The sequence below is a fragment of the Hemitrygon akajei genome, chromosome 14 (genome assembly GCF_048418815.1).
Source record: "Hemitrygon akajei chromosome 14, sHemAka1.3, whole genome shotgun sequence".
Lineage (NCBI taxonomy): Eukaryota > Metazoa > Chordata > Chondrichthyes > Myliobatiformes > Dasyatidae > Hemitrygon > Hemitrygon akajei.
In genome coordinates, this window is record NC_133137.1 from 33,810,166 (window position 1) to 33,954,344 (window position 144,179).

The window sequence follows — 144,179 nt, forward strand, 5'->3', positions numbered from 1 at the left end:
TACCAGGTTTTCAGGGTTTTTAGTGTTTATTTGGCAGTCTTCTTCATAAGAAACGGAATTTGTAAAGTGAAACACTTTGTAGTTATAGCAGAGACTGAGACACATGAGAGCAGGCTGAAAAAACGGAGGCAACGAAAGCTGCGTTCGCACGCGTCCGACTGATCCGGCCCGCATGAAGCTGCATTTTGCTCAATCCGGCCCGTGACCTAAAATGAGTTTGACACCCCTGATTTAAACGGTAAAAAATTACAGCATGCTGCTGTGCAGAGGGACTTGGGAATGCTTGTGCAGGAATCACAAAAGGTTGGTTTGCAGGTACAGCAGGCTATCGAGAAGGCAAATGGAATGTTGGCCTTCATCGCTAGAGGGATTGAATTCAAGAGCAGGGAGGTCATGCTGCAACTATACAGGGTATTGGTGAGGCCACACCTGGAGTACTGTGTGCAGTTTTGGTCACCTTACTTGAGGAAGGATAGAGCACAGAAATTTACAGGCCCTTCGGCCCACAATGTTGTGCCGACCATGTAACCTACTCTAGAAACTGCCTAGAATTTCCCCAGCACATAGCCCTCTATTTTTCTAAGCTCCTATTTCTTATAACTCCCGCCTGTCAAAACGGTCAGATATGGTCCAAGTATGTACATACAGTGTGTGTATATATATATATATATATATATCAGTGTGTGAGAGAGCGAGAGAGACACTGGTCAACAGTTCACTGACTTTAATGAGAGCTGTTGTAGAATTTGAAGGAAAAGGCCAAAAGGGCCGTTAATTGAAGCTCTCAAACTGAAAGTTAATGCCAATACCGTGGCTGGAAGCAATAACTAAATAATCAACGAATACCGCTCCTTTACAGCGTCTGTCGAAACAGTAGTCCTGGTTCCCGGACAAGGACGAGGGTAAACGTTGCTGTGCTTTTGGCCAAGTCTCGACAAGACAAGAACGAAAAGAAGGGAGTTAAATACCACCATGATGAAACAGTAATTAGCTAGAATGTGAGCGCGATAGTCGCGCAGTTCACCTGCGTGGGCGCGATGGCTCTGCGGCAGAGGCCGTGGTTGTGATAGCACCACTGCTTGTAAGGAGTTTGTAGCTTCTCCCCCGGCTGCGTGGGTTTCCTTCCACAGTCCATAAACGTACCGGTCATTGTAAATTTGCGCCGTGATTTGGCTCGGATTAAATCGGGTGACTGCTGAGTGGTGCGGCGCAAAGTGTCGGAAAGACATAATCCGCGCTGTACTTCAATAAATAATTTTAAAAATAAACCTACAGCCTAGCAATGCTGATTTATGAAAGTAATTAGAAAAGCAATATGGAAAGAGCGGGAAGGAACCTGCAGAGGTTCTTCGTGACGCAACCAATAATGGTATTAATCGAGATCTGGATAACAGCTTGCGTTGAAATGTACCGTCATTCTGAAGCCTCACCGTCCTGATTAAAGGTTATCGATCTGGAAATTCCTCTACACAAGTAGATTCAGTCCTTCAGGAGTTGTACACATTGATGGCAACGCCAACATTCATTGTCCGCCGTAAATAGTGGCCTCAGAACTGAGCAGGTAGTTCAGAGTCATATACAAGGATTAGAACAGCGGCTTTTCTTCCTCGAAGTGAACCAAATGTGCCCTTAACCACACACTTTGATGGGCTCCTGCTTTGAAATTCAAAATAAAGGCGCCTGTGTACCGCCGCCGGCTCGTTCCGCACTGCGCCTCGTCCTTACAGGATTTCGTGCCTGTCAAGTATTCGTAACCCGAATAGTTCACAAAACGGAATTGCGGTGCGAACCTAGCTCCCAATTGGGAAAATGTGCTCCGAGCCTATCTTCCTTCCCGCATAGTCTGCCGAACGTTCGTCCGCGTGTGGGAGAACCACGTCCCGAACTTGGGGAGGACATATAACATTGCCTTTTAATTTGTTGATGCAGGTTTGTCACTTCCCTGATTCTGGAGTAGGTGAAATCCCGATCTGATTCGGCAGGGCTGCCCTGTGTTGCACAACGGTGGGTGTAAACCACCTCCGCCCCCCGCCCCTGGCATTATATGTAGTCTCTCTGGAAAGCGGAGCGCACCACTCCGATATTCCACACCGTCTGTCGCTTCCCTCTCCGATCCAGGCAGACCGCTCTCAGCTCGGAGAAACTTCCTGACCGAGGAGGAAAGTCAGAAGCGGGTTGCAATGGAACATTTAACACTGGAACCGGGGGGAGATCTCCGGGTCTGGAGTAACAGCAGCGCCGTTGAAGACGACTGGACTGAAGTGAGACGCATAACTTTTTTTGTTACATTTTTTAAACACATTAAGTGTCACGAGAGTACAGTTAAGAAAAAAATCAGATTCTAGTCGGCTGAAACAAAATAGATGCAAGAAGTATTAGCAGGTCAGGTAACATAATACGGAGAGAGAAACCGAGTCAAACTTCAGATTCGAGACCCGAAGGTCCTGACCGAAAGTCTCGATTAAAAAAACATTAAATCTGTATTTCCGCTCTTCACAGCCGCTGCCCGACCTGCTGGGTGTTTCTAACGATTTCTGTTAGGAGGAAGACCCGTCCTCGGCAACGTTGCTGCGGGCGAAAGGGCGCCTGTCTTCATTGCTGGAGATAGAGTTCCCGGGACTTTCCATTCGCCGATAGAGATTAGGCAGCTGGTAGATTTTCTCACCTTGGTGAGAGTCCAGGCTGGTACAAGGGCAGAAACCTGGTGGGGGGGGGAGGGGGGAGATTAAATTTATTATCATGGTTCTCCGCGATTTAAGGCAACGTAGAATTTTGGCTGTCGGAGTTGTTTCCCTCATTCTATTCTAGGTAAGACGGCTCTTTCTGTGAAGCGTTCTCTTTGAAACAGTCCCAGCGACAGTCTCTTGGATCTGTAGGCACTCCCTACACACATTAATTAGGAGGGAAACTGCTATTTAACTTGGCTGATACTTGAAATTTTTACGATTAAGGAGCTAATTCTACGGTCTAATGAAATTTCCAAACGAGCTCCCCGCCCCCCGTCGAGGCAGGGTGTTCATAAGGCAAAATATTTTCTCCCTTCTGCCAAAAGGAAGTTGTTGTTGGGTTGACCGCGGATGGCAGGTGACCGTGGGGTTATGAGCATCAAGTAAGTGCAGATTCGAACATGTGGACCTGCGTGCTCCGTACCCGAGGGCTACCCGCCGCCAAACCTGCGCCATGGTCCTGACGAAGGGTCTCGGCCCGAAACGTCGACAGTGCTTCTCCCTATAGATGCTGCCTGGCCTGCTGTGTTCCACCAGCATTTTGTGTGTTCCATGGTTTAATGGCCCGAGGGGCAGGGACAGACTTCGTGGCTCATTCTTATAAGATCACGCAACTCCACCTTCCTACCCCCAGAACTCTTGATAGACATGCAGATAAAAACTTCCTTCTCAGCTTTGGTTATACAACGATTCTGTCTCCACAGCTCTCTGGAAGGAGAGAGACCTGTAACAATTCACAACTGAGAGAAGCAGTTTCTCCTCACCTGTCTTAAATGGGTGATCACTCCTCTTACTTCCGGACTCTCCCACCAGTGGAAATAGGTCTTCCTTGTCCAAATTCTTCATTCTTCAGCTTCCTTGAACCTACAACAGTGGAGGCCCTTTGGCTCATGATGTTGTGCCAACCTTTTAACCCACTCAAAGATTAACCAAGTAAATTTATTATCAAAATATCAGCGCATCCCACCTTGAGATTCATATTCCTGCAGCCGTTTACAGGAAAATACAATCGAATTTATGAAAAAACTATACATTAAGACTGACAAACAACCAATGTACTAAAGACAAACTACACAAATAAATAAATAATGCCAAGAATGTGAAATGTAGAGCCCTTGAAAGTGAGTCTGTAGGTTGTGGAAGCAGTTCCAAGTTGAGGTGAGTGAAGTTATTCACGCTGGTCCAGGAACTTAATGGTTGAAGGGTGATAACTGTCCCTGAACCTGGTGGTGTGGGACCAACGGTAATGGTGAGAAGACAGGTGGGGATCTTTGATAATGGAAGCTGCTTTCTTGTGCCAGCGCTCCTTGTAAATGTGCTCAGTGATGGTGAGGACTTTGTCTGTGATGAACTGGGGTGTACCCACCACACAACTGGAAACACTCTTCAGATTGGGTCAGGCTTAGTGTTCCAGTTCTGGGCCCTTCAGTGAAGGCACCTTTGACAGATCACTATCTCTGCATTTTCCCACGGATGCTGCCTGACCTGCTTTGTAGTTCCTACACTTCTTTAATACTGATTTCCAACTTGTGTTTCTATTTCATTCTCATTCTGGTGAAAGTATTGTTCTATTGTAATGAAGCTGAGAGAGCTTCACTGGGAAAGGAAACTTTCCCTTACAAACATACGCGATAACAGTCAAACTCTTTAACATGAAAGCATTGGTTAAATCAGGGGTTCCCAACCTTTTTTATACCACACAGACCCCTACCATTAACTGAAGGGTCCGTGGACCCCAAATTAGGAGCCCCTGAATTAGATGAGTTAAACTCCAATTCTGACTGAACAATATGCCACAGCAATTCCTATATCTTCATGTAACTGTCTTGTTTCATGCATCTGCCTGTGTAAGTGAGATGATGGTGCCAAAGTTTTGCACATTGCCTTTGTTGTCTGATTATGAGATCCTTGGGTACAGACTGAAGACCCTTTTAGAATCTTTAAAAATCCACTAAAATGTTGGGAGTTGCCCAATTTGTTGGAGGTGGATAATGATGTGGAGAGATGGAAGATCTGCTCCTTTATACAGTACCGATATTACTTTACATGGATTTGAACTTAAGAGACCAAACACTAAGAGGCCCACACTTTCTGCTGTTTGATATAATCACCATCGATGTTTCCCTTTAGCTCATGTTCCTGGCATGATCCCTGTATCCCATGATTTTATTTTTAATATCTAAGAATCTGTTGCTCTCTACGCTGAATACACACCTTGACCGAACTTTCATACATCCTGGGCAGAGAATTCCAAAAATTCACTCCCCAAGTCTGAAGGAATTTCTTCTCACTTGAGACTGTGATCGCTGGTTCTAGACACCTCTGGAAGGGGGAATATTAACTCCAGCTCTATCCTGTCAGGCCCCCTAAGAATCGTGTATGTCTCGATGAAATCACTTCTTGTTCTACAAAACCCTGTATGTTCCTGTCCTGCTTAATCTCTCTTTAAACAACAAACTAATCCCCCCATGAGTCATCACTGAACTTGTCAAACATCTGAGTGCTGTAAGTAATCCCTGGTATTACGGTGTAGATGGGCAAAGGGTTGGAAAGGAGTAGTGGACGTTTGTGCTGCCCAACTTAGACTCTGGGCTGCTTGAACCTATTTCCTGAACAAATCGTCATTCTAACTGGAGGGGGGGGAAGAATGTTTACAATGTAAGAGCAGGTGTACGTGGGTGTTTGGAATGTATGGCTTCATTCTCAGTGTTTTTATTTAGGTTTTCAACCTGCTACTTCTGTTTTAAAATGGAAATTGTTTATTTGTGATGGTGTTGTCTGAAATGGAAATTGTTTATTTGTGATGGTGTTGTCTGAAATGGAAATTGTTTTATTTGTGATGGTGTCGTTTAATCATTTGGCAATCTTTTCCTTTATTCCTCACCGCTAAATTTCATTTAATGGCTGACCTTTGAGGTACCTTGAGTTGCTTTACCACATCAAAAGATAGTAATTAATTTCAAGTTGTTGGTGACTGTTTAAGGGTGAATAGGTTCCGCATGCTAGAGTAGCAGTTAGTGTAACTATACTACATTGCCGGTGACCCTGGTTCAGTTCCACCATCATCTGTAAGGAGTTTGTACGTTCTCCCTGTGACTGTGAGAGTTCTCTCTGGGTGTTCTGGTTTTTTCCCACAGTCCAAAGACATATGGGTTAATAGGTTAAGTGGCCTCATGAATATAATTGGGCAGCATGAGCTTATTAGGCTGGTGGGACCTGTTACTGTGCTGTATCTCAAAATAAGGGGCAGCACAGTAGCATAGTGGTTAGCACAATGCTTTACAGTACAGGCGACCCGGGTTCAATTCCCACCACTGCCCTTAAGGAGTTTGAAATTCTCCCTGTGACTGTGTGGGTTTCCTCCCACAGTCCAAAAACATAATGATTGGTAGGTTAATTGATCATTATAAATTTTCCCATGATTAGGCTAGGGTTAAATCAGGGAGATTGCTGATCGGCCCAGCTTAGAGGTCTGGTAGGGGCTATTCCATGCTGTATCTAAAGTAAGTAAGTGGGTAAGTAGATAAATAAAGATATATCTGTTTAGATAAATAAATAAACTCTTTACCCTCCCACCTACTACCTGTATAAATAAACTCTTTACCCCCCCACCTACTACCTGTATATATTGAAAGCACTTAAAATAGAAATTGATAAATGAGGCAGAAACCAATTTATCAAATATAAAATCTTTGTGGAATTTATAGAAGAATAGTTTGTAGAATTTATTAAACCCATTAATTTTTGTTTTGAGTGATAATAAAATGTGAACTTGTTCCTTTATAGTTCCTCACGGCATTGCAGTGGATCCAGTTTTCAATGGTGGTTTTGAGGTTAGTGTTTTTAAAACAACTCATTTCAATTTCAACCCACCTTCTGTTTTGTCACAAGATTGTTTCTTTCTCTTTCTGGAGTTCTGTTCGATATGAGGTTGCAATGTTACAGTGGCCAGTTTATATAGGGTGTTCCAGTCATAATTGGGCGCCATGGCAGGGTAGCAGTTAGCATGATGCTATTACAGCTCGGGCTGTCGGAGCTCAAATCCGGCATCCCCTGCAAGAAAGTTTGTACTTTCTTTCCGTGAGCTCGTGGGTTTCGTACGGGTTCTCCTGTTTCCTTCCACAGACCAAAGATACAGCAGTTAGGAATCCTGATGAAAGGTCTTGGCTCGAAATGTTGTCTATTTACTCTTTACCATTGACGCTGTCTGACCTGCTGAGTTCTTCCAGCACTTTGTATGTGTTGCTTTAGATTTCCAGCATCTGCAAACTTTCTCAGGTACGGCAGTTAGTAGGTTCATGGTCATTGGAAATTGTCCCATGACTAAATAGGTGGGTTGCTGGTCGGTGCAGCTCGTTGGGCCAGAAGGGCCTGTTCCACACTGTATCTCAATAAATGAATAGTCAATAGTGGGGAGTACCGTAGCTGAACCATTCTCTGTCTTACATACAGTTCTGTGCAAAAGTCTTAGGCACCCTAGATTTTTTATATGGTGTCAGATGGTATGATCTCCTCAAAGCCCTAATCAACGTCATCGAGGCTGTCTGGGATTACTTGGAGACAGAAGCAAGCAAGACAGCCAAAGTCTTTAGAAGAACCATGGTAAGTTCTCCAAGATGTTTGGAACAATCTACCAGCCGATTTTCTTATAAAACAGCTCAACAGTGTACCTAAGAGAATTGATGTGGTTTTAAGGTGGTCATACCAAATATTGATTTGATTTACTTTTTACTGTTTACTGCCCTTTTTTGGATTTTTTTTCTATTTAGCAACGTTTCATTGCATTATTTTTGAAAGCAACTTTGCTTTACAGAATTTTTTTTACATGTGCCTAAGACTTTTGCATAGTACTGTACATCAAAACATTCACACTCCTCAGTTTGAAGAACATGAGAACCTTGAATGCCCATGTGGACAATGATCAGGGCAGTGCTCCTTCTGTGTTAAGCTCAACATCAAACCTGGATCTTCTAAAGCTCAGCAGATCAGTTCCACTGAGCAGTGCATTTGTTCACATTGGCTTTGATGAAAAGTTAAGTTCATCTTCCAGTTTTGAAAAGGAAAAGGAAATAAACTGCTGGAGGAACTTGGCAGGCTAGGCAGCATCTGTTGAGATGGTTGAGATCTGCCTCAGGACATGGGGCTTACATCATCTGCATTCTTTCGTTTCTCTGCTTTTGAATAGTTTTATTTTCAAACAATGAAGTGCACAATGGACTTTGTTTAATATTTCATTCTTCCCGATGGGGAATTTCATGGGGGATTTCAACAGGCAGCTAGATTGGGGAAGATCAGATTGGTGATGGATCCCAAGAGGAGGAACTTGTCGAATGCCAATGAGGTGGCTTTTTAGAGCAGATTGTGGTCAAGCAAAAAGGCAATTCTGGATGGGTGTTATATAATGAACCAGATTTGATTAGGGAGCATAAGGTAAAGGAGGCATAATATAATAGATATAATATACTGTATAATAGAATTCACCTTGCAGTTTGAGGGGAAGAAGCTAAACTCAGATGTGTTGGTATTACAGTAGAGTAAGGTGAATTATAGAGGCTTCAGAGAGGAGCTGATCAAAGTTGATTGGAAGGGGGCACAAGCAGGGATGACAGCAGAACAGCAGTGGCTGGAGTTTCTGGGGGCAATTCAGAAGGCACTGGAAAGATGCATCCCAAAGATGAAGAACTATTCTAAGGGGAGGATGAAATAACTGTGGCTGACAAGGGAAGTCAAAGACAACATAAAAGCAATAGAGGGCAAACCATAGCAAAAAGTTAGTGTGAAGTTTTTAAAAGCCCACAGAAGTCAGATAAAAAGCAGTAGAGAAGAGATGAAATATGAAGATAAGCTAGTCAATAATACAAGACAATAGCAAAGGATTTTCCATATACTGTACTGTATATAAAGAGTAAAAGAGGTATGAGTGGATATTGGACTTGTTGGGAAATGATGGTGGAGAGTTAGTAATCGGGGACAAAGAAGTGGGGAATGAACTGAAGTATTTTATGTCAGTGTTCACTGTGGAAGGCACCGGCAGCAGGCCAGAAATTGGAGTGTTAGATGGCAAAGGTGAATATAGTTGCTTTTACTAGGAAAAAGATGCTTGGGAAGCTGAAATGTCTGAAGGTAGATCAGTCATCTGGACCAGATGGACTAAACACTAGGGCTTAAGAGATTGTGGTAGCATTTCAAGAACTTCTAGGTTCTGGAATGGAGAATTGCACATGTCACTCCACTCTTTAGGAGGGAGCGAGGCAAAAGTCAGAAAATTGTAGGTCAGTTAGCCTAACATTGGTGGTTAGTTAGAGGTAGATGTTAACTTTAAGATGTTAGAATCCATTATTAAAGATGAAGTTTTGGGGTACATGATACTTTAGGCCAAAGTCAGCATAGTTTATTTAAGGGGAAATCTTGCCTGACAATTTTTCTGAGGAAGTAACAGACAGGATAGACTTTGTTTGCTTGGATTTCAGAAGGTCTTTGACAAGGTGCCACACACAAAGCTGTTAAATAAGATAAGAGCCCATGGTCCAATAGGAAAGTTACTTGCCTGGACAGAAGATAGGCTGATTGTCAGAAGGCAAAGCCTGGGAATAAAGGAAGCTTTTTATGGTTGGCTGCCGGTGTCCAGTGGTGTTTCGCAGGGATCAGAGTTAGGACCACTTCTTTTTCACATGTATGTCAGCGATCTGGATTATAGAACTGATGGCTTTGTGGCCAAGTTTGCAGATGATGGGTGAAAGGGCAGGCAGTGTTGAGGAAACAGGGAGTCTGCATAATGACTGGGACAGATTAGGAGAATAGGCAAGAAGTGGCAGATGGAATATGGTGTAGGTCAGGCACTTTGGAAGGAATAAAGGCCTAGACTATTTTCTAAACAGGAGCAAATAGACTTGGGAGTTCTAGTGCAGGATCCCCTAAAGGTTAACTAGCAGGTTAAATCAGTCAAAAGGAAGGTAAATGCAATGTTGGCATTTATTTTGAGAGGCCTAGGATAAAAAACAAGGCTTTTTAAAGCAAGAGTCTGACCTCATTTGGAGTATTTCGAACAGTTTTAGGCCCCTGATCTAAGAAAGGATGTGCTGGCATTGAAGAGGGTCCAGAAGAGACTTACAAGAATGATTCCAGGAATGAAAGGTTTAACATGAAGTGCATTTGATGGCTCTGGCCCTGTATTCGCTGGAGATTAGAAGAATGGACAGGAATGTCAGTGAAATCTATCAAATATTGAAAGACCTTGATGGATTGTACGTGGAGAGGATACTTCCAATAGAGGGAGAGTCTAGGACTAGCGGCACAGCCTCAGAATCTGTCCCTTTAGAATAGATGAGGAGGGATTTCTTTAGCTGGAAGTTGGCAAATCTGTCGAATTCATTGCCACCGACAGCTGTGGAGGCCAATTCATTGGGTATAGTTAAAGTGGAAATCGTTAGTTTCTTGATTAGTAAGGACATCAAAAATTAAGGGTAAAAGGCAGGAGAATTGGGTTAAGGGGGAAAATAAATCGGCCAAGATCAAATGGCGGGTGGGCCAAAAGGCCTAATTCTGCTCCTACTGGTCTTACTCCATTTCTCTTCTCTAAAAGCTTTCTCCCTGGATACAGATCTATGTAACACAGCCACAATTAATGCAACTTAAGTCTCATTGGTGCTAGGAGATCAGAAACACAGAGGCCCAGCCCAGCTTGATCCTGTCACATTGACAAGGTGCATGAATTCCCAGCAGTAACCACCAGATGGCAGCCATGGGAAGATTTTTCATTCCATAATGCTAGGCCTGATCCCAAGGACCCCTGGTGTTGCAGGTTATATGCTGATGACAATTGCACAGAGATTTCTTCAAACAAGCCTGATTGAAATCCCCGACTATGTTTTGAAATGCATCAGGCAGGGCTGTTTCTTGTTTGGAGACGGCAGCATTCAATATCTTGAGTGCCTGCTTAACAGGTGCTTTTGGCGGTGTGGAATCTGCAGTCAGGATCACGGAAGAGAACTCTCTTGGTAAAGAGAACAGTCAGCATGTAATCGTTAGATGTTCCAGGTCACAGGAATAAGACTATGACAAAACTGCCAGGTCTGAGCACCAGAAAAAGTATCATAATACTCTTAGGGTTTGAATGATCAATATGATATATTTAATCATGGTTTCACGTTCCCTGTAGTAGAAGCAGATTCTCACCCCGGCATTGTCTTACTACTCTGTGGTTGTATTTTTGATACATTCTGTTTATCTCTCTGTAAGTCCCCCCCTCTGTTGCTCTTAGCTTGTACATGTTTCATGAGTTATGCCTCTGGATTGGTTTTAATGCAGGATGTGCTCTCTCTCTCCCTCAGCATGGTGGGTTCAGGCTCCATCATTGGATATACAGCATTTATGCAGCTTTTCCATTACCCAGAGGTAAGGCTGACTCTGCTCCACTTCATTTGAGAGGGGATCTGATTGAAACATATAAGATTATTAAGGGATTGGACAAGATAGAGGCAGGAAATATGTTCCAGATGCTGAGAGAGTCCAGTACCAGAGGGCATGGTTTGAGAATAAGGGGTAGGTCATTTAGGACAGAGTTAAGGAAAAACTTCTTCTCCCAGAGAGTTGTGGGGGTGTCGAATGCACTGCCTCGGAAGGTAGTGGAGGCCAATTCTCTGGATGCTTTCAAGAAGGAGCTAGATAGGTAACTTATGGATAGGGGAATCAAGGGATATGAGGACAAGGCAGGAACCGGGTATTGATAGTAGATGATCAGCCATGATCTCAAAATGGCAGTGCAGGCTCGAAGGGCCGAATGGTCTACTTCTGCACCTATTGTCTATTGTCTATTTGTACGACAGACCCGGCAGTTTGTGCTTGTCCCCAGAACAATCTGATGTTACTCCTTTGAGGAGTTGGGGCTGTCTCAGGGATTCCCATAATCTTTCAGCTGGCATGCAACGTATATTTATAATGAACTATTTTAACTCAATTACTTTACTACTATGAAAACACTGGGGGTTGTGTACCCTGGTCTGAGAATCACTGGTTCACTCTTCAGAAATCTTCATGTTGCCCAACTCTCTCTCCCTCTCAGGTTGAAAATTATTCTAGTATTTAGTTCACTGGGTGTCAGTCAGTCCATTGGATCACATTCATTTAACCATTCTTTAAAGAAGACATTAATAACCTGTGGCAAAAATACGAAAATGAAGCTAGATTATGTATACCTTCAAGTAGGAATCAGTAGATTACAGTCAGGAAGAGATATACTATTGGCATTTGCATTTTCCAGCACAGATGAATCTGCTCAAAAGCCAATGAGCTAATATGATTGCTCCAATTAGCTCCAAATGTTGCATTTAATATTATATTCAGCTCCTGAGTATCAAGGAAATCTTTCAGGACTCCGGCATTTAAAGGAAAATGCTTATTTCTAAAGGGCAGTGATTGCAGGATTTATGGGGATATCAGCTTTGGCAAGAGAGAGACAGGTTTTAATATTGAATATTTAAATCTTTTATAAATATTGTACTCATTTTGATTAAGTATGTTTAATTTCAAGCAATTTCCGTACGAGACATCTGGATTCCATGTGCCCATTTATTAAGGTTCAATTTAAGATATTCTTGTTGCTGTTTTCCATATAGAGTGATCTGTTCGTTTAATGTACGAGGGGCGAAGTTGGAGGTTTGGGGTTTGCGAGACTTTTTTTTGTGAGTGGGGGGGGGGAGTTGATGTTTTTTTCCTTCGAACGATTTCCATGATTTTCTTTGTTTTGTGGCTGTCTGGGGAAGGCAAACCTGAGAGTTGTATACTGCATACATACCTTGATACTAAATGAACTTTAGAATACTTGAAGACTATAAAATGTCGGGACAGAACGAGGCTATCTGGCCCCTTTGATTTTGCTCCAATCATGCCTGATTTGTATTTCAATCCCCTTTCTTCTACCTTCTCTAAAACCTTAACACAATTACCAATCAAGAACCTATCAATCTTAATAACTTGTCCTCCACATCTCTCTGTGGCAATTAATCCCCACTACCCTCCGGCTGAAGAAATGCCTCCTCATTTCAGTTCCAAAGGGATGTCCCTTTATTCTGAGGCTGTAGACTCCTTCGGCTATAGGGATTCCCAATCTTTTTTTGTGCCATGGACCAATACCATTAAGCAAGAATCCATGGACCCCAGGTTGGGAACCCCAGTATGATTGGAAACATTCTTAGCACTTTAGTTTTGTCCAGGCCTTTCAATATTTGCTAGATTTTATTGCTAAATGCTTGAGTTTGTTTCAGCCCAGCTGGATTGTATTGTACCCCCCCCCCCCCATCTGCTTCCTTGTCCGTACACTGGAGTCGTCAGCAAGTTCCTCTGATCAAGTGAAAGAGGGAGTGGTTGGTGGTGAAGATGGGCAGAAAGTAACCTATCTAGTTGGAGGAAGGTTTAAGTGGTAGCCGTGCTGTAATCAGTTTGTAGTGAATTGTAAGCCACTGATCCTGTGTCCTTGGTTCTTCAGATGCACTCTTTGTTCTTCCTGAGTTTGATCGATCTGCTGCTGGGGCTTTGTTGGTTGATTGGAGCTCTGCTTTGCAGGGACGCCGTCACTGCTCAGAATGCGAACTGCTACAATCTCCAGGCGGTCGGACAGGTGAGTTCTCTGAAACGGATGATGGGAGAGTAGGGGAAGGTAGAAAATCAACAAGGGAAGGAGATTGCTTAAAAACTGAGAAGGCCAGGCATCTACAAAGAGAGAAACTCTTAACATATCAGATCTGGAGCAAAAAAAGAAAACCATGTTAGCTTTAATGGGGGAGGGCAGTGGCTGGCACAAAGGAGGGTTTCTCTTTCCACAGATACTGCCCGACCTGAGAATTTCTAGCATCTGTCTCCAAGTATTTTCTAAATTATTGTTTGTTTACTTTTTGAGTTTGAAAATGCGAGTTGGAAATGTCCAAAATATCTACCTGAATGAAACTCTCCATTATGTTCTTCATAAACTTAGAGTCATAGTGTCATAGAAAAGTACAACACAGAAACAGGCCCTTTGGTCCATCTAAACTGCCCACTCCCATTGACCTGCACCGGGACCCTAGCCCATGCCCCCCAAACCCCTACCATCCATGTAGTTATCCAAACTGCTCTTAAACGTTGAAACTGAGCTTGTGGGCACCACTTGTGCTGGCAGCTCATTCCACACTCTCATGACCCTCTGAATGAAGAAGTTTCCCCTCATGTTCCCCTTAAACTTTCACCTTTCACCCTTAACCCATGACCTCTAATTGAAGGAAGTCTTTCTCTTCCTTCTGATGTTCTTTAATTTTCCCTGTGCTCTCATCTTTTAAGATTTATTGGATTAAAAGGCTCATGACATTTGTAACTCACCAATTCCTTGATCAAATTATTTTGATTGTTTTGCAAGCCTGGTAGGTGAGACTCTGATGAATATTTGATCATAGCTGAGCTGGACTCCCTAAACAAGCTCCCCAAGGAAACCTGAGTGCCCTTCTCCTCCCTGAAGGAGAAGGGCAATTATTGAATCGCAGGTCTGCTGAGACCCCCCCCCCCCCACTCTCCTCACTCCATGTTACTCATTGAAGCTGGATGAAGATTTGTCACTGCACTCCCTGTCTCTCTGAGTTCTCCATTGTGACTGCAGGATGGAATCAGTTGGCTCTGCCTCTCCCTCATCATCATCATTATTATGTCCTGTATTGTATGACGTGGCCGATCATGGTCCCATGTCCATGTCTGTTCCTGGCAATTTTTTTTTAAGGAGGTGATTTGTTATTGCTTTCTTCGGGGCAGTGTCTTTACAAGACAGGTGACCCCAGCCATTATCAATGCTCTCCAGGGATTCTCTGCCTGGTGTCAGTGGTCACATAACCAGGACTTGTGATATGCACCAGCTGCTCACACGGCCACCCACCAGCTGCTCCCATGGCTTCACATGACCCTGATCAGGGGGATAAGCAGGAGATACACCTTGCTCAAGGGTGACCTGCAGGCTAGCAGAGGGAAGGAGCACCTTACACCTGCTCTGGTAGAGACGTATCTCCACCCTGACATCCATGTGTTTCTCTAAGAGCTCATAAGATATGCAGAAGCTGAGATTAAACTAGAAAAAAAACAGAAGTGGGAATTTAGGAAAGTATATCCCTACAAGCATTAGTAAGAGGTAGAATTGATTCCATTGCCTCTATCACTTGATGATAACATATTTTTCATTTGGGACCCTCAATACTAGATTGACCTCTTGTTGGACTTTGACCCATTAACCTAATGGGGACTTCACCGTGCTGTTCCTTTATGGTGCAGTGCACACTAACACTGACAGTTCATAGACCTCAGCAACACGTTTTAACAGAGCAGCACACACAAAGTGCTGAAGGAACTCAGCAGGTCAGGCAGTAACTATGGAAATGTTCGGGCTTCAGTACTGAGAAAGGGGAAAGACGCCAGAGTGAAAAGGTGGGTGGGGGAGGGGTAGGAGGGTAGCTGGAAGGTGAAAGGTGAAGCCAGGTAGGTAGGGAAGATAAAGGGCTGGAGATGAAGGAATCTGATAGGAGAGGAGAAAGGGAAGGGGGAGGGGACCCAGAGGGAGGTGATAGGCTGGTAAGAAGAGGTAAAAGGCTAGAGTGGGAATAGGAGATGAAGGGAGGGGGAGGGAAAATACTCTCTGGCCAGCTGTTTGATAAGAACGAATGACTGGCGAAATGGCCTGCTGCCACACTTACTGGGTAATGAAGTTGTAGCCAGCCCAAGGAAGTGATTTAAGGAAACTATTTGCAAAATCCAGATCAACCCTATAGGCTGTGATCCTAGTGGATCCATGACAGCACTTATGATCGACTTGTCACTCACTCATTATCCGACACCAGATTCAAGACTGTTTAACATCACTTCCAGTACAAAAGAATGAAATAATTGTTCTCCAGATCCAATGCAGCACAAAATAAACAAAATAAGGTAAACAATGCAATAATGAAGACCACAATAAATATAAATATACAAGATAGCTTTTATAGTTTGATTTTATGTTCATAAAGTGACTCTAGGCATGGGAGTGTTTCACATAAAGTGACTGTGGCAGGAAGTGACAAAGTAGTGATGTTTGGGGGTGTGGAGGGGTGGGTTAGTGGGTGTGGGCGTTGATCAGCCTCACTGCTTGGGGAAAGTAACTGATTTCGAGGCTGGTGGTCCTGGTGAGGACGCTACGTAGCTTCTCCTCTGATGGGAGCGGGCAAACAGTCCGCGGGCAGGGTGTGTAAGATCCTCCATGATGGCCTTTTTCTGGCACAGAGCAGTATAACCCGCAGTTCCTCCCCCCCCCCCCTTTACTTATCTGAATGCATTTATGTGAAAGTGTGACAGTGAGTTCCATGACCAGAATTTTGTGTAGGCAAAGTGTAGGTTTCTGCAAAGAAAAACTGGGGAAGCATTTTGTGTTTCCAAAAAAACGCAACAGCTCACTTATCGTACTACAACCAGTGAACACAAAGTGCGGTAAAAGTACGTAATTGCACCATCACTTCAGACCAGCCTCTTAAAGTGAACCCCAGCTCAATGTCAGTACGTTTCCACCAATTACATCACTGTAAGAGAAGTTTCTCTCGAATTCCCTGTGGAGTTGAGTGAAAGGTAGATTTGACTCCCCCACAATATCTGTACCAGTAGTTTCACTGCCATGAGAACCCTAGGGCAGTGAGGTGATAACTATATCCTTGAAAAGATCCCTCTTTTTGAATCCTGTGAAGTAATTATATTGTAATGGTTCATTTCAGATCCTGTGCATCTGTTCATTTTGCTACACTCTGAACTATATCTGGTGCCTGTTCAGTGAACTGAGGACAAAGGTTCACACTGTGGAGAATGGCACATCTGGCCTGGTAAGTAGATAGATAGATAGATAGATACTTTATTCATCCCCATGGGGAAATTCAACTTTTTTCCAATGTCCCATACACTTGTTGTAGCAAAACTAATTACATACAATACTTAACTCAGTAAAAAATATGACATGCATCTAAATCACTATCTCAAAAAGCATTAATAATAGCTTTTAAAAAGTCCTTAAGTCCTGGCGGTAGAATTGTAAAGCTTAATGGCATTGGGGAGTATTGACCTCTTCATCCTGTCTGAGGAGCATTGCATCGATAGTAACCTGTCGCTGAAACTGCTTCTCTGTCTCTGGATGGTGCTATGTAGAGGATGTTCAGAGTTATCCATAATTGACCGTAGCCTACTCAGCGCCCTTCGCTCAGCTACCGATGTTAAACTCTCCAGTACTTTGCCCACGACAGAGCCCGCCTTCCTTACCAGCTTATTAAGACGTGAGGCGTCCCTCTTGAGGCTTCCTCCCCAACACGCCACCACAAAGAAGAGGGCGCTCTCCACAACTGACCTATAGAACATCTTCAGCATCTCACTACAGACATTGAATGACGCCAACCTTCTTAGGAAGTACAGTCGACTCTGTGCCTTCCTGCACAAGGCATCTGTGTTGGCAGTCCAGTCTAGCTTCTCGTCTAACTGTACTCCCAGATACTTGTAGGTCTTAACCTGCTCCACACATTCTCCATTAATGATCACTGGCTCCATATGAGGCCTAGATCTCCTAAAGTCCACCACCATCTCCTTGGTCTTGGTGATATTGAGACACAGGTAGTTTGAGTTGCACCATATCACAAAGTCCTGTATCAGTTTCCTATACTCCTCCTCCTGTCCATTCCTGACACACCCCACTATGGCCGTGTCATCAGCGAACTTCTACACATGGCAGGACTCCGAGTTATATTGGAAGTCTGATGTGTACAGGGTGAACAGGACCGGAGAGAGTACGGTTCCCTGCGGTGCCCCTGTGCTGCTGACCACCGTGTCAGACCTACAGTCTCCCAACCGCACATACTGAGGTCTATCTGTCAAGTAGTCCACTATCCAATCCACCATGTGAGAGTCTACTCCCATCTCCGTTAGTTTGTGCCTTAAGATCTTGGGCTGGATGGTGTTAAAGGCACTAGAGAAGTCAAGGAATGTAATCCTCACAGCACAACTGACCCCCTCTAGGTGAGAGAGTTCTCTAATCATTCAAACAACATTATCTCCTTTTCCCTGATCAATCTCTCCCCTCCCCCCAATTCAACCAACCACTTCCTCTTCCCCTCGCCATCACTATCTATAGTGTAACACACAAAATGCTGGAGGAACTCAGCAGGCCAGGCAGTATCTATGGAAAAGTGTACAGTCAATGTTTCAGGTGGAGACCCTTCATCCAGTCTTGGTCAGTACAGACTAAATGGGCCGAGGGCCTGATTTCTATGCTGTATCGCTCCATTACTATTACAATGAACTAATTCCAGAGCTGATTGTGGATCTGCAGTTTGAGCTCAACAGTGATCAGTGAATCTTGTAGACCAGGCATTAAACCTGGTAGCCTCATTGGGAATTGAAAATCCCGGGAGCCCATTGGGAATTGGGAGACCTGGTAGCCTCAATGGGAATTAGGAGACAATAGACAATAGGTGCAGAAGTAGACCATTCGGCCCTTTGAGCCTACACCACCATTTTGAGATCATGGCTGATCATCTACTATCAATACCCGGTTCCTGCCTTGTCCCCATATCCCTTGATTCCCCTATCCATAAGATACCTATCTAGCTCCTTCTTGAAAGCATCCAGAGAATTGGCCTCCACTGCCTTCCAAGGCAGTGCATTCCAGACCCCCACAACTCTCTGGGAGAAGAAGTTTTTCCTTAACTCTGTCCTAAATGACCTACCCCTTATTCTCAAACCATGCCCTCTGGTACTGGACTCTCCCAGCCTCTGGAACATATTTCCTGCCTCTATCTTGTCCAATCCCTTAATAATCTTATATGTTGCAATCAGATCCCCTCTCAATCTCCTTAATTCCAGCGTGTACAAGCCCAGTCTCTCTAACCTCTCTGCGTAAGACAGTCCTGACATCCCAGGAATTAACCTTGTGAATCTATGCTGCACTTCCTCTACAGCCAGGATGTCCTTCCTTAACCCTGGAGACCAAAACTGTACACAATACTCCAGGTGTGGTCTCACCAGGGCCCTGTACAAATGAAAGAGGATTTCCTTGCTCTTGTACTCAATTCCCTTTGTAATAAAGGCCAACATTCCATTAGCCTTCTTCACTGCCTGCTGCACTTGCTCATTCACCTTCAGTGACTGATGAACAAGGACTCCTAGATCTCTTTGTATTTCTCCCTTACCTAACTTTACACCGTTCAGATAATAATCTGCCTTCCTGTTCTTACTCCCAAAGTGGATAACCTCACACTTATTCACATTAAACGCCATCTGCCAAGTATCTGCCCACTCACTCAGCCTATCCAAGTCACCCTGAATTCTCCTAACATCCTCATCACATGTCACACTGCCACCCAGCTTAGTATCATCAGCAAACTTGCTGATGTTATTCTCAATGCCTTCATCTAAATAGTTGACGTAAATCGTAAACAGCTGTGGTCCCAATACCGAGCCCTGTGGCACCCCACTAGTCACCACCTGCCATTCCGAGAAACACCCATTCACCGCTACCCTTTGCTTTCTATCTGCCAACCAGTTTTCTATCCATGTCAATGTCTTCCCCCCAATGCCATGAGCTTTGATTTTACCCCCAATCTCCTATGTGGGACCTTATCAAATGCCTTCTGAAAATCGAGGTACACTACATCCACTGGATCTCCCTTGTCTAACTTCCTGGTTACATCCTCGAAAAACTCCAATAGATTAGTCAAGCATGATTTACCCTTGGTAAATCCATGCTGGCTCGGCCCAATCCTATCACTGCTATCTAGATATGCCACTATTTCATCTTTAATAATGGACTCTAGCATCTTCCCCACTACTGATGTTAGGCTGACAGGTCGATAGTTCTCTGTTTTCTCCCTCCCTCCTTTCTTAAAAAGTGGGATAACATTAGCCATTCTCCAATCCTCAGGAACTGATCCTGAATCTAAGGAACATTGGAAAATGATTACCAATGCATCTGCAATTTCCAGGGCCACCTCCTTTAGTACCCTAGGTTGCAGATCATCTGGACCTGGAGATTTGTCAGCCTTCAGTCCCATCAGTCTTCTCATCACCGTTTCCTTCCTAATGTCAATCTGTTTCATTTCCTCTGTTACCCTATGTCCTTGGCCCATCCATACATCTGGGAGATAGTTTGTGTCTTCCTTAGTGAAGACAGATCTAAAGTACTTATTAAATTCTTCTGCCATTTCTCTGTTTCCCATAAAAATTTCACCCAATTCATTCTTCAAGGGCCCAACATTGTTCTTAACTATCTTCTTTCTCTTCACATACCTAAAAAAGCTTTTGCTATCCTCCTTTATATTCCTGGCTAGCTTGCGTTTGTACCTCATTTTTTCTCCCTGTATTGCCTTTTTAGTTAAGTTCTGTTGTTCCTTAAAAATTTCCCAATCATCTGTCCTCCCACTCACCTTAGCTCTGTCATACTTACTTTTTTTTAATGCTATGCAGTCTCTGACTTCCTTTGTCAACCACTGTGGCCCCTTTACCCCCTTTGAATCCTTCCTTCTCCGGGGGATGAACTGATTTTGCACCTTGTGCATTATTCCCAAGACCCGGTAGCCTCAATGGGAATTAGGAGATCCGGTAGCCTCAGTGGGAATTGGGAGACCTGGTAACCTCAATGGGAATGAGGAGACTCGGTAGCGTCATTGAGAATTGAGTGCCTTCTGTTGGGGCTACAATATTGTTGCTTGTGGGCTTACAATGTTGCCATCACTTGACGTTTGATTGAAAGATGCAGGACTGGCACTCAATACCCTGGTGTACAGGATTTGAGGTGAGACAGAGGGTTTGTCGATGAACAGGTAGCTTTGTATTACTTCAGTCCTGAAGGAGCGTATCCAAGAACGAGCCTCATGAAACCGTATGGGTAGAGATTTAAAAATGAAAAGGGTGTCGTCATTTTACTGCGGGACCATCTGATAGTCAACAGGAGGTAGAGAAACAGATATGTAGCAAGAAAATTTCAAAGTAAATTTACAAAGTGAAATAGTAGAGAGATATGATTTTAAACTAGGATTATAGTACTAATCAATTTCCCAACTATTAACTGGAGTAATCATAGAATCATCATCCTTATCACGTGTCGTGTTGTATGACGTGTGTGATCTTGGTCTCATGACCGTGATTGTTCTTGGCAAATTTTTCTACGGAAGTGGGGGGGTTTGTTATTGCAATTTCTGGGCAGTGTCGTTACAAGATGGGTGACTCCAGCCATTATCAATACTCTTCAGAGATTGTCTGCCTGGCGTCAGAGACCGCATAACCATATGTGATATGGATCAGCTGCTTTGGCTTCAAGTGACCCTGACCGGGGGGCTAAGCAGATGCTATACCTTACCCAAGAGTGGTCTGCAGGCTAGCAGAGGGACGGAGCGCTTTACACCTCCTTTGGTAGGGATGTATCTCCACCTCATTATCGTAGAATGAACAGCTGAAAGGAGGTGGAGCTTTTGGTGTTTCTTGGGAGAACTTTTTGACATGGTATGTAAATGAGGGAAGGAAGACTAATGGACTTTATTTGAGGAACTTAGCTGGTTAGATGGAGGGGATGTCAACTGGGGTAAATTTTGGAGATAGTGACAATAACTTTATTTATTTTGTAGTGGATATCGATGGAAGTAAGGACAACCTGGGAATAAAGTTCTTAAATTTGTGGAAGGCCAATTATATTAAAATCAGACGAGAGCTGGCAAAGATAGACAAGGATCACTTACAACAGGAGTTTCCAACCTGGGGTCCACAAACCCCTTGATTAATGGTAAGGGTCTATGGCATAAAAACATTGGGGAATCCTGGATGTGGAAAGGAAATCAAGGTTGGATATTGAGGAAAAGGGAAGGACGTAACAGGCACTGTACAGGGAACGAAAGATGGGAAAACCCATGAAATCTACAAAGTGTTGGGAGATGTCCGAAAGTTAAAATTGGGAAAGCAAAGAGGATTCATGAACACAGCATTCACTGGCACACAGCATTAAGGTTCATCTCTAGGTGTTCTCTAAGCATGTTAAAGGCAAAAGAATAACTAGGGAATCAGAATCTGAATCAGGTTTAATATCACTGGCACGTCGTGAAAATTGTTGTCACGTGGCAGCAGTACATTGCAATATGTAATAATAAAGCCTGTAAACTGTAAAATATTGAAAAGCTAAATTAAGTAAGTAGTGCAAACAGAGGGGAAAAAGTAGTGAGGTAGTGTCCATGGGTTCAATGTCCATTTAGGAATCGGATGGCAGAGGGGAAGAAGCTGTTCCTGAATCGCTGAGTGTGCGCCTTCAGGCTTCTGTACCTTCTTCTTGATGGTAACAGTGAGAAGAGGGCATGTCCTAGGTGATGGGGGTCTTTAATGACGGATGCCGCCTTTTTGAGGCATCGCTCCTTGAAGATGTCCGGGATGCTGGGGAGTCGAGTGCCCGTGATGGAGCTGACTGAGTTTACAACTTCCTGCAGCTTGTTTCGATCCTGTGCAGTAGCCCCCTCCCCACTCATATCAGGCAGTGATGCAGCCAGTTAGAATGCTCTCCGCAGCACATCTGTAAAAAAATAGCGAATGTCTTTGGTGACAAACCAAATCTCCTCAAATCCTAATGAAATATAGCTGCTGTCTTGCCTTTTTTGTAACTGGGTTGTTATGTTGGAGCCAGGATAGATCCTCAGAGATGTTGACACCCAGGAACTGGAAATTGCTCACCCTTCCCACTCCTGATCCCCTTATGAGGACTGGTGTCATTCCCCTGTCCTACCCTTCGTTAAGTCCATGATCAATTCTTTGGTCTTGATATTGAGTGCTAGGTTGTTGCTGCGACACCACTCAACCACTCCTGTAGAGTAGGGACAAGAGGGGCAATCTGCACGTGGCCCAGATAATGGCACCTCTTCACTCAGAGGGGAGGGTATCTGAAATATGCTGCCTGAAAGGAGGGTGAAGGCACAGCCTCGGAATAGAGGGGCGTCCTTTTAGAACGGAGATGAGGAGGAATTTCTTTAGCCAGAGAGTAGTGAATCTGTAGAATTAGTTGTCACAGGCAGCTGTGGAGGCAAAGTCTTTATGTATATTTAAGGCAGTGGTTGATAAATTCTTGATTGGTCAGGGCATGAAGGGATACGGGGAGAAGGCAGAAGATTGGGGCTGAGAGGAAAATTGGATCAGTCATGATGAAATGCTAGAGCACATGTGATGGGCCGAATGGCCTCATTCTGCTCCCATATCTACTGGTCTTATGAAAAGCAGAGTTGCCGATTGCATTTGAGGAATGTCTAGTGAGCACTTGAATCCCCTTGGCAAAAGGCTCAAATGGTGGAAGATGGGATTGATATGGATGTGCCCACTGTTCAGTTTGGGTATGGTGTTTGACCTGTTTCCATGCTGAGTGATGGTACAAATCTTTGTGTCTCTTCATAAGTAAATTGGTTTTTATTTTCTAATGCAATAAAATGAGAAAATGGAGGTCTCAGCAGTAGCTTTAATGTATTAGCCATTGTGTGAGCACGTCTTTCTGATGTGAAAGTACGCAGCATGTTAGACATCTGTTATGGAAAGAGAAAATGAGAATTTTAACTCCATTCTAATTGTAGCATTTTGGCATTTGGAGCAATGAAGTGAAATTAGTGTGCCCTCAAATCCACTTCAGCTTTTGTAGGCATTAGTTTCACCATCAAAACTGGTTGGTTCTTGTCAACAACAATGTTGACAAATTTCAAAGTAAATTTATTATCAAAGTACATATATGTTACTACATACAACCCTGAGATTCATCTTCTTGTGGGCATACTCAATAAATCACTAGAATAGTAACTATAACAGGATCAGTGGAAGATCAGAAGATAACAAACTATGCAAATGTAAACATAAATAAATTGCAATAAATAACAAGAACATGAGATAATGAGATAAAGAGTCCTTAAAGTGAGATCATTGGTTGTAGGAACATTCCATTGATGGGGCAAGTGAAGTCGAGTGTAGTTATGCCCTTTTATTCAAGAGCCTGATGGTTGAAGGGTAGTAACTGTTCTTGAACCTGGTGGTGCACCTTCAACTTGATGGCAGCAGCGAGAAGAAAGTGTGACCTGGGTGTTGAAGATCTCTGATGACGGATGCTGCTTTTCCTCCGACAGTGTTTCACATGAATGTGTTCAATGGTTGGGAGGGTTTATCATGATGTATTGGGCCGTATCCACTACCTTTTGACAATTTTCCATTCTAAAGCATTGGTGTTTCCATACCAGGCTGTGATGCAGTCGGTCAATATAGTCTCCATTGCACATCTATAGAAACTTGTCGAAGAGTTAGATGTTATGCCAAATCTCTGCAGTCTCCTAAGGAAGTAGAGGTGCTGTCAAGCTTTCTTCTCAATTGCACTTGTGTGCTGGGTCCAGGACAGCTCCACTGGAAATAGTGACTCCCAGGAATTTAAAGTTCTGTTGAGGAAGCTCTGGACCTCTGGTGTTTTCTCTTCCTGAAGTGGGTGGAATTAGGATGAAAAGTTTCCAGTGAAGTGTTGACATATTCCCAAGAAGATGGGTTTTAAGGCCTCCTCCTTGGTTTTGGAATCTAGAACTCCGAGATTGTTACTGCTTGTTCCATTTTTACATCAGCCATTTCCATTGGTACCGAATGTGCAGTTAAAGTAATAAGCTTGTGTCTTCCTCTCCTGAAATCACTTGTCAGTGTGGACATGGTGTTTAGAAGAAACACACACAAAATGCTGGAGGAACTCAGCAGGTCAGGCAGCATCTCTGGAAATCAATAAACAGTTGAAGTTTCGGGCTGATACCCTTCTTCAGGACTGAGAAGGAAGGGGAAAGATGCCAGAATAAAAAGGTGGGGAGAGGGGAAGGAGGTTAACACATCACCCCCAACTCTATGCATGCTTATCTTATAACCATATAACAATTACAGCACGGAAACAGGCCATCTCGGCCCTTCTAGTCTGTGCCGAACTAGATAAGTCTTTTATGTGGCACCTATTGAACATCTTCTGGAAATCCAAATAAACAGTATCCTTCTGTTCCCCTCTATCCACTGCGCTCATTATATTCTCAAAGGACTCCAGTAAGTTTGTCAATCAGGACCTGTCTTTGCTGTGTCTGCCTGATGCATCCACTTCTTTTCAAATGTTTTGCTATTTCTTCTTTAATGATAGCTTCAAGCATTTTCCCAACTACCGATGTTAAACTAACTGGCCTATAGTTACCTGCCTTTTGCCTACATTGTTTTTTGAACAGTGAAATGACATTCGCCATCTTCCAATCTGCTGGGACCTGCCCAGAGTCCAGAAAATTTTGGTAAATTATCACCAAAACCTCTACTGTAACTTCTGCCATTTCTTTCAGTGCCCTGGGATGCATTCCATCAGGACCAGGGGACTTGTCTATCTTCAGGCCCACAGGTTTGCTCAGCACTACCTCTTCAGTGATTGCTATTGTATCGAGGTCCTCCACCCTGAGGGTTACCGCTGATGCCAGGCTGTGTCGGTCTCTGCCGTTCCTTTGGATTCATCAGCTGCATGAAGAGGGGGAGCTTGCTACATGGACAACAGCTTGCTCTCTATATCGTACTGCCCTGGCTTGTGTATCATGTAGACAGCTGGGATGCAATGTCCATGGTTGACCCTGGCCAAAGGCGGGCTTCAGGTGTCAGAATTAACCTGTTTTAATGCTTTATTCTTTTACTTGTGTTTTTTCCCCTAAGAACATGACTGAACGGAGAGCCAGAGTGAAGAAGATTCTTGTAATCTTATTCAGGTAAATATTCTTTTATTGGTCTTTTGAATTTCTGGTATTGGGTTTCATCCACTTAATCCCATTCTGCAGAAGTGGAGCGATTTGACCACATATAACGTTATGTTTGACCTTTCTGGTCTCTGAAACCCACCTACACCAATGATTTATTTCCTCCCCCTCCCCTCTTCTTCTATTCCCCCTTCTGGCCTCTTGCCTCTTCTCACCTGCCTATCACTTCCCCCTGTGTGCCCTCCTTCCCTTTCTCCTATGGTCCACTCTCCTCTCCTATCAGATTCCTTCCTCTCCAGCCCTTGACCTTTCCCACCCACCTGGTTTCACCTATCACCTTCAAGCTATCCTCCTTCCCCTCCCCCACCTTTTTATTCAGGCGTTTTCCCCATTTTCCAGTTCTGAGGAAGGGTCTTTGCCCAAAATGTTGACTGTTTATTCATTTCCATGGATGCTGCCTGACCTGCTGAGTTCCTCCAGCATCTTGGGTGTGTTGGTTTGGATTTCCAGCATCTGCAGAATATCTAGTATTAATGATTTTGACTAATTAGCTCCATGTCTAATAGGAACACAGCTCTGTCCTGATTGGGATGTTTTAACTCTACACAGTTTGAGATTTGAATCTCTTTTTCACCCCTGCTCATCCATGCCTTTGATTACACAAGATTTGCCAATTGGAGTGTCCCACGTCCACTCGCTGGCTGCATCCTCACTCTCACTGAGTCGTAGAGCCCACAGCACATGAACAGGCCCTTCGGCCCGCAATGTTGTGCCAAACCAACAGAAGAACAAATCGAAAACACCCAAACACTATTGCCTCCTACCTACACCACGTCCATAACTCTTCATCTTCCTTATATGCATGTGCCTATCCAAGCATCTCTTAAAAGCCTCCAGTGGATTTGTCTCTGCCACCATACCAGGTAGCACATTCCAAGCATCCACCACTCTCTGAGTAAAAAATTACCTCTCACATCCCCCTTGAACCTACCCCCTCTCACTTTCAAAGCATGCCCTCTGGTATTAGATATTTCAGCCCTGGGAAACAGATACTCTCTGTCCACTCTATCTATGCATCTCATAATCTTGTAAACCTCTATCAGATCTCTCCTCAGCCTCCGCCATTCCCGAGCAAACAACCTACGTTTATTCAGCCTATCGTGATAACACGTTTCTAAACCAGGCAGCATGCTGGTAAACCTCTTCTACACCCTCTGCAAAACCTCAACGGCCTTCCTATAGCGGGGCGACCAGATCTGTACACAATACTCCAAATGTGGCCTAACTTTATAAAGTCTTATTCACCCATCTCCCCCGTGGCTCCTGGTCCAAGTATCTTAGATGTACAATTGTCCCTTTCTATTACCTTTATGTTATAGGTAATATATTAGCTTCTGAGTGAGGGAGGGAGGGGTTGAGGATTTTGGGTCTGATGTTCTTGTTGCTGTTTTTCTGGGTGGGCGATCTGTTAGTTTTTGTGCGAGAGAGGGGTTGGGGGGGGTTTGATGTTATTGTTGTTGAGTTTTTTCTCCTTGTGGGTGTTACGTTAGTTTTTGTGCGAGAGAGGGGTTGGGGGGTTTGATGTTATTGTTGTTGTGTTTTTTCTCCTTGTGGGTGTTACGTTAGTTTTTGTGCGAGAGAGGGGTTGGGGGGGTTTGATGTTATTGTTGTTGTGTTTTTTCTCCTTGTGGGTGTTACGTTAGTTTTTGTGCGAGAGAGGGGTTGGGGGGTTTGATGTTATTGTTGTTGTGTTTTTTCTCCTTGTGGGTGTTACGTTAGTTTTTGTGCGAGAGAGGGGTTGGGGGGTTTGATGTTATTGTTGTTGTGTTTTTTCTTCTTGTGGGTGTTACGTTAGTTTTTGTGCGAGAGAGGGGTTGGGGGGGGTTTGAGGTTTGCAAGTTCTTGTTTCTTTTTCTTTTTTGCATGGGGAGTGGTTGATGTCTTCAACCACCTCAGTGTTTTTCTTGGCTATCTGGAGAAGACAAATCTCAGAGTTGTGTCCTGAATACCTGCTTTGGTAATAAAATGAACCTTTCAACCTTTATTCTCCCCTTGTCGGCACACCTAAACCTTTCCAGAGATCTGTACTCCAATTCTGTCCTCTTGGTCATCCCTGGTGGTTGCTCTACCATTGTAGCTGAGCCCTGAGTCCTCCCATTCCCTCCCTGAACCACTCTCCCTCCTCTCCTGTGAGTCACTTCATAAAACAAAAATTGCTATGATCCATCATAATATTTTTATAGTGGGAGCTATTAAATTGTTTCACTCTGTAACACTCCTGCATAGCTCCTTGAGAAACTTTATATGAGCTGAATAGTGGCCGGCTGAGCAGGTGCCAGTTGTATTGTAGTAACTACCCTGAATATTTCATTCACTCGTGGGAGTTGGAGTTTTGTTCTTGATAATTTACATGGTCCAGGAGAAACTCCCCTTCATACAACATGTCACAGAAATTCATTTACACTGTCCAGAATCACACTTAGCTGCAAATGCATCATCTCAGCCGAGACCAGCACTGTGCCTGTGGTTAGAGCAGATGGCTTGGTGTTTGAATAACCAAAGTCTGATTAATGCTCCCTTAACTAGGGGCAACACGATAGCATAGCACAACGCTTTACAGTACCAGCGATGAGTTCAATCCAGCCGCTGTCTGTAAGGAGTTTGTATCTTCTCCCTGTGAGGCTCTTATGTCCTCCCACGGTCCCAAGACATATCAGTTTGGTAGGTTAATTGCTCATTGTAAATTGTCCCATGGATTAGACTAGGATTAAATCGGCAGATTGCTGGGTGGTGTGTCAGTAAATACAAAATAACTAAAATAAAAGGAAATCTATTTTTCTCCAAGTTGGGGCCTCTCTCAATGTGCAAACTGTATTGTGGGTGTTTTGTTTAATACAAAGTCATTCCCATCTTCACTCGGTTGTACAATACAGTAGTTGACTGGGGAGGTGTTACGAGTTGTACTGGAATACAGGGAGGTCATTGATTCCTAATGAGTGGGATTCAGAATACCTGAAGCTTATTACATTCAGCATTCTTGCAGCCACTTTAGGGCGAGGGCGAAGCCTTTCAGACCATTAATGTCTCAGGTTTTTTTGCAGCTTGATTCCTGTCATGCTGATGGTTCCGGTATTTTCTATTGGAAATGGATATGGTTGTTATGCCAACTACAGCAGCTCGTAAGTAATCTTTATCAGACTATGTACAGTTATAAAAAGCTCAAGTGTCCTTTCCATATCACGTCTGCGGCATCACCATGAACGTCTCTCCACCTCACAATCCCACACCAGTGGTGCCCGCCAGCGGCCCTGTTATCTCTGAACTCCTCCATTCCAGTGCTTCCTGTCTGAACACTTTTCAAACTTATCCAAAACAAAGCTGACTAACTCCTATCTTCCTCCTTGTTGCCTTCACCCACTGAGCCCAATTACCTACCTGGCTCATGTAACCTGATGAAGGGTTGCTGGCTTGAGCTGCTAATTCTGTTTCTCTCCCCACATGTTGCCTGACTTGCTGAGTATGTCCACATTTAATTACATTGGTTCATCCTAGTTTCCAAATCCCTTTGTCCTGGTGTCTATCTCTGCAAACCCGTCAAGGGATCTGCATTCTTCCAGTGCTGGCCTCTGCAGCAGCTTCCATTTTCAAAGCTCCACCGCTGGTGGCCATTGACTTGGGCTCTCAAATTCTCCATTGGCATATGCAACTTTGGTTGGACCATTGGTCAATGCTTGACTTGGCTCAGGACGTTTATTATGTTGAAGGAGCTCTGTACGTTGTCACTGATGTGACTGGCGCCCACTCTGCACAGCAGCAAGTCACCATCATCTGAGTGCGTGGCTGATCTCTGGCCAATTATTTGTTCCTTGGGAAGGGAGCTTGCTTCCAGATGGGGATTTGCCCCCTTAGCGGGAAGCTAACTAGCTCTGCATTCAGAAAATTAGCGTTGTCAGGGTGGGAATCTGACTACAGGCACTTAATTAATTTTTAGGGAGGGTGAATGACCACTGTGCAGCTGCAGTTCTGAAATAAGAGCAAGCGCTGGAAATTCTCCACTGGCTGAGCAGCATCTTTGGGGAAAAGCCAGTAACTCCTCAAGTCAGTAAGCTTTCATCATAGGAAACATCCAAAACACTTGGTAAACTTCTCTGAGAAATCTCTCCTGAGATAATTGGCCATCACAAGAAAATTTTAAATGCACAATATTAACTTCCAGCATCTTCAATGGCTTCTGACAAAGTGGCAGAGGGAAAGAGAGAGGCTCTGCACCAGGGTTGCTGTGGTTTTGATGTTCTGTCTGTGTGGATTTCACTGGGGCTGCACATCCCAACTATTGTACTTGTAGTTCAAAGAATTGAGTATAGGAGTTGGAATACTATGTTGAAGTTGCATAAGACGTTGATAAAGCCTAATTTGAAGTATTGAGTGCAGTTTTGGTCACCTACCTACAGGAAAAAATGTAAATAAGGTTGAAAGAATATGGAGTAAATTTACTAGGATGTTGCTGGGACTGGAGGACCTGAGTTATAATGAAAGACTGAATACATTAGAACTTTATTCCTCAGAACATAGAAGGTTGAGGCAAGGTTTGATAGAGGTATACAAAATTATGAGGAGATTAGGGCAAATGCAAGCAGGCTTTTTCCACTGAGGTTGGGTGAGACTAGACCTGGAGGTCCATGGATAGGTGGGGTTTGGAGGGTTCTGGTCCGGCTGGAAGTCGACGGGACTAGGCTGTTTAAATGGTTTGGCATGGACAAGACGGGCCAGAGGGCCTGTTTCTGTGCCGTACTTCTGTCTGACTCCATGACCAGTTGATGAGCGAGGATTTGGGAAATGTTGAATGACCACTTGAACATTTCTACCCAGAATTATTTTGCTTTGCACTTTAATCTGCATCAGACTTTGCTGAAGGTCACAAGGAGCAGAAGACTGATATTTCTTGTTTTGTTCTTCATAGAGGCTTCCTGCTGCCGTTAGTACTTGAAGAGAGCTACACTGTGGATCAGAGATCTGCATGTTATGCTGTCTACCTGTACAGCACCATCACCTTCCTCATCACTTTCTTCTTTACTTTACTTGGACTTGTGGTAAGAATGATTTACTTAGACTGCAGATTCTCCTTTTCAGTTTCCCTGGGAGTTTAGCCAAAGTCCTTCAGATGAGTCTGACGGGTGATTATCCACCACCTGCTCTTGAGGCATCCACTGGGAATTAGTTTAGAGTGCCTTGGTTAATTCGTGCCATTTTCATTCCCCTTGTTCTGCACAGAATTACAAGGAAGAAACCATGCAGACACAATCTATCGCCCAGGGGTAGGGGCTGGAGATACTGCCCTTCCCCGCCCACCCCAAGGTACATTACATTTACCCATTCCCTTTCCTTCCCGTTCTCTTTCCCATCTTCCACAAATCCAAGTTGTCTTTAACACTGACAGATTTTTATCTCCAGTGTTAAACCTGGAAGCTGGAGATGAACACTTGGGAGTCTTTCAGCTTGTTCAATCACCACTCATTGTGCAGTCCTAATATTGAATTCTGCATTCCAACAGTAGCCTTACGGGAATTTTATTATAATTTACTAACCTGGAATTCCATTAACTTGAGGCTCTGTCTTTAAATTTGGGTTGTTTTCTCTGGAGTGGTGGGGGCTGAGGAGAGGTCTGATAGAGGTTTATACGATTGAGAGGCATAGATAGAGTAGGCATGGTTGAAACGTCTAACACCATTGGGCATGCATTGAAGGTGAGGGGGGTAGGTTCAAAGGGGATGTGAGGGGTAAGTATTTTTACTCAAGAGTTGGGGATGCCTAGAATGCGCTGCCTGGTGTGAAGCTTTTAAGAGATGTTTGGATAGGCACATGGATGTGAGGAAGATGGTGGGATTAGTGTTTGGGTGTTTTTGATTTGATTTTTTTTGCTGGTTCAGCACAGCATTGTGGGCTGAATGGCCTGTTCCTGTGCTGTACTGTATGTTCTAATGTTCTGGAACCTGTGGTTTGCATCCCTTTCCTAATCCAGAGCACTAAGCCTGCTTCCACTAAAGTTCAAAGTAATTTTATTATCAAAGTACATATATGTCACCATATACAGCCCTGAGGTTCATTGTCTTATGGGCATACTCAATAAATCCATAGTAGAATAATAACCATAACAGAATCATGAAAGATTGATTTAGTGTTGTTACAACTGGTTTTTACTCCAACATCTTGTGACTATTAAAGTTGAATTCCACCAACCAGTTCTCATCTCACTTCTTTTTAATCTTGACTTTCTTATTTTAGTGTCACATTTCAACACACCTCACTCTAAATGTTGTACCCAAATCATTGAAATGAACTAGGAACACTATCCCTGTCTAAAATCTTGTGATTTACGACAGTTTGCTTCCAAATACTCAGAAAGCGATTCTTAATTCCCAATGCTCACTCTTTTCTGATCAACTATTTAAGTATCATTTTTATCTCTGAAGAGTATTGATAATGGCTGGGGTAACCCATCTTGTAAAGACACTGTCCAGAAGAAGGCAATGGCAAACTACGTCTGTAGAAAATTTTTGCCAAGAACAAATCATGGTCATGGGACTATGATCACCTACCTCATAATGATAGGGCATATAATGATGATAAACTTGATAGTTCACTTTGCCATATCAGTTAAATTACAATTATTGTTACAATTCATTAGCCATTCCTGAGTCCAATAGCCCATATACTAACATATTACCACCGAAAAGTGCAACTGTGGAATGCACCTCGTTACTGCACCGGAGGAACAGTCAAATGTAGGATGCACCTCGTCACTGCACCGGAGGAACAGTCAAATGTAGGATGCACCTCGTCACTGCACCGGAGGAACAGTCAAATGTAGGATGCACCTCGTCACTGCACCGGAGGAACAGTCAAATGTAGGATGCACCTCGTTACTGCACTGGAGGAACAGTCAAATGTAGGATGCACCTCGTTACTGCACTGGAGGAACAGTCAAATGTAGGATGCACCTCGTTACTGCACTGGAGGAACAGTCAAATGTAGGATGCACCTCGTCACTGCACTGGAGTAATACTCAAGATTTTGCGTTGGTTTGGATAGTGAACACCCAATCTTTGGATCCAAAAGTGTGAGAGTTCTCAGTGCTACAGTTAAAATTGTGTGGTAGGGCTGTGTTCAGAACTGCAGCTTAATTTGCATAAAATCGATGTTCTCTTTGTTTCATTTCTCTAAAAGGGATTTTTTCGTCTCGTCTAAATTAAGCTCTTGACAATCTGTGGTGATTATATATAGTGGGTATGGAGATCGGTGTGAATTTGAATGCAAATCGTGTTTGGGAGCGGATTTTTTCCAAACATGTGGTTCCATTTTTATCTAAATACAGAAATGATGGGGCTATACCAATGATGTATCATAATATAAAATGGATTCATTAATATTCAGAATCTGGTTTAACATCACCAGCATATGTCGTGAAACTTGTTGACTTTGCGGCAGCAGTACAATGCAATACGTAATAATAATAGAGAAAAAGAAAAAAACACAAAATTGAAGTATGTAGTTAAATAATTTGTGCAAAAATTAAAAAAAAAGTAGTGAGATAATGTTCATGGGATCAATATCCATTCAGAAATCAAGTGGCAGAGGGGATGAAGCTGATCCTGAATCATTGAGTGTGTGCCTTCAGGCTTCTGTACCTCCTCCCTGATGGTAGCAATAAGAAGATGGCATGTCCTGGGTTGTGGGGTCCTTAATAATGGATGCTGCCATTTTGAGGCATTGCCCCTTGAAGATGCCCTGGGTGCTACTTCCAGTAGATCCTGATTAAATACAGACAATGATAGGGCTAAACCGATGTTGTATTATAATGTAACATGGATTGGTTAAGAATTTTTTCTTAGGCTGATTATCCTGTAAACAATCTTCATGAAACACGCTCCCATTGGTGCTCTTTGGATTTTATTCAGCTGACCATGTCTGAAGCTGGTAGTCCCCCACTTTCCCTGAAATCTAATCCTGTCACACCCACGGTTCACACTGGATAGGGATCTTTCAGTTCCCAATCCTTAACTTTTTGAAGGTTGTTGCCTTGAATTATATCCTACACCTAATATAATCGAAATCAAATCTACTATAGACTGGAGATTGAGGCAGGGTGTTCTGCCTGGGTTATTCCACCACTGGTGGCTGTACCTTTGGCCCCAGGTTTGGAGTACCCCTCCTCCTAACTTCTGTCTTTTGAAATTACCCCTTAAAGTTAACTTCTGTGACAATCATCTCTCCCATTGGTGGCTGTTCAGAGAAGCTCCAGCAGCCACAGTTGGATCAACTTCAACTCCTGGACTTTGTTATGGTTTTAGGCCCTACATTGAGAAGTGCCTGATTCTGGTTGACCTGCCCTCAACCAATGTTCCCTCTAACTTGTTAGACTAATTTGCACAAACATCTTGTGCTGTGCAATCTTTAGCTCAGTGACAACAATATTTGCACACTGAATTTTATAAATTAAAGTATTCATTTTAACAGCTAGCAAACACTGTCAATAAGAATTTCGATCTCTGGGTATCATTTTCACACTCATTCATCAGCACTCTCATAAAACAAATGACACAGGCCTTTAATGGGTAATGAAGGATTTTCTTGCTGGAGCTTTTGCACACTGTCCATATGTGACTTGTTTGCTAAATGACGCTTTAAAAAGTCAAATTTCCAAATATCACTCCACTTCTTCCTACTTGCAAATTCTCCAGCAACTTTTGCATCGCGACAATACATGCAGGTAACACCAGTTTCTGTATTGTACACAAATATTTCTCATGGCTGCACGTTCCTGACCTCACGAGCTTTCAGTGTAGCACTGTCTACTGTTTCATGAAGCCATTCCGTTTTAAATAAACTAGTCATAGTTTATATGCGCTTCACGCCCTTGGCTTCTTTGGAACTCGACATAGCGAATCAATAATTTCTTCAATAAAAACAGTATAAATAAGGTGTGTGCGCGTGCGTACACCTTAGAGGCAATATTGCCTCAACTATCCCCCTCTACATTGTCTCTTAGTACAGAAATATTCCTCAAAACAATGACTGCATCTAGATAGTGTCTACCGGTTTGGAGAATTGACAATCCCGGCCAATCCTAACACTCACAAGGCTGGTGAATTTATTGATCAGTAACAGACATTTCTTTTGCTAATCTTTTCAACACGTCAGGATAAATGCACTGCAAATGTTTTAAACTATCTGCATTCTCCTAGGTTCTCTCTATATAACAATATACACTTAGAAAACCCACCCCTTGTTTTTTTAAAATATATAAACACTTTGGTGATTCTCCCACAAACTTAATATTGTATTCACTTGAGACGCAATTTACAGGCCAGGTCTGGGCAACACAAGACATTCAGATTCAGATTATTGTCATTTAGAAACCACAAATGCAATGCAGTTAAAAAATGAGACAACGTTCCCCCAGAATGATATCACAAAAGCACATGACAAAACAGACCACACCAGAATATCCACGCAATGTTTGGCAATCCCCAATCCAGAGTCCGGAGAGGCTGCTGCGTATTAACATAGGAGCAGAATTAGGCCATTTAGCTCATCAAGTCTGCCCCACCATTCCATCATGGCTGATTTATTTTCCCTCTAAACTCCTGCCTTCTCCCCATAACCTTTGATGCCCTGACTAATCAAGAAGTTTGCACTGCTGGAACAGTTCTGATGGAATTGACATTCTAAGGAGCAGAATCAGGTGCCATCTACCCATCATTCTTTCTCCATTGGTTCCAACATTTTCCTACCAGTCTCTTTTCCCATGATACCTCAGTCCTGAGGCAGGTTCAGCCCAAAAATACTTCTGCCTTCACATGCTGATTGACCACCTGAGTTCCTCCGGCATACTGTTTATGTTCTAGATTAAACCCAATTGTTCAAATGACCTTCCTGAGTTATAATAATCCTGTAGCTTTTTGGAGTCAAACTTTCTGTAGACTATGGGTAAACAACCTGGGGTCCATGTACCCCTTGTTTAATGGTCTTTGTCCATGGCATAAAAAAGGGTTTGGAATCCCTGCTATGGAAGGTTCTTAGAAGCACCCTTGATACTACAAGAGAGGCAAGTTGTTGTTTGGCTATAGTAATTTTATTCAGAATGTTTTGTCAGAATCTCTGCAATTGGTTGACTTGTTTTCTTATTTCTTTGCAGATTTTTCTAATTAAAACCTGGTTCTTGTATAAACTGGTGCATATGACGGGGTATTTTGGAGCTGAACAGTGGGCAAAGATCGGTGTGTTTGAACGGAGTATCGTCTTGTATTCCACAGCTTTTATCTTCTGTTGGGCCCCAGGTTGGTGAGAGCCTGAACGTGCTGTCTTTCCTCTCTCCTGAATCTTGTGGGGTTACAATGGATCACACTAAGTGTGTGGCCTTGGAACACTAACGTATTGCTAATTGCTAAGGTAGCACAAGTCAATTAATTAGTAAAGATCAAATATGATTTAGTTCTGACACTAATAGATTAAGCTACACCTGACAGCAGGAAATAGTTATGCTGTTATACTGACTAAAACTACAATATATGCAAAGACGACAAATTTGGTTGACAGCAGCTTTATTTCTTTAGGTGATTTGGTACGTCACCAAAGATACTTGCGAGTTTCTACAGATGCGCTGTGGAAAGCATTCTGACTGGCTGTATCGCTGTGTGGTGTGGGGAGGGGAGGGGAGGGTTACTGCACAGGATGGAAATAAGCTGCAGCAAGTGGAGAACTTGGTCATCTCCATCATGGACATTAGCTTCTGTAGCATCCAGGACATGATGCCTCAAAAAGGTGGCCCCCATCACCCAGGTCATGCCATGTTCTCATTGCAACTGTCAAGGAGGCAGTACGGGAGCCTGAAGGCACACACACTGATTCACGAATGGCTTCTGCCCCTCTGCCATCATTTCTGAATGGACAGCGAACCCATGAACACTACCTCACTTTTTTAATATATATGTATACATACATATACTGTAATTGTTTTTGTATTATGTATTCCATTGTGCTGCTGCTGCTGCTGCTACAAAAACAAATTTCACAATACATACCAGTGATGTTAAACCGGATTCTGATGTCATCAGATACACAAAGCAGCCTTTAATTGTTACCTGAGCATAGGACCTCCGAGCAGGGAACCATGAAGGGTGGGGTGAGTAAACAAGGAAGTAATGATATGGCGATGACAAAGCTATGCTTTAAAAACCTTGGAATTTCATGAGTGGAGAAATCCAAGGGATCAAGGGGAATCACACTGATAAATTACTGCAAAAGAATGTTAAAGAATTGATTCAACCACCACACACAAAAAAATGCTGGTGGAACACAGCAGGCTAGGCAGCATCAATAAGGAGGGTCTTACGAAGGGTCTCGGCCCGAAATATTGACAGTGCCTGGCCTGCTGTAATCCACCAGCATTTTTTGTGTGTGTTGCTTGAATCTCCAGCATCTGTAGATTTCCTCCTGTTTGTTTAAAGAATTGATTGTCTGGGTTCGAGTTGCTGAAGGGAAAGGGAGAAGGAAGAATGTACAATAAAGGAGGAAGGAATGATTGTGTCAGAAATTTTAGAAGTTATTTAACAGATTTCAATTCTATCAAGAAGCTCCCTATCTTGCTGTTTCCTATATAGATAAGTATTTCACAGCAATCCGCCACCATTGCTCATTTCACACTTGAAGATTACATTTCCTCTCCCCACCACCAGCACTGAGATGCCCACATCCTCTCATTAATATTGACATATTGTACAAACGTGAAATGTAGTTGTGTGCTTTCACGCTCAGGGCAGGCCTTTGTGCAAGGTCTCGGGTTTCATGTCCTGTAATTTTCTGCTGTAGGCTCTTGATTAAAATATCCATTGTTCATTGAATACCAGAAAGTTAATGTTCCTTTCAGAATGTTCATTCGTCCTTATAAAGCTTGTTGCTGAGAAGTTTCTGATTTCCTCCCCTCAGCGAGTATTCTTGCCATGGTCAAGCTGCTGAATCCAATGAACATGAGCCACCTTTACATTGTACTCTACTTTCTCCAGGTAAGGCTTGTAAAAGACTTGCTGTTCTTTTTGGGGAAGGGCTGGGATAGAGAACCTTTATCACATTCTCTTCTCAGATTTCTCTCTTCACCACTTTCAATGATTTACATATTTATCCTAATACAGTCTGGCTGACTTCTTCCTTGTGGGGCACAGCAACCACAGAATTGTTCAGAAAGTGAATATATTTATGAAAATGGCTGTTCTATGTTGAATTCTAGACAGTGGCATCCAGCAAGCTATCCCAATTGTAAAGGGCATCTTAGCCAATATTGTATTCACATCCAGTATTTCAACATAGACTCCATTCAAAGTAGGCAAGTTGTTTTAAGGATTGAAGATGTAAAGAGATCAAACTGTATACCTGAAGTTCCACAGCATACAGTGATTTTAAAACCTAATTCACTCCGGCTCCAGCATTTATCATTTTCATGATCATGGGGTTAATGTTTTTGCATTTATGTTAAAACATGTTAATAAGCCAAAGTGCACCAAGACTCAACAGGTAATCAGTCCCATTTCTCTAGGCAACTTTAATTTGTTTTAAACTTTGACAATGTGTAGAGAGAGTTGCATCCTAAAAGGATCCAAGGCAAGTTCAGTAGCATAGCAAGATATGTGGATACGTCACTAATAGTTTTCCCGGATATCCCCATGCCTTACAATGATCTCACTGATACCGCCCACAGCATTGAGAACAGGGTGGCAATGTGTAAGAACACTTTCCTTTTTTGATACTGCACCTTTTCATACTTTATACTATTACTGTTGACCCATTAAATGCTCAACTTTTTCCCAAAATTCCCAAGTCGTTTAGATGTTTGTATGAAATAGAAGCATTATCTGACAAGTTATCTTTTAAAAGTTAATATTGATTGAGACAAATACTGGACAATACAGTATACTCAAAACTTTCCTGCTGTATTTTTCATCAAATAGCCTCTTGATGCTTCACAGCTTCTGAAAGAAAGGCCTCTAATGTATCACAGAAAAGACAGCATCTTCCCACATTCTATTGTAATAATAAAGTATCAGATTCAATGATACAATTAACATAGGAATTGACTTTTCTTTCTGATTCAGAGTCAGGAAGCACAAGTCTAGCATTGAGTCATCTCTACACACATCCAGGGGTGTCCACAATCCTACGATTCAACTGCCATTTAAAATTGCAGGCACCCAACTCCACTTAAGTCACATGTTTTGTCTAAACTTTTTTCTAGAAACTTGGAAGAGGCTATTGTTCACATGTGCTAGATTAGATCACAACATGTTTGACAACTAGCTTGCGATTATTGACAAGCTAGATTCAAATGTTGTGTGGCCCCCTGAGGCACCATTCCCTGTAAGAATAGACGAGGGCAAGAGCTTGCTTGCTGGGCCCACAAAGCATGAATTTAATCATGCTTCAAGCAGAATAAATAATAATTGCATCTGATGAGCATAATTGTTAGATGTGGAAGTTGAAGCATGTAGATACATACAGTGGAGGCACTCAGTACATTTTAACAATTTATTGAATGGTCACTCAGGGAGAAAAAAGCTATCCCGTGGTTCAGAAGTGAGACTGTAGGGGTGAGACATTTGCCAATTGTAAAATCTCAGCATAGTGGTTAATGCTCGCCCTCTAGAGGCCAAAGTATGGCATAACACCTCAAGAAAGTTTTGAAACAAAAATTTTGGTCGCGGGCTGGCAGGACGTGGAGGTACAATTGTTTACTGAGAAGGAAAAATACAGCATTGCAAGTCCAAGTTTATAAACCGAGCTATTTTTACTTTTATTCCAGGCATTCACAGCTCCATCGCAGGGACTGCTGAACTGCATTTTGTACGGTTGGACCCAGAGACTGTTCCTATACATGAAGCAAAGTGCCTACTGTGACGCTGACACACAAACCCCACTCCTGCGTTTCCAGAAACGAGTATACTGCAGTACGAAGAGTACTGAAGTGTTCTAAAGAATCAGCTGAAAATCTCAATGGTCTTAAGGTGTCAAGAATGACATTCCATTTTTTATAGCTCTTTTCACATTTCTTTCAAGATATCCAAAAGTGCCTTACCAACCAATGAAGCATACAGAATCACAACTCCCACAACCACTCCATCCACCTCGGAGATGGTAAAAACTACATTTCGAGTTTGACAGGATGGAGGGAATACAAATGAGGGGGACGAATATTGATTCTTCCTATGATGCAGAAAGAAGCTAGTATTTCCAGTGTTCTCTTAAGTATATTTATTTTTAAACCTATGAAATACGTTAAGGATTTTTTTTTTAAACTTAACTGTCAAGATGTTATCTTTTGCAAGGGGAAACAATAAAAGTCTGCCCGTTTTCTCCAGTGAGTTCACTGACAGCAGTCAATGTTGTGTTCAATCATTGATAACAAGGGGATTTACAGGAGGAAAGAAAATGTAAATACATACAACAAACTGCCCTAATCTCATTCCAAAGGCTGATGTGGTTTGTATTGTGCAATTGCATAGACTCAAACGGCTGTACGAGTTACATATCAACAGATGGATTAGTAAGGAAACCTGATCTATCTCAGTCATCCCATAGATTTCTATACCTTTCTAAAATTACTACCTGAAATCACAATTTGCCCAAGTTGTTAAACATGGTTAAAACTCTGGATCTCAAAATTCAGATTGTGTGGTTTGAGCTGTTAGGAGTTTAGCTGTGGCACCATCTTCTGTCTGAAGATATTGAGATTAGGTTCAGGAAAGTTAAAACATTTGAAAAGATTTTGAAGTGGATAAGAAAGCAAAGGTGAGAGGCAAGATTAGAAGTGTTGAAGTGAGCAGCGTAGAAGGTAGACACCCACTGGATGAGCGAGGTGTAGCATGAAGACCCCTTAATGTTTTTAAAACAGGGGTTCCCAACCTGGGCTTCACAGAACCCAGGTTAGGAAATGCTGTTTTAAAAGATAACGTGTACAGATTTATCCTGATTTTGCATTCAAAACTCTCATTCTCCATCACCATTGCTAATTACATTGGGACCTTGCTTATTTTCAGGTGCAAATCAGGAATATAATAGGTCACTATAGCACACAATAGGAAAAGGTACATTATTGCAGACCAGTTTTTCCTTACTCTCCTGTGGCCAAGCTGGGGCCTTGGAAGGATCCCTTAACTCTTTCCCCAGTGTTCTGCTGTGATACAGGCATCGATCCCTACCCTCCACTGGCATACCTACACCAATAAATTGTTAACAACTTGCTGTGAAGAGGCTGCCTGCAAAAGCCAGTGGAGCATGGCGGTGCCAGGGGTATGACTGATCAGTACTGAGATGGTAGATGCTAGAACAGTGGTTCCCAACCTGGGGTCCAAAACATAAAAAAGGTTGGGAGCCTCTGGGCTACAGATTCCAACCAGTCTGACAGGATGAGCACAGGTAGGTCTGCCTCCATGTATCTGTGGGACTTCCAGGCACTCTCATCTCCAGTATACACCATTAAGCCTGTATTCGCAGAGCTATCTCTTGACTGGGGAGAGTTGTGAAGCCAAAGGGACAGTGGCTCGCAATACAGCTGAAAGAGCCGGAGGAATCTGTCAACACAACAGTAGCTGCTGCTAGCACCGAGGCCGCGCCACACTGCAGTAGGGGCCGGTGCCTGCGGCAGTTTCCAGCAGAGCAGGAGGGAAGGTCATCTTATGCCAGGTTCCCAATGCAATAACAAGGATGGATTGGCAGCAGGTCCTCGACACAGCAGAAGAGGGGTTTACACTGTCCCCAGTGTGACAGCAGATGGGGGTATGGATTAGGGAGAAGTGTGTGCCAGGTCCCTGGTACAATAGAGCACAGTCCAAACATGTATTTTTTTTTAAAAAAGTGATTGTACATGTATTAGTGTTCATGCTAGATGCACTCTACCAGAGCAGCACTCGGCTAGCACCAAGTACTTGTACATGCTCCTCTTGCTTATGCTGAAATCAGATCTGATTTCTCAAGTTCTCCACATAAGATACCAACAGAAAATACTTCTTATGATTAGTTTCCTTGTGCAGTAAAATGGATAATTAATCTATAATAATTAAATCCTTTAACTCTATTTCCTCTAATCCCGGGGTTCCCAACCTTTTTATGCCATGGAACGCTACCATTAACCGAGGGTTCCTTGGCCCCCAGGTTGGGGACCCCTGCTCTAATTCTTCTGATAGTATATTGAAACTTGGGTACCTCTCTTCCTCCCATTCTGCAACATCCTTCTGCATTAAAAGGCCCATTGTGCAATATAGTTCAAATTTGGTTAGTTACAGTGTTGACAAGAAAGGCAAATTGTTTTACTTCATCGCACCCATTTTTTCCCCAGCATGATTGCAAATATACATTCTACTCAACATCACAAATATGTGCAACTGATTCCTGTCTTGGTCTTTTAAGAGTGATAGTTCAGTGTCAGTTTCTTCAATAATGCTCTATCATTAACCAGCTGAGTTGGAGTACATACTGTCAGTTCCACTATTATGCATCTTGTCACAACTGAGGAAGTACCTAAAGTGCCTTCTCTACATTTGTTTTGGGCATTTTGTACCTCAAAAGAACTCCTGGCCCCTTACAATTTTATTATATTTCATACTTCTGCATCAAAAAGTTTCCATATGGATACTGATGACACCCAGCCCCAATCAATCACATCCCTGTAAACACCCAAGTAATTTCTAAAATGCCAGGCTGCCTGAATAACATATGGTACTGGGTACAGAAATATCATCCAATAATAATGGAAGGGTGAAAGGCAGCATTTTCCATCCTTCAACAATCTTCCTTTAGGAACTAACTCTCATCAGTAACTGCAAAATTGAAGCAGACAGCATGGAATCTGTTGCAGTTTGATTTCAGGAGGAGTCACAGACAACAAAGAAACAGACCCTTTGAATCACTGCATCCAAACTGATCAGCAAATACTCAAATGTTTATTCCACAACTCTTTAAGCCTTGACAATTCATCTATTTTGTCTGGATACTTAAATATTGTGAGAATACCTTCTGAACCACACACTCAAGCTATGCATTTCAGCTTCCCCTGACATCTAGTTCAGAACATCTCTTGCTGTTGGGGAAAAAGAATCTCCATCAGATGAGCTTCAGTTCTTGTCCATGTCCATGCTGCATAATCAAATCTGCTCCACTCACTCTCCTTTTCAAGCCCTCCAACGGAAGATCTCAAATCTTCTTTGGCCCTTTGCAGTCTCCAACTCTGGCCTCAAGCACTGAAATTTCAAATCTCGTTCCCATTTACAATATGCTTCTCAGATGAAAAAAGCCCCAAGTTCTGGAACTGCAAATTTGAACTTCATTTTAGCTCCATTAATATCTGCTATTTTGACCAAGTTCTTGGTCACCCGCACTAATTGTGTCCTTACATGGATGGATCAGCATCTAATTCTTCTAAGTGTTTGCAGGGGTTCCCAACCTTTTGTATGCCATGGACCAATATCATTAAGCAAGAGGGTCCATGGACCTCAGGTCGGGAACCCCTGGGTGTTATGAGTACTACCACAAAAAGCTACTACTACACAAGTATGAAGAGAGTGCCTAAAATTAAGTTTTGGAAACATTTCTGGTTTTTGCATTTTTTTGTTTTTTATTTAAATAAAAATCCTTTTTACATTTATCAAAGAATACTCCTGGTACAGTGTAAAAACAGCATACACTAATGTTAGGAATCCTGTGAGTTTGTTTGTTCTTCAATGACCTGTTTGACAATTTCTGCAAGTTTCAGACGATCGACTTTATCATTGAAACCCCGGCCTGAAAAAGACAAATGCACTGTTACCCCACAGAGAATTCTCCATTAAGGAGAATTTGCTGCATTAACAAGAGAATATTTTGAAGAATTACATGAGAGATTTTGTAATTTTTAAAGTGTATCGCTATTGCACCATTTCCTCAGGGACCACAAATGACTAACGTGCCAATACAAGATATATTTAATGTAGAACAAAACAAATTTGACTCTTTATTTAGCCTCAACCATATTTGAACTTTCCTGTAGCAGTTTCTGCTTTTAGTTCAATTTTTAAAAAGTAAAGTTTGAGCATGAAGCTTAATATTTGCAGACTGCTTCAATTTTAAAAGGGTAAAACACTAGCTGGGGATAGAGCAGGAGTGCGGGTGCAATACTGACTGGAGATCTTCACAAGCACAACTACTTCACTCTTCACAGTTTTATTTTAAAGCAAGGATTCCCAACCTGGAGTACACAGACCCCTCAGTTAACTGTAGGGGTCCATGGCATAAAACCCCTGTTTAAAAGGTACCAAATCAAAGTGAGTAACTCTGCCGTGGATGGTCCCAAGCCCGGCTGTGAAAGGTGGTGGGTTGGGCATGGGGCGAGCAACCTCATCCCATAAAAACTCAGAGCTACAGAAACTCTAAAAGAGTTTCTTTAGAGAGGAAGGTTCTTCACCTAGAAAACATAGGAGGTCATGTGGTGACAGCAGAAGCCGATCAGCCTCCGGCCCAGGACCGGAGGAGCTGCTCTCAGCAGCCATGCCCCAGTAGAGGTGATAGGCTAAGAAGCAACAGCAATCAATCAAAGCTAGTACTCAATTACTCATGGTCAGAATTGATATCAGGATTTGAACCATTAAATCCAAATAAAATTACCAAGGCAATAGGGCAGAGCAGTTGATGTTATGGACATGATTATTGCTTTGTTCACAGTAACTAAAATGAACAGGAATCAATGTGGAATGCTTCATTGAGTGCCATTCAATCAATGTTCAGTATTCTTAGGTTGGGTAGGAATTAGCATAGGTAATTGGTCAAGTAGACTGGGAAAGTTATTGCACTGCAAGGGAGCTAATCGCGTGGCCTACATTGAGATGGATGGTGGCTGATGAAGCCGACTTTGATCACTGCAGCGGAAGCCCGTCCAGAGAATGTATTGGATAATTCTCACCCTGTCCAGAGGATGGCAGCTGATAATTCAGACAATGAAAAGTTGGAGCCGTCACCATCACTAAGCCCATTCTAAACACCATGAAAAAATACACCAGGAAGCTATTCTCTCACCGTTCCAGCTGAGATTCTGCAGTGTATCACGCAGAACTTTACAGTCTTTGTTGTATTTCCAAGCCTCTTGCATTACCTCATTTAGCTTTTCATCTTCATTCTCTCCTACAAAACAGAATTTCAGCATAAAACCTGTGCAACTGACATAGTCTTATTTTAATTTAATCCTTATTCAGCATCAGCTGCCTTACCAGCCTGAGGCAAAATGCACTGGGCGATGACATCCCGCAATTTCTCCACAGCGACGTTGGCATCCTCAGCCTCTTCCTCTGCATCATGAATATAGACACTGTCCTTGGGCCTCGTGCTGTAACAAAATGACATTCTATTATGGGAGGGGAAAAGTCCCTGTAAAAACAGGCGCAATTAGCCAGCCAAATCCGAGACACATTTAGTGGGCTAAGACATTAAGCAGGCTTATTTTTCTTAAAATAAAACAAACAAAAAATAAAAAGGAAGGAAAGGTAGAAAGAATTAATAAAAATGAAAAGCAATTAAAAAGAAAACACGAGAAGAGCGACGGGAAAACTGACATTACCCATCTCGCCCCCACTACAAGTGTGCCATCTATCAGGCGATCGCGCTGTGGCACTGGTGATGGTCATTGGAGAAGTCCGACGTCTGGATTGCCTGCCTCACCTGCTGGCTGAAGGAGGCTATCTGGAGGCAAACAGCCATATGAGAAAAACAATAATGGGGAACATTTAGGGAAATAATATTTTTAAAAATCTTCTTAAAGGGGAACAGTCTTCACTTGAATCAATGTATAATCCTAAATGTGATAAAAAGGACATCCCTCCTCATCGTAAGATTTCATTTGAAAATCTGTAGTTCAAATATTCCTCTTCACAGGTGTAACAACAGCTGAATCTCCATTAAACCCCATGCACTGATCAATGTATTTGATTTGTTGATAATAACCCCATATGTTATTCAACTCAGTGGCAGTCCAACAAAGACTTCCTTATTGAGTTCAACATCTCCAGCGTTCACTTATCACACAAGCCTTGCCAAAGCCAGAACACCAGCACTCTGATCATGTCTGGCTCTACACTTTCAATGATAGCATTTGGTTTTCTGTACACTTACTAGCATCTCAGCCTTGCCTGGATCTTATTTTATGCTTTAAAACCATTACTCAGATGGAGAACCAGGATTGTTGTTTTGTGCAGCATCTCCTGTGCTGTGACATCATGAAGTTCCATGTCAATAACTGAAATGACGGCACTATCTAGGAATTCAACAAGCCTAGAGTGAATTTTACTCTTCCGTTCAGATCACCGCTGAAAATGCCATAACAAGAAACCATAGGCAAAATTTTAAAAACCATGAAAATAATCAAAGAGAGGAGGAGCAAGAAACCACATGCACCAATCTTTATAACGCTTAGGACTGCCGTGCAATTCAAATGAACACAGTTTCCCTTTAAGGAGGATTCAACTTGCAGTATTGGTGAAAATGTCTGACCACATGGATTGAAACAAGTTTTAGAAAGTGTCCTTTTGGAATGATGTCCATTTCAAATAAAACCTGCTTTAACCAAAACTTTGAGAGGTTGCTGATGACTCTGGGTGAATGCCACACACTGAGGTACTGAGTCATACAGACCTGCAAGCTCTCACGTCTGTCTGGATTAGCTCCTTGCCAGAGGCAACAACTAATGGCTTCAGTCCCAGGATTGGGGGCAAAGGTGGGGGTGGGAGAAGGGAATTCTCAGGGAGAGAGGGTGGGAAAAAAATAACTCATCCAGGTCTTCCCAATAGTGCTTCATGTAGCTGTCAGATGTAAAAATGGAATGGGCATGGCTGTGATTCTTCCTCCTGCTCCCATGGTCAAACTGCCTGCTGCCAGCACAACCCTAGCTTACATAAGCAGAATGGACTCTTGGAATTGGTACCAGGAACAACAAGTACCCATGCAACCACCTTCCAAGATGTGTTCAAGGCTTGACAACAATACTAATTTTTAAAATGGTTAAAAAAAATTAGAATATTCTTCAAGTCTTTGGGTTTATGACCACCAATGTACTGAAATAATTTCCAGACTCAAATGGCAGTTAACAGTTTTATTAAAAGAGGAAGTGATTGCAGTGATGTAGTAAACAATACCGTTCTGTTAAAAAAACCATTGGGTAAAATAACAAGTCTCCTGTTTCAACTTTTTGTGATAAACATTAACTGCTTGTTAAACTTTAATTGAGATTTTTGCACCTCTATCTTGGATTCAGTCACATCTCTCTGCTACAACTTGTGTAGGTTCATCAGCTAGAAAGCATAATGCAGAATGCTGCTTTGCCCCTCCGCTAAAATCTTTTGCCAGGTTTCATAGCCTTTATGACACAAACAATGCCTTTTGTTTCTCTATGTTATCACATAATTCAAATACACTGAATTATGTTAAAATCTTGTCACTTCAGTTTTGCAATATACCTTAAAAATCCCTTGATATGTTAATAACTTAGTCTTATCAAGTACTTTAATTTAGAAAGCTGATCTCAACTCACTTGTAGACTGTTATCCAATATTCAGTTAGTACTAAAGGCCCCAGACAGTCTAGCAGCAAATAGATACTTTGCAGAACATTAAAAGCATCAGGAACTGTGCCAAAAGATTATAAAATCAAATTATTTAGCTTTTAATTACAATTATGTCCTCTTCTTCCCTGAATGCATAATGGATATGGTTCAAGAAACACAGAATGCCTTTAGGAACTCAGGTTAAGCAGCATCTATGGAGAGGAATAAACAGTTGACGTTTCTGGCAGAGACCTTCATCAATCTGGAAACATCGATTGTTTATTCCTTTCCATGGAAGCTGCCCGATGGCAGTTCCTCCAGCATTTTGTGCGTGCTGTTCTGGATTTCCAGCATCTGTGGTCTCTTGTGTGTTTATGGATATGGTTACATTAACCTACACTTCATGAGCAAAATTAAAGATGACAGTCAGAAAATAATTGATCAGAAAGTGCATCACAGCCAAGCCAATCCTGACCAAAAAAAGAGACACTTTCCAGCAATCCAACTCACTGGCAGCAAAAAGCAGGATCTTCAGCTGGTTTAGATCTTCCTACCCATGGGATGCTTAAGCTAACTGCAGTCCTCCGACTGTTGTCCTGTGCAAGATCAACTAATCTAGCACAAATGATCAAACCTATGAACGTGTGGTCTGTACAGCTTATACTTTGCAGTACACGAGAATGCTCAGTTCAACGACGTGCACTTGAATATTTAGAAATGAATAATTCTGATCTCAGCAGGGAATGTAGACAAACCACAGCATCTCTTATTCACAACCCTTTCTGTACAACTCTAAATACAACAACGTAAATCAAAATTGGATGATGAATATCTGTAAAATTAATCCATTTGTAAATTTAATATTCTTCCAAGTGTGATTTTATGCAGAAAAAAGTCTTTTACTGAAGTTCTCCCAACCATTGAGCACATCTGCAGGAAACACTGTCGTAGGAAAGCAGCACCCATTATCAGAGATTCCCACCACCTAAATCATGGTCTCTTCTTACTGTTGCCATCAGGTAGAAGATACAAGAGCCTCAGGACTCACACCACCCGGTTCAAGAACAGTTCCCACCCGTCAAACATCAGGCTCTTTAAGAAAAGGGATAACTACACTTGCCTCATCATTGAAATGTTCCCACAGCCAATTATCTCACTTTAGGGACTCTATCTCATCATCTCATGTTCTTGTTATTTATTGCTATTTATTTATATTTGTATAGTCTGTTGTTTTCTGCACGCTGGTAGATCTTTCATTGATACTGTTATAGTTATTATCCTATAGATTTACTGAGTATACCTGCAGGAAAATGAATCTCAGGGTTGTATATGGTGACAAATGTTCTTTGATAATAAAATTTACTTTGAATTTTGTTTTTATTCTGACAAGTGTATAATACATTAATTGGTTATTCACAAAATGATTCCTATTATTTGTCTTCCAGATTTCACAACACTATTTCTTTGCAAACTAATTCCGATTCCAAATTGAAAAGTGGGAAAAAATTGTTCTGGGTGGGGAAGAGAATGGCAAAGGAAAGAAACATAGGGCACTACCTAGGCACGTCACAATTGAACTATTTAATCAAATTCTAGCACAGAGGAACAAGAAAGCAGGAATACACCGGATTTACTTCATCTAAAATAAGAGCTGAATTTGCTGCAGCACATTTTAAATAATGCTAGCAAAAGATTAGATTTATCACACATACAGTAAAATGTGTCATCTGTGTTAACAACCAGCATATGCTGGGGGCAGCCCGCAAATGTCACTACACATTACAGCACCAACATAACGTGCCTACGATCAGGGATTCCCAGCATTTCTCATGCCTATTACACAAGAACCCCGTGGACCCCGTGTTGCAATATTCACCTGATGCAGAGAGAAACAATTCCATGGCACACTGGACATTCATTAAATTTGATAATACGGGAAAACCAATTGTTTTTGTATTCTCCTAATTTGTAAGTACAAAAAAAAAAGCCTTGTTTGGAAAAAAAAAAGTATTTTACATGTCCTTTATAGACATGAGTGTTTTGGAATTTTAAAATGTGAAAGCCAATGCAACAGTCACATCTTGTCCTAACAAACGTATCCAGTTGATTTTCCAATCACTCTACTGTCATTTCAGGACACTGAGCCAAACTGAGAAACTCACAGAAATCAATCAGCAGAGCTGAAGTATTACTGTATCTGTAACCATCCTGCACTCCAGGGCTCAGTGCGTTCTCCTGCACTCAGCTCACCTTTCCTTGTGATCTTTATCTAAAGGGGACAGGGCATATATCCATCAGCATATGAACTGGGAGATGTGATCAGTCAGAATGTTGCAGTAAATTAAAATATTAAAAAGATTGCAGATACTGGAAACCTAAAATATACACACACTCTTTAAAAATGAGCTCAAATTGCTTGAAATATTATTCCAACTTATTTGCTCCTCTGTGCTCAATTTTAATGTAGAACTTTACGAAATTTGGCACAGCAAAAGAACAGATGGTAGGCTTCATTGCCAAATACTGTAAAGAAAATTTGCATGGTATCTTCACAATGCCAAGCACCAAACAGAAATTCCACTATAGCTTCACCGAGATATCTCAACACCCAGCATGTCTGAGCCATATACATTTCATTCAGTACAACTTACCCCAGCAGTTTCCTCTTGCGAAGAATTGGATTATTAACAGAGTTTAGAGGTTTAAGGCTCACTTTCAGATCCTGAATTCTCATACTGGCCAGCTGTTCTGCATGAGCCTGCTGGATCCCAGCAACCATTGCCTGTAATACACAGATTCAACATCAACACATGCTCTGTTACAAGACAATAAGAGACAAGCAGAGGAACGATACGAGCCTGCAAACAGATGTAACGACTGCCACACAAATTTCTGCCCGAAGAAAACTTGAGAAGAGGCTCCAATGAATTTCAACAAGAGGAACAGAAAGTCTTAGATGAATCAATTTCTGTGGTTTAAAACTTGATGAAAGTCTAAGAATCCCTTATCCTAAATTTTGTCACAGGCTCTGACTTTGGAGTAAAATTTTCAAGGTTAGACATTACATGAGTTTACCATCCCAGTTTAAGTGATATGAAAAATACTAACTCTTCAAGAACACAGACATTTCTGCACCACAAATACTACACGTAATACTAGCCACTAGTTGTGACCTAATCGATTTACCTTATCCATCATCATTTGAGAAGATGGGAGAATGTTATCTAAAGCCTCTGTGGAGTTCAGCCAGGGATGATCCAGCACCCCCTCAATATTGAGCCGCTCCTCTGGCTTTACCTTCAGCAATCTGCGGAAGGGAACAATTTAACAGTGAAACCAGCATTCAAAAAGGAACCAAGTCCACAAAACTATTTCTATTAGTAAAGAAAAAGCATATTACAATCAGATTACCAATTCCAACCAGAAAACAACCAAACACCAGTTGACTGTAATATATGTCCAATAATAGAAAGGTTTGCTGAGTGCAAGGTCCACCAATATTTTGTCTGGTTGATTCATTGTTACAAATTTCTCTACAATGTCTCCAATACTACCTCAGACTAGTCCTACTATACAACAGAGACCCAGCTATTCAACTCACTTTCTCACAATGTCCTTTGCCATCTCGGATATCTGACTCCACTCTTCCTCTGGGAATTCAAAACTTCCCGTCATGATCTTTTTTCGCATGTCCTTTGGGATTGTCCGGCTGTGATGTTTGGAATAAAACGGTGGATATCCACATAGCATCACGTAAATAATTACACCCAGCGACCACAGGTCACAGCTCTGGCATAAACAAAAAAAGTTTTTATATAGAAAAATGCCATTTATAAAATAGTATGGGATTATATCTTGGGGTTCCCTTGGTGAATGTGCTAACGATCTCTCCCAACACCACTTGGGCGGAAGCTAGTTAGCCATCGCTCAGGTCTGTATCAATGGTGCTGGGTAGGATAGGAACACGTGACCTACAAGGCTTTCCTATTTTCCTGCAGAAATTTCCCATTTTTGATTTGCTTAGCACTATCTACTGCCCCTTTTTCAAGATTGGGAACATCAAATTGGGGTGGGGGGGTGGTGAGAATCTTACAACCACCTGTTTCCGTATCCTTTACTATTTGCAGTGTATCACTGGACTTTTTTTTCCAAAATATCACCAGACTGCATCAGATATACAAATGAAATGATTAGCATACAAAAAATATATAATTTTAATCAAAACTGTATTATTTTAGTTATGTTTATTAGCTGGAAATGAAAAGAAATAAAATATTGCTAAGACTTGTAATGAGATATTTTTAATAAATTAAGATTTGATTTTGTAAAAGGATATCATAAAGAAATAGATAGGGAGAAGATTCCTAGTTGGGCTCAGCAATGTTACTGTTATCCATAACAGGTGCTAAAAACTAATTATTTTCTAAATAATCCACAAAATAGTGTATTTATACAGTATGTTAAACTTGATGACTCATTTTACATTATGTAAAACATGCTGTTTCAGGGAGGCTTCAGTAACTTACTTTTACTTGTCACTGGTGCTTTTAAATAAACCTCTAATTTTATTTTATTTAAATACAGTGGATTCCAGTTAATTAGGTCACTGGTTAATCAGAACAGCCGTTCATTTGTAACAACTTTTAAAGAACAAAAACTACATGAAGAAAATAGCTGAGAGAGGCACTATGCTGCTTAATCTTGACAGGAGACCGTTGCCGAACAGTTTCAAACTAGTATCAGTTGCATGAACTTGTGTGGCTGTTAGATGATCAGTTTTCAAAATAGTGTCAGTCATGTGTGTTTGTATTCAAAAAGCAGTGATTTTTGTTGCTGATAGTTGGTGAGAAATAAGCAGCAAGACAATTCAAAACTGTTTTGCTTGCTGTGGTTTTAAGCATCAGGATTGAAGATGCAAGAAATAGCTGGGAGTGAAAATGAGACAATTTCACAAATTCAATAATTTGACAATCATCTTGAATGTTACAATGAAAATGAAAATATAGAGGATGCAATTGTCTAAAGCATTGTATGAAGATAGGGACTAGGTGTCCCCGCAGATTTTGTTCATTTACGGTCAATCAAGAAAATACTGCAGATGAATTCCTCTGTCGATAACTATTAGGAACTAATAGACAATTGTCTAGTACTGTAGAAATACTGGTATTGTTCTGTATTTTATTTAAATACATAAATTTTACTCAGTTAAATGGTAGTTTCTCTCTTCTGTATCCTTTAACTATTTCAATGAAACTTCAGCTAATTGGGGCAGCAGCTTAATTGGGCCAAAATGTACTGATCCTGCTGTGTCCACATTGACTGGAATCTACTGTAGTGATTTGAAACATCCTTATTTTGAGGGATTAAATTTTGAAGCGATTAAGTGATCAAAAAAGAGGCAAGGTTGATGCTTCTCATCAAAACAGCACGTTTAACTATTTCCTTGTTTAAATAATATTCAAATCTTTCAGAATACTCACCAGTTTACACGGAAGCTGGGCAACATGAAAGTGCAGCTCAAGATCACAAACACAAGAGATTTTGCAGATGCTGGAAAACCAGAGTAACATATACAATGTACTGGAGGAACTCAGTGGGTCAGGCAGCATCTATAAAGAGGAATAAAGTCGACATTTCGGGCTGAGACCCTTCATTACTGTTTATTCCTCTCCATAGATGCCGCCAGACCTGCTGAGCTCCTCCGGCATTTTGACTACATCTCAAGATGTCTCACTTACCTGTTCCGCTGGCTACCAAGGAGAGAGGGGTTGGAAGAAAGGACTCTCCAAACACACAATGCCAGCCTGAGATTACCAAAATTACTATGGAATCATAGCTAAAAATTGTTCCAATTTGGGAAGGTGGGTTGTAAATGGACAATGGAAAATGGGATGGCAAATGAAATAGGATAGAATTACTACACTGTGGAAAACTACACATTTATCTCATTTCCACATAATGCACCTTACAACAGGAAGGGAAGTAAACTTCATTTCCATCATTTAACAAGTGAGCCTGCCCATTCTGTTTCATTCAAGATGACAATAAAGTGGCAAGGAATTACCTTATTGTATGTGTAAGGAGTTGGCGAGGTAGGTATTATTCCAGATTTCTCTTTCTGATGTCTCCTCTGTGCCTCCAATACCTGCATCAAAAATAGCAAGAAGATTAAAATTGAGAAATATATCATGGGAGTCTCCTTAAATTTCACAAAATTTAAAGGTAGAACCTCAATTCATTTCAATAGTAACAAAGTACATTAAATAATTTAAAATACAGAGGAAAACCCTGTTTAAAAAGACCCTGTTGTATTTAAAGAATAGTGGTGAGGAGGCTGTGGAATAAAGATACAGATAGAGATGTAGTGACTAGTAAATTATTGAAGGCACGCACAAACTGTCAAAAGAATACTGTGGACCTGTTCCCTGATGTTTTTAATCCCTCTCATTTAAGTGGACTAAGGTATCCACCTGCTTCAATCATACCAGTACCCAAGAAGTCTGCTGCGTTACCTTTTCTGAGCGATTATTATTCTATTATGGATTTATTGAGTATGCCCACAACAAAATGATTCTTAGGATTGTATATGGTGACACGTATGTCATTTGATAATAAATTTACTTTGAACTTTGATACATCTACTCTGGCTGGCTCAGCTTTCCTATGAAGTAAACACTGGCTTACTCACTCTGTGGTATGGCATGCAAAAATATACCACACAAAAAAATTCTTTCCAATTTGATTAAAATGTGGGAGAATTTCTTCTGAGGGACGTAGTGCTTAGTCACGACAGTCTTAGCGAGTTCCTGTTGACCCAGCTTGGAATATCTAATGGCGAAATGAGGGGGGAGGGGAACCAGAGTGAGGGGGGATATGAGGGGGGAGGGGAACCAGAGTGTAGGAACAGATGTATGGGAGAAGGAAGAAAAAGACAGTAAAGTTCTTTGTACTCTTTGAGATAAACAGAGAGGAAGAGGTGGAGAATTTCTTAAATGCATTTATTTTAAATGCTAGGAGCATTGTAAGAAAGGTGGATGAGCTTAGAGCATGCATTGATAACTGGAAATATGATGTTGTAGCTATTAGTGAAACATGGATATTCCTGGATTTCGTTGCTTCAGGTGTGATAGAATTGGAGGGACAAGAGGGGGAGATGTTGTGTTGCTTGTCAGAGAAAATATCACAGCAGTGCTCTGGCAGGATAGATTAGAGGGCTCGTCTAGGGAAGCTATTTGGGTGGAATTGAGGAATGGGAAAGGTGTAGTAACACTTATAGGGGTGTATTATAGACCGCCTAATGGGGAGCGAGAATTGGAGGAGCAAATTTGCAAGGAGACAGCAGATATTTGTAGTAAGCACAGGGTTGTGATTGTGGGAGATTTTAATTTTCCACACATAGATTGGGAAGCCCATACTGTAAAAGGGATGGATGGTTTGGAGTTTGTAAAATGTGTGCAGGATAGTTTTTTTGCAGCAACACATAGAGGTACCAACTAGAGAAGATCTTCTGGATCTTCTGTTAGGGAATGAAATAGGTCAGGTGACAGAGGTATGTGTTGGGGAGCACATCGGGTCCAGTGATCACAATGCCATTAGTTTCAATCTAATTATGGAGAAGGATAGGACTGGACCCATGGTTGAGATTTTTGATTGAAGAAAGGCTAACTTTGAGGAGTTGCAAAAGGATTTAGAAGGAGTGGATTGGGACAATTTGTTTTATGGGAAGGATGTAATAGAGAAATAGTGATCATTTAAAGGTGAAATTTTGAGGGTACAGAATCTTTATGTTCCTGTTAGGTTGAAAAGTTAAAAGTTTGAGAGAGCCATGATTTTCAAGGGATATTGAAAACTTGGTTAGGAAAAAGAGAGATATCTACAATAAATATAAGCAGCCTGGAGTAAATGAGGTGCTCGAGGAATATAAAGAATGTAAGAAGAATCTAAGAAAGAAATTAGAAAAGCTAAAAGAAGATACAACATTGCTTTGGCAAGTAAGGTGAAAATAAATCCAAAGGGTTTCTATAGTTATATTAATAGCAAAAGGATAGTGAGGGATAAAATTGGTCCCTTAGAGTATCAGAGTGGACAGCTATGTATGGAGCCAAAAGAGATGGGGAAAATTTTGAACAATTTCTTTTCTTCGACATTCACTAAGGAGATTTTGAATTGTGTAAGGTAAGGGAAACAAGTAGGGAAGTTATCAAAACTATGATGATTAAAGAGGAGGAAGTACTGGCGCTTTTAAGGAATATAAAAGTGGATAAATCTCAGGGTCCTGACAGGATATTCCCTAGGACCTTGAGGGAGGTTAGTGTAGAAATTGCAGGGGCTCTGACAGAAATATTTCAAATGTCTTTAGAGACGGGGATGGTGCCAGAGGATTGGCGTATTGCTTATGTGGTTCCATTGTTTAAAAAGGGTTCTAAGAGTAAACCTAGCAATTATAGGCCTGTCAGTTTGACGTCAGTGGTGGGTAAATTAATGGAAAGTATTCTTAGAGATGGTATGTATAATTATCTGGATAGACAGGGTCTGATTAGGAACAGTCAACATGGATTTGTGTGTGCAAGGTCATGTTTGACAAATCTTATTGAATTTTTTGAAGAGGTTACGAGGAAAGTTGACAAGGGTAAAGCAGTGGATGTTGTCTATATGGACTTCAGTAAGGCCTTTGACAAGGTTCTGCACGGAAGGTTAGTTAGGAAGGTTCAATCGTTAGGTATTAATATTGAAGTAGTAAAATGGATTCAACAGTGGCTGGATGGGAGATGCCAGAGAGTAGTGGTGGATAACTGTCAGGTTGGAGGCCGGTGACTAATGGTGTGCCTCAGGGATCTGTACTGGGTCCAAAGTTGTTTGTCATATACATTAATGATCTGGATGATGGGGTGGCAAATAGGATTAGTAAGTATGCAGATGATACTAAGGTAGGTGGCGTTGTGGATAATGAAGTAGGTTTTCAAAGTTTGCAGAGAGATTTAGGCCAGTTAGAAGAGTGGGCTGAACGATGGCAGATGGAGTTTAATGCTGATAAGTGCGAGGTGCTACATTTTGGTAGGAATAATCCAAATAGGACATACATGGTAAATGGTAGGGCATTGAAGAATGCAGTAGAACAGAGTGATCTAGGAATAATGGTGCATAGTTCCCTGAAGGTGGAATCTCATGTGGATAGGGTGGTGAAGAAAGCTTTTGGTATGTTGGCCTTTATAAATCAGAGCATTGAGAATAGGAGTTGGGATGTAATGTTAAAATTGTACAAGGCATTGGTAAGGCCGAATTTGGAGTATTGTGTACAGTTCTGGTCACCGAATTATAGGAAAGATGTCAACAAAATAGAGAGAGTACAGAGGAGATTTACTAGAATGTTACCTGGGTTTCAGCACCTAAGTTACAGGGAAAGATTGAACACGTTAGGTCTTTATTCTTTGGAGTGTAGAAGGTTGAGGGGAGACTTGATAGAGGTTATTTAAAATTATGAGGGGGATAGATAGAGTTGACGTAGATAGGCTTTTTCCATTGAGAGTAGGGGAGATTCAAACAAGAGGACATGAGTTGAGACTTAGGGGTAAAAGTTTAAGGGTAACATGAGGGGGAATTTCTTTACTCAGAGAATGGTAGCTGTGTGGAATGAGCTTCCAGTAGTGGTAGAGGCAGGTTCGATATTGTCATTTAAAGCAAAATTGGATAGGTATATGGACAGGAAAGGAATGGAGGGTTATGGGCTGAGTGCGGGTCAGTGGGACTAGGTGAGAGTAAGCGTTCGGCACGGACTAGAAGGGCCGAGATGGTCTGTTTCCGTGCTGTAATTGTTATATGGTTATATGGAAATACTGCCCATTCTACCTACTGTGGGAGTACACTTCAGCTATCCTGATGATAGTTCTACATCCTATCCCAGGCAGTTATGAAACTTGCACTCGATGAACTATACTGTGTTCAACAAGCTTGTAATGGGACACCTTGAGGCCCACATCATCACTGGCAGTGACTTCTACCAATCCAGCTTCAGACGTGTGTTACCAAAATGCTACCAGCTTGTCTTCTGTCCAACAGGGGCCCCAAATACCTTTCCTTGATCACTGCTATACAGCCAAAGACGCCTACCAAACCACTCCCTGTCCACACTTTTGGCAAAACAGACCACCAAGCTCTGCTCCTTTTCCCTACAAACAGAGCTGAAATACAAGACCCAGTAAAGAAAGTTATCAGTGCTAGTTTGAGGAAATACAGTAGATGAACTTCAAGTACATGACTGTTCTGAATCAGTAGACTGGCCTATGCTCGATGTCTCAGCAGCCGGCCTAGATGAGTATGTCACCACCATCCCATACTTTCTCACGTGTACATTGATGAATGTGTACCAAAGCAGACACCATGGACGAACCAGGAGATCCACTCCCTACTGAAATCTAGGACTGCAGTGTTCAAATCAGGTGACCCTGACCGTTACAAGAAATCAAGATATAATCGCTGTAAAGCTATCAGCAATGCCAAGATATAAATCAGTCCAAAATCAAGTCCCAGACCAGGTCCTAGAATGGGCTACAAGTCAGACAACATTGCCAAAGTACATCCCTTCTCGATTACATGAATGCACTCTGTGTACGTTTCAAACAGAAGGGAATCAGAATGTCACCACTCACCCCGACAGCCTCCAATACACCAAAACCTAGTCACCAGTGTGACTGTAAGATCAGTCTTCCAGTGAGTAAACCCGTAGAATGTGTCCCTGGCCACAGTCTTAGATCAGGTGGCAGGGGTATTAGCAGTTATATTTAACCTCTTCTTACTTCAATCTAAGATTCCCATCTGCATTAGTAAGACCACTTTAATCCCTATACTTAAGAAATACAAGGTAATGTGCCTTAACTACTACTGCCCGATGTCTTTGACAACCACCATTGTAAAGTGCTTCAGGAGGCTAGTAACGATCTGCATTAAGTTCAGCCTTCAGACAATCTCATTCCATTAAAATTCACCTAACCCTGAAATTGAAATAAGTCCATGGCAGCAGATGCCATCTCCCAGGATCTACACTCATCTCTGGAGCAACTGTTCTGTAAAGACCACCCATGTTAAACTATTGTTTATTGACTACAACTCAGCTTTCAATACTATAATTCCAAGCAATCATCTCCAAATTCCTAGTCCTGGGACCCTACACCTCCCTTTGCAATTGGATCTCTGACTTCCTGACCAACAGACCTCAAGAGTAAGGATAAGCTTCCTCACCTGTATCCACCTAAGAGAAGGACACAGTTGCTGGAGAATTCAAGGAGAAGGATGTACGAATTCCAGAACAGTTAACATCAAAATGCAGGAAGTATTAGATGTCATAGCAGGTATATGAATCCCCAGGACTCGTTCCCCACCTCTGCCCATTTCCACTCTTATTTCTCAAAAGTGAGAAATCATTAGCCATGATTCCATAAGAATTTTTGTCATTTCATTAGATATGTATTGAGGATATGGTTACAAGAGCTGGTATGAAATATAGATTTATTTTATTTTTTTGTCTAGGTCAATCTACAAAGTTGCTTTTAAGTAGTATTAATTTGTCAATCTTACTGAGATTATAGTTGGTTTATGAAAACATTATTTGGAAATGATAGCATTACTCTTTCTTGTTGATGGTCAATTGAAAAAGTTCCAGTATGTTGCATTGCTCCCTGCCCTAAATAAATGCAAAGTATCACTAGTACACACCATCTTCCAAATCTGAGACTGGTAACCATGACAAACATACAGTTGCTAATGTCCCAGATGTTTAACTACTAAAGCACACGTGGTCAACAGTCATCAGAAAGAGCCTCAGAGCTGCAGATTTTACAAATAACTTTCCAATAATCTACCAAATGGCCAGCTCTCCCTTGCCTAAATCCTCAGCACTGAGGCACCAGTTGCATTCAGTTCTCTGCAATAAGCAGGGCATGTTATTTGCATGCCTAACACTAGACTCTCAAAACAATCAATTCCACCCACTGTAATGCAAAGAAATTATAGGTGGATGTGAAAAACATTCCAAGATGAATTCAAAGCTTCCTTATCCCCTTTACTCCATGGCACCTACAAAAGCTCAAAAATCAAGAAGGAGAATTCCTAATAATAACAAGAACAGGGTCTATTCATTGAGAAGCCCAGTGTAAAAAGGTGGAAGGAGCACACCGACTCCCACATCACCCACCCCTGTGCTGCCTCAACTGTGGACGAGTCCTTGGCTTTCACGTTATCCTCACTAGCCTCTTCAGAGCCCACAAAGGCAGAGTGGAAGGAAAGTCTTTCTTGATCTGGAAGGCTTAAGAACAACACGCACACACAATTACCTGAGGTGCTACATAATACGGAGTGAACTGTGGTGTCATCAGATCTCCATGATCGATTTTAGCAAATCCAAAATCACATAGTTTAACTGGTGCATCCTACAAGATGAAAGAACTATGCATCAAAGCCAGGAATTGAAAACAAAATAATCAACATACTATATATTAAAAGATCACGGAGATATGCAGTCCAACACTAGTTACCGTAACACCATGCTCTCTCATTTGGGTTTCCTCCAGGTGCTCTGGTATCCTCCCATATACCAAAGATGTACCGGCTGGTAGGTTAATTGATCATTGTAAATTGTACTGTGATTAGGGTTAAATCGGGGGTTGCTGTGCATGTGATTTGAAGAGCCAGAAGGGCCTGTGCAATACTAAATCTCAATAAATTTACTTTGTTCTAAATTGCACGTGTCCCATTTTCTCAACAGTATTTTTTTTTAAAAGTTTCATCAGATTTCAAAAAATTATGAAGGTTTTCTATTCCAACCAATACATTTGTGCTCCTGCCTAGATGTAAGTATTTTATCAGCATACCATTCCAGTGGTCAATGTCTTGAGCATTAAAAAAAACATCTATAGTTGGTAAAGTTACTCCATATACTTGCTTTCAAGTTAAAAATCAGTGCTCAGAGAAGCTAAATTTACACATATCAGTACAGATATGATTCCTATATGATTCAAACAATGTAGAAGGCACAAACATAGGCCTATACCAGGAAAATATGAAACATGGATGCCAGTTTCTCTGGACACAAATAATTAAAAGTGAACAGAAACCCTCTGGTCTTTTGCATACAAATAATAAACGTAATAAGTTGATCCTTACATTTTTATAAAGACCAAAGTAAATAATGTCACCATTTTATTTTGGGCAAGTTGAAGGTATCAAGTGGAAGTTCACTGATCTCACCATAAAACTTAATCAGCTTAACCAGCATAAAAAAAATAACTTCACTGCAAAGTATTGTGAAGAATTTCATTCCCCCCCCCCACCCCAAATGGCTCTCCTCACCCAATTAGGAACGTCTTCTAGTAATAGACAATTTGCTACAACAGGCTTCACCCCAATACGACAGCAATTCCTTCCTCTTTCCCTGCTGAGTCCCCCAGCAGACTGATTGTTGCTCCAGATTTCAGCACCTGCATTCTCGTGTCTCTCTTCTAGTAACATTCTGACCAAGATTTAGTATGCTGCTACTTACGACATTAAAAAAGACAATCAATTTTGGGAAGAATATTATCTATATTTATATAATACATATTTTACACTTTTCATGCTCACAATGTGATCAGGACATCATGTTTCTACCATGTTTGTATGCTGTGCTCACTTTAGGTTTAAATTACCCCATGAACTTACTTGTATTGCCTTCTGGTCTTCTCAAAGATGAGTCTCCAAGGCAGGTGAAGCTGTGCCCCTCACATAAAAATGTAGTTTCCAGGCCTGATCCTTTTACCCTCTCTCCAACCACAAACACAAATGCACCCCCGATTCATTAGCCTCTAACCTGGCCACACCCCATTCTGACCAGATCTTGCACCTCCCACTAAAAAAAGGGCAAGATAAAAAAGAAAGCAAAAGTAAAGAGCAGGAATTTTTAAAAAGAAAATATTACGACCACAGAAAGAGTAGATAGAACACATCTTTCAATAATGTTTTGTATGTTAAACACTGAGTTTAACATACTTAAAAGTTCCAAGATAGCTTACTGAACTGGTATCATTCAAAATTTTACACCAGGCCACAGTGAAATGACCAAAAGTATGGTTAAAGGGGAAAACTTTAAATAGCATCTTTAAAGAGTTATATTCTCTAGAAAGGATATTCTTAAGCTTGAAACCACCATAGCTAAAGACAATGCTATACTGGAGAGATGAACGTTGGGTTTCCACTGGAGGGCAAAATTAGTACACAGAGCTTTTGGAGGATTATAGGACTTAGAGGTTACAGTTAACCTGGAGTGAAACCAAAGGGAATCTGCTTGCTGAATCAGGCCTGTTACTGAATGGGATGTGATGCATGTTATAACTGCATTAATGAGGCGTATGAAAAGGGTTTTGATAATGGAGAGAACATGGAAGTGGAATTACAGATTAAAAAGGATCCCAAAGTTGTTTGAAGTTTTCTTAAATTTCAACATGAGCAAAACCATAGCAGGGTAATATTAATACTGCTACAAGCTATAAAAAATATGATAAGTTCCATTCTTCCAGCTTTTTTCCCCATTTTTTCCTGAGCAAATACACTTTCTAGCATAAACAGACAATACATTCAGAAAGCAAACACGAGGAAATCTGCAGATGCTGGAAATTCAAAAAACACACACACAAAGTGCTGGTGGAACACAGCAGGCCAGGCAGCATCTATAAGGAGAAGTACTGTCGATGTTTCGGGCCGAAACATTGCATCCTTATAGATGCTGCCTGGCCTGCTGTGTTCCACCAGCACTTTGTGTGTGTTGTTTTAATACATTCAACTACGTTTTTCAAAGGTATAATGTTTTTTTTAAAACTGCGACTTCTCACAGTGATACAGTTATCATTAAACAATTCAATATTATTAAACCTCATTTATCTGGTATACTAGAAATATTACTTAAATGGTTAAGTGCTGATTCAGACACTCACCAGAGAATTGTCCTTGAAGAGGAGGTTTTCAGGTTTGAGGTCTCTATGGGCAATATTCAAGGAGTGACAGTGCTGTATAGCCAGTGCAATCTACACAAAATACAGTACAGATACTTGTAAATATTTAAGTAATCAAATTGTTAAAAAATCCTTACAAAGACTGAAGGCACTGCCATTAACAATAAAATCAACTGTACAAGGGGTACACTTTTATGAAGCCACATATACTGTCTTTCCATTCTAAACACATTTCAACTATAGCTTAAAATCATAAACACAAAGTCTGCAGATGCTGGAAATCCAAGGTAACACGTACAAAATACTGGAGGAACTCAGCAGGTCAGGCAGCATCTATGGAAATGAATACACAGTCAACGTTTCAGGGCAAGACCCTTTTTCAGGACTCAATAACCTTCCTGATTGAAACCTACCAAATATTGAAAAGCATTGAAAAAGTGGACATGGAGAGTATGTTTCTAATAGTGGGTGAATCTAGGTCCAGAGGGCACAGCCTGAAAATACAAGGATGTCCCTTAGGAACAGAGAAGAGGAGGAATTTCTTTAGCCAGGGGGTGGTGAACCTGTGGAATTCATTGCCACAGATGATTGTGGAAATCAAATCATTAGGTGTCTTTAAAGAGGAGATTTATAGGATCTTAATTAGTAAGGGCAAAGATTACACAGAGAAGGCAGGAGAATGGGATGGAGGGGGATAATAAATCAATCATGACTGAATGGTGGAATGGACTTGATTGGCCGAAGGCCTAGTTCTGCTCTTTTGTTTTATGGTCTTATTGGCCCTGGATAACTGCAGAAAGGCATCTTTATTATTGTACCTGAATTCTCTAGCAGCAACAGCTAACATATCATCCGCCTTCTGAGTTCCATACCGTATTTTGTGGTAGTGAGGCAAACAGTTAGAGCTCCATAAAACACGATGGATAAAAAGCAAACTTTATTTGGGCACCAGTATACTGTAAAAACTGAATGACCCAAAAAGCCAAAGCAACAGAACATCTAACCCTTCTGTCTGCAAAACTGGGTAAGTTGTGGATGGGTAAGAGGACAGTGGACCTGATTGGATGACAAATCTCTCAGAAAAAGCAGTGAGGGAAAAGATAACGACTCTACAACATCCTAATGAGGATAGTGTGATAAAAATTGCTGACAAAAAGGCAGGATAATTCCATTCTTAAAATAAATGCATGTTCACCCTTTGATTGATTTAATGGAGATATGAAAGAAGAGGGAAACACATGAGGTACATCAAGCATATGGGAAATGGCAGCCATAAAACAGCCATCACAGCAGTAGTAACCTGGCCAGATCATCATACATGGCTAGTTCAAGAAATGATTTTTACAAATTAATGAGTAATGAGCTAGAACAGTAAGTTAAACATGAACTACACTTTAGGTCCTCCATGAGGATCGTACCCTTGCTGTGATTTGGAGGCTTGTATGCCTGGAGTCAGGGCTTTACACTTTGGATCTTGGTAGGATCATCACAGGTTAAAGGGCAGAGGCCAGACTAAGAATGGTCCACCTGCCCTCCAGGTTTGGAGGTTAAGCTCAGGGCTAACAACCTGAGTGGTCAAACAAGACTGTTAGGGAAACAGCAATGAAGAATCCTTCTGTATTAGTGTGCAGCAGTATTCCTGGGTCTCCATCTGGAACTTGCGTGACTGACAGTAAACTGAGAGGAAGCAACTGACACAATGAAGGAAGCCATGAACACCGGTGGAGATGGAGGACCTTCACTGCTGCCCTAAACGCCAGTGGTGTAATGGTCAAAAGAAGAACACTTTAAGCGATGAGTATAAATAAAGATGGTGGCACTAAACCGAGTATTTTCTTTGTCTGCCATGTTAGTTTACACCTTATAGAGGAGAGAGGGTCAGTTGCATGTTGACTTTAAGCAATTGTGCAGATTCCAGATTTCCTTTTAGCAACACATTAATCTCTCCTTTTCCCAAAAGCTCCCATGCCACAAAATCTCAGAGTTAGGTATTACTTCTGCAACTTATTAAAGAGCATTCTTCCATCTTCTGAAGATAAAATGATACACACCATGAAAGTAAAAGTCCAGTTTGCCCTTTGATACTCCTCAATATTGTCTAATAAAGTAGGATTACTTTTATTTTCTCATCTCTATAAACATGAAAGGATCCTTACCTGTTTAGTAACCTGGCTAGCCATTTTCTCTGTAAAGTGCTTATGTTGACTGATTCTGTGAAACAGCTCCCCACCTTCCATCATTTCCATTACAATTAGCAGCCGAGCCCTGGAAATTGTTACCAAAGTACAAAGTATTCAATTCAATGGAAATGTAATTATCTAACACTAAGATTTTGTGCACTCTAATTCAGTATAAAGTGCATTTTGTTCAAAGGTATAATTATAATTCCCACAAATAATGAAATGACTCAGTTTACTTCATCTTAATGAGTCGCTGTGACTAAGGCGTACCTTGGACTGGACTCATGAGGAAACTGAACACTGTTAGCATATACTTCAATTATCTGGACAATATTGTTGTGGCCCACACACATAAGGTGATGTCGAACCTGCAAAATGATTAACTTGCATTAAAATCTAAGATGTTTAGTCATTTGTAAGAAAACAAGGCAAGAAAGTATAATCTTTTCCTAGTACAGTATCAAACATTTTCTTTTATTTCCACAAAGCTTTATTATTAAACTTATAACATAACTGAACCACTCATTGTAAAAATACAGTTCAAGTACGACTCCCCTTCTTTTAATCTCTCTATCTCTTGAAGTAAAGCAGTATGTTTCATTTGTTTTTACGACCATGTTAACTTACAGAGCATCTTTGTAATTCATATATTTTACAGTTCAAGATCTCTTTGCTCTTTCACCCTACCAAGAATTACATTATAAAGTAGTAAATGGTCTACCCAACTCTTGTTACTAAAATGTATCACTTCACATTTATCTGTACTTTACTATGAAACAACTTTATTAATGTTGTTTTGTAATTTGTTGTAGACTTCCTATACATTAACTACCCACTAACCTCTTGACATTATAGGTTATACCATAAATTTGGTCACCATTCACCATTTTAGGATTTCTGTTCTCAATTGCAAACACTAAGTTATTATAAATTGTGAACACCATATTTGTTTTAACAACAGATTTCATGGCATTATGCCAGTGATATTAAACCCGGTTGTGGTATCTCCTTCTAGCCATTTTTTACTGCTTTGTGTCTAATCAGGCCCTAATTTTACATTCTCTAACTTCACTGGTCCATGAAGGGGTTTGTTACCTTGAATATTTCATTCAGCATCTACTGCATTACCATTGTCTTCTTTTTCCATTTCCTCTTCAAAAAAATAAATGCAGTACGTGGATCAAAGCAAGACCTTTCAGTTTGAAATCCATGCTGACTATTCATCATTTTGCCTAAGCTTTCTATGTATTAAGAGGCCTACAGAGAGCGGATGTGGGGCACAACCTCAGAATACAAGACTGTATTCCCTTTAAAACAGAGATGAGGAGGAATGTCTTTAGCCAGAAGGTGATGAATCTGTGGAATGCATTGCCTCAGAAGGAGGCAAAAATCATTGGGTATATTTAAAAGCAGAGATTGATGGGTCCTTGATTAATAAAGGTGTTAAATGTGGAGGACCAATCACTGGGCATATTTAAAGTGGAGGCTGACGGGTCCTTGGTTAGTAAGGGCATCAGAGGTTACGTGGAGTAAGCAGAAGAATATGGTTGAGAGAGTAATAAATTAGCCACGGTGGAATAATGGAGCAGGCTCATGGGGCAAATGGCCTAATTCATCACACGGTCTGAAGTTCAACTATTCTTTTCTTTACCTTCCTATGACCATTACGCAGACTAGTCTATAATTATCAGAACATATTCTGTTGCTCTTGTACTGTACATATACTATCCTAGCTTCTGCAAGTCTTCCAAGACTTCTAACAAATGATTTAATATGCATTAATGCTTCTGCTGTTCCTTCACTGATTTAAAAAAATTAAAATGGATTAAAATGCAATCTAGCCAGAACAACTCAAGTTTGGTTTATTTAAAAGATTTCCATATTTTATTTTAAATGCATTTATCTCATCAGAATTCATTCCTGCTGTTCTCCTATGTAATCAGAAAATTACACTTGAAAGATCAGCACTCCTCTCAAGATTCTTACATAATTTTACCTGGGAAAGTTGGCATGGGTTGCGTGCTGGGAGAATGGATAGGCTTCCAGGAGTCCTTAATTAGGGCTGCTCAGATTAACACTCCGCACACATCCACACTATAATTAGAAGGACTGCTTGTTCTAAACTCCTGCTAATTATTAGGTACATTACAAGCCTAAGAGAGCAATAAGAGTGTAAAAAAACACAGGAGGTAGACTCAGCACTTATTCAGGAGAGACCGTTTATTTTTTATTATTTCATTAACACTACAAAAAGCTTGGCATGGCAAAATAAGTTTCTGATGCTACCTTTCAGCTGGAGGTTCACCTCTCCACCACCATGTAAAACCTAGTTAGGTATTATCTGAACTTCTGGTTATCCTATTTTTGTTTTAAGAAAGCTTAACGTGTTTATTTATTTTGATCAAAAGCTACACAACAGTAAATAATCTGAATGCTACTGGAGTTTTGACAAAATTTTGCAATGAATGTAGCTGGTCTCTGTCTTCCCATTTCTTGATGAATGCATTTGGCTTCTCTTTATTTCCTATGGCAAGATCAGGTACGCGCAAATTTGAAAATGACCTCAATTCATAATACAAAAACCATATTACAAGCACGTATCACAATATTTCATCGTACCATGTACTAAGAGCCCAGCACTTGGGAATATTTGTTCTTCTGCTGTAAGGAGGCAATATTAAACGAAGTAGAAGAGAAACACAGCAAAATAGCTTGATCTCCTTTGCCAAGCAGATTTTAGTATAAGAGTTCTTCAGTAGTTACTGACATAAAGCTACATCTTATGCATTCTTCAATTTCTCAAAAGGTTCTGCAGCTTTTAAACCGCAATAGACCGCAAGTTGCACACTAGATCCAATTGTTCTTTAATTTCCAATGCTACAAATCAAAAGGGTGCAAGGAACCCTGATGTAAAAAATCTCAAATGGTGGTTCTTCTCGAAATGTTCCCATTGGAGTAATGATATTTCACTGTGTAGTTCTCACGGTTTGTGTGGTCTACTTGTTTTTGTGAACAAGCTTGTCCTTCTGCATGAATTCCAAGTTACATTAAATACATTTTAAAAACATCATACCTACCTCATTTCTTGCTTTTGGACGGTCAAGGAGAATTTTTAGTGCAAAACGTTCTCCAGTTGATTTTTTCATGCACACACTAAAAATAAATCAATTAATGAATATAAATAGAAGACAAATGGCAGATAATCAGTTAAATTCTGTATCCAACCAAACTAGAGCATCTTCACCAGCAGGAATGCAGCAGTTCTATATTTCCGAACTGCAAAAGTTCTGGAACTTTTTAGCCCTATTATTTGGTGTATTTTAAATAAATAATATTAATAGACTCAAGATACAAAAGATGTAATGCCAGAAGACAATACGACATAAGATCAGAATTAGGCCACTCAGGCCACTGAGCTGGCTCCGCCATTCGATCATGGCTGATCCCGGATCCCACTCAACCTCATACTCTTGCCCTCTTGCCACATCCTTTGATGCCCTGACCGATCAGGAAACAATCAACTTCCGCCTGAAAAATACCCACAGACTTGACCTCCACTGCAGTCTGTGGCAGCGCATTCCACACCTTCACTACTCTCTGGCTGAAAAAAAGTTCCTCTTTACCTCTGTTCTTAAAGGTCAATCTTGAGGCAGTCCCCTCGGGTTCTGGGTACCCTTACCACAGGACACATCCTTTCCACATTGACCCTACTACCGGTAGTTCCTTCAACACCCAGAAGGTTTCAATGAGATCCCCCGTATTAGTCTAAATTCCAAGATTACAAGCCCTATGCTGCCAAACACTCTTCATATGTTAACCCCTTCATTCCCAGAATTATCCACATGAACCTCCTCTGAACTCTCTCCAATGACAACGCATCCTTTCTGAGATATGGGGCCCAAAATTGTTGACAATATGTCAAGTGCAGCATGACTAGTGTCTTATAAAGGTTCAGCATCATTTCCTTGCTTTTACATTCCATGCCCCTTGAAATGAATGCCAACATTGCATTTGCCTTCTTTACCACAGAATCAACCTGTAAATTAACCTTCTGGGAGTCTTGCATGAGGACTCTAAAGTCCCTCTACACCTCTGATGTTTGAACGTTCTCCCCATTTAAATAATAGTCTGCACTATTGTCTCTTTCACCAAAATGCATTACCATACATTTCTCAACACTGTATTCCATCTGCCACTTTTTTTGCCCATTCTTCCAATTTGTCTAAAGCCTGCTGCAATCGCATTGCTTCCTCATGCTACCTACCCCTCCACCTATCTTTGTACTATCTGCAAACATTGCCACAAAGCCATCAATTCTATTATCCAAATCATTGACAAACCATGTGAAAAATACTGATCCCCAACGAACACCACTGGCAGCCAACCGGAAAAGGCCCCCTTTATTCTCAATTACTGGCTTGTCAGCCATTATGCTATCCATGCCAGTATCTTTCATGTAACTCCATAGGATTTTATCTTGTAAAGCAGCCTCATGTGTGGCACCTTATCAAAAGCCTTCTGAAAATCCAAGTTAATGACATCCACTACCTTACCTTTGTCCATCCTTTTTAACAGATTTGTCAGGCAAGATTTCCCTTTACAGAAACCATGCTGACTTTGACTTATTTATCATTGGTCTCCAAGCACCCCGAAACCCCTTCCTTAATAACAGTCTCCAACACTTTCCCAACCACTGAGGTTAGGCTAACTGGCATAAAATTTCTTTTTGCTTTCCTCCCTTCTTAAAGAGTAGAGTGATATTTGCAATCTTCCAGTCTTGAGGGACCATGCCAAATCAAGTGATTATTGAAAAATCCTGACCATGATCATGCATTTGTTATCTCTTTAGCAACCTCTCTCAGGACTCTGGGATGTCGTCCATCTGGTCCAGGTGACTCATCCACCTCAAGACCTTTCAGTTTGCCTAGCACTTTTTCCTTTGTCACTCCTGCCCCTTGACACTCATGGACCTCTAGCACACTGTAGTGTCTTCCACAGTGAAGACAGATGCAAAGTACCCATCAAGTTCAACTGCCATTTCTTTGTCCCCCATTACTTTCTCACCAGCTTCATATTCCAGTGGTCCAATATCAGCTCTCACCCCCCTTTTACTCTTTATATAACTGAAAAAAGAAACTTTCGACATCCTGCTTTAAATTATTTGCTGGTTTGCCTTCATATTTCATCTTTACTTTCCTTATAGCTTCTCATTAGTTGCCTTTTGTTGGATTTTAAAAGCTTCCCAATCATCCAACTTTCCACTCACTTTTGCTACCTTACATGCCCTTTCCTTGGCTTTTATGCAGTCCTTAACTTCCCTTGTCAGCCATGATTGCCTAGCCCTGCCATCTGAGAACTACTTCCTCTGTGGGCCATATCTAACCTGTGCCTCTTGAACTATTCTTAGAAACTTCAGCTATCTCTGCTCTGCTGTCATTCCCACCAGCATTCTTCTGCAATCCACTCTCTCATGCCTCTGTAATTCTCTTTATTCCATTGCTATGCTGATACATGAGACTTACGCTTCTCCCTCTCAAACTGCGTATGAATTCAATCATTATGATCACTGTCTCCTAAGGGTTCCTTTATATTAAGCTCCGTAACAAGTTCTGGGGTTATTGCACAACACCCAATCAAAGATAGCCTTTCCCTGAGTAGGCTCAAGCACAAGCTGCTCTAAAAGGCCATCTCGTAGGCATTCAACGAATTCCCTCTCTTGTGATCTGACAACAAATGGATTCTCCTAATCCCTTTGCATTTTGAAGTCCCCCATTACAACGCCGGTCTTGTTGAACCCAAAATGAGGTGTTACATGACTCCTGCATTAACCATCGTTTGAAACTTTCAAATACAGTACACTTACAATACAGAGGATTCTGTGCAGTAAGGAAAAATTTGCTACAACAAAATGGAGCAATTTCATTCTAAGCTGCAGTTTCATATTTCTAGCAAAAACAAATCCTGTTTTTTCCAATTAAGATCAGCAGCAAGGTTTTTTTTCTCTCTTTTGCATATTCTCAATAGTTGCAAGAATTCTACGTAAAGCAGGGCAGTTGAAATACTTGTACAATAAAAGGGAGTTTGCCTGCAGCATTAAGAAGTCCCACTGATACGTCTCAAGCCAGATGTCAAAAATGGTAAATAAAAGTTGCAATGAAGAGAGGGAAATAAAGTTAGTGGATTCCAGTTAATTGGGGCAGCCGCTTACTTGGAGCAACTTTTTAAAGAACATAAACTAATCAAGAAAATTACTCGAATTCCCTTTGTTTATTTGGGACACTATGCTGCTTAATTGGGACAAGAGACTGTTGTTGAACAGTTCCTAACTAGTGTCAGTCACGTTAGACACTACATCCAGTTGGAATTTCTGCCTGCCAAAATGCCACCCTTGGTGCAACCAATGGATGTGGGAAACATAAAAAATTTAAAGATGTACCACAGAAAGTTGGTGAACCATATTTTTGAAGCAATTGAAGAAAATCTACTGATATCTTCAACAGCCAAGGAAATGAGTGCAAAGTTTTACCTTTTGTAGGCAGTACAGTTTGTTAGTGATAGTTGGTGAGAAAAAAGCAGAACTGTTTTTACTCATCAGTTTCAAGCATTCAGGCTTAGAGATGCCAAAAACAGCTGGGAGTGAAAATGAAACCATTTTACTACTTTAGTAAGTTAGGAACTACAAAGAATTTGAAAGTTTTGACACTCAACTTGAATGTAACAATGAAGATGAAAATTTGGAGGTCGCAATCATCGAAAGCATTGTATAAAAACATTAAAGCGGCAATTATGAAGACAAAGAAAGTGATGAAGATGATACAGGTGGCCTGTTTTTTGAACGTTCGCTTTACAATAGCATGCTGTTACGAAAGACCATTAGTCCAAAGAAGATTTTCGCTTTTATGAAAAAAAGATGCCCGCTTTATACATGTGTTTACCCCGAGAAAGACTACCATGACTGTGAACCTTTGTGTGGGCAGTTCTGCGCGCATGGGAGACTTGGGCCAGCCACTTAATTGGGCGAAAATGTACCGATCCTGATGTGTCCCAATTAACCAGAATCCACTGTGCATACTTTAGTACGTAGAGATTTCAGTACTGCACCAACACAAAAACCAGGGAATTGAGGGAACTTGCTACTGAAGAGTCTACCATAAAACAAAAGCCCAGTGAAGATTGGTAAGATTTGTGGTCTTTGTAGAAATTCTGAACATTTATACAGTGAAGGGTCTTGGCCCAAAATGGCGATTGAACTTTTTTCCAGAGATGTTGCCTGGCCTGCTGAGTTCCTCCAGCATTTTGTGTATGTTGCTTGGATTTCCAGCATCTGCAGATTTTATTGTGTTTGTGATTTGATTTTTATACAGTGAAGTATCAATTAATATCCTAGCCAATATGGTCCCTCCTGATATGGTGAGAAAACATACAAATGGTTTACAACATGTGGGAGAAAAGTATTGCTCATCTCTGACATGTTAGTGGAGAATTTTGCTTCAATTCTAAATGAATAAATCTTAGCTTATTAAGACAAATCAATTATGTCCTTGTCCAGACCTGTGTTGCCATCTGGATTATTTTTAAAAACAGCCACAGTTGTACTAAATATGATATGGTACTACATCAGTGAAAGCAAGGACAAGAGCTTAAGTTAATGTGGATCAATATTTTCATGACAGGCAATTGAAAAATAAAATTACATTATAATTTTGTAAACAACCTGCAGTCTCCCATTTGGGGAAGACAGATTAAATGGTACCTGGAGTTTTTGGACAGAATTTCAAAGTTGCCACTATTGGATTATTTTCATCATTCCAAGCATTTCTTTTGTCTGCATCCAGCAGCGCCTTTTAACACAAAGGCACTCAAAGCATTAGACTCAAACCTCTTAATGTCTCTCTATAACTGGTTGCTAGAAGTACGGTAATAAGGCTGGTATATTGTCTCTCTTTCTTGCTCCTCTTCATTACAATTCAGCATAGTGCAGGATATTTGACAGACTGTAAATGATATGAGCCAAGCTGTTCAATTTTATGACTAGGAATGAGCTCTTAGTTTTCCTGAGAGACTAGTGCTATTGCTTATCTGTAGTTCTGCCAGTGACTAAGGAGAGATCATTCCTGAACCAGTGTAATTCTCACTGAATATTACTCAAAGTGCCTTGCTGCTTTCCACTTGAAGGGAAACCTCTCATTTAAGATTCTTCTGACATCTGGGCTCAGCCAAATGGTTGCACTTCATTGATGCATGAAGTACTAACTGAACGTTGACTTTTACCATAACAAGCAGTGACAGGAATCCGTCACAGAATACACACCGTCAAATCCTATTTATTATGTAAAACTACAAAGGCATGCTTTTCTCCATTTTCAGTAGGCATTCCTTTTAATTGGAAAAAATAAACAAGCACATTCACTGACAGCTGAAAGTTATCTACTTTCATCAACTCAGCTCGTGAACTCAAGTTTTCTAGATAGGCAAGTGGATTCAAACTTCATAGAACAGTGGCTGGGTTGAGCTGTTCTCCAATCTTGGTGAATCGTTTGCAAGCGTTTCATCACTATATGTGGAGACGTTATCAGCACCCTGTTCACTTGCAGTGTGTCCTCTGAATGCTTGGCCTTTATATACTTATCAATCAGTTGATTGGTCATCATTATGGAAACTCAATTGTTACATAGGGAGGGGGTCTCTAACTGATTGGTTGTGTGCCGAACTCTGTGTATTGACTGGAATTTTGCCCACATTGGCTTATAAATGGGTCTACATGCCTGTTTATAGAATTGTTTGCAGCAAACCGTGCTTCTAGCAATTCCTTAGCATGCCACAATTGCTTACGCCTGTTCATATAACAATTAATAAGGAATCTCTGTTGAAGTGATGCATTTTATGATTGGATAAATGTTCATAAAAGATTACACATTGGAAAGCTGCACATACAAAGTAAAGCAATATAGTACAGTGCTGGACTCAGGCACCAAAGGAAAGGACCTACTGTGGAAAGAACTACCAAGTGCTAATGCCATCTGCAAATACCTGAATTAGCACAGAGCAAAATCAGCTCTCATTAATAGATTGAAGAAAGTATCAAATCAACCCAAATTAACTATGATGTATTAACACTATCATAGCACCAGTATTGGAGTATAAAGTTGCATTGTTTGCTGTGTAACCAAAACTATGTAGTCAGCTTTGTGTTTGCTATTTGCTATGTATGTATCCAATTTAATAGGAGAATGAAATATCTGTATTGTCTCTGTACTATTGAACACATCAGTGACTTAAGAATGTAGCCAAATAAGAAGATAATGGTGTGTTAATGAGAGGCTAGCCTGTGGCCAGGGATGAGGTAACATGTGGCCCAAAAAGTAGATTAGAACATGATTAAGTTAATGGGTAGAAACAATAGTGGGAAGTCGGGAGCTGATGTACTGGTGATACGCAATTGTAGACCGATAGGATATGCTAATACAACTAAACCAGGAGATTGCTATAAAAAATGCTATGCACAAGGATCGGTGGACAATCAGCGACTAGCTCACTGACTGTCTCAGCTTTGATTTGCAAATTAAAGTTTAACATTTCTTGAAGAATCTTCTGCATCTCCTGGTCGTTTGTGGGGCACAAGAAACCACGACACCAGTGACCTGGGTTCAATTCTGCCGCTGTCTGTAAGGATTTTGTACATTCTCCCCGTGACCATGTGAATTTCTTCCAGTGCTCCAATTTCCTCACAGTTCAAAGACATACAAGTTAGTAGATTAATTGATCTCCTGGGTTTAATTGGGTGGCACAGGCTCGTTGGGCCGGAAGAGCCTGTTACTTCTCTAAGTAAATAAACTTCCTTCTATCAATGTGAAACCAAGGTCAATAATCGCCTACAAAATTCAATTAACTCTTTAGCAAACTACATTTCTAAAATTGAGGCTCATTGTAAGCAAGGAATGAATCATATACAAAGTGGTCTTAGTTTACTTCAAGTGGCATTTAAATGACATGACAATGTAACTTTGAACACGGGAACCCTTGCAACAGTATAAGCATTTGTTTTGCAAATTTTCCTTAGGAAATCGGATGAATGCCAAAAATTTAAATGCCTTATTTTATCTATCTTTCCATTTTGAACGATGGGTCATTCCGATCTTCCAAGAATTATTTTGAATAACTCTCACATGCCTGCAATGGGGCTGCTGTAAGTCCTTATAACACACATGAAAGATGAACTGCTATTTAAATTAATTTTGCCAGAGTATTTATAATTGGACTAGGCCAAAGAAAGCAAGATTGCGTTTGTTCGGCGGGTGGACAAATGGAAAGGCAACCCTGTTATTTGAGCTGCTTCTCGTTACTGGATAAGAATTCCTGCTGGGATTAATTAAAACAGGAAGGTGGAAAGGATAAATGAGACTTGGCTGTGATGCATCATAATCACCTTGGAACAAACAATGTACAGGCTATTAATGCTCAAATGTTTGTGACTGGAGGGCTATTTTCATGTCAAACAGAAAATTGCAGGACAAAATTGTTGCTGCGCACTTGTTGATGGACACTTCTGCACACAGAAGGTGCTGGTAGATAGTGGCTGATGGGCATTCATAGCGACACTAAAAAAAAGTCTGACATCCAGTTGCCAGCGGATTTTGTGAATGTCAAAGGGTCAAGATTTGTATTGGTGTTAAAGAGCCTGATGCCAGCTTAAACTACTTAGGCAGAATAGACATCCATTTTGTTCTTTAATTTTATCTTTAAGGACAACTCCCAAACACTCTTCCCAATTGCCCTCAGCCTACCCCTTCACCTACCTGATCCCGTTGCACTCTCCGAACCAATAAGCATAAGGTGCTCTCTTTGAAACATCCCCCATCCACAATGCACAGTCTTCTCCAATCTTCTCAATCCCATGATCCACTGTCAATCATTAACACAAGAAATTCTGCAGATGCTGGATATCAAAAGCAACTCACGCAAAATGCCAGAGGAACTCAACAGGTCAGGTGGCATCTATGGAAATGAACAAACAATTGATCTTTTAGGCAGAGACAGTGAAGAAGGGTCTCAGCCTGAAACATCAACTGTTTATTTCCATAGATGCTACCTGACCTGCTGAGTTCCTCCAGCAGTTTGTGTATATCTCTTTATATTATGATCCTCTCCGGTACACCGAACATTTCCCCTCACAGTACTATTCCCTCTCTACGTCCTTCCACTATACAATTCTTCCAGCTCCACTCACCATCAGCAACCGACCCACCACCTCTGTCGTTCCTTAAAACCCTCTCTCCAACAATAATACCCCCAAAAATCCAAAGCCAACTCCGCCGGACTGGATGGATGAGATCTACAGTGAGATCCAATGGCCAGCAAAGCAGTATTGCAATGCTCTGCAGAAAGCAAAGGGTATGATAAAGCACAGAAGTCATGGCCATCCACTGCAACCATATGATAGACAAGTATCTACAAAAATCAATTCCTTTCAATCAGGTGTGCTTTGTTCATTATTCAGTTCTCACATTGCTTTGTGAGCAAGGTCCACATTTAGTATAGTAGCACATCACCACCTATTTATTCCCCTCCATAGATGCTGCCTGACCTGCTGAGTTCCTCCAGCATTTTGTGTGGATCATAACAGATTAATTTCCAACTTTGGTTGAGCTTGGCAGTAAGTGAAATACTAAAAATGACCCAATAACCACAACATTTTAATTGCTGAGTCAGGCCTGGGCTTCATCCTGATAAGATGGGGTTTCCTTCAAACCATGCTCATAACTACTAATGAAGCATTCTTGAAGAACACAGCCCATTTAAAGCTTTTGAGACTTCATTCATCCATCTGGTATAATAACTCTGAAACATTTAAATGTGGTTAGTTCCACAATCTTATCCAAGGGAATAAAACCAGAAAATGCTCAGTAAATTTCTCTATGGAGAGAAAACCAGATTAACATTTAATCATGCTGAATGTTGCTTCTCCTTCCACAGATGCTTCCTGGCCCACTGAGAATTTTCACTTTCCAACTTTCACCAACCCAGTAACTGCAGTCTTTTATTGCCTCTCATGCAGGTAATGCAGTTGCATACAAATCTCATTGCAACAGAAATACAAATCACCATGGATTGGGGTAGTTAGAGAGAAACTTTTTCCATTTCCCTTATGTAAGAAATTATGAAATGAAAACAAGAAAATATGAAGATATTACATTTCCCTGAGTCAGTTAACACTCATTCAATCTCCTTAGAGTGGAACAGAACTCTTGAAATAAAAGCAACATGCAGACTATAACATCACAATCAGCAAGTTATTTTGTTTTGTTAGTCTCTCCTCTTGTGGAAAAGGAGAGAGAGTATGTGGCATGTTGAATTGTCAGGTGAACAATTAATTCCCCTTTTGTTGTGGAAAGGGGGGAGGGAGGGAGAGAGAGAGAGAGAATGTGGCATGTTGAATTATTGGGTTGCAATTCATGGTCTCTCTTTGGGGACTTTGCTATTGATGGGAGCTGGTACTTTCTGCTGAAGTAAGTGGGGGAGGGGAGGGTTGATGCTTTGCTGCTGCTTGTGCATGGGGGGGTGAAGGGGCTTTGGGGTTCTAATGTTTTACTGTCATTCATTCTTTGGAGTTCTCTTCTGTTTTCGTGGATGTCTGTGAAGAGCAAGAATTTCAGGTTACATTCTGTTAGTAAATGGAACCACTGAAATATGAATTTCATGGAAATCCACTACTGCACAACTATTCTTAATCCTCTGTGCAGGCAGAAAGGGCATGGACTACATTAAAAATTTGAGTAGACACCAAGAGTCCAGGATCTTCACACATAATATCTCAAGAATAACTAAAGTAACAGAGGTAGAGAATGCAGGATAATAAATGAGTTTCTGCAGAATTTATTTTTGTGTTTCAGATATGCATTAGAAGTGAAGCTTGAAGAGTTTGTCCTACTCTGTGCACTTGGTATTTTGGTACAACAGAGAAGAAATTTTAAAATGAATAGTTAATGCTTTCACATCACCTCTGACATAATCAATTACCTCATTTTAAATGAAAGAGCAAAGTAAGTCCTAATTTAAGTACAAACAACAGTATTTCAAACTAATCACAGAGTCACTGGCAGTCCCTTCACACTGTAAAAAAAAATGTCAGACACCACTCATTGTTCTTTATAAATCTTATTATAAACTGTTTAGTGGGCAGGGTACAAACTTCAGTCATCTTCAATTATGTACTACTGAAATTCTAAATGAAGCTATTATCTCATGTGAACTTTGATCAAGTCTGCAGCCTCCAAAAACACTGCACAATGAACAATTGCATCTGCCTTTGATTTTCTTACCGTACAGGCCCGCTGATCCCAGCTCCTAGTTTCTGGGTCCAGTTGATAGCGTACTCATCTAATATGGAAGACTCCTGTGAAGGAAGAATATCTGTTAACATCAAATGACAACTTAGTTCTCCTCACAGAGGCCAAATTATTGCAGATCAGCTTTAATCTAACACTTCCATTGTATCGTACAAATCAACGTAGAAATCACTTTAAAATGAGAGATGCATCTAAGTACCCAAAGCATTATGATGATCTTCACCACTGCAGAGTGAATAAAAACGATTTTCTAACTCTTTTACTGTTACGTCATTAATCCTTTGTGTTTTCTATTATACAGTTTAAAAACTGTCAGAAAAATACAGCAACATGGAGCTTTGAGACTGGCAAGTCCAAGGGAAAGAACTACAAGGCAAGAGGGAGGGTACTGCATTCAAGGTATCAAGGTTGTTAAGCAATTAAGTACCAATGTTTGGGAACATAGTGTTAACTAGAGTTAAAAAATCTTAGCTGGAGCAAAATAGTTTGGCTCAAAAGATAGTTTGAGGGTTCTAACCTGTAAGATTTCTAGGACGTTTAACACTGGGGATAAAAGATAGAAGATCAGCTGACTGGCAGGAGGCAAAGAGTGGGAATACAGGGGCCATTTTCCGGTTGGCTATTGGTGTCGGAACCTCTTCCTTTCACATTAAATGTCACTGATTTGGATGATGGAATTGATGGCTTTGTAGCCAAGTTTGCAGACGAGATATGAAGATAGGTGGAGGGGCGGTTAGTGTTGAGGAAACAGAGTCTGCAGAAGGACTTGAACAATTTAGGAGAATGGTCACAGAAGTGGCAAATGGAATAATGTTGGGAAGAGTATGGCCATGCACTTCGATAGAAGGAATAAAGGCATAAACTATTTCCTAAATGATAAAATTCCAAAATCATAAGTGCAAAGGGACTTAGGAGTCCTTGTGCAGGTTTCACTAAGGTTAACTTGCAAGTTGAGTCAGTGGTAAAGAAAGCATATGCAATGTTAGCATGCATTCCGAGGGAACTGGAGTATAAAAGCAAGGATGTAATGCTGAATCTTTATAAGGTGCTGATCAGATTGCACTTGCAGTATTGCACAGAATTTATTTATTTAAGATAGCAGCAGGGTAACAGTGGCTCTAGGCCTGTACTTGCTGGAGTTTAGAAGAATTGGGGGGAGAGGGGATATCTCACTGAGTCGTAGCCAATATAAAAAAGCTTAGCCAGAGTGGATGCAGAGAGGATGTTTCCTATAGTTGAGTCAAGAACCACAGGGCACACACTCAGAATACAAAGCCATTCCTTTAGAATAGAAAGGAGGAATTTCTTTAGCCAGAGGGTGGTGAATCTGTGGAATTCTTTGCTACAGACAGCTGTGGAGGCCAAGTAATTACGTATATTTAAAGCTAAGGTTTATATGTTACCAATAACTAAATGAGTCAAAGCTTATGGGGAGAAGGAAAGAGAAAGGGGCTGGGGGGAGGGAATAATAAATCAGCCATGATTAACTATTATGTAAACACATTGGTCCTGAACTTGATTCTGAATGACCTCCTTTCATGCTCAACCACAGATTTTCTTCTTTTGCCATATTCTGTCTTGTATAGAAATCAGCCAATCTCAAATTCGAAACCTTAACTTCCAGTCTATCCTTGCCCTTCATCGTATCTTGAAGGTTAATATCTTTATGGTTATGATCGCTGAAATGTTCTCCCAATGACCTACCAGTTGGAGATAAGAATACATATCATTTGTTATCAAATGTGATGAGCCAGAAGTTTTTATATTAAAAGATCTCTTTGCTAAGCAAAGGGATTGGTGTACGTATCAATCATAGAGATGCATCTGTTATAGTTTTTTGGTGCCTTTAAATTACAGGCTTGGAGGAAATTGCTCCCCTGGTGATAAAGTATCTATTAGAACAACCATTATAAACTGATTAAAATTCCATTATTAAGGATCCTCACCATCCAGGACATGCCCCCTTCTCATTGCTACCGCTAGGAAGGGGGTACAGGTGTCTAAAGTCACAGACTCAAAGTTTTAGGAATAACCTCTTCCTCTCCGCTATCAGATTTCTGAATGGACCTTGAACACTACCTCACTATTTGCTCTCTTTTTGCACTACATATTGATTTTTAATACTTCTTTGGAACTTATGTAATGTACTGTACTGCTACTGCCACCAAATAAGTTTCATGACATATGTCAGTGATAATAGAAGCCGATTCTGATTCCGGGGGCTATGACCTCCCATCATTTAGCTTCAAGGTATATTTTTATGTCAAGAGGTACAATAAAATGTTTTTATTCTTTTACAGCTGTTATTAAGGATCAAAACCGCTTCCTTCTACATTCTACATTTGAGATTTCCCATCACATTTCTACATTTCCCATCAAATAGCATTTCTTAATGTGCATGTTTCAAGTTGAAAAAGAATAATAATACATCACAGATAAATATTAGGGAAAACCCTCAATGATAAATTTTGAACTTGCATAAATTAGGAATTGTCAGAATGAATACCTGAATTTGAAAAGATACAAACTAGCACTGCTATCAATTCAGTACAACTGGAAAAGGGACAACAGATGAGAGGCCTAGTTCACCAAGAAAATAAGCAAAAGCAATCACGATTTTATTTTAAACCATGAGAGCTTTCTTTGACTAGAATGCATTCCATACATACCATAAAAATTAGGAAGATCAGGCAAAGAACAGCAAGAAATAAAAAGGGGCTCCAATTCCCTTGTTTGTTTTCCTTCTCTCAAAAATCTCCTTGGCAGAAGAGGCTTGTACAATTTGTGTGCTTGCACTTTTGTCACTTTTCTGGTCAATTTAGAAAAACAAGCACATCTGGAGAGCTTTGGATATGCAGAAGCTAGATTTAAAACTTAAGTAAATCTCAGGGTTGTATATGGTGACAGTTATGTAGTTTGATAATAAAATTGACTTTCAACGTCTGAACTTTGAAATTGCACCTCAACTCAGAGTTGTCAGAATTGACAGCTAACTATTTAAAAGTTAATACTGCTAACATCTGAACAACAATGGGGAAGGAGGAGAAATTATTATTGGGGGAACAGCTTCCTTTCACCAGGGGCCACACAGAAATACTGAAAGGGAAATATGTCTTGTGGTGACATATTGTTGGAACTGTTATAAACTGTGAAAGAAGATTAGAAGACAAAAGTTGAGGACCAGAAGAATAAGAAGTGAGAGCAGAGGGCTGGGAAATGAAGCATTTCCAGAGTTAAAGCAGAGTTGCTATGGTAAAAGATCAGCCATAATATTAAAGAATGACAGATTCAAAATGACTTCTGCTTCCTTTTTTATGTTTATTTGAGACTGAGGACTGAACTGAACATTCCTAAACTGTAAGAAGGACCCTGTGGCTTGATGTTTTATATCTTGTGTGTTTTTCACTTTCTCATTTTTTGTGTGTTGTGCGTTTGATGTTTCCTTTGAACAGCTTTCGTGGTGTTTTTTTTTCTTTCTGGCGGTTCGTGGGAAGACGAATCTGAGTTGCATGCATACTTTGATAAAAAAAACGTACTTTGAATCTTTGAGAACCACATACTCTAATGCAGAGATTCAACATAATGTATTTTCTCACCACAAAGACATAGTTATTTCCCCTAGTGCAAACATTTAAGAACAGATCTCACTGTTGCAGCCAGCTTGTCATCTACCATCCAATAAATCATAAAATATTATCAATCCAAAAGACAACACTGATATTTAAAGGCATCAGAAATGGCAAATGATGCAGACACCTATGTTTTATTTTAAAGTAACAAATGAAATACTGAACACTAATGTGTGAATAGTTTATCCTTTTTTACAACTCAACTAGATACAAATGTGAGAATTCTCAGAATCAATGCCACTTGTACGTGTGCAACAAAATAAAAACTCTTTTAAATATCTTATTGTTAACAAGCCAGAACGATTCCAAATAAAGTCATCTGCCCTGCAGTTTAATAACATACCAAAGAAAAGTATTTACAGCTTACTAATGACTATTGACAACTAAATAATAATTTGTCATAAGTCTTTTAAAGTCAAATGATTGCTAATGTACAGAAAGGTGCTGTAAAAGAGCCAGTAACATCTTGAAGTAACACCACCCACCCTGCTCATGATCTGCTTGTCCTACTCCCATCAGGAAGGAGGCTACGTACCATCCACGCCAGGACCACCAGACTCAAAAACAGTTATCTTTGCCCAAGCAGTAAGGCTGATCAACACTTTCACTCACTAACCTGCCCCTCCACCACTAATTAATCATTTCCTGTCAGTCACCTTACCTAAAGACACTCCTGTCAAGAGTCACTTTACCAATCATACAACCACGCTATCTTTCTTTATACAGTATTTATGGTGGTTTTTTTTGCTGCATTGGAGCCAAAGTAATTTTATTCTGCTTTATACTTGTGTACTGGAAATTACATTAAACAATCTTGAAATCGTGTGCTGCCAAAGGATTAAATGTTAACAAAGTTGAGACAGCTGAAGTCAGGAAAACCAATTCATTAATATGCTACTTTCAGTAACATAAAATCTGATCATCTAAGAAACTGTTGTACATAAGATTAAAGTTATTCATGTAAAAAACACTCTTCCCACTTCCCCTGTTGAAGATAACTCCATGATGTCATGGGGTTCCATAACTCAGCCAAGTAGATAAGTCTTTTTCCCCACGTTAACTGGTTCTACCTCGAAAAGAGTAGGGCAATTTACCCTAATAAAATAATGGCTGTTGGAAAAACGAGTTTAACTGGACCTCATTTTTGTTCACAATTCTCGAAATCAATGTGCAATTCTGGTAGCATCGGGTCCCCTCCGAGAGTAGTTTGACAAAGGAAAGTAATGTATTGAGCGCAACCACATTGCATTTAAACATCAACATGCAGTGACTGCCTGCGCCTAACTAGCGATTGCGCTTTCAACCCCCACACAAAACACGCGCACCGAAGCCATCGCTTTCCATACATCAGACTCTTACCTTGATCACTCTGTCTACACCGTCCTCGGACATCCTGCCGATGCGGGCCGGAGGAAAGGGGGGGGGGGGGACAGAAGAAAAGGGAGAGGGGATGTAGAAAGCAGACGAGGACTCACAAAGTGGGGGGGGGGCGGGAAACAGAGCAGGTTAGTGGAAGGATGAGGACAAGGCCTGGGGAGAGTAAAGGGTAGGGAATGAGAAAAATATTTTTCCCTGTTTAATCCAGCTCGAAACGACACTCGGTAAAAAAGATCATCAAATCAAAGGCCTCTCCATCTCTGGCAATGATAAGGTAGCGTTCTACGTTATTACCCTCGCCGGCTACAAGGATTCCCATAATCCACGGTCCGCCATTGTTGGCACTGCGCATCTTTACGAACAGCGCATGCGCCATCACCGGGCATAGCACGTCCAGGTTAAACGTCACAGCGTCCCCAGGTTGCCAAGGACATTTATCATGGGGGCTGCCGGGATACCTCACTGCTGTCGAATCGGCCGCTGAATTTGCGTTTGATTTTCCCGCTACAGGTAAATAGTCCTCCAACCTGCTGCACTGCTCAGTCCCGTCATGGGTCGGGAACCTGAATTAAAAAAAACTCTTCATGTAATACAGGAATAGGCCCTTTGTTTCCACGAAGTCTGCCAAATTAAAACAAATCTCTTCTGCCTGCACATGTACTTTATTAGGAGTTTGAAGAGATTTGGCACGTCAACAAATACACTCAAAAACTTCTATAATTGTATCGTGGAGAGCATTCTGACAGGCTGCACCACTGTCTGGTAAGGAGGGGCTACTGCACAGGACCGAAAGAAGCTGCAGAAGGTTGTAAATCTAGTCAGCTCCATCTTGGGCACAAACCTACAAAGTATCCAGGACATCTTTCGGAAGCGGTGTCTCAGAAAAGCAGCATCCATTATTAAGGACCTCCAGCACACAGGACATGCCCTTTTCTCACTGTTACCATCAGGCAGGAGAAACAGAAACCTGAAGGCACACACTCAGCGATTCAGGAACAGCTTCTTCCCCTCTGCCATCCGATTCCTAAATGGACATTGAAGCTTTGGGCCCTGCCTCACTTTTTTAATATACAGTATTTCTGTTTTTTGCATATTTAAAAAAATCTATTTATTTTTTCTCTCTCTGCTAGATTATGTATTGCATTGAACCACTGCTACTAAATTAGCAAATTTCATGTCACATAGCAGTGACAATAAACCTAATTCTGATTCTGATAATCTATATTCCTTCATTCCCTGCATATTCTCTAAAAGCTTTTTAGATGTCTCTGTTGTATTTACTAGCAGTCTAGGCACATACTCCTCCAGGTGTTTTTTTAAAAAAAGCTTGCTTCCACACAGCTCGTTTAAACATTAAGTGCATGTCTTCCAGCACTTGACATTGTTATCCAGGATAAAAAGATTCTTAAAGTCCAACAATTTGAGCATTCCCTTTTCTTATGATGGATTCTATTCATCGCTCCCGATGAAGGGTCTCGGCCCAAAACGTCTACTGTTTATTCATTTCCATAGATGCTGCCTGAATTCCTGAGCTCCTCCAGGATTTAGTATGGGTTATTCTGGATTTCCAGCATCTGCAGAATTGTTTGTGTTTATTAATCACATTTCACCCTCCTCCAACTTTGCAGAATACTAATGAGGCTGCTTAACCAGTTGCAGGCCCATGGTATTACAGGAAAGATTCTGCCATGGATAAAGCACTGGTGGATTGGAAGGAAGCAAAGAGTGGGAATAAAGGAAGCCTTTTCTGGCTGGCTGCTGGTGAGAAGTGGTGTTCCGTGAGAGTCTGTGTTGAGATCGATTCTTTTTATGTTATATGTCATTGATTTGGATGATGGAATTAATGGTTTTGTTGAAAAGTTTGCAGATGATATGAAGATAGGTGGCCTAATTCTGCTCCTACTTCTTATGGTCTAAGACAAAGGAAACTCTGTCCTGTTAAGGTGGCAGGAAGATGGGATGGGAAATGGAGGAAATGCAGGTCTTCACCTTGTCCATTCATCCCTTCCCACTAATCTCCCTCCTAGCTTTTATCCCTCCAAGTACAAAGTGCTACTCCTGCTCCTTCACCTCCTTCCTCACCTCCATTCTGGACCCCAAACATTCCTTCCAGGTGAGGCAACATTTCATCTGCATATCTGCTGATGTTGTCTATTGTATCCAATGCTCCTGATGCAGCCTTCTTAGTCACCTTCACCCAGCCAAAAATGATCTACCAGAGTTACCATGCATATTCCATACATCATGAAGAGTGGAGATGATCTTCACTGTACAGTAAATACAAGTTAAATGCTGAGTGCAGCATCAATCACTTTACATGGTCTTTGACCTCACAAAAGTCTTCAACTATGTGAACCAAGTACAGGGAATTCACAAGTTTGACTGTCCTTAGACATTCATTACCATTCTACTGCTACACAATGACATGCAAGCCACAATCCCAATTGAGTCTTCCACAGGCTTTCAAGAAAGACTGCATCACATATCAAACTTCTTTCAGCCTTCCTTGCCTCTTTACTACACTTCTGCTCCAACAAGCTTCCTCCCAGAGTGGAGTTATACAGGGCAAAGAAGAAACTGCTCACATTTTATCTCTATTCCAGAACCAAAATCACCCCAAACTCAGTCATTGATACATTGCATGAAGAAGATGCTTGCATATATTAATCTGCTTGTGCTTGTCCTGACCATCAGGTTCCAAAATAGGCTATTTTAAAACATGGAACCACCACAAATCTGCTACAGGAATTCAGTGGTTCCTGCAGCACCTGTGGGAGGAAAGGAAGAGTCGATGTTTCAGATCAAAACCCCTCATCAGAATGGAGAGTAGAGAGGTGAGATGGCCACTTTAAAGAGGAGAAGGGGAATGTCTTAGAGGCTGATATTAGAACATCACAAGGCTGAACCCTCACAAGGCATCAGGACCCAACAAGGGCACCATGATACTGTAGCAGTTAGTACAATGCTATCACAGCTCGGAGCTTTGGAGTTCAATCCTGACACCCCTGTAAGGAGTCTTGGTGGAACTCAGGGGTTTTCCCTGGGTGCTCTAGTGCCAAACAAACAAACAAATAAATATTAGGGTACCACAGTAGTGCAGCAGTTAGCGCAATGCTATTACAGCTTGGGGCATCGGACTTTGAAGTTCAATTCCGCCGTCCTCTGTAAGGAGTCTGTGAAATGCCTGGATTTTCCCCAAATGCTCTGGTTTCCTCCCACAGTCCAAAGACATACTGGGTAGATTAATTGGTTGTTGTATGTTGTTAGGATTAAATCGGGCTTGTCAGGGGATTACGGAGTGGTGTGGCTCATAGGGTGTACTCCACACTGTATTACTAAATAAAAAATAAAAATAACAACAATGCACTCAACAGGGTATTGAGAACGTGCTAACCAATTGGCTGGAGTGTTCAAGGATATCTTCAACTTCTCACAGCTGAGGTCCAAGGCTTCCATATGCTTCAAAAGGGCAGCAATCATACTGGTGCCCAAGAAGGACAATGTGAGCTGCCCCAATAATGATCACCTGATTGTGCTCACATCTATCAAAATTAAGTGCTTCAAGAGGTTGATTATGGCCAAAATTAACTCCAGCTTTGCTGCAGTTCATCTATTGCTGCAAGTCTTCATCAATTGACCAGTTGAGTGATGTCACAACAACAATCTTGTACTCATGTCAGCAAGACCGAGGAATCTCACTAGCTCTCTTATCTACTTCAGAGTAACTAGAGAACAGCAAACCATACCTCTGGTTGCTGTTACAAGCTATTACAATTCAGTATTCAACACCATTATCGCTCAGTACAAATCAACAAATTTAAAGCCTGGGCTTCTGTACCTCCCACTGCAACTGGAACCTTGACTTCCTTACCAGTTTTCCACTTTTGGATGCTGATCAGTAACATCTCCTCTTTGTTGACAACCAACAATGGCACACCTCAAGAACGTGTGCTTAGCCTACTGGTCTATTTTCAGCACACTCATGACTGCGGCGAAGCACAGCACAAATGACATCTATAAATTTGCCATTGACACCACTGTTGGCAGAATTTCAGATGATGATGAGGAGGCATACAGGAGTGAAATAGATTGGATAGTTGAGTGGTGTTGCAACAACAACCTTGCACTCATGTCAGCATGACCAAGGAATTGTTTGTGGATTTCAGGAGAGGAAATTGGGACAACACGCACCAGTTCTCATAAGGAATCAGCAGTGGAAATAATGAGCAGCTTCAATTTTCTGGATGCCAACATCTCAGAAGTTCTATCTTAGGCCCAATCATGAAGAACACATGCCAGCAGCTCTACTTCGTTAAGAGTTTCAAGAGATTTGGTGTGTCATTAAACACTTACAGATTTCTATTGATGTGAGATGGGGAGTATTCTGACTGGTTGCATCACAGCCTGGTTTGGATCCTCCAATGTACAGGATCACATGAGGCTGAAATGGGTTGTAGACTCAAGTTAGCTCCGTCATCGCCACAACTCTCCCCACCATTGGGGACATTTCCAAGAAGCTTTGCTTCAAGAAGGCTGCATCCATCACTAAGGACCCTCACCACCCAGGACATGCACTCTCCTCATCACTAATATCAGAGGAGGGACAAGAACCTGAAGACCCACACTCAGTGACTGAGAAATAGTTACTTACACTCTGCCATCAGATTTCTGAACAATCCATGAACACTTCTGTTGTGTATTGCTATTTCAGTTATATTTGAGTAATATGTCATCAAGCTAACATGTGAAACATGTGTACCTCACTTAAAGTAAATACCATTTTCAGATTTACGTGTCTTCCATTGAATTAGTTTAGTGTTTTGAAGTTACAAAACAACTTCCTTTTTTGACACTATTTTTGTAATTTATGGTAACTTTATGTCTGTACTACAATGTTGCCACAAAATTACTCATTTTACATCATATGTCAGTAATAATAAATCTGATTCTGATTCTGACTTGTATTTTTCCCTCCATGTCATTCACCATTCTTCGGCATTCACTATTTTTAGATTTGGAGATTTATTGCTATTCCTTCATTATCAATGGAAGTAAATCATGAGACTACACCCCCTCCTCAGCGGCATTGAAAGAGTATCTTAATCTACAAAGAATCAAGAAGCTACTCTTGACACCTTGTCAATGGTAATTAGGGAAAGTCAATAAATGCTATTCTTGCCAATAATGCCCAAATCCTGAAAAGTGAATGAGTAAAAAAAGGTTAGTTGTCACCTTTTTTCCAGCTCTCAAATAATGAACATCATTTGCAGAATCTATTGTGACATGTGTTATAAAGATGTGTTACATCTTTAAGTCAGAACACCTCATTTGGCTGTTTTATGCAAATACTGTATCAATACAGTATCTTCAGTAAACTGTAGCATTTGCAATTCCATTTTTTAAATTTATTATTGGCTGCCTTCAAGTTGTGGTCCATTTCCCGAAATTATTTTAACACGTTAACAATGTCAAGACAATCAACTACATTTGATAAATTGGTAACCTCCTTTAATATAATCCTTAAAAGGCCATTTTACATTTCTTTCCAGTATGGTAATTATTAGAAATTTAGAGTCTATAATCAGTCATTGCTGGAGTATTTCAATTCCTTCTTACTTACTTATGACCCATTACGCCGCTGCACTTAGGGCGGCTATGAAGGTCTTCCATCTCTGGTAGTGTTCCTTCAACATGTCAGTAGCTTCCTCTTGGATTCCACTACTGTCAGTCATGCAAATCCTGGGTGGAGACTCAGGAATATTGTCGCACTGAGATGTAGAAGCATTCTTCGTTGCTGTTTCTGTAACAATTTTGTTTTACCAGTCAGAGTTATTAGCTCTGTGCTGAACCCCTAAATCTGGAGAACTGGTGGACCACTCTTAGTCTGGCCTCTACCCTTTAACCTATTTGGCATGAGTGACCCTACCAAGACCCAAAGCATAAAGCCCTGACTCCAGCCAACATGGCTCTCTGGGTCATTGAGGCAGACAGGCCTCCAAACCCAACGACAAGGTTGTGGTCCTCTTGGACTTCAGATTCCTTCATTACACCATATTTAGGAACAACAATATTTAATAACTCATGCTCTGCTCAGGAATTATGACAGTTAGCATAAGGATATGGTTGCATTGATTGATTTTTCTCTGTCAAAATTGTTGCAATTTTGTATTTGTCCATAGGATATGGATATTCCCAAGTAAGGCCAACAATTATCTTCCAACTCCATTTTCCTTCAGAATTCAGTGGTTTGCTGGGTCATGTCGGAATACAGAATATGGATTTGATATTAAGTACAGGCTACATCAGGTAATAAAGGCAGCTTTCTTTTCTTGGAGGGCATGAGTTAGGGGATGTTCTTTGTTACATGCTGATTTTAACTTTCTTTGATATTTATGTGAATACTCGCCAATCTTTTATTTGAACTCTTGTCCCTGGATATATGGTGCAGACTGAATGCTTGTATGCTTGTCCGTTAATTAATTTAAGTACAATATTACTATATCTTCCACAAGTTTTAGAGAAAGTAATCCATCAGATGAAACCTAGATCTACTGCTAGCTTGATAGAAAGAATAGGTACTTTTTAATAGTTGTATTAAAATGACAGAAATTTGTTCAAAAATGTCATAAAATGAAATGGCTATATAGTAAATATGAAAAATACCTTGTGACTTGTTAAAGTACATTCAGTGGAATCTGACACAAAATTTTAATTAATTTTATGTATTAAGTGCATATTTGAAATACATCAATAGTTATGTTTTTTTAATCTATATTTTTGACTTCATCAGCATAAGACATAGCATGAAACATGTAAGAATCTGTCTGAAGTTTTAAGTTTTGTTTGATATAAGGTCTTGGGTTGAAGAAGCTGCCTTGATTACTCGGTTGGCATCTTAAGCTTTGAATTAGTCTTTTGGTGTTTGAATATATACAAGTTGCTTCAAGGTCAGAGCAAAAAATACTCTGTAAGATAGGCTTGAATAGAACGTGTTAAAACAGACTGGCTACTGCTGCAGCAGGGAATAGTTTGAAAGTGTAGGATCCTCTGACATGTTGCTGACGGGTTTGAGCTTTCTGCCAATGTCTTAGAAAGTCTGCATTAAATGGAAGACAGCCAAGGAACACAGCTATTTATACACAGTGCTGACCTTTCATGTAGTTGGGCCACATAACAAACATTCAAATCAAGAAAGCAAGCTTCTCTGTTCTAAATCTCCCTACATTTTCACAGCTTTGAGAAGTGCACTGTAACGCTTGTCCAATGCTGCTCTAGAACTGGCTGTAATCATAAACACAAAGGTATCTATACTGTGACAATGTTGCCTTATAATTCTTCCCCAGTCTATCTCAAAGGAAATATCTGGTTTCATCTGCATTCATGCATCACTTGTGCTGTTTCTCACATTTTGTGCTTTCCTAAAGTAATGTGGTTCCTCTACACTTAGGTGTTATTCCTTTAGGACTAGATATTACTGTGTGCAGATAAACAGATATTTCTGATTTTGATATTAGAGTGGTAAAAGGCTGGCTATCCTGATTACCACTTATCTACTTCCAGTTTAATAATTTACATCCTTCTGCATGCACTGAGTGAATGGCTTCCAATCATACGGTACATCACCTTTCACAACATCAGGGGTTCCCAAAGTACATTCCAGTGAAAAAGGTGCTTTCTGATAAATAGTCACTATTGTATTGTTACAGATGAAACAGTGAGTTCCACAATAGCCAGATAATCATATTTATTAGATTTAGTTAAGGAATAAAGATTGACCAGGACAATGAGGATAACTGTGCTGATTTACTTTATAATAAAGCATCACAGAAGCCAGTCTCCCCTCCATGGACTCTGTCTGTACTTCTTGCAGCCTCAGTAAAGCAGCCAGCATAATTAATGATCTCACCCATCCCAGACATTTTCTCTTCAACCCACCCACTAATCAGGCAAAAAATACAAAAAGCCTGAAAGCACATGCCATCAGGCTCAAGGGTAGCTTCTGCCCCACTGTTATAAGATTATCCATTGTCCCCCTTGTATGATAATATAAACTCTTGACCTCACAGTCTACCTCGTTGTGACCTTGCACCTCACATTCTACCTGCACTGCACTTTCTCTAAACTGTAACACTTTATTCTGTACTCTGTTATTCTTTTTCCTTCCAAGAGGACCACAGTCCTGTCATGGTTTGGAGGCTTGCGTGCCCGGAAAGCTATGTTGCCTGGAGTCAGGGTTTTATGCTTTGGCTCTTGGTAGGGTCACCCATGCCAAACAGGTCTAACAGTTCTCCAGATTCGGGGTTTCAGCTCCATCTGACTGGTCAAAAAAATTGTTACCGAAATAGCAATGAAGAATTCTTCTACATCTGAGTGAGATGATATTCCCGAGTCTCCACCGGGGACTTAACACGACTAACAGGAGTGAAAACTGAGAGGAAGCTACTGGCACGATGGAGGAAGCCCTGAACCGCCAAGACCAAGATCCTGAACTACACCTGGGCACAATAGAGAGGATCTGATTCACCAGTTTGGGTAGGTCTTCATCAGCTGATTAGAGTTAGATTTATTTCAGGCTAAGTGAATCTTAAAACATTGGATAAATATTGGATCTCTCGTATGCAAACATTAAAGATGCATACAGCTCCACAGCTTTCCCCCCACTTGGAAGATCAGATCACAATCTGGTTCACCTTATGCCCTTGTATAAGCTCAAAGTACAGCAACAGTCAGCTACCACCGAAATAGTAAAGAAGTGGTCTCCAGAGGCTATCGAGGCCTTGAAGGGCTGCTTTGTGGTTGCTGACTGGAATATGCTTTGTGAATCATATGGGGAGGACATTAATGAACTTACTGACTGCATCACTACATCAACTTTTATGTGAACACTGTAATTCACTGCTTCCCTAACAACAAACCATGGGTCACTAGTGATCTTAAGGCTCTTCTCAATCACAGAAAGTGACTCTTTTATATCAGGAGACAGGGAGGAATTGGAACATGTGCAGAGAGAGCTAAAGGAGAAGATCAAGGTGGCCAATGAGGAATACAGGAGAGAGCTGGAGAACAAACTTGGGCAGAGTAGCACATGGGAGGTGTGAAGAGGCATGAAGAACATCACTGGCTTCAATCATCCTAGCTGTAGAGTCTCAGAATGCAGCCAAGAATGGGCCCAATGAGTTAAACCAATTCTTCAATAGGTTTGACAATTGCCCTCCTGTTCATATCGTCCTTAGCACATCAGTCCAGGTGCTGAGGCACCCAATGCTCCGTCAGCACCAACACCTCCCTTCCTGCTTCCTTCCCCCCTCCAGTTCAACATGTGGATGAACAACACAGGCTACCACTGTTAACATCCCCTCCTTGCCCTTCACCTAGCAACTGCTATCATCCCGACCTTCCACCAACTCCCCAGTCATCATGGACTCACCTTCACTACTGAGCAGGTGAGAAGGGCTCTGGGGAAACTCAGACATGGCAAAGCATTGGGACCGGATGGTGTGAACCCCAAAGAGTGTGTTAAGCAGCTGTGTGGAGTTCTCCAGCGCATTTTCAATCTGAATCTCAGCCTGGAAAGAGGCCCGACTATGGAAAGTATCACGTGTGGTCCCAGTACCCAAGAAGGGCCAACCGAAGGTCTTGAATGACTACCTGACCTCACACATCATGAAGACTCTAGAGAGGCTGATCCTGGCTCACCTCCAATCCCTGGTCAGATCAGCCCTTGATCGCCTGCAGTTTGCCTACCAGGAGCACATTGGAGTTGACGATGCTGTCATCTACCTGCTGAACAGAGACTACTGCCATTTGAATAAGCTGGGCAGCACTGTGAGGATCATGTTTTTTGATTTCTCAAGTGCCTTCAATACCATAAGCCCTCATTGCTGGGGGGAGAAGCTCTGTTCAATGCAGATTAGCACTTCCATTGTATCCTGGATAATGGACTACCTGACTGGCAGACCACCGGTTGTGCGGTTTCAGAGCTGTGTGTCAGACATGGCTATAAGCAGCACTGGGACCCCACAGTGGAGTGTACTGGCTCCCTTCCTGTTTACCCTGTATACCTCGGATTTTAGATACAACACTGAGTCATGTCATCTGCAGAAATTCTCCGATTACTCAGCAGTAGTTGGGTGTATAAAGGGAGGACAGGAGGATGAATACAGGGCCCTGGTGGAGAACTTTATCAAATGGTGCAAGGTGAATCATCTGTAGCTCAACATTAGTAAAACAAAGGAGATGGTGATGGACTTTAGAAAGACTAAGCCTGCACTACTCCTTGTTACTATTGATGGAGAGGACATGGATGTGGTGAGGACCTACAGGTACCTGGGGGTGCACCTGGATGACAGACTTGAGTGGAGCACCAATACAAAGGCTGTGTACAAGAAGGGCCAGAGCCGCCTCTATTTCCTGAGGAGACTGAGGTCCTTTGGAGTATGCAGGCCTCTCCTTCACATGTTCTACCACTCTGTTGTTGCCAGTACAATCTTCTATGCTGTGGTGCGCTGGGGCAATGGCATCAACACAGGTGATGCCAATAGGCTCAATAAACTGATTAAAAAGACTGGCTCTGTTATAGGAGTCAAATGCGACACATTGGAGGTTGTGGTAGAACAAAGGACCCTACAGAAAATCCTGGCAATTCTGGACAATGTTTCTCACCCTCTGCATGCCACCTTGGCTGAACAGAGGAGCATTTTTAGTAAAAGACTAAGACAACTGTGCTGCTCCAAAGAGCGCTATATGAGATCGTTCTTACCCTTGGCCATTAGACTCTATAATGAGTCAGCCTATAGCCAGGAAACTGATGGCCCCCTCCTGTTAGACTGTTTAGGTGACTTTTTTAAAATTCTTTCTTACTTCTCTTCTAATATTTGCATATCTCTGCTCTTGTAATGCTACTGTGCCACTGTAATTTCCTTTCGTATCAATAAATTATCTCTCTGTCTAGCTGTTCTGAAAGAGAAAAAGATAGGGTCATCTATGCTAAACAGCTCAAAGGGTGGAGGCTAGACTAAGAGTGGCCTACCAGTCTTCCAGTTTCTGGGGTTCATCTCAGGGCTAACAACCCTAATTGGTGAAAAATAATTGTCATGGAGATAGCAATGAAGAATCATTCTATATCTGTATGTGATGGTATTCCTGGGTCTCCTTCCGGGTCTTGCATAGCTAACCATAGTGAAAACTGAAAGGAAGGTACTGCCATGATGAAGGAAGCCCTAAACACTGTCAAGACCAAGACCCTGAACCACACCTGGGGCACAACAGAGAAGATGACCAAGGACAGGCAGAGATGGAGGACCTTTATTGCTGCCTTAAACACCAGTGCTGTAACAGGCAGCAAGTAAGTTATTGTTTTATATTGTCCTACCTCAGCGCATCACTGTTATGAATTGATCTGTATGGACAGGCAAGTTTTTGCACTGTACCTTGATACGTGTGGCAATAATAAACCTATTTAGTAATACTATTAATGAAACTTTTACATTTATTTATTGAAACTTCACTAAAAAGCTGCATTTGAGAGAGAATTCGTTTGCAGTGTGCAGGTAGAAGTTTATAACAATGAAGAACTCTTCAAGTATATGAATGGGAATGTATGAAGTTGCACTATTTACCATGCTAACTTACATTCTTTAATGGAAGTGCTCTGTCTGATGTCACTCAATAGTCTTTTAGATGAATTGATATCTTTTATAGTGGAAGTAGCTGTTCTGTTTAATAATTGTTATCAGAGTAAGCAGATATCATTTGCAACTTTTGACTTTCTTGCTTTTCAGTTAAAACCCTCCTGTTGTGCTTTATTTTTAACTATATACAGGCCACCAAAATATTGTGCAACTTTTTTTGATGACTTCACTGAACTACTGTCTATTGTTTGCATTGACTATGACTGGGTAGTTATTGTTGGTGACTTTAATATTTATGCTGATAACCCCAAGGACAGCCATGCTAATTAACTGTTCTGCATCCTAGACAACTATGGACTGACGCAGCATGTGACAGGGCCAACACACAGCAAGGCCCACACCCTTGATCTAGTCACTTCCAAAGGTCCTAACGCTTCTGAGGATGTGGTAACCGATGTTGGTCTTTTTGATCATGTCTGTGTTTCTTTAAAATTGGTTGAATGAACTTAGCCTTTTCTCCTTGGAGTGACAGAGGATGAGAGCTGACCTGATTGAGTTGTTTCAGATGATGAAAGGCATTGATCATGTGGATAGCCAGAGGCTTTTTCCCAGGGCTGAAATGGCTACATGAAGGGCATAGTTTTAAGCTGCTTGGAAATAGGTACAAGGAAGATGCCATAGATAAGCTTTTCACACAGAGAGTGGTTGGTGCATGGAATGCACTGCCAGTGAGTGTGATACAGATGGGTACAATAGGGTCTTTTAATAGACTCTTTGATAGGTGCATGGAGCTTAGAAAAATAGAGGGCTATGCGGTAGGGAGAATCTAGGCATTTCTAGAGTCGGCACCACATTATCTCAACTATTTAGACTATCTCAACTCTAAAATTACAGATGTCATTGATGCAATTACTCCAACAAAAATAAAAGTCGTTTCTGGGAAGGAAAAAGCACCATGGAGAAGCACCTTGCTGGTTAAACTCCAAAAAGATTGTCAAAAAACTGAACACAGGTGGTGGAAAACAGAACTCCAAGTCCATTACGACATTTGTAAAGAAACTCTTCACATCTATAATTTAAAGTTGAGACGTGCAAGACAGTCCTTCTTCTCTGATATTTTAAGCAAAAACAGCAATAATGCAAACACGAGGAAATCTGCAGATGCTGGAAATTCAAGCAACACACACAAGATGCCGGTGAACACAACAGGCCAGGCAGCATCTATAGGGAGAAGCGCTGTCGACGTTTCGGGCCAAGACCCTTCGTCAGGACTAACTGAAAGTAAAGATAGTAAGAGATTTGAAAGTAGGAAGGGGAGGGGAAAATGCGAAATGATAGGAGAAGACCGGAGGGGATGGGGTGAAGCTGAGAGCCAGAAAGGTGATTGGCAAAAGGGATACAGAGCTAGAGAAGGGAAAGGATCATGGGACGGGAGGCCTAGGGAGAAAGAAAGGGGGAGCTTATACAGCTATCCATCCCCCTCTTTTCCTTCGCTACATCGACGACTGCATTGGCATTGCCTTCTGCACATATGCTGAGCTCGTTGACTTCATTAACTTTGCCTCCAACTTTCACCCTGCCCTCAAATCTACCTGGTCTATTTCTGACACCTCCCTCCCCTTTCTTGATCTTTCTGTCTCCATCTCTGGAGATGGCCTATCTACTGATATCTACTATAAACCTACAGACTCTCACTGCTACCTGGACTATTCCTCTTCCCACCCTGTCTCTTGCAAAAATGCTATCCCCTTCTCACAATTCCTCCATCTCCGTCGCATCTGCTCTCAGGATGAGGCTTTTCATTCCAGGACGAAGGAGATGTCTTCCTTTTTTAAACAAAGGGGCTTCCCTTCTTCCACCATCAGCTCTGCTCTCAAACGCATCTCTCCCATTTCCCGCACATCTGCCCTCACCCATCCGCCCACCACCCCACTTGGGATAGGGTCCCCCTTGTCCTCACCTACCACCCCAGCCTCTGGATCCAACGTATAATTCTCCGTAACTTCCGCCACCTCCAATGGGATCTCACTACCAAGCACATCTTTCCCTCCCCCCCTTCTGCTTTCCACAGGGATTGCTCCCTACTCGACTCCCTTGTCCATTCATCTCCCCCCATCCCTTCCCACCAATCTCCCTCCTGGCACTTATCCTTGCAAACGGAACAAGTGCCACACCTACCCTTACACTTCCTCCCTCACCACCATTCAGGGCCCCAGACAGTCCTTCCAGGTGAGGCGACACTTCACCTATGAGTCGGCTGGTGTGGTATACTGCGTCCGGTGCTCCCGGTGTGGACTTTTATATATCGCTGAGACCTGACGCAGACTGGCAGACTGTTCTGCTGAACACCAATGCTCTGTCCGCCAGAAAAAGCAGGATCTTCCAGTGGCCACACATTTTAATTCCACATCCCATTCCCATTCTGATATGTCTATCCATGGCCTCCTCTACTGTCAAGATGAAGCCACACTCAGGTTGGAGGAACAACACCACATATACCGGCTGGGTAGCCTCCAACCTGATGGCATGAACATTGACTTCTCTAACTTCTGTTAATCCCCTTCTTACCCCATCCCTGATATATTTAGTTTTTCTCCCCCTTCCCCTTTTTGTTCTCTCTCTCTGTGCATCACTCTGCCTGTTCTCCATCTCCCTCTGGTGCTCCCCTCCCCCTTTCTTTCTCCTTAGGCCTCCCGTCCCATGATCCTTTCCCTTCTCTCGCTCTGTATCCCTTTTGCCAATCACCTTTCTGGATCTCAGCTTCACCCCACCCCCTCCGATCTTCTCCTATCATTTTGCATTTTCCCCTCCCCCTCCTACTTTCAAATCTCTTACTATCTTTACTTTCAGTTAGTCCTGACAAAGGGTCTCGGCCCGAAACGTCGACAGCACTTCTCCTTATAGATGCTGCCTGGCCTGCTGCGTTCCACCAGCATTTTGTGCGTGTTACAACAATAATGCACATGCCTTATACGCTACTGTTGATAGGCTCACACTGTATCAGGTCACATGTCGGTGTCATCCTTTCACTCACTTAGAACTAATTTAGTTAAGATGACACAATTTAAACCCATTAACTATAAAACTTAAGCAGAAACTACGCTACACCTGAAATCCTCCTCCTACAAACTTCTACAAAGTTAATAAAAAATGTTTTAAATTACATGGATCTGGACATTCTGCAAATAGTCAACACCTCTCTTCTATCAGGCTGCTTCCCAAAATCCCAGAAAACTGCAGTTGTTATGCCTCCTTTAGAAAAGAACAATCTAGATGCCTCAGTAATTAGTAATTACAGGCCTATATCAAATTTACCATGTTTAAGTAAAATCATTGGAAAGATTGTTTATCAGCAACTTAATAGCTTTTTGGCACTAAACAACTGTATGGATGTTTTCCAGTCTGGTTCAACACCACCACAGCACTGAGACTGTTCTGGTCAAGGTTTTAAATGACATCTGCTTAAACCTTGATGATGATAAAATTTCAGTTTTGGTTTTACTGGATCTTAGTGCTACTTTTGACACAGTTGATCATGGTATATTACTAGACAGATTGGAAAACTGGGTAGGACTTTCTGGTACAGTCCTAAAGTGGTATAAATTGTATTTACAGAACAGGGTCTATTTTGTATTGATTGGTAGCTGCATATCTGACCGAGTAAAAAATGACATGTGGTGTGCCTCAAGAGGCATATGAGGGCCTCTTCTGTTTAACATATACATGCTTCCTCTATCTCAAATCAGGGAAAGCAACAAAATATCTTACCTTAATTATGTGGATGATATTCAGATTTATCTAACAGTGTAATCAAGGGACTATGGTCCCATACAATCACTAGAAACCTATATTGAACAAATCACTGATTGGATAAGCCAAAATTTGTTCCAGTTAAACAAAGAGAAAACTGAAATAATTGATTTTGGTGCTAAAAGAGAACAATTAAGTCAGTGTTCACTTAGAATCCCTGTCATTAAAGACAACAAACTAAGCCAGAAATCTTGGTGTTGTAATGGACTTCAACTTAGATTTTAACTGCCACATTAAAACAATTACAAAGTCAGCCAACTACCATCTTAAAAATATAGTGAAAGTTCAAGGGTTTATGTCTCAGCAAAATCTAGAAAAACTGGTCCATGCATTAACTTTTATTAGGCTTGAATACTGTAATGGCGTTTTCACAGGTCTCTGTGAAAAAAAACCTTAGGCAACTGCAGCTCATTCAGAACACTGCTGCTATAATCCTCACTAAGACCAAGAAAATAGAACATATCACTCCAGTTCTCCGATGGCTACACTGGATTCCTGTCTATCAGAGGATTGACTTTAAGATATTACAGTACTACTGTTTATAAAGCACTGAATAGTTTAGGGCCAAAATATATCTCTGATCTCCTGCTGCATTATGAACTTTTCCGAGCTCTCAGGTCATCTGGGGCAAGTCTGCTTACTGCCCCCAGGGTCAAAACTAAACATAGTGAGGCAGCTTTTAGTTACTATGCTCCACATATCTGGAATAACCTTCCAGAGGATCTTAAGTCTGCCCCAACTTTAAGCGCTTTTAAATCAAGGCTTAAAACTTCACAATAGCTTTTAATCAGAATCTCCTGCACTATAATTTATATTTATCATATCTTTTTTGTGTGATTCTATTCTCATATTTCCTGAAATTTGATGTTTGATTTTTATATCTTGTTCTATGTACTTTGAATTGCCTTGGGTTTGAAAAGTGCTGTACAAATAAACTTGCTTGTTTGCTTATATGATAGTATTTTGTTTGAAAGAATTCAATTCATAGGAAAACAGGACCCATTTAAGCGACAAGTCTTTCAACAAAGGTTTATGCACAGTTTCAAATATATTACATAAGGTTAAATCACAGTTCACAGCATGGTAGATGCAAGAAATAAACTCAAATCAACAAAATACAAAATATACATAAACCATAATAATTTGCTAAGTGTATGGGAAATGCCAACTAACATCTGATACCATTTCACAGACTTTACTTTGTACAGTCATTTTTATTTGTCTAACTTGAGCCTATAAATACCTAAGTGCTTGCATCTTTTACATGAATGATATTAAATACCTCTATCATCATCATCATCATTCAGTTCTGACATGGGCAATCATGGTCTCATGACTGATTGTTCTTGACAAATTTTTTTTTACAGAAGCAGTTTACCATTGCCTTCTTCTGAACAGTGTCTTTATGAGATGGGTGACTCCAACCATTATCAATATTCTTCAGAGATTGTCTGCCTGGCGCCAGTGGTCACATCAACATGACTTTTGATATGCATCAGCTGCTCATATAAACCATCCACCACCTGCTCCCATGGCCTTCATGTGACCCTGATCAGGGGGCTAAGCAGGTGCTGCACCTTGCCCAAAAGTGACCTGCATGCTAGCGGAGGGAAGGAGCACCTGTTATGTACCCCGCAATGGGTTAAAAAGAACCAGCACAAATGGACACACCTGGAGTCTGAGTCTTCCGTTATAAACTCTATTTTATTAGTAACTACGTGAATAAAGTAATATAAAACAGGATAAGGTAAACAGGTTAGCAAAATATATGCATATATATATAGGTGAGTAAATAAGGTTCCCAAGCTTCCCCAGCTCACGTGATTAGGTGATACAGTCTTACAGTGGGATGGTAAGTAATCAGTTCAGTTCTGGAATTTGATTTGAGTCGAGTTGGAGAGAGAGAGAGAGAGAGAGAGTTGGTTTGTTTTCCCAATGCCGATGCTGATGCCGATCCTCCACATCGTCCTCCTGCTCCCGAAACTTACAGTCACCGACTGTGACCACCAAAAAGAGGATGCCGTCTTCTGTGGTGGTTATCAACCAAGACCAGGGTTAAACACACCGATACCTTCCTACCAGTCACTCCTTTGTCCACACTGTGAGCAAAACCCCACCCTTGTCATGGGTACCCAAAGCTCACCAGTGTCCATCTTGCCTCTGGCATCGTGTGTCTCTTGTGTGTCTGATTAAAAAGATGACTGATCTTGCATATATCTCCACGTACTGAACACGAGCTGACCATCATATAGCTCTGCCTTTTAGTTTCCAAGGCAACTCACATACTTACTTTCTCTCTCTCCCTGCTGCTGTATTAGCACACAAGCTGTTTGCTCCCTCTCTCTTTTTTAAAGGAACAGTCCACTTTAGAATAATCTTTCAGATCTCGTCACACCTCGCTCCTTTTAAGAAAAATTTTGATGAAACAGCAAAATTTTTGTCTTAACTTGATTATACAGCTTAAAGCAATACATGTGTAATTATCAGGTAACATAGCAAAGTATTACAAACTTAAACTTAACATCTAGACAGACAGTCTGCTATAATATTGTCACTACCTTTCACATGTTTTATTTCCATGTCATACTCTTGCAAGATCAGACTCCAGTTAAGTAACCTTCTGTTCTTATCCTTCATTTTACTCAGAAACAGTAAGGATTATGGTCTGTGTAAACCACAAGTGGTTTCTGCGCAGGCCATATGTAGACATCAAAATGTTGCCATGCTAAAATGAGTGCTAGCAGCTCTTTTTCAACAGTGGCGTAATTTTCCTGATGCACATTAAATTTCTTTGAGAAATAAGCTACTGGGTGTTCAATTTCATCATCATCCTTTTGCAACAATACTGCCCCAGCAGCTTCATCACTAGCGTCTGCCTCGATTGAAAATGGTTTATTGAAATCAGGGGCTTTGAGCACAGGGTGATAACACAGAATGGTTTTCAGGCGGTCAAATGCCTCTTGGCAAAGGTCAGACCACACAAATCTTTCACTCTTCCCTAGGAGTTTCGTTAGGGGGAGAGCGATGTCTGCGAAGTTCTTACAAAACTTACGGTAATACCCAACCATTCCCAAAACCCTTCGTAATGCTTTCTTGCCCATCGGAGCGGGAAACTCAGCAATAGCCTGAACCTTGGCCTGCACAGGTGCCAGTTGGCCCTGGCCTACTACATAGCCAAGATACATGACAGTGGTGTGGCCATATTCACTTTTAGCAAGGTTTACAGTGAGATTTGCTTTGGACAGCCTTTCAAACTGTTTCTCTACTGCTGAGATATGCTCTTCCCAGGTGTCATTCCATACAACCAAGTCATCAATATAAGCCCCTGTGTTTTCTAACCCTAAAATCACTGAATTCATCATCCTTTGGAACGTCCCTGGAGCATTTTTCATCCCAAAGGGTAAAACATTGTACTCATACAGTCCAGATGGTGTCACAAATGTAGAGATTTCCTTAGCCCCGTCTGTCAAAGGAACACCCCAGTATCCTTTTAACAGGTCAATCTTTGTAAGGTATTTAGCTGTCTCCACTCTGTCAATACAGTCATCCACTCTTGGGATGGGATAAGCATCTGTCTCAGTTACTGCATTCACTTTCCTGTAGTCAGTACAGAATCTCATACTCCCATCCGAATTAGGGACAATCACGCACTGTGACGCCCAGTCTGAAGTGGATGGCCTAATTATTCCGGCTGTTAGCATGTATTCAATTTCTTGTTCAACCATTTTATTTTTGTCTTGGTTCATTCTGTAGGGGTGCTGCTTAATGGGATCAACTTTATCTACAATTACGTCATGCACCACAGCTGTGCATGGTCTTGGAATGTCAGGGAATAAATCTTTATACTTGTTAATTAAGCTCTTCAGTTGTTGTTCAGGTATCCCAGTACCAGACACCACAATCTCCTTTGTTGTCATAACAGTACTCACAGGTGCAGGTTTGGGGTCATGATAAGGCTTGATCATATTTACATGGACGAGCTGTGTAGCCTTTCTCCATCGGTCAGGAGTTCTAATAACATAATTCAAAGAATCAATTTTCTTAATTATTTCATATAGTCTACTATATCTCACTTGAAGAGGGTTGGTAAGGAGGGGGAGCAGCTTCATCTTTATCTGAGAGTGCTGTAAATTCTGTCTCGCAAGGTCACAAGCCTTGTTAAGCCTATCTCTGAATTCCAAAACTTACCTAAGCACACTCATACACACATTCTGATCTGACCATTGCTCTCTGAGTAGGGTCAAAGGTGACACAATGTGCTTAGCTCTCAACTCTTTAACTATCCCCTGGAACGTTCTCGAAGTAAAGGTACTATCCTGGTCAGATTGGATTTCTTTAGGTAGACCTACCAGTGTGAAACATTTTATAAGGACTTTTACCATAGTCTTGCAAAAGTTCACAACATCTTTTCTTAAATTAGGCCAGCAGAATTCCTTTATATTCCTGTTTACTGTCTTTCTCACTCCAAAGTGTCCACCTAAAGGCATACTATGAGCCATGTTTAAAATCACAGCCCTGTAAACTTTCAGGACCACAACTTGATGTTCAATGGCTCGATCCTCACTTGCAGGCACAGTAGGTGATCTCCACTTCCTCATTAACCCCCCCATCCTTAAGATAGTATCCTACTGACTCTCTCTGAATCTCCTCTTTTGTGAGAGCTGTCTCCTTTAACACAGCAATTTCAGAATCTCAACTTTGTTCTGCTATACATTCATTGCTGGACAAAGACAAACCTTTCTCCTCCTCCTTACTACCCAAATCCTGATGTAACATGGAAGGTAGAAAAGTCTCTGACAAATTTTCATAAGTTAAACCCCTGTCTTTGCTAACTGCATCAGCAGCCTTTTTAGACATGCTTTGGGTCACTGCACATGTGGTGTAGACATCAGTATCTCTGTATGTGTCATCAGCCACAAGCTCGCTTGTTAGCTGTACTGCTGAATAAATTTCACCTTGGATAGGTGCCAGCCTGTCACCTACGTTTACCAAACTCAATACAATCACTAAACTTATGAATACCATGTTTACATTATGAAAGTTTCCAAACAATCCATCTATTCTGTTCCTACGACTTTTAGCTCAACTTGTCTCCATAGTAACGTAGACAGGTGGCTTCTCAAAACCAAAACAATCCTTTTCCTCCACATTGTAATCGTGAAAAATAACTCCACCACCTTGAAGTTGTTTACTTCCAAAATTTAACAAGCTTGCACACACTTCTACAGACCATTGTCCTGCAAGCAGGGTCAAAGGTCGCGAAACCAGTCCAAACTTCCCAAGTTCTTTATTCAAAAATCCAGAAACAGCATCTTTCTCAATATTTTCAGTAAAATTTACCTCACCAGCTTTCAACTCATCACCAACTCTTAGAACATATAGAGTTAATTAGGCCTGATAGAGTTCTTTGAGGAGGTGACCAGGCATATAGATGAGGGTAGTACAGTGCATGTGATCTACATGGATTTTAGTAAGGCACTTGACAAGGTTCCACACAATAGGCTTATTCAGAAAGTCAGAAGGCATGGGATCCAGGGAAGTTTGGCCCGGTGGATTCAGAATTGGCTTGCCTGCAGAAGGCAGAGGGTTGTGGTGGAGGGAGTACATTCAGATTGGAGGGTTGTGACTAGTGGTGTCCCACAAGGATCTGTTCTGGGACCTCTACTTCTCGTGATTTTTATTAACGACCTGGATGTGGGGGTAGAAGGGTGGGTTGGCAAGTTTGCAGATGACACAAAGGTTGGTGGTGTTGTAGATAGTGTAGAGGATTGTCGAAGATTGCAGAGAGACATTGATAGGATGCAGATGTGGGCTGAGAAGTGGCAGATGGAGTTCAACCCAGAGAAGTGTGAGGTGGTACACTTTGGAAAGACAAACTCCAAGGCAGAGTACAAAGTGAATGGCAGGTTACTTGGCAGTGTGGAGGAGCAGAGGGATCTGGGGGTACATGTCCACAGATCCCTGAAAGTTGCCTCACAGGTAGATAGGGTAGTTAAGAAAGCTTAGGGGGTGTTTGTTAGCTTTCATAAGTCGAGGGATAGAGTTTAAGAGACGTGATGTAATGATGCAGCTCTATAAAATTCTAGTTAGGCCACACTTGGAGTACTGTGTACAGTTCCTCACTATAGGAAGGATGTGGAAGTATTGGAAAGGGTACAGAGGAGATTTGCCAGGATGCTGCCTGGTTTAGAGAGTATGGATTATGATTAGAGATTAAGGGAAGCTAGGGTTTTACTCTTTGGAGAGAAGGAGGATGAGAGGAGACAAGATAGAGGTGTACAAGATATTAAGAGGAATAGACAGAGTGGACAGCCAGCGCCTCTTCCCCAGGGTTCCACTGCTCAGTACAAGAGGACATGGCTTTAAGTTAAGGGGAGAGAAGTTCAAGGGGGATATTAGAGGAAGGTTTTTCACTCAGAGAGTGGTTGGTGCGTGGAATGCACTGCCTGAGTCAGTGGTGGAGGCAGACACACTAGTGAAGTTTAAGAGACTACTAGACAGGTATATGGAGGAATTTAAGGTGGGGGGTTATATGTGAGGCAGGGTTTGAGGGTCAGCACAACATTGTGGGCTGAAGGGCCTGTAATGTGCTGTACCATTCTATGTTCTATGTTAACACCGTCTAACACAAGTGACTGAAAATCCTCAATTTCCACTGGCACCAAGGTTAACCCTTTATTCACTGAACCAAGTCCATCTGACTTCAGAAAGACAGCATTCCTTTTCAACCGAGTCAGACACCTCAAACCTTAACTGAGTTTCAACACAAGGTTCAACACCTTGGAAATTCACAGGTGCTTCAACAACCTGAACGCAGGCAATCGGGACAGCTGCCTCTTCTAGGCTTTCAATACCAGTCCCAGTTTCAAATTCCAGGTTCCCCTGATCCTCTCAGCTACTCTCTGGGAAACTGTCATCTGGAGTAAACACAACCTTGTGGGTTAAAACATCCTCATCTGCTAACCTAGCAGACTCCCGCAAGGTAGCGGCATCCTTTTCATCTCAGTATGCCCTTACATCATCCAGAACGCTCTTCTTAAATTCTTCAATTACAATCAGCTCTTTCAAGCTGTCCAAACCATCAGTTACCTCTTTCGAGGTATACAAGCGATTGAAGTACACACGTTTTTCATGGGCAAACTCTACATAAGTTTGGCTCCTGGACTTCCTTAAGTCTCTGAACTTTTGTCTATACACCTCCAGAACCAACTCATGGACTTTAAGCACTGCATCTTTCACTGTATCATAATCTTTGACTGTTCAAGAGTCAGGGCAGAATACACCTGCTGAGCCTTCCCCTTCAACACACTTTGCAACATGGCAGCCCACTCATCCCTCGGCCATTTCTGCGTCTGGGCCACCTTTTTGAAGTGCAGGAAATACTGGTCAACTTCAGCTTAATCAAATGGTGGTACTAACACGATTTCTTGGCTGATATTAAATGGTACCATCAGCTCATAATCACTCCCTGATGCTTGATCCTGTCACTGCCATTTCTCTCTCTCGAACTGTCACTGTCTTTCTGCTTCTTCTCTCTGTTTTTCTGCTTCTTTGGGCTCTAATTTAAATTTCTCTAACTTCATTTGTTCCAGTCGCAACTGGATCTCCTCTGTACCTAGAAGGAACATTTTTAACTCCTCTTCACTAAAGTACTTCGTAGAAATATAGTGCTCGACAATTACCATTTGGAGTACCCCCTTCGTCATATCCTTCTTAGAGAGGCTGTTTCAATGCATCAACAGCTTCCCACAAAAAAGCCTTTTTAGCTCTCTTCAAAGCCACAGGGTCTGGCCCTGCCAGAAATTCTTCAACATCCATTTCTGCTGTTTTCCACTCACACAAATCGAAAGGGAATTTCACCAATCAAATCAACTAGTCAATCAAGCCCCCAACAAGTTTTAGAATGGCTCCCACCAATTTTTGTTCATCTCCGGGACAAGACTCCAATTTTTGTTACGTACCCCGTAATGGGTTAAAAAGACCCAGCAGAAATGGACACACCTGGAGTCTGAGTCTTCAGTTATAAACTCTATTTTATTAGTAACTATGCAAATAAAGTAATATAAAACAGGATAAGGTAACCAGTTTAGCAAAATATATGCATATATATAGGTGAGTAAATAAGGTTCCCAAGCTACCCCAGCTCACGTGATTAGGTGATACAGTCTTATGGTGGGATGGTAAGTAATCAGTTCAGTTCTGGAATTTGATTTGAGTAGAGTTGGAGAGAGAGAGAGAGAGAGAGAGAGTTGGTTTGTTTTCCCAATGCCAATGCTGATGCCGATCCTCCACGTTGTCCTCCTGCTCCCGAAACTTACAGTCACCAACTGTGACCACCAAAAAGAGGATGCCGTCTTCTGTGGTGGAGTTATCAACCCAGACCAGGGTTAAACACACCAATACCTCCCTACCAGTCATCCCTTTGTCCACACTGTGAGCAAAACCCCACCCTTATTGTGGGTACACAAAGCTCACCAGTGTCCTCCTTGCCTCTGGCGTCGTGTGTCTCTTGTGTGTCTGATTAAAAAGACGACTGACCTTGCATATATTTCCAAGTACTGAACACAAGCTGTCCATCATATAGCTCTGCCTTTTAGTTTCCAAGGCGATTCACAGACTCTCTCTCTCCCTGCTGCTGAATTAGCACACAAGCTGTTTGCTCCCTCTCTCTCTCTCTCTCTCTCTCTCTCTCTTTTAAAGGAACAGTCCACTTTAGAATAATCCTTCAGATCTCGTCACAGCACCTTACACCTCCTTTGGTAGAGTCATATTTCCATCCCACCACCTTTGAATGCCTCTATACATAACCTTATAATCAATTATTATATGGAATTAAGGATCAATAGATTGTGTGGGGATGTGTACAGTTTCTCCGATAGTTCCGAACAAGCTGGTATTTTGACTTTTCCTCCAAATGGAAAGATCACAAAAGGCAATCCTTTTTGGTAATAAACTGCAAGATTCCACAAATCCTTTCATTTCAAACTTTGAAGTTTTATCCTGATTCTTTTTTACAAGAAGAAATATTATTGGTAAAGTATTTCCTAGAAAGGCTCAAGTTAGGATGTTGTCAAGTATAGTGTAGGAGCCATGTATCTATTTTCTGTTTGTCTGTCTGTATTGTATTTTGTGTTGCGTGTTTTTATTATGGGTGATGTTAATTTGTCATGTGGGTTTGGACATGGTAGAAGTAAATGGGTGAAGTCACACTTGGTGCTGTTAGTTTAGTTAGAGTTTGGAAATGGATATTTTTTGTTGACTGGAAAATCTGCAGAAGCTGGAAATCCAAGCAGCACACACAAAATGCTGGAGGAACTCAGCAGGCCAGGCAACATCTATGGAAAAGAGTAAACAGTTGACATTTTGGGCCCAGACACTTCATCAGGACTGCTAATTTCACTATTTGCATTAGTTCTTATCATTAGTTTTGATATTCATCTTTGTTGCTCATCTTTGCTGGTTTTGTAATGAAGGATCGAACATATGTTTTTGACTTGGAACTCAGTTATTTGGAAGCATTTCAGTCTCTCAGTGGCCTGTGGTTTGTTTCAGTCTCTGTTATGGTTGGGTCCAAAGTCCGCATTCCGGTTCTTGATCTGGTACGCGTACTCCAGACTCCGGGTCCTTTGACCGCCCCTCGTTTTGCCTTGAACTCAAATAGTCACACCTGAGGATCATCTTAGCTTGGTTGGGCTCAAGGAGGTGCACCTGATGCCTATTGGTTGGCTGTGAATATAAGGGGCTCTGGGATAGAGTATAGTTTGGGGGGTTGGGTTGTCCTGTCCTGGCTTGGAGTACCACTGTTAATGATGAGTTCTGTGAGTGAGTTATGGACTGGGCTGCTCTGTAGCCCGCCCAAGTCTTTCATCTGCAGTGAGTCTTGAAGTCGCCCTGGACTGAGCTCACTTGCCTCATCGGGTAAGCCAGGCCAGACTGCCATTGCCTGGCAGGGGACTCTGCCCCTTTCTATCCCTCGCCTCTGACGGGTTGTGCCCTGCGACTTGCCCAGGGCCCTGTGTCCTGCTTGGGAGGTCTGGGTCCTGCCCAGGAGTTCTGTGGCCCACCCAGGGGGCTATCCTCCCAGCATTCCTAGTCTCAAGAACCCATCCTCTAGCCAAGCCTCTAGCCTCCTGCCCCTAGCCAAGCCTCGAGGCCACCTTGGACCCCAAGATCTCTCTGAGCGCCACGGTCATCTCTGAATGCCACTGTTGTCTCCATGAACGCCACGGTCTCCACACCTTGTCCTATCCTTTAGCTTGTCCCATCCTGCCCCCAGTGCTTCAGTGCCTACATCCTGCATTTGGGTCCAGTCTCATGTTCCCTTATGACAGTGGCCTGTGGTTTGTTTCAGTCTCTCAGTGGCCTGTGGTTTGTTTTTCAAGTAGCCACTGCATATAGGCTGAGTTAGAGAAGAGCTAGCCTGCTACAAAATAAGCAGAAGAAAAAAATGATATTAGGTCATAAAACTCATGATGGTTTTGAAAGGATGAAATTGGACTGGGTTGAGTTACTATGATCCACCGGTTTGAATGGATCATCATCAGCTGGTTGGAATTACATTTATTTCAGGCTAAGTGAATCTAGCTGAAAAAGAGAAAAAGGAACATTAAAATCCTCTGGCATCAAAAAGCGAACAAGTATAGAATTTAACTCTTGTTATTTTTTTCACATGAGTTAACACAATATTACAACTTTGCCCCCATATCTTCTGTTCTGACATTCTGACCTTTCCAAATTGGAAAGGTCAGCTTTGGGCTGAATTGAGCTAATGGGGCCCAGTCCGAGAGCAAGGAATGACCCAAAGTTTGGCCAGTTTTAGCACTGGGCCAGATTGAATAGGTCAAGGTGATGGGGCTGGAGATGAGGGACAGGTCAGATCAACTTACTGCTCATCTCTGTGCTGAACTGAGGCTGTGGCCTGCAACTAATGGGCTCCTGAATCTGCTGCAGTGATGAATGGCTTCATGGCTGTGGACTCACTTTCATGAACTTGTAAATCTAGTCAAGAAGAAAAGAAGAGCTTACGAAAGGTTCAGAAAACTAGGTAATGATAGAGATCTGTAAGAATATAAGACTAGTAGGAAGGAGCTTAAGAAAGAAATTAGGAGAGCCAGAAGGGGCTATGAGAAGGCCTTGGCAGGCAGGATTAAGGAAAGCCCCAAAGCATTCTACAACAAGTATGTGAAGAGCAAGAGGATAAGACATGAGAGAATAGGACCAATCAAGCGTGACAGTGGAAAAGTGTGTATGGAACTGGAGGAGATAGCAGAGGTGCTTAATGAGTACTTTGCTTCAGTATTCACTATGGAAAAGGATCTAGGCGATTGTAGGGATGACTTACAGTGGACTGAAAAGCTTGAACATGTAGATATTAAGAAAGACAATGTGCTGGAGCTTTTGGAAAGCATCAAGTTGGATAAGTCACCGGGACCGGACAAGATGTACCCCAGACTGCTGTGGGAGGTGAAGGAGGGGATTGCTGAGCTTCTGGCGATGATCTTTGCATCAGCACTGATGAGGGGAGAGGTTCTGGAGGATTGGAGGGTTGCGGATGTTTTCCATTATTCAAGAAAGGGAGTAGAGATAACCCAGGAAATTATAGACCAGTGAGTCTTACTTTGGTGATTGGTAAGCTGATGGAGAAGATCCTGAAAGGGAAGATTTATGAAGATTTGGAGAGGTATAATATGATTAGGAATAGTCAGCATGGCTTTGAGAAAGGCAGGTCGTGTCTTATGAGCCTGATTGAAAATTTTGAGAATGTGACTAAACACATTGATGAAGGTAGAGCAGTAGATGTAGTGTATATGGATTTCAGCAAGGCATTTGACAAGGTACCCCATGCAAGGCTTATTGAGAAAGTAAGGAGGCATGGGATCCAAGGGGACATTGCTTTGTGGATCCAGAACTGGCTTGCCCACAGAAGGCAAAGAGTGGTTGTAGAAGGGTCATGTTCTGCATGGAGGTTGGTTACCAGTGGTGTGCCTCAGGGATCTGTTCTGGGACCCCAGCTCTTCATGATTTTTATAAATGACCTGGATGAAGAAGTGGAAGGATGGGTTAGTAAATTTTTTTATGACACAAAGGTTGGGGCTGTTGTAGATAGTGTGGAGTGCTGTCAGAGGTTACAGCGGGATATTGATGGGATGCAAAACTGGGCTGAGAAGTGGTAGATTGAGTTCAACCCAGATAAATGTGAGGTGGTTCATTTTGGTAGGTCAAATATGATGGCAGAATATAGTATTAATGGTAAGACACTTGGCAGTGTGGAGGATCAGAAGGATCTTGGGGTCCGAGTCCATAGGACACTCAAAGCTACTGCGCAGGTTGACTCTGTGGTTAAGAATGCATACGGTGCATTGGCCTTCATCAATCATGGGATTGAGTTTAGGAGCCGAGAAGTAACGTTGCAGCTATATAGGACCCTGGTCAGACCCCATTTGGAGTACTGTGCTCAGTTCCTGTTGCCTCATTATAGGAAGGATGTGGAAACTATAGAAAGGGTGCAGAGGAGATTTACAAGGATGTTGCCTGGATTGGGGAGCATGCCTTATGAGAATAGGTTGAATGAACTTGCCTTTTTTCCTTGGAGCAACGGAGGATGAGAGGTGACCTGATAGAGGTGTATAAGATGATGCGAGGCATTGATCATGTGGATAGTCGGAGGCTTTTTCCCAGGGCTGGATTGGCTAGCACGAGAGGGCACAGTTTTAAGGTGCTTGGAAGTAGGTACAGAGGAGATGCCAGGGGTAAGTTTTTTATGCAGAGATTGGTGAGTGCGTGGAATGGGCTGCCGGCGATGGTGGTGGAGGCGGATATGATATGGCCTTTTAAGAGACTCCTGAACAGGTACATGGAGCTCAGAAAAATAGAGGGCTATGGGTAACCCTAGGTGATTTCTAAAGTAAGAACATGTTTGGCACAGCTTTGTGGGCCAAAGGGCCTGTATGGTGCTGTAGGTTTTGTATGTTTCTAAAAACTTCAGTTCTGAATGTTATTTGCTTACTTTTATTGTTTGCTTGACTTTTTACTGCACATTGGGTGTGTGAGGGTCTTTTTTCATGAGTTCTATTGTGTTTCTTTGTTTTGAGGCTGCCTGTAAAGAGACATATCTCAAGGTTGTATTTAGTATACATACTTTGATAATAAATGTACTTTGAACTTTGTTTCATCTGTACTTATTTCTTGGTATGGCTCTAGCATCATAAAGAAGAGATATGAAAAACAATACATAATGTCTGTGTTTGATCAAATTGTCATTTCTTGTTAGCCATTAAATTGCTTAAATGGAATAGAGAATGGTAGCTAAATGCTGTGGTAAACCTAATGTTGCCCTTTGGCATTTTGAATTCTGGGTGTATGTTGAGTGCAGAATGAAGGGCTGGAAATGTCTTCTCTCCACTAGTAAGAACAATAAATTAAATACATTTGAAATTGTTGCAATCTAATTTCTAGTAGAGATGAGCCAATAACAAAAGTCTGCTTATATGTTAGGTATGACAAGTTCTGAAGAAACTTTAATAAGTTTTGGCAGAATAAAACAAGGATAGAGATTGATGTTATATATACTCTTTGGTGCAATACTGAATTTCACAGACCAGAAGAAGTATGGTTCACTGCCTAGCCTGAGCTGAATTAATTGTCCTTGGCCAAAGTGGTGATTTGGTGTGATGTGACTGGTATCAGTTTTGGAGAATGGAAATCAAACAGCATTTCAAATAGTTACTATTCAGTGACTCTTGCAGGGAGTGCATCTGAGTGGATACTTAGAAGAAGAAATTTGAGTTCAGCTATGTTGCTCCATTAATGAAAGTTGGATGGGTTAAAGCAGTAGAAAATCATTGGCAATAGAAAATTTTACTCCAATATACGATATCGTCTTCAGGCGAGGGAAGAAATGCTAAAGAGTACAGCTAAAGAAAAGCAGAAGACATGTTATAAAATGTCATATATATCCTAACTCATTAATGTATATTCCTGTTACATTTTTATTTTTATATTTTTATTACATATAAAGAGATTGTTTGTCCTATTGGGTCTATGCTGGCTGTCAGGGCAATCTCATCCATCCTCCTCTCTCCATAATCTATTCATTCTCATATCAACTCCATCCTGATTCTCTTACCACTAACTTACATTTGGAGTTATTTACAATAGCCATTATATTACCGTGCCTTGCAAAGCTTGTTCATTTCAAGATTCAAAGTGCATTTATTATCAAAGTATGTATACAATATTCAACCCTGAGATTCACCTACCCACAGACAGGCATGAAAACAAAAAAGATACATGAAACCAACCCATTCAAAGAAAAATATCAAATATCAAGCTCCCTTCCCCTCACCCCCATGTGCAAAAAATTGTTTGAATTTGAATAATACCTGACTCACTGCAGTTAAATAATACCTGAGTCAAGGTGTGGTCTAAGATCTGTCGTCCTTTCCTCCTGTTCAGAACTATTCCCAATTCCCCAAGCAGTGATGTTGGAATGTGAGCAGAATCCATGTTCTGAGTTGTAACCTTCGGCAGATTGGCTTCTCCTGAGCAAACTTGATTTCTCCTTACCATAGTCTGAAGTGGGGCGCCACCTCTCATTAAACATTCTGATTGGTTCTCCAAGATGACTGACTGCCGAATGACACCGCCTGTAATTCCTAATGCTGGTTACTTGAAGGGCATCAGATGTCTTATATCTCGAAAATTGTGTTGTTGAGGTAATGGAGGAGGCTGTGTCACTACATACTGCAGTCAGAGTGCTGGGCTCAATCACTAAAAATTAAATCAGAAGAATAGAGAGGCACAGAATTTCAGAATTAAAATGGCAATAGACAGCTACATAAATTGAAGAGGGAATAATTATTGGAATCATCTAAGCATCATAGAGGGCTTTTGTATACATTGGACTGGTCAACACAAACCTTTTAAAACTGTTCCTTTTTCTTTAACTATTTAAATCTTAATCTAATTAAGCTATAAGCCTCTGGTTAAGGTGGTACAACCAAATGCTTGACAACTCACTGGTAGCTAAAAAAGCAGGAAATTTGACTAAAACATCTCCAAAATCACCTTTCCTGAGGTAAATTGTGTTAAGCGATCACTGCATACAGTGAGGAGGTGAGTGATTGCAAGGCGAGTTCAGGGATGAGCCAAGATGGTGTGTTGCAGAATTGATGCAGATGCAGTGAGCTATTTGGAGAAGAGAAGTTGATGCCTGTACTACTGGCCTGGGTGTGAGGTTGGATTGTTCTGGGTGCTGTGCTGATTTGGAGAGCTTGAGAGTGGCTTTGGGCTGGGTGGTAAAATCTGAGCCTGGAGCAAGGCACTGAATGGTGTGATCTAGGCCTGAGCCTTTCACAGTAGATGGGTCCTAGTGCAAGGTACAATCTGCTGTTTAGACCATTTAAATGCAAGTGCAAATCAGAAGCGGGAGCCAATTTTGCTTGCTGTCCGCAATTTTCACTCCTCTCTTCATGGTGTCGGAGCCTTTTGCTGCTCCATTGTTTGGTCAATTTAAACACCAGCACAGATAGACTGAAAACACAGGGTGTCAGGATCTGAGGCGAGAGCCAATTCCACTCGCTCTCCGCAATGGCCACTCCTCTCTTCATGGTACTGAGGTTATGAAGACTGCCCCGGCTGCTGTGCTCCATGTCTGCTAATATGATGAACTGATAAGCATGGCTTTGGGCCTACTCTGGGCTGCTCCGGGGTTTGGATCTAAGGTCTCAATTTGGTTTGGAATGCTGTTGTTAACTTCAATTGTTTGGCTGATTTGTGTGTATTTTTTCTCTTGCGCATTGGGTGTTGGTCTTTTTTTTATTGGGTTCTTTCAGGTGTCTTGCTATGTGGCTACCTATAAGCAAACAAATCTCAAGGTTGTATCATTTATACAATCTTTGATAATAAATGTACTCTGAATCTATAGCCACTTTATATACAGTATTGTGCAAAAATCTTAGGCACATTTAAAAAATTCTGTAAGACAAAGATGCTTTCAAAATAATGAAATGAAAAGTTTCTAAATATCAAAAATTTACTATAAAGAGTAGTAAACAGTAAAAAGTATTAAATCAATATTTGGCGTGACCACCCTTTGCCTTTTAAAACTGCATCTATTCTCATAGGTACACTGTCATGCAGTTTTATAAGAAAATTAGCTGGCAGGTTGGCGATATTGGAGAACATATTGGAGAACTTGCCACAGTTCTTCTGCAGGCTATGGCTGTCTCGTTTGCTTCTGTCTCTCCAGGTAATCCCAAACAGCCTCGATGATGTTGAGATCAGGGCTGTATGGAGGCTTTACCATGTGAAACCATATAAAAAATGCCTAAGACTTTAGCACAGTACTGTAGATTCCACTTTGACATCACCTATTTAGTTTGCTCTGCATTCAAAATCTGATCCATTATTATACCATACCCTTGTAAAGTACGGTAAGTGTTTAGTTATACCTGAGGAAATACAATAAAAGATTCGAGAGTGACAAATGTAATAAGCTTTGTGAATGAAGGAGAAAGGAATTAATTAAGAAATTACATTGATTATGCCTAGACCATGAGAAACCTTTAATGCAGACTGAAATATGTGAACATTTAACACAGGCACCATTATCAAATTAATTTAAATTTTGCTGTAATGATTGAATTTAGAAGATACAGTTTGAATAGATTTATACAACATACAAACAGCTGCTCATTAAGTATCCATTTACATTCATTCCATTTTATTTTTTCCCATATTCACATCAACTCTGTCTGGATTCTACACTCAGTAGTGACAATTTTCAGTGGCCAAATAACTTATCTACCCACACCTTTTGGAAATAGGAGCTACTGGGAATCCTACACATTTACAGCTAGAACATGCAAACTCCACACTAACACCACTGGAGTTCCGGATTGAATGTGGGTCATCAGAACTGCTGTACACAAGGAAAGAGATATGACACAGATTGAAATTGGAGGAATGTAATTTTATGAAAATAGAGATGATTATGAGAACACAGAAAAATCAAAGGATTCTGTGCTCACAAAGGTTGTTTCCTAGGCACACATTGCCACAGATAACAAATGCAACGGAAAAGTTGCCTGAAATTTTCTAAGCTTTCTGGCCGAAGGTTTGATTCAGTGCCAATTGTTGCAAGTTAATGCTACCAAGAACTAGGTCACTGTGCTGCAGGTTACTCTCAAACAACGTGCATCTGATGAAAAGATCATCATTATATATCATGTTGTATGACATGGGTGATCATGGTCTTTAGACATGATTGTCCTTGGAAAATTTTTCTACAGAAGTTGTTTGTCATTGCCTTCTTCTGGGCAGTGTCTTTTAAAGACGGGTGACCCCAGCCATGATCGATATTTTTCAAGATTGTCTGCCTGGTGTCAGTGGTTGAATAACCAGGACTTTTGATATGCACCAGTGGCTCAGATGACCATCCAACACCTCCTCCCATGGCTTCATTTGACCCTGATGGGGGTGAGGGTGGGGGAGGGGGTCTGAGCAGGTGCTACACCTTGCCTAAGGAGAACTGCAACCTGCAGGTTAGCAGAAGAAAGAGGCACCTTACACTTCTTTGGTAGAGATGTATCACCATTCCACCACCCAATGCAAAGAACCTGTGGGAAAAGCTGCAAAAAGCAAACAACTGGGGGAACTCAACAGGTCAGGCAGCATCAGTGGAGGGAAATAGATGGTTTACATTTCTGGTTAAGACCATTCATCTGTCCTTGGAGAGTCAATATTTCCAGTTGAAACCCTTTATCTATCCATGGAGAGTTGATATTTCTGGTTGAGACCTTTCATCTGTCCATGGACAGTCAACATTTCCAGCTGAGACCTTTCATCTGTCCATGGACAGTCAACGTTTCCAGCTGAGACCTTTCATCTGTCCATGGACAGTTGATATTCCCAGTTGAGACCTTTCATCTGTCCATGGACAGTCGACGTTTCCGGATGAGACACTTCATCTGTTCATTTCCCTCCGTAGATGCTTGAACACACTGAGTTCCTTCAGCAGCCTATCTGCAGTCTCTTGGGTCTGCCATAGAACACCACCATCTCATCATTTGTGATTGGAAAGTCTCTGACTTTTTAAAAAGTTATTTAGGCATGTCTTACTGTTTAATACTACAAACTTATTCATATGAGCAAAATTAGCTCTGATATTTTGGTTTTGCATTGTTTTGATGTGTAAAAATAAATCTTACCGTTGATTTGGATATCCGGGTGCTTGCGTCCAAGTTTGATTGTGGTGATGGATGAAGTGCAGCCCATTGAAAGAGTGACGATGGAGACCTGGGTTCCAGACTAATTTGAGATATCTCTCAGGCAACATCCCTTGGATTAAAACATTTCCTTGAACGATTGACAATCACTTTTAGAAATCCCGCTCTCCACTACTTCAGGCCTTTTTATAAAATAAATTCAGATGTTCCTTTCCAGCACTTAACACAATATCCAGGATATTCCTTTGCAATCTGCAGTTTGCTTTATGCAATATTCTGTACCCGACAATGTTCTCCCTTCCTTTGGTTGAAATTGGTTGCATTTATTCCGAATTGCACCTTTCTTATGGATAGCAAATGCTGATAAATCTGTTAATATTCACTTTGATAAATTCAATTTGTTTTTGTATTTTTCCCTCCCCCTTATAAATCATTGGATTCTTCAGAAAGGGCCTGTTCTTGGATGGATCCTAGTTGCACAGTGCTATTCCATGTTCTCCTTTCCTGGTCAGTGGTTCGCTGATATTCTCTGCTCACTTTATTTCACTTCTTTTACTGGGCGGTTTGCTACTACCTTTGGAACATGTCATTTTTATTTAATTTGGAATAATTAATTTCCCCATTCTACTTCCAATGATGATTCACACGCCCTTAACCTGCTTATCTTAGAATTATTCCAGTCTTTTCTCCCCCCGTATTGAATTCTGAGGTCCCGGTTGCTCGTTACAGGATAATTCAGTTATCCTCGTTATTCTTGGATTCGCTCTGCCATCTGATTTATTAAAAAAAAGTAATTTTCTTCTAGATAATCATAAGATCGAGGAAACAGTTTCTTCTTTAAATCCCTATGCTGAGGTAGTTCTCGTGATTTTTAAAATCCCGGATGAAGAACCCCCGTGGCTCTTCTGTACATTGAAAAATTTCGACAAAAAGACACGTTTTATTTAAAAATATCGTCCATATTTTGACCAACCACTAACGTTCAGAAGCTTATTCCATCGGATCCCACTCCCATTCTAGGCGGCTTTTGTGTATTTCTATTCAATTTCTGCATTCGCTTGGCTCCTCATCATGGTAGAACTGAAATGGTGGCCCTCAAAGCGGAGAAGCGCACTCCTCACCGGCTGCTGGAAACAGGAGAGCCTGTTGTACTGACTGCTCTGAAAACACAAGAGTAAAGATGACTTGACGGGGGCCGCTTTGTTTTTGTTCGAAGGCAATTTGAAACACATCGGTTATTGTTTTGTGATCTTTATTTCACAAAGATCATCTGTATGCTGGAAATCTTAAATGACAGACTACGCAGCAAGCACTTTGGAGAAAAAGGAACTATCTTTCTACAAGGATGATCTCCTTCGATGCTTGAAATACGGTATATGGAAAAGGTAATCCCAAACTCAGGGCATTCGGCCACTCAGTCCATATCAGCGTTTTTCTCCACCAAATGAGCCTCCCGCCTTTCCTCATCTAATTCAGTCAGAATCAGGTTTAATATCACTGGTATATGTCCTGAAATTTGTTATGCAACTGCAGTACGTAACAGCAATACATAACAGTAAAAAACTAAATTACATTAAGTATCATTCGTTTGTTATGTGACCTGTAGTTTGAGGTTCGACCATGATTGGGTCTTGACTTGGCAATTTTTTCTACAGAAGTGGTTTGCTATTGCCTTCTTCAAGGCAGTGTCTTTACAAGACGAGTGACCCCAACCATTACCAATACTCTTCAAGATTGTCTACCTGGCATCAGTGGTCACATAACCAGCACTTGTTATATGCACCAGCTGCTGGTGTGACCTGCTCCCATGGCTTCACATGACCCTGACCAGGGGGATGGGGGGTGAAGCAGGTGCTTCATCTTGCCCAAGGGAGACCTGTAACCTGCAGGCTAGTGGAGAGAAGGGGTGCCTTACGCCTCCTTTGGTAGAGACATACCTCCACTCCGCCACCAATACAGTAAGTATATATATGTTAATGTTAAATTAAATAAGTAGTGCAAAAAAAACATAATGAGTTCATATTCATGGGTTCAATGTCTAGCCAGAAATCTGCTAGCAGGGGAGAAGAAACCATTCCTGAATACTCCTGAGTGTGTGCCTTCAAGCTCTTGTACCTCCTCCTTGATGGTAGCAATGAGAAGAGGATATGGTTTGGGTGATGGGGGATTTTAATGATGGATACCACATTTTTGAGGGCTCGCTATTTGAAGATGTCCTAGATGCTGGTGAGGTTAGTGCCCATGATGGAGTTGACCTAGTTCACAATTTTCTGCAGCTTATTTCAATCCTGTGCAGTGCTGCCCCCTCTTCTCAAACAATGATGCAATCAATTAGAATGCTCTCCACAGTACATCTGTATCTGTGAGTGTCTTTGGTGACATACCAATTCTCCTCAAACTCCCAACAAGGTGTAGCTGCTGCTGTGCCTTCTTTCTAACTGCTTTGATATGATAGATCCTCAGAGATGTTGACACCCAGGAACTTGAAATCACTCACCCTTTCACTTATGATCCCTCGATGAGGGATGCTGTATGTTCCCCCATCTTACCCTTTTGAAGTCCACAATTAATTATTTAGTCTTACTGACATTGAGTGCATGGTTGTTGCTGCAACACCACTCAACCAGTTGATCTGTCTCACTCTGGTATGTGAATATATCACCTACATTCTTTACTATCTCTCTCCCACCCATACATTCTTGTCCTGCCTCCCAGATTCCTTTTGACACACCTCCAGCATCTTCAGTTTCTTCAAAATGTACTTTGCCACACTACTCTCCCATTGTCCTGACTTTACCCCAAACATTATAAATACTGATAAAAAATCCCTCTTCTATTTTAGAACCATGTTAATTTTTGCTTTGATAAATTACTACAGATGTAACTAGTACCTAAAGCATTTACATGCTCCTGAGTGTTAATTATCCCTGTGTTCTGTAAATCCCAGTTCAGTCAGAACATTCCTCACCTTCATAACTTACTGCTCATTATACTGCTGGTGTTCAGGGCAGCAATGAAGGTCTTTCATCTCTGTCTCTCCATACCATCACACACAGGTATAGGAGGATTCTTCATTGCTGTTTCCATAACAATTTTTTTTGACCAGTCAAGGTTGTTAGCCCTGAGCTGAACCCCAGACCTGGAGGACCAGTGGACCACTCTTAGTCTGGCTTCTACCCTTTGACCTGTTTGGAATGGGTGCCCCTTGCAAGAGCCAAAGCACAAGACCCTGACTCTACCCAACATAGCTCTCTGGGTCATTGAGGCACACAACTCTCCAAAAGCCACAACAAGGTTGTGGTCCTCCAAAAGGTCACCTTTATGAGATCAGAAGTTATTCTATTCAATACATATCAAACGTGTTTCAACTAGCCAGAATGCAAACCCATTGAAGTGCTTGCAAATACTAAGCTCTGTACATAAAGTTCATAACAGGTGGCTGTGGAGGCAAAGACATTGGGTATATTTAAGGCAGAGGTTGATAGATTCTTGATAAGTCAGAGCATGAAGGGATATGTGGAGAAGGCAGGAGATTGGGGCTGAGAGGGAAATGGATCAGCATGATGAAGACTCATTGGCCCAGATGGTTTAATTCTGCTCCCATAACTTATGGTCTTATGGTCAATGGAGGCTTCCAAAGGAGTTTCAATCTGACCACCAATCAGATGCAATGAAAAACAGAGCAGTATACTTGCTTTTGCAAGAAAAGATCCATGGACAGTGGAGCTGTCTGAATAATGATATCAATCTACAATTCATCAACAAAATTTAGGTAAGGTTATGGGCCAAATGCTGACAAGTGGAGCTGCTTGGATGAGGCACATTGGTCAGCAAGGACTAGTTGAGCTGAATGTCCAACATAAGCTGGTCCTTGCCTACCAAGGCGGCTCATCCAAGCAGCTCCACTGGTCAGCATTTGGTCCATAACCTTACCTAAGCCTTTCCAGTCCACGTACTTGTCCAAATGTCTTTTAAAAGTTGTCAAGTTCAAATTCAGTTTGTTGTCATTCAACCATACACTTGTATACAGCCAAATGAAACAATGTTTCTCTGGACCAAGGTGCACAGCACAGTATATATAACTCACTCACAACACATAAAGTAATATTAACACAAATAAATTAACAATTGTTGCCTGGATTGGGGAGGATGCCTTATGAGAATAGGTTGAGTGAACTTGGCCTTTTCTCCTTGGAGTGCCGGAAGATGAGAGGTGTTTAAGATGATGAGAGGCATTGATTGTGTGGGTAGTCAGAGGCTTTATCCTAGGGCTGAAATGTCTAACATGAGAGGGCACAGTTTTAAGGTGCTTGGAAGTAGACACAGAGGAGATGTCAAGGGTATGTTTTTCACGCAGAGAATGGTGAGTGCGTGGAATGGGCTGCCAGTGACTATGGTGGAGGAGAATACAATAGGATCTTTTAAGAGGCTCCTGAATAGGTACTTGGAGCTTAGAAAAATAGAAGGCTATGGGTAAGCCTAAGTAATTTCTAAAGTAAGTACATGTTCTGCACAGCATTGTGGGCCAAAGAGCCTGTATTGTGCTGTAGGTTTTCTATGTTCTATGTTCTATGTCCTAAAATTCATGAAAATATTCTCCAATAATCCAAAAATAAGATATTGGGCATATCAGAAATACGAAATACTATAATACAGACAATATTCAAAACATTCAGTATGTCTTGCAGAGTTACAATTAATGTTTCAGATCAAAGAACCCACCATGTGTTTAATTCTCACTTGCTGAATATTTCTATCACTGTCAATTTTCCCTGGATGTATTTTATGTTATCAGACTTGTTACGAACCCCGTAACTGGGTCACTTACCAGCAAAGATAGAGAGGTCCATTGAAGTCTGATGGTACTATTTTTAACATATTTATTGGTAAAAATACACAAAAATAATATCAATGCAAACATACAGATAATATACGTCGTCAATACTAAATCTAAAAGTGCGGGTATAATAATAATCAATAAGAAATAGCTCTATCATTGTCTAGGGGATAATGTATTGTCCGATGAAAATATAAAAGTCACTCAGTTCATTCAGACTGCAGCCTTTGGTTGGAGTCAAGAGAGAGATTTTTAGAAACTTGCCAGCTTTTCCTTTTAATGATTCCGAACCTTCGAGAGTTTTGTTGGGGTGGCCTCTTCTTTAGCTAAGCCGTTCTTCCGTGGCGAGGCCCCAATCCCAGGCAAAGGGAAAGGACGCACGCGAGCCCCCCACCAGCTGTCGCTATCAAACGCTGTCACGGGATTTCTAGCATCTCTCCTGGTGCGTCTAAAGGGGTTGTTCCCCAGACCCTCTTTTATCCTTACGGGGTCTCAGATGTCAATCAGATTGGGATGATGCAATCCCTCAACCAGCCCACTCTGGTCACCTCCTGAGGGCTTCAATGAATAGTACAGTACTCAATACACAATTCCATCTCCAAGAGACAATAGCCGTTATCAGTGGTTCTGTCTTGCTGAGGCCAGGACACATTCCAAACCTTGTGGATTCTCTCTCATTTCCTGGGTCCCAGACCCGAATTAATAGCGATCTTGCGATTCTCAAAAAGGAGGGGGCTACTTTGTACCCTTCGGCCCCTCAGAGTTGTGGCACATTTGTAACAGACTCATTAATCAAACTTTCCCAATATTTTACAGGCCTACCCTACAGTATACGTAATATGTTCCCTATTTTCCAAGCAATCTAGGGAACATAGAACAGTACAACATATCCTTCAGCCCACAGTGTCTATGCTAAACACAATACCTAAATAAACTAAATTTCTTCTGCCTGTCATTATCATCTGCATTATTTGCTGTGTCGTATGACGTGGGCAATCACGCTCTTTGACCACGATTGTTCTTGGCAAATTTTTCTGCAGAAGTGGTTTGCCATTGCATTCTCCTGGGCAGTATCTTTACAAGACCAGTGACCATAGCCATTATCAATACTCTTAAGAGATTGTCTGCCTGGCATCTGTGGTCACATAACCAGGACTTGTGATATGCACCAGCTGGCTCATACGAACATCCACCACCGGCTCCCATGGCTTCACGTGACCCTGATCAGGGAGCTAAGCAGGTGCTACATCTTGCCGAAGGGAGACCTGCAGGCTAGGAGGGGGAGTTATTGCTAAACAATTTCAATTCAATTCAAGTTTAATTGTTATTCAACCATACATGAATACCCATGAATATAGGCAAACAAGTCGGTGTTACTCAGGCCCCAAGGTGCTAAACACAGTATCAGCAGTCACACACAGCACAGAGCAGACATAGCACACACAAAATAGCATGCACATGCAAGATATCAGTAAAACACAGCCACACAAAAAAATAGTCCAAACCCTGAGTCCATGAATGCGGCAGACATCTGCAGTCAACCACAATACGGTTTGTCTTCTGCAAGGTGAACAGCAGGGGGCAGCACCAAACAAACTGCCACTGGTGGGACACATCGGCTCTGATGCCTTTGTCCTGGTGGCTGTAAACAGACGGCACCAACTTGAGGCCCTGAGTCAATGAATGCTGCAGAAATCTGTAGTTGACCACAATATAGCTTGTCTTTTTTGGGAATATCTATTTAGATTGTTGTGATTTCTACCTTACAATTCACAAGAGCACAAGGATGCTTTCAGCTTGTGAAATTAATATTGTTTTAGTTTCCATTATTAATTTCCCTTTAATAGTATAATCAGGCTTGTTACAAAAAAACTGGTTATTTAAACATATTTAAAACTCAGAAGGAAAGTAATTTACAGACTGCTATGTTTGTGCTTTCACACAGACACACCCAATAACCTTTTGGATAATGTGAACAAATCTTATGACCTTACCAATTACAACATTATTTGTTGATTGAGATCACGTAACTCTTTGCAGCAGCCTTTTTAGTTATGCTATTTGAATTGCTTCGAACTATTGCCTTTTGCTGAAATGCATCAATTCTTTGGCCTTTTTCTGCAAGGTACAAACTCTTGATAATCAGGTGGGAACACCACAGATCCTTGTTACTCCAAACTATCCCAAGAAGATATATTAACATTGACAATGTACCTGACATGTACCGTAACTGAATAATCATGCAAGGAGAAAATAAACATTCAGCACAGGAAGGTTATTGAGTATTTCAACACGTACAAACAAGCTGGATGAACTCAGCAGGTCGGGCAGCATCTGTTGAAAGGAGCAGTCAATGTTTCAGTCCTGATGAAGGGTCACGGCTCGAAACGTTGACTGTTCCTTTCAACGGATGCTACCCGACCTGCTGAGTTCATCCAGCTTGTTTGTACGTGTTGATTTGACCACAGCATCTGCAGTGTACTTTGTGTTTACTATTCAGTATTTCATCTAGATCCTAATTACAGGTCAATGAGCTCACAGATATTATTACTCTTTACTGCATTTTGAGGAAAGAATACTGGTTACTCTTACTAACTATTGTGAAAAGCAATTCTTCAAAATGTTAAAGACCAGCAGGTCTTCACATCATTCATTTGCTTGTGTTACGAATGTGCCACAACTCTGAGGGGCCGAAGGGTACAAAGTCACCCCCTCCTTTTTGAGAATCGCAAGATCGCTATTAATTCGGGTCTGGGACCCAGGCAATGAGAATCCACAAGGTTTGGAATGTGTCCTGGCCTCAGCGAAACAAAAACCCCTGATAACGGCTATTGTCTCTTGGAGACGGAATTGTGTATTGAGTACTGTACTATTCATTGAAGCCCCTCAGGGGACGACCAGAGTGGGCTGGTTGAGGGATTGCATCATCCCAACCTGATTGACATCTGAGACCCCGTGAGTAAGGATAAAAGAGGGTCTGGGGAACAACCCCTTTAGACGCACCAGGAGAAACGCTAGAAATCCCGTAACAGCATTTAATAGCGACAGCCGGTGGGGGCTCATGTGCGTCCTTCCCTTGCCTGGGATTGGCGGCCTCACCACGGAAGAACGGCTTAGCTAAAGGAGAGGCCACAAGTGAACGGCCACACCAACGAGACTCCGACGGATCGAAATCATAAAAGGAATCGGCAAGTTTTCTCCAAATCTCTCTCTCTCTCCAACCAAAGGCTGCAGCCTGCATGAACTGAGTGACTTTTATATTTCCATCGGACAATTCATTATCCCCCAGACAACGATAGAGCTTATTTCTTATTGATTATTATTATACCCGCACTTTTAGATTTAGTATTGATGACGTATATTATCTGTATGTTTGCATTGATATTATTTTTGTGTATTTTTACTAATAAATACTGTTAAAAATCGTATTATCAGGCTTCAACGGACCTCTCTATCTTTGCTGGTAAGTGACCCAGTTATGGGGTTCGTAACACTTGAAGAAATGTTTAATGATGTAATGTTTTCCGAAGGAAGTTAATGATGCAGTGGATTCTGCCAGAGACTACTGTGTATGGTCCACATAACTCAGATGCATTCATTGTTGATTTTCTGCACTGTACAGTAAATGGCGTTGTTCAATTATGCATGAATTGCGATGGTAGTGCGAAGTCCACAGAGTAGGCAGCATAATATAACACAGAATCAGATTTGGTACCACAGAAACAGACTGCTAAATCCACATTCATTAAGTACTGATCTATAACAAACCCATTTATTGATATTGGTATTTGGTCTGTAGTCTTCTCTGCACTTGCAATTCAAGTGCTTGTTTATGTACCTAAATTTTTCCATTTTCTATCTCCACAACTCACTCAGACACATATTCCAGATTCTAATCACCTGAATGAGAATCAAATGCTCCTCCAATTCCCTTTAAACTGACAGACTCATACTGTAAACCTTTGCCCTCTAGTTTTGACACCTTAGTTATGAAGAAAGATTTCCTACTATCTCCCTTACACATACCCTTCATAATTTTGAATACCTTTATCAGAACAACAAACTCAGCCTATCCAGTCTCCTCGTACCTGAAATGTTTGAATCTTCTCTACAGTCTTTCCAGTACAGTCACTTCTTTCCCTATAATGTTGCAATCTGAACTGTTCTGTGGCTGATCCAATGCCACAGAAGTTATACATTATCATCCCATGATTATACTACTTCAGCTAATGAAAGTGTCCTATATGGTTTTATAATTACCTCATCTGCTCACATTGCCTTCAGGAATCTTTGGAGTTGCATACCAAGGTCCCTCTATTCATCAGTACTCTCTAGGACTCTATCATTCTTGATGGGTTATCCTGTTTATCTTCTCAAATATATTGCCTTGGACATACTAGGATATGTCCTCTGCCCATCTTAACAACTAATAAACATCATCCTGAACCTATGACTATTGTCAACAACACTACTAAACTTGGTACCTCACAAAATATTTATTTATTTAATTTATTTATTTATTGAGATACATATTTGGGCGGCAGTGTGGAGATACATGAAAAAGGTATAAAAAAGATAGATTATTCTTCAACTGAGTATCAAATTATGTGATGAAATACAGAACAAATTAGAGCACTACCAGCACTACCAACAGCTGCTACCAGCACTACCAACATTACCAACAGCTGCAGCTTCTGGCAGACCGCATTGAGCAGCTGGAGCTGCGATTGGATTCATACTGTTATCGTCCGGTCCACAGCCCGCATTCCAGTTTTTGATCTGGTCTCGCAGACTCCAGGTCTTGTAGCCGTCCCTCCTTTCACCCTTGAGCCCAAGTAGTCACACCTGTGGATCATTGTGGCTTGTTTGGACTCAAGGAGGCGCACCTGATGCCCATTGGCTGACGGTGTATATAGGGGGCTCTGGGACTGAGTGGAGTTGGGGGGTTGTCCTGCTTATCCTGTTCCTCCGGTTGCCCTGGCTTGGAGTTCCCCTTGTTAAAGACGAGTTCTTTGAGTAGGTCTGGCAGTCACCCTGGACCTAGTTCCCTTTCTATCCCTTGCCTCCATTGGGCAAGCCTGGCTGGACTGCCGTTTCCCAGCGGGGGACTCTGCCCCTTCCTATCCCTCGCTGCTGACGGGTTGTGCCCTGCAACCTACCCAGGTGCCCCGCGACCTGCTCAGGCCCTGTGTTCCTGCCTGGGAGGTCCGGACCCTGCCTAGGAGTTATGCAGCCAGCCCAGTGAACTCCAAGGTCCTGCCTGAACTCCAAGATCCCGCCCTGCCTGAACTCCAAGATCCCGCCTTGCCTGAACTCCAGGATCCTCCTTGCCTGAACTCTAAGATTCTCCTGGAACCCAGAATCACCTTGAACGTCATGTCCCTCACGCACACCACGGTCACCACATCTTGTCTATCGTTTAGTCGTTCCCATCCTGCCCCTAGTACTTCAGTGCCTGTGTCCTGCACTTGGGTCCAGCCTCCTGTACCCTTATGACACATACTGGAGCAACCGCGATGCTGAGAAAGTCGTGAGTTGGCCACACCACAGGTAAAGGCTACACAGGCAGAAAGGAAATGGGTAGCCACTAGACAGCGTAGCAGTAGGCAGGTAGTGCAGGAGTCCCCTGAGGTCATCTCCCTCCTAAACAGATATACTGTTTTGGATACTGTTGGGGGAGATGTCTCATCGGGGAAGGCAACAGCAGCCGAGTTCATGGCACCATGGGCGGCTCTGTGGCATAGGAGGGAAGGAAAAGAAATGGGAGAGCTATAGTGATAGGGGATTTGATTGTAAAGGGAATAGATAGGTGTTTCTGCGGCTGCAAATGAGACTCCAGGTGGGTATGTTGCCTCCCTGGTGCAAGGGTCAAAGATGTCTCTGAGCGGCTGCAGGACATTCAGGAATGGGAGGGTGAACAGCCAGTAGTTGTGGTGCACATAGGTACCAACGATATAGGTAAAAAACGGGATGAGGTCCTACAAGGTGTATTTAGGGAGTTAGGAGATAAACTAAAAAGTAGGACCACAAAGGTAATAATCTCTGGATTACTACCAGTGCCACGTGCTAGTCAGAGTAGAAATAGGAGGATATTTCAGATGAATATGTGGCTTGAAAAATGGTGCAAGGGGGAGGGATTCAAATTTCTGGAGCATTGGAACCAGTTCTGGGGGAGGTGGGACCAGTACAAACAGAACAATCTGCACTTGGGCTGGACTGGAACCAATGTCCTAGGGGGAGTGTTTGCTACTGCTGTTCAGGAGGATTTAAACTAATGTGGCAGGGGGATGGGAACAAGTGCAGAGAGACAGAGGGGTGTAAAATGAGGATAGAAGCAAAAAGTAGTAAGGTGAAAAGTAAAAGTGGCAGGCAGGCAAATCCAGGGCAAAAATCAAAAAGGGCTACTTTTCAACATAATTGTAGAAGGGCTAAGAGTGTTGTAACAACAAGCCTGAAGGCTTTGTGTGTCAATGCAAGGATCATTCATAACAAAGTGGATGAATTGAATGTGCAGATAGTTATTAATGAATATGATATAGTTGGGATCACAGAGACATGGCTCCAGGGTGACCAAGGATGAGAGCTCAACATCCAGGGATATTTAATATTCAGGAGGGATAGACAGGAAAGAAAAGGAAGTGGGGTAGCGTTGCTGGTTAGAGAGGAGATTAACGCAATAGAAATGAAGGACATTAGCATGGAGGATGTGGAATCGATATGGGTAGAGCTGCATAACACTAAGAGGTAGAAAACGCTGGTGGGAGTTGTGTACAGGCCACCTAACAGTAGTAGTGAGGTTGGGGATGGCATTAAACAGGAAATTAGAAATGCGTGTAATAAAGGAACAGCAGTTATAATGGATGACTTCAATTTGCATATAGATTGCGTGAACCAAATTGGTAAGGGTGCTGAGGAAGAGGATTTCTTGGAATGTATGCGGGATGGTTTTCTGAACCAACATGTCAAGGAACCAATTAGAGAGCAGGCCATTCTAGACTGGGTATTGAGCAATGAGGAAGGGTTAGTTAGCAATCTTGTAATGTGAGGCCCCTTGGGTAAGAGTGACCATAATATGGTGGGATTCTTCATTAAGATGGAGAGTGACATAGATAATTCAGAAACAAAGGTTCTGAACTTGAAGAAGGGTAACTTTGAAGGTATGAGACATGAATTAGCTAAGATAGACTGGCAAATGATACTTAAAGGGTTGACGGTGGATATGCACTGGCAAGCATTTAAAGATCGCATGGATGAACTACAACAATTGTTCATCCCAGTTTGGCAAAAGAATAAACCAGGGAAGGTAGTGCACCCGTAGCTGACAAGGGAAATTAGAGATAGTATCAAGTCCAAAGAAGAAACATACAAATTAGCCAGAAAAAGTGGCACACCTGAGGACTGGGAGAAATTCAGAGTCCAGCAGAGGAGGACAAAGGGCTTAATTAGGAAAGGGAATAAAGATTATGAGAGAAAGCTGGCAGGGAACATAAAAACTGACTGTAAGAGCTTTTATAGATATGTGAAAAGAAAAAGATTGGTTAAGACAAATGTAGGTCCCTTACAGTCAGAAACAGGTGAATTGATCATGGGGAACAAGGACACGGCAGTCCAATTGAATAACTACTTTGGTTCTGTCTTCACTAAGGAGGACATAAATAATCTTCTGGAAATAGTAGGGGACTGAGGGTCTAGTGAGATGGAGGAACTGAGGGAAATACATGTTAGTAGGGAAGTGGTGTTAGGTAAATTGAAGGGATTAAAAGCAGATAAATCCCCAGGGCCAGATGGTCTGCATCCTAGAGTGCTTAAGGAAGTAGCCCAAGAAATAGTGGATGCATTAGTTGATAATTTTTCAAAACTCTTTAGATTCTGGATTAGTTCCTGAGGATTGGAGGGTGGCTAATGTAACCCCACTTTTTAAAAAAGGAGGGAGAGAGAAACCAGGGAATTATAGACCGGTTAGCCTGACATTGGTGGTGGGGAAAATGCCAGAGTCAGTTATCAAAGATGTGATAACAGCACATTTGGAAAGTGGTGAAATCATTGGTCAAAGTCAGCCTGGATTTGTGAAAGGAAAATCATGTCTAACGAATCTTATAGAATTTTGAGGATGTAACTAGTAGAGTGGATAGGGGAGAACCAGTGGATGTGGTATATTTGGATTTTCAAAATGCTTTTGACAAGGTCCCACACAGGAGATTAGTGTGCAAACTTAAAGCACAGGGTATTGGGGGTATGGTATTGATGTGGATAGAGAATTGGTTGGCAGACAGGAAGCAAAGAGTGGGAATAAACGGGACCTTTTCAGAATGGCAGGCAGTGACTAGTGGGGTACCACAAGGCTCAGTGCCGGGACCCCAGTTGTTTACAATATATATTAATGATTTAGACGAGGGAATTAAATGCAGCATCTCCAAGTTTGCGGATGACACGAAGCTGGGCGGCGGTGTTAGCTGTGAGGAGGATGCTAAGAGGATGAAGGGTGACTTGGATAGGTTAGGTGAGTGGGCAAATTCATGGCAGATGCAATTTTATGTGGATAAATGTGAAGTTATCCACTTTGGTGGCAAGAACAGGAAAACAGATTATTATCTGAATGGTGGCCGATTTGGAAAAGGGGAGGTGCAACGAGACCTGGGTGTCATTGTACACCAGTCATTGAAAGTGGGCATGCAGGTACAGCAGGCGGTGAAAAAGGCGAATGGTATGTTGGCATTCATAGCAAGAGGATTCGAGTACAGGAGCAGGGAGGTTCTACTGCAGTTGTACAAGGCCTTGGTGAGACCACACCTGGAGTGTTGTGTGCAGTTTTGGTCCCCTAATCTGAGGAAAAACATTCTTGGAGTACAAAGAAGGTTCACCAGATTGATTCCTGGGAAGGCAGGACTTTCATATGAAGAAAGACTGGATTGACTAGGCTTATACTCGCTGGAATTTAGAAGACTGAGGGGGGATCTTATTGAAACGTATAAAATTCTAAAGGGATTGGACAGGCTAGATGCAGGAAGATTGTTTCCAATGTTGGGGAAGTCCAGAATGAGGGGTCACAGTTTAAGGATAAAGGGGAAGCCTTTTAGGTCCGAGATGAAGAAAAACTTCTTCACACAGAGAGTGGTGAATCTGTGGAATTCTCTGCCACAGGAAACAGTTGAGGCCAGTTCATTGGCTATATTTAAGAGGAAGTTAGATATGGCCCTTGTGGCTAAAGGGATCAGTGGGTATGGAGAGAAAGCAGGTACAAGGTTCTGAGTTGGATGATCAGCCATGATCATACTGAATGGCAGTGCAGGCTCGTAGGGCCAAATGGCCTACTCCTGCACCTATTTTCTATGTTTGTTTCTATTACTACAGTACTATAAAACTGTGTATTAGCTCATAGTGGTTACCGACAGGAATTTATTGAGTGTGTGCTGTCATGTTGTCTGATTGACTGTAAATGAACAAAATCAACACAGATAATGGGATGTATTCATTGCCTTCCTGCATGGAGTAACGCAATATCCAACAATAAATTTCTTGGCATCCTGTGTAGTCACTAGCTCAGATTCATTTGTGTCATTCTAATCATGTTCCTCATCTTCATATTCCCTGCTTGGTGTTTTGAAACAATGCTTTTGACAGACAGACAGACATACTTTATTGATCCCGAGGGAAATTGGGTTTTGTTACAGTGGCACCAACCAAGAATAGTGCAGAAATATAGCAATATAAAGCCATAAATAATTAAATAATAATAAGCAAATTATTCCAAGTGGAAATAAGTCCAGGACCAGCCTATTGGCTCAGGGTGTCTGACACTCCGAGGGAGGAGTTGTAAAGTTTGATGGTCACAGGCAGGAATGACTTCCTATGACGCTCAGTGTTGCATCTCAGTGGAATGAGTCTCTGGCTGAACATACTCCTGTGCCTAACCAGTACATTATGAAGTGGATGGGAGACATTGTCCAAGATGACATGCAACTATTAGAGGTCAATGTTTCTGTGAGCATCACTTTAAGCAGCTGGATAAGGTGGGTTGATGACGTCAGTATAATGAAATGCAGTCAGATTGCTGGGACAGAGAGGAGAGAGAGAGAGAGAGCGAGAGAGAGAGAGAGAGAGAGCGAGAGAGAGAGAGAGAGAGAGAGAGAGAGAGAGAGAGAGAGAGAGAGAGAGAGAGAGAGAGAGAGAGAGAGAGAGAGAGAAAGAAAAGACTCAGGACCAAGAGCAGGAGCTTGTTACAGTAATGAGTGAAGTTTGATACTTTTCCACGCCCAAACAATTGGATTGATTAGTGGCACACAGTGCATATTGGATATGTGCCTGTCACTTTGTATGATTCCTGGAGTACCCCATGGTGACCACTTTTTGTTAACCCTTATATGGATTTGGGTGTGTTATATGGTGACCACTCGTGCTAAGGAGTATTCTGTGACTGTCACCTTGTGATATCTCTATGTGGATTTTAGAACACTACTTGGCAGTCGAGATCTTCTGTGACTGTTACCTTGCTTCCCCAGCATGGAACCTTTGGAATTCTTTGTGGATGCCTCTTTGTTACATTTTAATGTGGATTTGCAAGTTTCTCCTCTCACCTATTCCATGGATTACCGGAACTTTCTAGTTTGCCATCTTCAGACTTTAAGAACTGTCCCTAAGCCTGACGGTTTGGGAGCCACAAACACATAACACTATTAGCTTCTGTTTAGGAGAGTAGTTTGTTTAATCTTCTGTATTTTGGGTAGATACGAATAAAAAAATAATTGTTTAACGTTAAAACTTGACTCAGGTTGTGGTCTATTGCTGCTGGTGCATAACATAAATTGGGGGCTCATTGGGATCTGAACAAATTGAGGCTTATTGATGAATCGATTATCGATTTGATTGATTACTCCCCTTTTGATTGACGTGTGTGGAAACCAGTAGCAAAGGATACTGATGAATTTCTGGCATCGCCAACCTCTGAGGCATTAGAGGAAGCCAAAAAGACACAGTTGTTGGTCATTGCTAATAAGCTAAAACTTGTTACAGTAAAGCTGGCTATGGAAAAGGCAGAGATTTAGAGGAGAATAGTTGAGCGCTATGTATCTACGGGTGTGTTTGAAGCTGAGGTGTTAGAATTGATTCCTGAAAGTAAACCAGATAACCTTGAGCTCCAGTAATGGCTGGAACAACTAAAGTTAGAGAAACTTAAATTAGAGGTTGAGGAAAAAGAAAGATGAAGGCAGTTTGAAATAGAGAAGCTAAGGCTCGTGGGTCCAACTTCTGGCTCTGGTGATAGGTTTGTTGCCAGTCGGGAAGTTAAATTGGTCCCTCCATTTGATGAGGCCAAGGATGATAAATACTTTCAGCATTTTGAGAAAGTTGCTCAGAGCCTACAGTGGTCAAGAGGCTGCTGGCCTCTCCTGTGGCAGAGTGTAATTATAGGTAAGGCTCAGCAGGCTTATTTTGCCTTACCAGTTGAAGATGCAGCTAACTATGAGACAGTAAAGCAGGCTGTGTTTAAAGCCTATGAACTGGGCAATGGTTTAGGTATTTGAGAAAATCTGTGAGCCAGACTCATGTAGAATTTGCTTATGAGAAGTCTGTGTGTTTTGAATGATGGTGCACATCTAAAAAATGTGAATGATGATTATGACAAATTGAAAGAGTTGGTTTTAATTGAGGAGTTTAAAAGGTGCGTCCATAAAGACATATTTAGATGAGAAGGATGCCGCCACTTTGCAAGAATCTGCTAAGTTAGCAGATAAGTTTGCTCTGATGCATAGGATTAAGTTTATTCCAGGTAAGACCTTTCAAAAGAATAGCATGGATAATCAGGGTAAACCAGAAATCAAATCTGGGATTAGTGACAAAGGTAAGGATGAAGAGAAGCAATTAAAGTAGAAACATTGTGGTCCTACTTGTCACTGTTGCAAGAAACCTGGTCATGTTATGGCTAATTGTTGCCTCCTGAAGAAGAAGAAGGAAAAGGAGGCAGTTCCAGATGCCTGTGTTTAACACTTTGAAACACCTATAAACCCACAGGGCTCTGGACATTCTGATGAAGCTCTGTCAAGGGCTGGGATGTCTGACCTGGTTAGGAAAGAATTCATTCCTTTTGTGTCAGAGGGATTTGTTTCAGTAAATGATGGGTCACCTTCGGTGCCAGTGAAAATTCTCCGAGATACTGGGGCTTCTCAGTCACTCTTGTTAGACAATGTTCTGGAGTTTTGTGATGAGACTGCCACTGGTGAGGTAAATCTTATTCAAGGCATTGGGGGCGACATTGTTTCTGTACCTCTGCACAGGATAATTTTGAGTTAGTTTCAGGGGCTGTTAAGATAGGACTACGGCCCAATTTACTGGTGAAAGGTGTTTCTTTGTTGTTAGGGAATGACCTAGCAAAGTTGTCCCCGCAGTGCAATTGGTGACTAAGCCAATCACTGTTGACCTAAAGATGGATTCTAATGTTTATCCATCCTGCGCAGTAACTCGAGCTATGGCAAAGAAGCTTGCCAATGCAGATGGTCCTGTGCAGCATGGTTCTGCTACTTATGATTATGATAGCCCAAATCGGGACTCGGGTTTTGATGACCTGTCAGTGACTTTCCTTCCTTAATTGTTGGACCAATATCCTTGTATTAGGACTGACAATAAAGATTTGTCTCTGTCCAGGAAGGAGTTTATAGTGGAACAGACCAGAGACCTTGAGATTGCTGCATTGAGAGAAAGAACTCTCTCAGGTGATGAGATTGAGAAAGTGCCAGCTGGGTACTATTTCAAGGATGGAGTGTTAATGAGGAAGTGGAGACCACTAGGAATGAGATGTTAACCTTGGCCCATAGTATGCCCTTGGGTGGCCAAGGTTTTGAAACAATTCTTCTGGCCTGGTTTGAGGAAAGATGTTGTGACATTTTGTTGGACTTGTCACACTTGTCAGGTTGTGGGTAAACCGAATCAGGTCACCCCAGTGGCCCCACTGCAGCCTATTGTTGCATTTGGTGAACCCTTTGTGAAAGTTATTGTGGATTGTGTTGGCCCATTGCCAGACTAGAGCTAGCTATCAGTATTTGCTAACCATCGTGTGTATACAGCATCTAGATTTCCAGAAGCAATACCTCTCAGGAACATCAAAGCTCCAACTGTGACGAAGGCTCTCATAAAGTTTTTCGCCCTATTTGGTTGCCTAAAGAAATCCAGTCTGATCAAGGAAGTAATTTTATGTCAGGATTATTTCAGCAGGTAATTTACAAACTGGGAGCCAAAGAGATTACGTTATCTGCGTTCCATCCAGAATCCCAAGGGGCCTTGGAATGATTCCATTCTACTCTCAAAACCATGATTAGGACATTTTGTATTGAAAATGAGAAAGATTGGGATGAGGGAGTTCCCTTGCTTCTATTTGCAGTAAGGGAGTGGGTGCATGAGTCCCTAGGCTTTAGCTCCTTTGAGCTTGTGTTTAGGCACCAGGTCCAAGGTTCTTTGGCATTGTTAAGAGAGCAGTGGATTAACAATGACCTGCATATAAACTTGTTGAACTATGTTTTAAAATTCAAGGACAGATTGCAAAGGGATTGCAACCTACCAAGGGAAAATTTAAAATCTGTTCAGAGTAAAATGAAAACCTGGTATGATAAGAAAGCCAGAGTTAGGTCATTTAAGCCTGGAGGTAAGGTTCTCATTCTTTTCCCTGTGCAGACAAATCCTCTGCAGGCCATATTCCATGGTCCCTATGAAATTGTGTCTAAGCTCAATGATATGGATTATGTAGTCAAAATACCAGATAGAAGGAGGCCAATGCAGCTCTGTCCCATTAACATGCAAATGTATCATGAAAGGCAGACTGCAGCTGTGGCAGTTGTTGTAAATAAAGATGAGTTTGAGCTGTCTGGAAATTTACTGACTGAACCTTATGAGGCCCATTTTAAATCAAACATTATTTCAGCCAGATTGACAAATTCGACTATTTTGGAAAATCTTGATGAGAAACTGGCTCATTTGCAGCCACAGTGGCAGCAGCAAATGAAGCAGTTGATCATGACATTTAGGGATTTGTTCCCTGATGTTCTGAAAAGAACAACAGTAGCCTCACATGATATAGATGTTGGTGATGCCAAACCTATAAAACAGCATCCGTATCGCATGAATATTGAAAAATGTAGACTTGCTGATCAAGAAATTGCGTACAATTAGAAAATGGTATTATTAGGCATTCTACTTCAGGTTGGCGCTCACCTTGTGTTATGGTACCTAAACCAGATGGTAGTATCAGGTTTTGCACTGATTACAGAAAGGTGAATGCTATAGCAAAAACAGGTGCTTATCCAATCCCTAGAGTGGATGATTGTATAGACAAGGTTGGAAAAGCTAAGTTTCTTACAAAAATCGATCTGTTAAAAGGGTATTGGTGTATTCCATTAACAGATAGAGGTAGAGAAATTTCTGCATTTGTAACGCCTTCTGGGTTGTATGAATACAATGTTTTGCCATTTGGAATTGTTATGATCCCAGCCCCCTCCTTCTTGAGAATCGCAAGATTGCTATTAATTCGGGTCTTGGACCCAGGAAATGAGAGAGAATCCTCAAGGTTTTGGAATGTGTCCTTGCCCCTCAGCAAGACAAAGCAACGGATTTGGCCATTGTTTCTTGGAGACACCTTTGTGGATTGCGATCCTATACTACGTGTCAGCTCTCAGGGCAACGTGGGCTGGGCTACGGGGAGAGATTGCATCATCCCAACCTGATTGACATCTGAGACCCCGTGAGTCCAGATAAAAAGAGGGGCTGTAGAGACTGCCCCTCAGAAGCACCAGAAGAGACGCTAGCGATCCCGTAATAGCGGGTAGCCATTTGAAGAAAGCCACGTGCGTGCGGTTCCCGTTGCCTGGGAGCCGGTGGCTGATACCACAGAAACGACTTTCTTGAACTAACAACGGGGAACCAACTCCCCCGACACATCGGATCGGCCTCATCAAAAGACCAGGGCAAGTTTCTCTTATCACAAATCTCTCTCTCTCTCCAACCAGTGAAAACCCAGCGGTCCCCAAAGGCTAAAGCCTGCATGAACTTGAGAGACTTTTATATTTCCATCGGACAATATTTTTACCCCTAGACAAAACGATAGAGCTACTTCTTATTGATGATTATTACTATACCCGCGCTTTAGATTGAGTATTGACAACGTATATTATCTGAATGTTTGTATTAACCTTACTTTTGTGCCCCTTTATACATAAAAACTTTTAAAAATAGTACCATCAGACTTCAATGGACCTCTCTATCTTTGCTGGTAAGTGACCCAGTTACGGGGTTCGTAACAGAATGAAAAATGCTCCAGGAACATTCCAGAGAATGAGTAATTCTGTAATTCAAGGGTTAGAACACACAGATGCCTATATTGATGATTTGGTCACAGGGAATGACACATGGGAAGCCCATATCTCTGCAGTGGAAAAGCTGTTTGACAGGCTCTCAAAGGCCAATCTTATAGTTAACCTAGCTACGAGTGACACACACAAAATGCTGGTGGAACGCAGCAGGCCAGGCAGAATCTATAGGGAGAAGCACTGTCGACATTTCAGGCCGAGACCCCCGAAACGTCGACAGTGCTTCTCCCTATAGATGCTGCCTGGCCTGCTGTGTTCCACCAGCATTTTGTGTGTGTTGCTTGAATTTCCAGCATCTGCAGATTTCCTCGTGCTAGCTAAGAGTGAATTTGGCCATGCCACTGTGACCTATCTTGGTTATGTTGTAGGTCAAAGCAGGTTGGCTCCTGTTCAGGCAACCTCTGAGTTTCCCATTCCAACCGGTAAGAAGGCTCTTAGAAGATTCCTGGGAATGGTTGGATCCTATCGTAAGTTCTGTAAGAACTTTGCTGCTATTGCCCTCCCATTGGCTAACATTCTGAAGAAGGGTGAAAAATTTGTCTGGACAGAGCCTTGCCGGGAGGCATTTGTTAAATTGAAGGCCATCTTATGTCACCAACCTGTGCTCAGGTCGCCTAACTTTGCAAAGCCATTTTCCATAGCCGTAGATGCCAGTGACGAAGCTGCCAGTTACTACAAAGGGATAATTTTCATGATATTGACCATCCTGTGGCTTACTTTTCAGAGAAATTCAATAAGCATCAAAAAAATTACTCTACCATAGAGAAGGAATTATTATCACTTATTTTGGCTTTGCAGCATTTTGATGTTTATGTTTGCACAGCTCAAACACCACTTATTGTCTATACAGATCATAATCCATTGGTGTTTTTGAGTAAGATGAAGAACAAAAATAGAATGTTGTTGAATTGGAGTTTGATTTTACAGGAGTATGATCTCATGATAGAGGTGTTACGGGTCAATGTTTCTGTGAGCGTCACTTTAAACAGCTGGACAGGGCGGGTGAATGACATCAGTATAACGAAATGTGGACAGATTGCTGGGACATTCAAGAGAGAGAGTTAAGACTTTGGACTGCGAGTAGGAGCTCGTTACAGTAATGGGTGAAGTTTGATACTTTCCAACGCCCAAAGGATTGGGTTGATTAGCGGCACACAGTGCATATTGGATACATGACTGTCACTTTGTATGATCCATACGTGGTTTCCTGGAGTACTCTGTGGCGACCACTTTTTGTTAACCTTTACATGGATTGGGGTGTGTTATGTGGTGACCACATGTTCTAAGGAATATTCTGTGACTGTCACCTTGTTATATCTCTACCTGGATTTTAGAACACTACTCGTCGGCCAAGATCTTCTGTGACTGTCACCTTGTTTTCACAATGTGGAACCTTTGGAATTCTTTGTGGACACCTCCTCGTTACATTTTACCTTGTTACTTTTTAATGTGGGTTTACAAGTTTCTCCTCTCACCTATTCCGTGGATTACCAGAACTTTCTAGTTTGCCATCTTCAGACTTTAAGAACTGTCCCTAAGCCTGACGGTTTGGGAGCCACAAATGCATAACACTGTTAACTTCTGTTTAGGAGAGTAGTTTGTTTAATCTTCTGTATTTTGGGTAGATACTAATAAAAAATAGTTGCTTAACATTAAAACTTTGCTCAGGTTGTGGTCTATTGCTGCTGGTGCATAACAGTACTGACAGGCAGAAATTCCAGCTGGATGTTTCTCAAACATTCTACATTAGAATGTGCTGCACTGTTGTCAACAAGCAAAACTCTACTTGATTTCCACTGTAGCTCTACATCCCAACTTATCAGCATTTCTTAAAGTTTTCAGAAATCATTCACATATTCTTACTGGCATAGTACTTGATTGGTAAACAATCCATTCTTAGTCCCTTAAAGCATTGAGGTTGGACGTTTTTCCCAATAACCAACAATTTATTTTTATCAGTTCCTGAAATGTCTGCACAACACAACACAATTATGCAATCCATTGGTTTCTTTGAACCTATCAGCACTGCCAGTTTGTAGCAATGGGAACCATCTGGCATGGCACAATAAAAAGGTTTATTTCATTGGCAACGTACATTCAAAGTCCAAAGTAAAATTTATTATCAGGCTACATTCATGTCACTACATACAACCTGAGGTTCTTTCCCCTGTGGGCATACTTAGCAAATCTATAGAATAGTAATTGTAAACAGGATCAAAGAAAGAGCAGAAACATAGAAGATAACAACTTGTTGAAATGCAACTATAAATAGCAATAAATAACCAGAGCATGAAATAATAAGATAAAAAGTCCTTAAAGTGAGATCATTAGTCGTGGGAATATCTCAGTAGATGTGTCTAATTATCCTCTTTTGTTTGAGCCCAGTGGTTAAGGGGTAGTAATTGTTCTTGAACCAGTTGGTGAGAGTCCTGAGGCACTTGTATCTTCTGCTGATGAGAGCAGAGAGAAAAGAACATGGCCTTGGTGGTGAGGGTATTTGATGATAGATGCTGCTTTCCTACAACAGTGTTTCATATTGTATTGAGAGATGCAGAGATGGCAGAGGAATTGAATGCATATTTTGCATCAGTCTTCATAGTGGAAGGCGTCTGCAGTAAACCAGACATTCAAGAGTGTCAGGGAAGTGAAGTTTGTGCAGTGAAAATTACGACTGAGAAGGTGCTCAATGGAAGCTTAATGGTCCGAGGGTGGATAAATCTTCTGGACCTGATGGAATGCACCCTCGGGTTCTGAAGGAAGTAGCTGGAGAGATTGTTGTGGCATTAATGATGATCTTTCAAGAATCGATAAATTCTGGCATTGTACTGGATGACTGGAAAATTGCAAGTGTTACTCCACTATTTAAGAAGGATGGGAGGCAGCAGAAAGGAAACTATAGACCCGTTAGCCTGATATTAGTGGTTGGGAAGTTGTTGGAATCGCTTGTAGGGATGAGATTACAGAGTACCTGGAGGCACATGACAAGATAGGCCAAAGCCAGCATGGTTTCCTGAAAGGAAAATCCTGCCTGACAAACCTAATGCAATTCTTTGAGGATATTACAAGTAGGATAGACAAAGGAGATGCAGAAGATATAGTGTACTTAGATTTTCAGAAGGCCTTTAACAAGGTGCTGCACATGAGGCTGCTTAGCAAGATAAGAGCCCCTGCAATTACAGGGAAGTTACTAGCATGGGTAGAGCATTGGCAGATTGGCAGAAAACAGAGAGTGGCAATAAAGGGATTCTATTCTAGCTGGCTGCCGTTACCAGTGGAGTTCCACAGGGGTCAGTGTTGACACTGCTGCTTTTTATGATGTATGTCAATGATTTGGACTACGGTATTAATGGATTTGTGGCTAAATTCACCGATGATACAGAGATATGTGGAGGAGTGGGTAGCGATGAGGAAACAGAGAGACTTAGATAGTTTAGGGGAATGAGGAAAGAAGTGGCAAATGAAATACAGTGTTGTAAAGTGTGTGGTCATGCACTTTGGTGAAAGAAATAAACGGGCAGACTATTATTTAGATGGGGAGAAAATTCAAAATGCAGAGATGCAAAGGGACTTGGAAGTCCTTGTGCAAAATACCCTAAAGGTTAACCTCCAGGTTGAGTCAGTTGTGAAGAAGGCAAATGCAATGTTGGCATTCATTTCTAGAGGTATAGAATATAAGAGCAGGGATGTGATGTTGAGGCTCTATACTGCACTCGTGAGACCACACTTGGAGTATTGTGTGCAGTTTTGGGATCCTTATTTTAGAAAGGATATACTGTACTGACATTGGAGAGGGTCCAGAGAAGATTCACAAGAATGATTCTAGGAATAAAAGGGTTACCATATGAGGTATGTCTGGCAGCTCTTGGGCTGTATTCCCTGGAGTTCAGGAGAATGAGAGGGGATCTGATACAAACATTACAAATGTTAAAAGGCCTCACAGATTAGATATGGCAAAGTTATTTCTGATGGTAGGCCAAGAGGGCTCAGTTTCAGGATTGAAGGATGTCCATTTAGAACAGAGAAGTGGAGAAATTACTTTAGTCAGAGGTGGTAAATCTGTGGAATTTGTTGCCACAAGCGGCTGTAGAGGCCAAGTCATGGTGTGTATTTAAGGCAGAGATAGATAGGTTCTTGATTAGCCAGGGCATCAAAGGGTATGGGGTGAAGGCAAGGGAGTGGGGATGACTGGAAGAATTGGATCAGCCCATGACTGAATGGCAGAGCAGACTCGATGGGCCGAATGGCCTGCTTGTGTTTCCATATCTTATGGTCTTATGTAGGTGTGCTCAATGGTTGACAGGGCTTTACCCTTTGTACTGGGATGAATCCACTACCTTTTGTAGGATTTCATGTCCAAAGGCATTGGTGTTTCAATATCAGGCTGTAATCCACCTAGTCAATGCATTTTCCACTACACATCTATGGAGACTTGTTAATGTTTTTGATGTCATGCCGAATTATCACAGCCTTCTAAGGAAATAAGAATCAGAATTAGGTTTAATATCACTGCATATGTCATGAAATTTATTAACAGTGGTAGCAGTATGTACAGTGCAATACATCTTAATACAGGAAAACAGATAAATTACAACACACACACGTATATTAAATAGTTAATTAAAAATACTGCAAAAACAGAATTAATAAAAGTGAGGTAGTGTTCATGGGTTCAATATCCATTTAGGAATCAGGTGGCAGAGGGGAAGAAGCTGCTCCTGAATTGATGAGGCTTCTGTACCTCCTTTCTGATGGTAACAATGAGAAGAGGGCATGTCCTGGGTGATGGGGGTCCTTAATAATGGAACCTGCCTTTCTGAGACACCGCTCCTTGAAGATATCTTGGATACTATGGAGGCTAGTGCTAAGGTACTGGTGACCCCTGTTTCCATCCAAGGGGTCAGTGTGGACATGGTGGAGGATTACAAATACCTGGGGATATGAATGGACAATAAACTGGACTGGTCAAAGAACACCGAGGCTGTCTACAAGAAGGGTCAGAGTCGTCTCTATTTCCTGAGGAGACTGAGGTCCTTTAACATCTGCCGAACGATGCTGAGGATTGTCTACGAGGCTGTGGTGGCCAGTGCTATCATGTTTGCTGTTGTGTGCTGGGGCAGCAGGCTGAGGGTAGCAGACACCAACAGAATCAACAAACTTATTCGTAAGGCCAGTGATGTTGTGGGGGTGGAACTGGACTCTCTGACGGTGGTGTCTGAAAAGAGGATGCTGTCCAAGTTGCATGCCATCTTGGACAATGACTCCCATCCACTCCATAATGTATTGGTTAGGCACAGGAGTACATTCAGCCAGAGACTCATTCCACCAAGATGTAACACTGAGCGTCATAGGAAGTCATTCCTACCTGTGGCCATCAAACATTACAACTCCTCCCTTAGAGTGTCAGACGCTCTGTACCAATAGGCTGGTCCTGGACTTATTTCCACTTGGCATGATTAACTTACTATTTAATTTATGGTTTTATATTGCTATATTTCTTCACTATTCTTGGTTGGTGCAGCTGTAACAAAACCCAATTTCCCTCGGGATCAATAAAGTATGTCTGTCTGTCTAAGATGGAGCTGAGTAATTTTACAACTTTCTGTAATCCTGTGCAGTAGCCCCTCATACCAGAGAGTGATGCAGCCAGTCGGAATGCTCTCCATGTACATCTGTAGAAGTTTTCAAGTGTCTGAGATAACAAACCAGATCTCCATAAACTCCTAATGAAATATAGCCACTGTCTTACCTTCTTTATAGGTGAATTTATATATTGGGACCAGATTAGATCCTCTGAGATCTGGACACCAGGAACTTGAAATTGCTCAGTTTCCAAATCTGATCCCTCTATAAGAATTGGTTCAGAATTCCTCCGTCCTACCCTTTCTCAAGTCCACAAACAGCTGTTTGGTTTTTATACCAATCCGCACAGATTGTGGTCTTCCCATTAGGAAATAGAGGTGCTGTTGTGCTCTATTTGCAACTACATTTAAATGATAGGTCCAGGACAGGTCCTCTGAGATAGTGACACCCAAGTATCTAAAATTACTGACCCTCTCCATCTCCGATCCTCTGATGAGGACTGGCTCATGGACCTCTAGTTTCCCTCTCCTGAGGTCAATTATCAGCTCCTTAGTCTTGCTGACCTTGAGTGAGAGGTTGTTGTTATGACACAACTGAACAAAATTTTCTATCTTCCACCTGTATGCTGATTCATCACCAACTTTGATACGGCCCACAACAGTGGTGTCATTAGCAAACTTGAATATGGTGTTGGAGCTGTACTTAGCCACACAGTCATAGGTGTAAAGCAAGTAGATCAGGGGTCTAAACACAGTCCTATGCTGCACCACGTTGATGGAGATTGTGGAGGAGAAGTTTTTGCCAATCCAAACTGACTGGGGTCTGCAAGTAAGAAAATCCAGGGTTCAATTGCACAATGGGGTATTGAGGCTCAGGTCTTGGAGCTTACTGATTAGTTTCAAGGGATGATGGTATTAAATGTTGAGGTGTAATCGATAAAGAGTGACCTGATCTATGTATCTTTGCTATCCAGATGTTCCAGGGTTGTGTAAAGAGCCAATGAGAGGGCAATTGCTATGGACCTGTTGCTAGTCAGACAGGAGCTGATATGTTTTCACACAAGCCTCCCAAAACACTTCATCACTGTGGGTGTAAGTGCCACTGGGCAATAGTCATTGAGGCAGGTTACCACACTCTTCTTGAGCACCAGTATGATTAAAGCCTGCTTGAAGCAGGTGGGTACCACACATTGCCAAAGCGAGAGGCTGAAGATATCCCGCCAGGTGGTCAATGCTTGGCCAAGTACTCTGCCTGGACCAGATGTTTTCCTTGGATTTGCCCTCTTGAAGGCAGCCCGCACATCACCTTCAGATACCAAGACCAAAGGATCATTGGGAGATGTGGGGGTGTGCGATAGTTACTCCATGTTCTGGTGGTCAAAGTGAGCAGAGAAGTCATTAAGCTTATATGGAAGTGAAGCTCTACTGTCCCCCATAGATAGATAGATAGATACTTTATTCATCCCCATGGGGAAATTCAACTTTTTTCCAATGTCCCATACACTTGTTGTAGCAAAACTAATTACATACAGTACTTAACTCAGTAAAAAATATGATATGCATCTAAATCACTATCTCAAAAAGCATTAATAATAGCTTTTAAAAAGTTCTTAAGTCCTGGTGGTAGAATTGTAAAGCCTAATGGCATTGGGGAGTATTGACCTCTTCATCCTGTCTGAGGAGCATTGCATCGATAGTAACCTGTCGCTGAAACCATTTTGCTTCTCTTAACTTTGTAGGAGGTTATGGCAATCAATCTTGCCACAGCTGTCGAGCATCCCTTGTTGTTATCAGTCAAGTCCGAAATCTCCACTTTGCCTGTGAGATGGCTTTCCAGAGATCATACCTGCACCTCTTGTAGCATTCTTGATCTCCAGACTTGAATGCCTCTGATTGGCACTCAGCACATTTGGATTTCATGGTTCATCCAGGGCTTCTGATTGAGGAAAACCCTGAACAATTTCATGAGGGCACACTCATACACAGCTGTTTTAATAAAGTGGGTAATGACCCTGGTGTGGTCATTCACGTCCTCAGATGAGTTCTTAAACTCGGCCCAGTCCACTGACTTAAACCAATCTTGTAACCGCCCCTCTGCCTCCAGTGACCACCTCTTAGTTGTCTTAATCTCTGGAGCCTTGCTTTTTAGGCT

The 144,179-nt window shown here is 41.5% G+C and overlaps 2 protein-coding genes and 1 long non-coding RNA gene across 4 annotated transcripts; 1 reads left to right on the plus strand and 2 right to left on the minus strand.

The window, feature by feature from the left end:
• Positions 1 to 2,074: 2,074 nt before the first annotated feature.
• tmem116 (transmembrane protein 116) lies at positions 2,075 to 39,894 on the plus strand. The gene is made up of 11 exons (XM_073066980.1): positions 2,075 to 2,261; positions 6,513 to 6,559; positions 11,057 to 11,120; positions 13,210 to 13,341; positions 16,475 to 16,579; positions 25,446 to 25,498; positions 28,588 to 28,665; positions 30,447 to 30,576; positions 35,682 to 35,823; positions 37,472 to 37,548; positions 39,336 to 39,894. Exons 1-11 carry the CDS (start codon positions 2,181 to 2,183, stop codon positions 39,504 to 39,506), a joined length of 1,080 nt encoding a protein of 359 aa, XP_072923081.1. The 5' UTR covers positions 2,075 to 2,180; the 3' UTR covers positions 39,507 to 39,894.
• A 3,221-nt stretch (positions 39,895 to 43,115) lies between these two features.
• On the minus strand, positions 43,116 to 82,955 carry mapkapk5 (MAPK activated protein kinase 5). 2 transcript variants are annotated; one of them, XM_073065788.1, is made up of 14 exons: positions 82,580 to 82,955; positions 77,565 to 77,638; positions 67,323 to 67,398; positions 64,516 to 64,613; positions 64,222 to 64,330; positions 62,048 to 62,137; positions 59,417 to 59,512; positions 53,155 to 53,235; positions 50,692 to 50,879; positions 50,277 to 50,397; positions 49,742 to 49,872; positions 44,767 to 44,882; positions 44,576 to 44,680; positions 43,116 to 43,309 (listed from the first exon to the last, which is right to left on the minus strand). In XM_073065788.1, the coding sequence occupies exons 1-14, from the start codon at positions 82,610 to 82,612 to the stop codon at positions 43,218 to 43,220; spliced, it is 1,410 nt and encodes a 469-aa protein (XP_072921889.1). In that variant the 5' UTR covers positions 82,613 to 82,955; the 3' UTR covers positions 43,116 to 43,217. The 2 variants fall into 2 exon arrangements, with proteins under 2 accessions (XP_072921889.1, XP_072921890.1); XM_073065789.1 differs by lacking the exons at positions 67,323 to 67,398; positions 82,580 to 82,955 and having other exon boundaries at positions 77,565 to 77,640.
• Positions 82,956 to 99,110: 16,155 nt separating this feature from the next.
• On the minus strand, positions 99,111 to 122,669 carry LOC140738978 (uncharacterized). Its single transcript, XR_012101501.1, has 4 exons — positions 122,607 to 122,669; positions 116,247 to 117,424; positions 112,444 to 112,806; positions 99,111 to 100,439 (listed from the first exon to the last, which is right to left on the minus strand). It is a non-coding gene; the product is annotated as an uncharacterized lncRNA (long non-coding RNA).
• Between the last annotated feature and the right edge of the window lie 21,510 nt (positions 122,670 to 144,179).

Bases quoted from the DNA above. Each gene is read 5' to 3' on its own strand.
- tmem116 (XM_073066980.1), top strand. From the start codon at position 2,181: ATGGAACATTTAACACTGGAACCGGGGGGAGATCTCCGGGTCTGGAGT. The intron at 35,824-37,471 runs GTTGGTGAGAGC...TCCTCCCCTCAG, and splicing joins TATCTTCTGTTGGGCCCCAG to CGAGTATTCTTGCCATGGTC. The intron at 37,549-39,335 runs GTAAGGCTTGTA...CTTTTATTCCAG, and splicing joins TTGTACTCTACTTTCTCCAG to GCATTCACAGCTCCATCGCA.
- mapkapk5 (XM_073065788.1), bottom strand. From the start codon at position 82,612: ATGTCCGAGGACGGTGTAGACAGAGTGATCAAG. The intron at 44,681-44,766 runs GTAAGGCAGCTG...TCTGTTTTGTAG, and splicing joins GTGCATTTTGCCTCAGGCTG to GAGAGAATGAAGATGAAAAG. The intron at 43,310-44,575 runs GTGAGAGAATAG...TGTCTTTTTCAG, and splicing joins GCAGAATCTCAGCTGGAACG to GCCGGGGTTTCAATGATAAA.